The 138,937-nt window shown below is 37.3% G+C and overlaps 4 protein-coding genes and 1 pseudogene across 14 annotated transcripts; 3 read left to right on the forward strand and 2 right to left on the reverse strand.

Annotated features, from left to right (window-relative positions):
* Nucleotides 1–6,910: 6,910 nt before the first annotated feature.
* On the reverse strand, nucleotides 6,911–17,649 carry LOC114148269 (basic leucine zipper and W2 domain-containing protein 1-A-like). Of its 4 annotated transcripts, XM_028023426.1 has the most exons (12): nucleotides 17,530–17,648; nucleotides 16,955–17,028; nucleotides 15,520–15,696; nucleotides 13,352–13,446; nucleotides 13,194–13,259; nucleotides 12,928–13,063; nucleotides 10,203–10,312; nucleotides 9,838–10,008; nucleotides 9,382–9,528; nucleotides 8,313–8,451; nucleotides 7,930–8,052; nucleotides 6,911–7,839 (listed from the first exon to the last, which is right to left on the reverse strand). In XM_028023426.1, the coding sequence occupies exons 2-12, from the start codon at nucleotides 17,016–17,018 to the stop codon at nucleotides 7,808–7,810; spliced, it is 1,260 nt and encodes a 419-aa protein (XP_027879227.1). In that variant the 5' UTR covers nucleotides 17,019–17,028; nucleotides 17,530–17,648; the 3' UTR covers nucleotides 6,911–7,807. The 4 variants fall into 4 exon arrangements, with proteins under 4 accessions (XP_027879227.1, XP_027879226.1, XP_027879230.1 ...); XM_028023425.1 differs by lacking the exon at nucleotides 16,955–17,028 and having other exon boundaries at nucleotides 17,530–17,649; XM_028023429.1 differs by lacking the exons at nucleotides 16,955–17,028; nucleotides 17,530–17,648 and adding an exon at nucleotides 15,276–15,353 and having other exon boundaries at nucleotides 15,520–15,660.
* Nucleotides 17,650–19,147: 1,498 nt separating this feature from the next.
* Nucleotides 19,148–89,473, forward strand: myo1b (myosin IB). 6 transcript variants are annotated; one of them, XM_028022564.1, is made up of 33 exons: nucleotides 19,148–19,432; nucleotides 31,203–31,349; nucleotides 33,989–34,104; nucleotides 48,012–48,106; nucleotides 55,253–55,357; nucleotides 56,985–57,031; nucleotides 59,838–59,901; nucleotides 63,091–63,189; nucleotides 64,112–64,215; nucleotides 66,692–66,839; nucleotides 67,469–67,587; nucleotides 68,331–68,417; nucleotides 68,486–68,551; nucleotides 69,043–69,048; nucleotides 70,919–71,023; nucleotides 72,564–72,626; nucleotides 72,815–73,015; nucleotides 73,145–73,371; nucleotides 73,467–73,667; nucleotides 75,532–75,625; nucleotides 77,472–77,621; nucleotides 77,706–77,774; nucleotides 77,854–77,940; nucleotides 78,276–78,362; nucleotides 80,995–81,081; nucleotides 81,710–81,796; nucleotides 84,125–84,199; nucleotides 84,296–84,430; nucleotides 84,653–84,759; nucleotides 84,890–85,022; nucleotides 86,053–86,205; nucleotides 86,334–86,464; nucleotides 86,557–89,473. In XM_028022564.1, the coding sequence occupies exons 2-33, from the start codon at nucleotides 31,224–31,226 to the stop codon at nucleotides 86,687–86,689; spliced, it is 3,507 nt and encodes a 1,168-aa protein (XP_027878365.1). In that variant the 5' UTR covers nucleotides 19,148–19,432; nucleotides 31,203–31,223; the 3' UTR covers nucleotides 86,690–89,473. The 6 variants fall into 6 exon arrangements, with proteins under 6 accessions (XP_027878365.1, XP_027878366.1, XP_027878367.1 ...); XM_028022565.1 differs by lacking the exon at nucleotides 69,043–69,048; XM_028022566.1 differs by lacking the exons at nucleotides 78,276–78,362; nucleotides 80,995–81,081.
* Nucleotides 89,474–101,850: 12,377 nt separating this feature from the next.
* Nucleotides 101,851–105,001, forward strand: LOC114148359 (motor neuron and pancreas homeobox protein 1-like). The gene is made up of 3 exons (XM_028023585.1): nucleotides 101,851–102,458; nucleotides 103,077–103,237; nucleotides 104,061–105,001. Exons 1-3 carry the CDS (start codon nucleotides 101,990–101,992, stop codon nucleotides 104,385–104,387), a joined length of 957 nt encoding a protein of 318 aa, XP_027879386.1. The 5' UTR covers nucleotides 101,851–101,989; the 3' UTR covers nucleotides 104,388–105,001.
* A 655-nt stretch (nucleotides 105,002–105,656) lies between these two features.
* Nucleotides 105,657–119,243, forward strand: cfap65 (cilia and flagella associated protein 65). 3 transcript variants are annotated; one of them, XM_028021933.1, is made up of 35 exons: nucleotides 105,657–105,749; nucleotides 105,943–106,028; nucleotides 106,437–106,615; nucleotides 106,691–106,793; nucleotides 106,939–107,105; nucleotides 107,277–107,485; nucleotides 108,034–108,170; nucleotides 108,265–108,490; nucleotides 108,621–108,886; nucleotides 108,977–109,126; nucleotides 109,257–109,474; nucleotides 109,579–109,735; nucleotides 109,886–110,023; nucleotides 110,930–111,181; nucleotides 111,257–111,396; nucleotides 111,535–111,619; nucleotides 112,737–112,874; nucleotides 113,063–113,213; nucleotides 113,338–113,466; nucleotides 113,580–113,793; nucleotides 113,950–114,075; nucleotides 114,264–114,354; nucleotides 114,597–114,682; nucleotides 114,822–114,888; nucleotides 115,794–115,904; nucleotides 116,019–116,210; nucleotides 116,362–116,520; nucleotides 116,644–116,787; nucleotides 116,889–117,002; nucleotides 117,694–117,828; nucleotides 117,901–117,951; nucleotides 118,067–118,260; nucleotides 118,427–118,558; nucleotides 118,645–118,986; nucleotides 119,071–119,243. In XM_028021933.1, the coding sequence occupies exons 2-35, from the start codon at nucleotides 105,945–105,947 to the stop codon at nucleotides 119,096–119,098; spliced, it is 5,115 nt and encodes a 1,704-aa protein (XP_027877734.1). In that variant the 5' UTR covers nucleotides 105,657–105,749; nucleotides 105,943–105,944; the 3' UTR covers nucleotides 119,099–119,243. The 3 variants fall into 3 exon arrangements, with proteins under 3 accessions (XP_027877734.1, XP_027877735.1, XP_027877737.1); XM_028021934.1 differs by having other exon boundaries at nucleotides 116,644–116,784; nucleotides 116,886–117,002; XM_028021936.1 differs by having other exon boundaries at nucleotides 105,671–105,749; nucleotides 105,943–106,129.
* A 963-nt stretch (nucleotides 119,244–120,206) lies between these two features.
* LOC114147491 (uncharacterized) lies at nucleotides 120,207–121,856 on the reverse strand (annotated as a pseudogene).
* Nucleotides 121,857–138,937: the final 17,081 nt, after the last annotated feature.

Raw genomic sequence — 138,937 nt, forward strand, 5'->3', positions numbered from 1 at the left:
TTTGGACAAGTTGGAAATACATGCAAAGAAAGAAGTTGGTATGTTCACAATTAAATTCATCACCTTCATTTTCATGCATTTATTAATTCTTGCACAAAGATATAAAATAAGCTTTGGCATTTTCATCCCCCTTTGAACAAGTTGAAGATTAATAGGGTTTGCTGTCATCCACCTTTGAAAAGTGTGAGAAATCTTGAAAAGCAGCAACCAGGTTTTAATAAGTACCGAGAAAAGAGAGCACATTACACCTGTCCTTAAATCACTGCTCCTGCCTGGCTTCCAAGCAAGCACCAGAATTAGCACTCTACTTCTCACTTAGCAAGAGGAAGCCATAAAAATATATCACAATGCTTTCAGCTTGTAATTTCTGCTGTCCAAGTGACAGTGAAAGGAAGCTGTAAAAGTAATGCTAAGTTTGGAAAAACTAGAACTTTGTGATAAAACTGCTTCTTTGTACAAGAATGAAAAAACAGACAACAGATTTAACAAAGTAATACATAAGCTGCAACATCCTGCTAACTGATGCTTTAATAAAGACATGCAAATTACCACTTATCTTCTCATTCAGTGTAAAATAAATAATTTTCTTAGCAGAGTAGCTTAATCTAGCACATTTTTTATACCTAAATATCAAACCTTTAATTTAAAAAGCTTTTGGAAAAGATAAAGTGGATGTATCCATAACTTTTAGGTCATTATTCTGAAAAAAAAAACAACAACAAAAAATACTTTGTTTATTTTCTGTCAGAAGCCATCAAATCTTTGATTAAAAATATTCAGGTACTTAATTTAAAATGTAATCTGTATTTTTGTGGTATGACAGAAAAGCCTAATTCCAAGAATGCCTCCCAAATAACCGGTTGGAATTTTCAGTAGGCAATGTCTGGTTGTTATTGAGACTTACCTCATTATCTTGCTAATTGTGCATTAAGAAATGTATACAGTAGCATTTGTGTTATAACTGAATATGCATTCTATATTATAGCACTTGTTTGTAGTAATACAAACCTCTAGCTATAAAGCAAAAGGTGGCAAAACAACACAAAAAAAACAACACAAAAATTTGCTTTCCAAATAAGTTATTACTTAAGTTGTATTTAGAAAACCTTTTATGATACATATACATATAAATATGCTTATACACACACTCACACGCGCACCCCCACCCCTATCTACACACTTTAATTATTAAGTAGATCCCTCTTGCAAATCTGCCATTCTATTTAAAACAAACTGTTGTGTCAAGGACTTTTCATGTCTTCACACAGTCTGCCTCGCTCCCCAGAGCCACAGCTGCAGGAACGGACAAAAGGAAAGCTGAGGGTCTGCATGCAGACCCAACACTTGCATGCTGCCTCTGCATTCCAGAAGCACAGTCATTATGGTGCACTCCGGGGAGACTCGATAAAACCATTCTGGAAATGCTAACTTTCATTCCATTTGCAAGTTATCAATGTGGTTTGTCACAGCCAAAATGTTGTGATGTAGCCTTGGTGTTCCCAGGAGGATTCATGTCAAAATACCCACACTGTATTTCTGGCTCTGCTTCAAATAAATCTGGCTCCTGTACCCCCTGTAGTGGCCTGATAGACCCAGATGACAATCACTGCGCGTTTGAATAATCAGCGGAAACTCTTGAATAAGCAGTGTGAACCCAAATGCCTGGGATGTTAATAAACTCTGCTCTTTGAAATGCCTTAAAAAGCTTTATCCTCTGGATATGGAGCTGCAGACAAGCTCTTACCCAGTAAATAGCAACCCTTGAGTCGATTACTCTTTATCAAACTAGGCCATCCGTCTCCTTGCGCCTAGTCTTTTGTACACAGCTATCAGACCTGGGCCACTGAAGAGGGAAAAGGACAGGCCAGGAGAAAGTAATGATGTTTGTGATGAGACTCAGTGTTGACTTAAGTCTAGCTGCAAGATCCCTGGACTCTCACAGTGGGGCCATTACACACTCCATGCGTTTTCACATAGGAAGTCAGAGGGGCTTGTAGGGGATGAAGACGCTCTTATTTTAGACCGTGGTGACGAACAGATCACTCAGAGATATGTGTTCAACTTTGAGCATCAATAAATCCTTCCCCATGAGAACTTTGATGCTCCCCACCAGGGTTGTTCAGTTGTAATATTTAATTTATGATTTTTTTCACTTAAAATCTATATTTTACCAATAACAGCAACATTTCTGTAAGCTATAAAAATGGAAAGTAGCCACAACTTCACCAATAACCTGGCAAAGTCATTTTTGTAACACTGTGATGTTTTGTTCAAATAACTTAACATTTTTTAACTTGTTGAACCTCCCCTGAGGGGTGAAGGTTCACAAAACTTGAGGAAGGTGGAAAGATTTTGAGAAATTAATAAATGTGTCAGGAGCAGGGAAAGTCAATTTAAGATTAGCAGGGGGTCATATTATTTTGGTTGATAATGAGAGGATCTAAACCCTGGCATTATGAGGATATCTGAACCCACTATATGTTAGTCTGATTTCATGTCATAACGTAAGAAAAAGCAAGTTACGTCTTTTTTGTGCATGTCAGTATCTGATTTTAATTGTATATAATTCTGGTCATGACTGCTAAAGTGTAGCATATTAATAAAATTACATAAAAAGTGAGGAAAAAAATCAGTTGTCAAAACTTAAATTTTCTGACAATTGTTTGTTTTGGGGTTTTTTCTCCCAGGCTTTTGCAAGAGGCTCTAAATGGTTGTGTGGTTTTTTGAGGTTTTGTTTTGCACAGAAGCGCTCACTCTAAGAGAGAACGATTGAAAACTCAAAAGAACTCAGAGTTGTTTTTCAGGTTAAGGGGAAGAGGGTCTGAAGTGGAAGGGGGCAGATATCTTTACTTGTAAACTAAAAGTTGACCAGGCAAGTAAAGAGCACAATAGGTCTGAAGCAAAATATCAAAAATTTATAAGAGACATTCTTCAAGTTTAAGCTTGTAAGACTCACCAGCTGCACAATAGAAATGGTGGTTCATAACAAAAATGCTTACAGGAACAAATAAGATATAAAACACTTTTCCTTGTATAAAGTCACAGTTTATCACTTGACAGCATTCGGTTTGAAGTTTTAGCTGGCAACTGAGTCATTACATAAATTAAGTGGCACCCTTGACACAATGTGCAACTCCAGGCATGTTATTCAGTAAAACCCTGCAAATATTAGGAGCCAGCCATTTAGTAGCAAGTTGCTTTCTCAGCTAGATTCTCAAGAGTGATATTAAAAATGAAAAGAGAAGTTGCTGTATGCTCTTGACTTTGATTTAACTGATAATGATTCAAATTCAGTACAGTAGTTCTCATGTCTTGAACATATTCAACTCCAGGCAATCTGCTCCAAATCAACCAAGACATTGCTGCACATCTAAATTAAAATGGCAAGGAAAGCATAAATCAGAGAAGCTGCCAAGAGGGCTATAGTAACTGTGGAGGAGCTTCAGAGATTCCCAGCTCATGTGGGGCATTCTGTTGAAAGGACATCTATTACTCATGTATTCCACAAAAATCTTATGGGTCAGTGGAGTAACTGTTACAAGAAAATACAATGCCTTTGTTACTCTTCCTTAATACCTACAGCGACGTTGTGTCCTTCTTATTCATGTAATTATTTCGTTTTTTAAGACAAAATATCTGCCTGAGCAGAGATGTTTACTTGAACTGAAAGATGACCTCATTTTAAAACGGTTCATAAAACCTTTTTGCCTTTGGAGAAGAGTTTATATTGCAGTTGTAACAAACTTTAACTGAGCTAACAAACAGGATAATGAAGCCGTTTTTTAAAATTCTGTAAGACAAAACTTGTCTTGATTAATTACTGGCAACACTTGATAGCAAGACTATTAATTATTGATGGAAATTACCAGGCTATTGCTTTAAAAAAAGCTTTGATGTCAGCCGTATTAGATGTGTTAAATAACCTAAAATAAATAACTCTACTAAGAAATCATATTCTATTGAAAATATTTTGTGAATAATCCATGATTTTTCAAAGTTATTGGTACCTCTGCTCTCAATACACTTCTAAGTAACAGAGGACTCTTTCACCCAGAGTTCTCCGTTTCACTCTTCTCTTCAGCTTACCTCTTGGGTTTTCACAAGGATTTTAGTTTGGGGACTCAGAGCACCATGATGTTTTGTTTGGATGAGAAAAATCCTATAAAAATCTATTTTTGTTTTTGTTTCTGAAAGCGCAGACCTCCAGAATTTTACTTGAAATGTCCTGGTACATCAAAGTTCATAGTACCCTAAGTTCAAACTAGGAACTCTGGAGTTGAATAGGCGTCACAGCATCACAGATTCTTCTTTATACTTAACAAGCAACTTGGAGCATGTTTTCTTGGAATGTCTCTTTAACAACTGGTAGGCAGGGAGATGCTGTTGTTAAGGAAAAATAAGGACCACAAAATGTCTCTCCTTTCTACAGCTGTCTAAAGGCATCTTTGGTTATTTTTTATGGATTCTTGTTTAACCTAGCGACCAGTTGGCTTAAAGAAATTGTCCACTGTGTTACGACATATTTACACCAAAGAACCAAATTACCATGGATTACTAAATCCAAGCTCTAATCAATTTGAAAAAAGTATGTTATTTTCTCAATCAGCATACTCATACAATTTGGCTTTTTCTAAATGTTTTTGTTTCATATTATATTACTGCAATAAACAACATTTACAATGTTTTGCCAGGGCTCCAATTATTGTGACCATTACTTTCCGCCTCTAGAAGACCAAACAACTGTTAGAATTCACCCCACAGCATCAATAACAGCACTTTTTTTTTTGGTTTGTATTTTATGCGCTTAACAGCTGTTTGCTGTCACAGAGGTATTCAGCTGTCCGTGACTGCAGTAGGGCAGGAAAGCTGCTCTGCTGTAAGGATGTTCTGCAACGACTGATGTTGAGGACAAACTGGTGGTATTTAGCAAGCAAACATGTTGAGGCTCATTTCCATATTTCACCTGGCTGATAAACCCGATGTTTGCCTGATTCTTCCGTAAAAACAAAAACAGCAGAACAGGAAAAACCATTGTGCCCGGCGTGCGACGCTGCTTAAAATGCAAAGCAAACTGCTCTCACTTGAAACTTGCCCGTAACAAAAACAGAGCTCCTTTTGTGCTTGGCACATCACCGCACGATTGGGTGGGAGTGAGGTAGGTCAGCTTTTTTTTCTTTTTCTAAATTATTTATTTGTTCAAAACTGAGTAATTATCTCAAGTCTCTCTTTTCACATTCAAACAAACAGTTGGCCTCTCTCTCTCCGTTTTCTGACAGCATTATTCAGATGAGGTCTGCATTGCAGTCAGAGTCATGTTTACTGACCAAAGCCGCAGTGTGAAATTCAGAATAATTGCTCCCCGCAACTCCCCTGGCATTCCCTGGCACATTTTGCCGCTCTGCTCACTTCAAGCAGAAAGTCCAACTGATAGAAACACGCCCGTCTCTGTTCGTCTATTTATTAATTGACCAGTTGTCATTAAAATGGGAAAAAAAGCAAATATGCATTCATTAGCTTTAAAATATTTTGCAATAACATGTTAAGACAATAAATGAACATGAGAGCAATGTCAGGGTATTGAGAAAAGGTCATGTTCATGTCATAAACACCAATTTTGGCACTTCAAGATGAAGGTGGGTCTACTGATGGTAACAGTCTGGAATATCTGCTGTATATCTAGCAGATGTAATTGCTAAAAATGGCAAATAAGCAGAACAAGCAGATATGTCAGGACACTGCTTGGACGCCTCATTATAGCACCACAGCATTCCTCATTGTGCAGGGAGGAGTCCTTGGCGTGCGGCTGAGCAGGAAGACAGCACACAGAGAATGGTCCCATTAAGATGTTTAGAACCGTACGAGGGTGTGTATGTGTGTTTCATGTTGTTGGTAGTGATGGCAGTGGGGAGGAGGCAATCATTGCTGCATGCACTTAAATATGCTCGCACAGAAATCTCAAAAGCAGTCATGTTTCCCCCAGCCGGCATGTCACTCTCCCAAATTGTTTCATGTTCTGCTGCGTGACTAAATAAAACCAAAAGGAAAACAAATCCTCCTGAGACAGAGAGGAAGAGAAAATACTCATGTTGCATACTTTGTAGCTCTGTCTAATACTTTTGTCGGGTTTCTTCAAAATGGCATTTTCTGGTTGAGCTTGATTCTAAAACTCTGGCATCCCTTAGTAGGGGGAGGGAAAATCTCTTAAGGGTTTACTGCCATCTGTTGGTACCGAGCAAAAGTGATCATCATCTGATAATGCTTGGCTGGGTAGTGTCATCCTTTTATTATGTATTTACATGTGCATATTCACCAAACTGGACAGGTGAATATACTTTCAGACTTTGTGAGTGTATCATTATTGACCTGTCAATAACATTTTAAAGAATTTCGCTCTCATTTCTGCACCCTTGACTGCACCATAATTATGGTTTAAAGTGGGATAACAGTTGAGAAACTGAGATTGCTGTTTGCACTTAAGGTTATGAATGTCAAGCTGCTTCTCCTGATTGGATGATTATGATATTCAAGAAGAAATCCACTAGTAGAAACAGTTTTAGGGAAACATGCAGTAACACGGGCAGTAAGGAAATATTATTTGTCTTTCTGCACATGCAACTCTCTCAAAATGAGTGTCTGCTATGATCGTTTCCATGAGTTGGGTTGCATTGTACACTGCCTTGTAAATGTATTCATACCACAGGAACTTTTTCACATGCTGCCAAGTTACAACCAAAATTGAAATGTACAGTAGTAATATCAAACTATGTGATAAACCTATACAAAAAGAAATGTAAAGTAGTTTTCCTCAAAATGCTTTGTGGGTGAAATTTAACACCATACCCATTGTAAATTGTGGTGGCAGTATCATACTGTGGGGATGCTTTTCTTCTGCATGAACAGGGAAGGCATGTCAGAGGTGATTGGAAAAAAATTTAATTCAATACAAGTTAAATATGGAAGAAACCGTTTTCGAGGCAGCAAAATTCTTAAAAGGCTCTTTTTTATTTCCAAACCGGTATGAAGACTTTGAACTATTATTGTTGTGAATTTTAAGGTAAATAAATTGAAAACATGGCTGTATCCTAATAAAATATCAACAGTTAAAGGTGTCTACTTTTGCCTTTTAACATGCAGAAACAAACGCTACATTCAGGACAATAGCTTCTTTCTCTTTATTTTAAAATTTGCGATTTAAGAGTAAAACCCTACAAAAATGACATAAGATTTTCCGGAAAAACTAAAATAATTCTGAGGGGCAATATTTACCACCATTAACATGATTGTGTAAAATGGCATAGCTCCATTACCAATAATGAAGGCTGAATCTAAAAACCGGCAGTAAATTCAATGTTGTCACATCATTGGCAGAGATCTAAAATGAGGTCAGAAAACAGTTTGTTTTTTGATTGACCAGCATGTCACAGCTACACATAAGGACCTCTGGCAAACTGACTAAAGACAGAAACTTTGAAATCTCTTAAACCGGATAATTTAGAAGGAAATTGCCTTTCACAAAAAAAAAAGAAAAAGAAAAACTTGTTTGAAAAGAATAGTTTATACCCATTCAGCTCTGTCTGGCACTGAGACTGTGTCCTTAAGAAATATAAAGAGAAGTACAAGCATTGATTTATAGAGGAAGCAAGTCCGAAGAATATTAAAGCCCTTCTATGACAGTTGATATGCAGAGGTAGAGAATTAAAAAAACGTAGAGGGACTTCTGTAAAAAAAAAAAAAAAAAAAAAGGAAGAAGAATCCTTTGACAGTATCTCGTGTATAGTTAAATTGAAGTAATGCATTGAATTTGTCCTCAGTCTGTTTCTTCTTCCTCTGATTCGGACTCTGGAATGATTAAAATAAAGGTTAGTTTACAGAATAATCTAAATAACACTTCAGCAGCGTAGCTAGAGAGTGAATGAGTGAGTGGCCTACCTTCCTCTGCGTTTTTAAGCCATTCAACAAAGGTTTTCATCTGATCCACAAAAACACTTTTTCCTTTGGGCAAATGGGCGTCGTTGTACCATTTCAGAATTGCTTCCTCACTTAAGACATCCGCTTGAAATATAAAAAAAGAAAAGAAACAACATCTTTTTAACCTGATGCCAGGAGCACAGATGTGTCCCCAGGTGCTTGTGGGGGAGAGGAAAAAAAAATATTCACCAGGGCTGGTTGATGACATCAATCAAGACAAACTTTCTGGCTATAATCTCTGGCCATCTGGCAGCATTCATAGCTTTCCAACACAAAACAAACCGTTTTCCTCACAAAAAAAGGTAAACACAGGACCAGGAGCCGTATGGGCGTAATTAACTCACCTTTGTAGAGCAGAACAACAATTTTCTGGAAAGCCTTCATAAAGTGGATGTTGTCATAGCAGTATTCCTGGATCTTTAGCAGAAGTGTGAGTTCAGAATATCCCTGGGAGGTAAAAGCCTTCAACAGTGGGCTGTATTGCTGAGAAAGGGAGACATTTGTAGATTTACAAGAGAATTTTCAGTTTTGAAACCTGATGGATTTTTAAAAAATGTGAATTTTCTCTATTTAAATTTTTTTCTAATTTGTTGGTGAAGATTATTGATTAAATAGACACCTGAGAAAAGTATTCATACACATAAAAGGATTTCCAAATTTGTTCTATTGAAGAACACAGTGTATAACAGTGTACAATAAGGCATAGTTTGTAACATTTTTATCACATAAATAAAAACCTGAAAAGAGAAACTTCTGCTTTGATCTGAACCATTCTAACAGATAAATATCCTTTGATTAAAATCCTTTCATTACAGATCTGTCTGTTTTTATTTTTGTTCTGCTGGATGTTAACTCAAGTCAGAAACAGCCTCTAACGCATTTTCTCTCAGAACTGCATTCTGTTTAGCTTCCTGTCCACCTGTAAAAGAAAAACAACTCTACAGGATACCTTTTTATAATCAAAATCTGCTCTTAACTTCTCCACCACTTTATTCCTGACCTGTCTGGTGTTCCTTGGTCTTCATTATGCTGTTTGTTCATTAATATTTTTTAAATATCTTCACAGAACACCTAGATTTACCCTGAAATAGCCTTCCACAAGTGTTAATTTGATAATTAGGAGACTTCTGGGTGTATTGTATTGTGTAAGGGTATTAGTAACCAGGACACTGGACGTCTATTACATAAAACTCCAGTAAAATAAACTACATTCAAATGCAAACAATTTCAAAGGAGTATGCATACTTTTCCAAGGCCCTGTAAATGCTCTCTTCCAGGTGATAACCCTACATTGATTTAGCAGTAACTTTCACTTTGAAGACTCAGCCAAGTTTCTTTACATTTCTGCTTCTTTATACTCTCACAAGCTAAATAGAGAATGCAGACCATTACAAAACTTAACTAAGGTGTCACCTTTAAGTGTTTAATGGCTTGTTCTGCGACCAGCTCCTCCTTCTTGTTCCACTCCACGGAGCTCATCACGCTGGACCAAATCAGTCCAACCATTGTCTGCTCTGAGATGTTGCTCTTCTTCATTTCCTCTCGGGTGTACGCGATAATCTGTCGAACACATTAACGACAATGCAGACAAATCAAAGCCAGCATGTGCATTATCGTGCCTCTAATCAAACCCTCTAGATGTGTTAGGCATTGGAATCCTCAGAGAAGCATGCGGGAGGTGATAATATTGTCGAGGCTGAGTGGATTGCAGAAACTTTTCATTGATTCACTGCACCCATTTTGCAGCCACTCCTCAAGACAAAGGCAGACAAAGGTCAAGAAGAAAGCGATTCTCAGAGCTAGTCTCGGTGGTGTGCTACATAAAAAGAACCCAGTGTCAGAGAAAGCAGGAAAACTAAGTGGACTTACGTCCTTGAGGGAGTCTCCTCGTGACATCTGATCTTCAATTTCTTTCTGTAGCTCCTTACGTGCACCTATAGACTGCTGGTTTTTGGCAAAGTCTGAAAGCTCCTTTAGTCCTGCATCGTCAAAGTACTTGGTGAAATGCTCACTACTGCGTTTGTTTGCAGGAAACAATTCCTGAAAGGAGTGAAATGTTTAGTGAGGACTTTTTCGATCAGAAACAGACTTTATTCATTAACTAAATCTTGAACTGCTGAATGTCAAAACATCTCAAATAATCTCATTTTATTTAACAAGTCATAATAAAAAAGCACAGACATTTAAGACTTAATTCTGCTGTAATAATGTTGTATTAAATGTGTCATTCTCACCAGAAGTCTGTTGTCCATGCCAACTTTCCGAAGACTGCCAGCAACTGAGTTTATGTCCTTCTCGGAAAGCCAGGATTTAAAGAGTTTCACGGCAAAGCAGGCTGAAACACCTGAACAAATGAATGGTAATGTGAGTCAGCTGCTGCACACTGATCTACCAGGATTAAGTTAGGCCTCCGTAATACATCGGTAAACGTAAGTCTGCGGCTTTTAATTGCAATAAGACCATCAAGCAGATGGAGATGGAGATGGCAGGGTAACATCTATATAACGATTTCAACAAATAGAATTTCAATAACTTTATATTTATGAACATGTGAAGTAGGCCACTAATCAGTCCATCTATTTGAAGGTTCAAGTTTCAAGGATAAAGTGACTGAAAATGGGTGGTGCTCGATTAGCTGAGGCTATTCATCAGCTGCCGTCTGTGTGTGGCCACCTTTTACTTCTGCAGCCAGCAAAAGACAAACAACCATGTCAAAGCCAGGCAAACCTCACAACACAATTTGCATTGCTTTATCAACAGTTAATAGCATAAGCATGTAATAGATGCCTATATTCACACAAAGAACAAGATTTTGGTTTGAGGGGCTTCTTGCTAATCTGAGCCTGTAGACATATGTGATACATTATTGCTATTTCTAAGAGAGCAGAAAACAGAAATTAGAACAAATACCAACATTATTTGTTGCTCCAAATATGTTGTTTTCTTTGATTCTTTGTGACAGTCATTAAACAGCCTGGATTTGGAAATTTCTAAATCTATTTGTACATTCCACACTTAAGGTACAACTACCCAAATTCTATAAAGAATACATACAGCAAGCACAGCTAAAAATGCTAATATCACTAAACTACTAAGCAAATTACTACTATAGGATGCAAAAGACATCTTTAGGTGTTCACTGTAATCATTTTGATATTTAGGAAAACAAAAGAAATCCTGTTTAGTAGCAGAGCTGCACAACACTGACAGCCTTTTATGCTAATATTAATAAATAATGATGGATTACAGCAGGAGGGCTTCTTAGGACTCCTGTTTTGTTAAAATAAATGGATGACTGATTTAACAAGACTGGTTCTTTGAATGAATATTACAGAATTTCTTTCTTTAATATCCATATTGAAAAGGGAGATATTCTGTAATTCATTATAGTTCACTTTTTTGTTTTTAAACATTTTACTGTCCCATAACATGCAGAATTTAGTCATACTTGGCAGTTGCAGTGATTAAGAGACTGCTCTTTAACTTTAAGCAGCTTAAAAATTGTAAAGTTTTTATCAGGTATCTTTTATTCTATCAAGTACTAATATAATAATTATTTGTTTTTATTTATAGTTCTTAAAGAAATTTTTAAAATGCGAATAAATCCAAGGAGATAGCTTGATTAATCTCTTATATCAATACATCTTCAATTTAACAGTTTCATCAGATGCCATTCCATTTGTTCAGTTCCTCGAGGATAGTCTCACGTTTCCCCGCCACATGCTTATCTGCATATTTGGTACCAGCTTTTCTGACTGCCAGAAGCAAGAGCAATTTATGATGGCCACAAAATGTTTGATTGAAAGACTTAAAAAATGCAAAACAAATACAGCAATGAAGATTCACAGATTGCTTATTTCAGGAAAAATAATCAGAGCAAAACAAACTGCCATCACATGACAGTAAAAGAAAAATATTTACTTAAAAAAAAAAGAAAACAAAATCTACCTAAATTATTGTTTGATAGATAGACAGCATTTATTGTCATTGAACAGAATTCAACGAAATTTCCATTGCAGCTCCCGTGCAAAAGGTCATATATATATATTGCTTGACAAGACTAAAACTGCCTTGGCTGTTGGTCTTTTTATCTGTATTCAAGATCATAAAATTATTTTTATTTAATGCATCAATCAAGCTTTTCCTTGTCGATACAGATTTCCACTCTCCCCGGATATATTTTTCTAAGGTCAATGTTCTACCTGTGCTCAATTCAGATTTTTGTGCAGTCCACAAAACCAATCAGAAAGTTTGCTAAACAAGTATCAACTCATGATTAGAACACTTTAAACTTGTAAGTCCAGTTATTCACACAGTGAAATAAATCTGGCCGAGAAATTCAAGTATGAGCCTGTGTGGAAAGGAAACTACACAAGGATGAGCAGCAGAAACGGACATACTTGTAAAAACAAGTTTGTCAGTATTTGTAAAAACAAATGTGACACTCTACGATAACACACAGAAAATGTGACTGCTTGCTAAACAGCTGTCTACACATACAAAGCAGAGAACTGAATAAAGCAGTGCTGAACTTTTTCACACAGTGTGCGACTAAACCTGAGGGTGTACATTTCATGCGCTCACTAAACCTCACGACAACAACTTAATCCAAAACCCAAACGTGAAATCAGAGCACAAATCAATTTGTTGCCTTCAGCATTTTTTTCCTTTAATTGTGAACTGGTGCTGCATAAATAAACCTGAATTAACACAACCAAGAAATTTATATATTCTTAACATATTAAGTAGCTACATTGTGTTAAAGATAAACTCAGTCCACTCGACTTGCTGGAGAGTTCACGTCAGCATCCTCCCAGTCACCATTTATTTCAGCTGGTGATACATTTTGATTTACAACAATAGAAGCTAGAATAATTTCCAGGCTAAAGAGCTTGCAGACTCCAATTTGTGAAGACAGGAAATAAGCGCTAAGCACCAGTGAAAGATTAAACCGGTTACCTTCTTTGACCAGGTTTTCATTAAAGAGACTGCTGAGAATGGATGCAGAGAGATTGCCGTTGGCCAGCAGAATACCCGTGAGCATGGCCAGTTTGTTGCGTTCAGCCTCTGTGAAGCCCTTGAGAAACAGCAGCAGCTGCCAAACAGTAAGCACATGAGTTTAATTCTGTTGGCTGAATCCAGTAAAACAATGTCGCTTCCTCCATTTAAATGTACATTTAAGACAAAATGGCAATGGATGTAAATATTCTTGTAAAATATCACACCTTTTTGATTTCCTCCTCAAATCCCTTTTCCAAGTATTTGTATCGTCTGATTAGCTTGTTGAAGACCTACGAATACAAAATACGATTGGATGGAAAGTTTTTGTTTACAAAATATTGATCTTTTTTTCTTTTCAAGAAAAGAAAATTTAATTACTCACCTGTGCATATGCTTGCATGGTCTCCATGTCCTCTTGTGCTTTGAAGACACAAAAATCTGTGCAGGTCATGTCTTCAGACAGAGTACCACCTGGGGCTAAAAACAAACACTTTTCTTTACTACTTCATTAATCTCCCAGATAACTTTTTATCAATTTCTGTCTAAAATGTTCTTAATTCTTTCAATCAAAGCAAGTTTCACTTAATGCTCATCTTGTTCCATATTTACAATCACCATTCCTAAGATTGTTAGTTAACTAATACAAACCTATTGCCAACAGATTGCTAAAAAAACAGATTATAACAAGAGGAATTTTTGAAGATCACTTTTATTAAAATTTAAGAATCACCAATAACTGTGCTAGTGAGTGTGTTAATAGCCAAGAAAAGTTAAATCTACTACTCGAGTGCTGGAAAATATGACAATATTAGCTTGTGAAGGATTGTGAGACTATGGCTATAATCTGCCAAAGCAGAGAGATCACGAGATTGTCTGTAATTTGATGCATTACAGTTTGATACAGCTACCGAGATGCATCCGTTTTGTTTACCTTCTCCTTCTTCAAAAACTAATTTTTCCATTGCAGAGTTGAAATAAAGGCAGTGAAAGTAAGGAAGAAATATTACAATCCCCACAGAGCACCAGCTGTTAAATGTACATGTACTAACTAGCCAAGCAAGGCCTTTTGAAGATGTTATGTCCTCAATAAGTGCAGAGGAAAACTACAAGAGAAGTCATCTCCTCCAGCTGCCGTTTGTGGTCACCAGAGTGGTCTGGTCTGGTGACTATCTCCAGTGGTGGCACATGATTATGATAAAAGTGTCATTCCGTTGCACATCTGTTATGCAGCAGAGTGAACTTAACCTGCTTATTGCTTTTATTAAATTAAAATAAATGTGAAATTGAGACAAAAAGGTTTAACCGTATTTCTAAAGAATGTCAACATGTTTATTAGTCATTTCTGCTTCACACAGGTTGGTAAAATTGTTGCAAACTATAGAAATCCAGATTAGAAATGTTTTTTCCCCTAACTGGTCTGTAAAGTTTTGTTTGTTAAAGTTATCCTTACATGTGTGAGGAAATGCGAGGAAACTGTGATAAAGTTGTGACTGTAATTAAAACAACAACAAAAAAGAAAAGAATAAATTTTTGTTATTTCGCCCAAGGAGCTGGAAGTGGCTGCAGTATCAAGAAGATAAAAAAAAAAAAACAACAAGAAGACAGCTTTAGTAGTAGATATTTTTTTTGCTGGTTCACAACAATTGAAAGTCGATTAATGAATTCCTTTTGTAAGAGCTTGTTGTTTCTTCTAGTTTGACCAGTCAGTAAAAACACCCAAATTCCCAAACTGTAGCACATTGATCAAATACATGATCAATGCTCTATGTGCTGCTGTTTAGAATTTGTCTAATTTGACAAATTCTAATTATTTGTTAAATAAATGGAATGGAAAAGAATGGAAGCCTAATTTAATACATGAAGCTACTCAAAGGGACATTTTAAACAAAATGTGGAAATCTGGGCACATTAGAATCTTTTCAATACATTTGAAATAATTGAAAACAGAACGTTTGACATTTTGAAAAGACAAGAAAAGCCTCTTTTACAGCTGATTTCGCTATGTAATAGATTTTACCAAAATGAGATGGTAATGAGAAGTCAAACTGTTTCTTTGTGAAAGTAGGTTCAAAGACAAAGATGCAAAAAAAGTTTCAAAAAAAGACCTGGCAGACTATATTTGCAGATCAGGAGGAGTTACTGGTTGTTTGATTATCAAGCAAAACTGAATCCGGTACTAACTGATGATGTTTAAAGGTTGCTAATCTTACTTAATTTCACTTTTCGTTTGTTTATAGTGGTGACATGTCATTTTGTTTTCACCCAATCAGCAAAATTTCTTTTACTTATGATCAACAATTTTCTACCTGCTTGAAACATGTTGGAACAGGTACGCTGAAATAAGCAAGCAGCAGCTTTATTCTCCTTCTATGCTTCTTGTTGATCTGCTGGAGGAAACATTTCACAACCATCGTTTCACAGATTTGAAAGGAGCTTCAGTCTTGGTGCTCTTTGCCCCAAGACTCTGCTGTCATTCGGCACCAAAACTCATGCACTGTTGAAAACTTAACGATGGATAAAGTTTGAAAAGATTTTTGCGAGGCCTCTCACCCAGCATTCCTCCAGCCACCAGGATGTCGAACAGAGTCTCGGCATATCGTCTGTAGTCGAGCTTGGCACCAGAGGCATCGAGGAACTTTGCGACAGCTTCCAGATCAGAGCCGCTTTGATCTAGACCTTGCACAATGCTTTCCTGAAACTGGGATGGGTCAAACCTCTCTTTTTCATCTATGAAACAAAAACAAAAACTGAAATTTTATGGTTTTATAGCTAACCACTTATGACCTGTAGGTAAATAGAAATATCCTCAAATGACCCTTAAAAGATTCTTCTTTAAATTTCACCAATCCTTTTTAGTACATTTATGATTTTTCTTTCAGTATGTTACTGATGCCATTATGCAAATATATGGCAAACTTTGAGATTTCTGCTTTTCAACTTTTAACCAAACAATGCTAACCTAAATCCATCCAGAGGTTTTGTATAAACTATGCACCAATTACCTGCCTTGGGGACATTTTGTACCACCTGCAACAACCAATGACTTGAGGTTGGTTTCTACAAACTGCTCACTTTACCATATTGCAATAGGGTTGTCAAACATCCAATTACAAAAGAAATATACTCTACAGTTAAATACACTGTTAAATGTAGTAGAAGTTGGGAACAATAAGTCAAAGGAAAGAGTTGACTAAGAGAGAGTCTGGTCGCTAGCTCCAAAATCATGGGAATTGTGCCATGTCTAACTTAAAGAAGGTCTACGGTTCTGAAAGGTATCAGTGGCATATTCTTTTTCTGTTATCATGTTCATGAATGTAGGGGAAAAACACATTAGCTGTAACACAAGCTGCAAGTCCATCAAGATTAAAGATATCTGGTCACATGTAGTTGTACAAGTACAACAGACAGCAAAATGCATCCTGATCTTGTCTGCACAAATCGAAAAGAGCTTCAAAATAACTCCTGTAATAGTCAGAATTAAAATACATAATTGAACCCAGGGTGGAATTATATTAAGTAAATATACAAGATAAATAACAAGGGTAAATAATTAACAGAAGGTTTCAGTGCATATATTCAAGTAGAAATAATAGTCTCTGACTGCAAGTTAACATGAACATCAGGAGTAAATCCAGGTAAAAATGCAACATATAAGATATTGAAATGATTCAAAAATCCCATTTATGAATATTTCCATTGGTTTTTGTAATATTCTGCATCAAGCATAAAACGTTTGCCTAAATGGGTTTCATAATCTGGTCAGCAAGGTAGTGTCTGATTTGAAACTGTAGAAAATAACTATTTCATTGTAAGCTTGAATTTTTGTTGATATATTTGCCATATAATGCCATATTTAAATATTTAAAGAAAGGGTTAGCAGCAACAGCACACGTCAAATAGCATTTATTTTGAAATTGGCATTTCAATTCTTTTAACGCTCCAGAACAAAATGCAAAAATCACGTGGTTTAAAGGGTAACGTTTACCTCTTTTTCGAGGTTTGAAACGCTGGCCTGTTAGCGTAGGCTTCTGTTGCCTTTGATTACTCATAAAAGACACTCTGCAAAACAAGACGTTAGGCAAGATTTAGAGATAACCATAAATATATATTTACATTATAGCGAAAGAGCAACAGTGTGATTTAACTAAGGGCATGCATTACTTGCAGTCGAGTTTGTTGATTTATAATTTGAAGAAGCGTTTATAAACCCTGACAACTGTCCGTAAATCACTCTTGTAAGCCACCAGCAGCTATGTCACATTTGTTTTCCGTTATACTAAAAACAAAATGACACAGACATTACTTAATAAAGAAGTGCATCTTTAAGTACATATATCTAGCTTAAAATTAACAGATACGAATCAACTAAGGCCTGACAAAACAACAGGGCCAAACCCAATAAGTTGGCGTTAAATCTCAGAAGTAGAAATATCTGAGGCAGCTAGCTAAACTGCACCGACCGTTTAGCAATTATTGATTTTCGTAATGGATACTGACGTAACAGTTGAATATATAACCACAGCTCGGAGAAACAATGAGCAAAATTAGTGAAAAACTCACCGAAATTCCTTTTTGGATCAAAAACAGCCCGTCGAAAAAGTATGGTATAACTGGACTGCAGCTCAATCAGGTACAGGGAAGAGGAAACGGTACACGTCAGCGCGCATGCGCACATCCACTACCCATCCCAACAGAGAGAAAACAATACCAGAGACAATTTCATATTAGCAAGTTTCCAGTTCTTAAAGCTGTGAGATATGATTTATTTATTTATTTATTTAAGCGTTTTATATTTGTGAAGAACCTGCAAAACATGGATACACGAAGAAAGAAATGCTGCACATACAGAGGATCTACAACTGAATAAAACATGGGTTTCACTCCTGAACACGCCAAATTGAGCCAGCGTCATTAGACAGTTGTCAGCAAGTCGTTGCGATGTAAAATTAAGACACAGGAGGGGGATATTGTGCTGCCGGGAGGACGAGGATGATGAATCTGTCCATGTGGGTTTCAGGGGAAACTTTAATGCTGCGTTAAAGCTCATCTCGTAAGTTTAAGTATTCAGGAACTTTCCCCAAATATCATTAGCGATTATATCCAAACTAACATTCATCCCAAATATTGAAGGATATATGTATGTATATTTTTCAAATATGACATTAACAGACATAAATATGTTTATGTTAAAAAAGTTTTATTTAGTTCGAAAATTGCTTTTTGGACTGTAAAGCCCTTGACATATTTCAAAGCTGCAAACTTTAAATGATGGGTTTCCAGCTCCAGGCCTCAAGGTGAAGTGTTCTGCTAGTTTTACATGGGTCTCTGCTTCAACATAGCTGATTAGATTGACTAAGAAACAACCTCATCAGTATGTTATATTTCTGCAGAGGCCTGCTAACAACTCCTAATTTGATTCAAGTGTGTGGAATCAGGGAGAGAACGAACATTCAGGATACTGGCCCTTGACAACTGACTATGGACTCCAATAGATTAGCAGAGAACTACAGAATCTGGAAACCAGTCTGTTGTTTCATTAGAAGATCATTTGAAAATGCAAAAATTAAGCAGCATAAAATAAAAATTATGTATGTCTGTTGTTTCAACCCTTGTTACTTTCTGGACACTTTTTTTTTAGATTTTGTTAAGCTATTTTTCAATCCAAGTTCCAACTTAATGCTACCTATTCTTGCACCCCAAAAGCCAACCTTGATGGCAGTTCTCTTTGAAAAGGCCTGAATAAACTCTTTCATCTGGATCAAATGCATTGTTCACATTCAAGTATTTTGTATTCAACAGAAAAAAACATTTGAGATGTCTTTGAGAAAACTACACAGATTTTCAAAAGTGATGGCAACAATAAAACACTTGAAAGCAGTCTGTAAAGAGGACAGGAGAACACAAAAGACTATGTGATCTGAAACACAGTGCTTCAGATCATCACTATATTTTTAACATTGTCAACTTTCCACTTGTGTTGTTTTAAATGTGTAATTTAACCAAATTTGCTAATTTAAATAAAAACTGATGAGGAAGTTGAATTAAGAAAACAACGCACCTTTCATATATATAAAAAAATATATATGAGCTATTATGGCTAGTTGAAAACAGGTACACATTGTTCCTACGGTACATGAATGCATCACAAATCCACCTCCTCCCCCCCGCACAGAAGGTGATTAAGGGACTCTGGACAAACCCAGAGACGCCGCTCCAGCCACTCCCTACGCCCGGCAGATTGTGAGCTCTCAAATCCATCCGGAGCTCCAGTCAAAGTGCTGAGATCCGGATGAGACAGCCGCTTTCAGCCTCATCTAGTACAGCAGACTCAAGTTCAACCGAAAACAGCCGGGATAGGCTTCGGGAGTCCACTCCAGAGTTGGAGAAGCACCCCGGGATCATAGTCTTGTCCGCGGACGGGATTCAGGACGAAGAGGAACAACTCCGTCAGAGCTAAAGAGAGGTGAGTTAGATAAACTCCGCTGCTTAGCTGAGTGAAATAATTATGCTTTCAAATTTTAGTTTGACGTGTACGCGCAACTCCTCAAAAGTTAACTTTGTACTGTCAATGGATTGCCTTCCTCCAGTCTTATTCATTTCTCCTCTTTTTGGAGTTGAGGAGGGGGTTGGGGTTTCACTTATCTCTTTATTTACTTTTTCTTTGAGCTAAAACTGCTCTAGCTAAAACAACGAGTATGAACGTTACGTTCAAACAGCTCGTTTGTACTTCAGAGTAAGAGTCTTGTAGCAGCAGTTTTGTTCACGGTCGCTAATTAGCAACATCTGTGAGCAGGAGCAATTTGAGGCGACGCCAACCGCTGCAGGACAGCGGCACAGTCAAGTCCTCTTTACAAGCGGTTGTCGCATAAGGTCACTTTGTAACTGCACAGAGCAACGCATATTCACAGTCTGTTGAATATGCGGGGTTTGACAATACCAGAACAAATCTGAAAAGTTCAGTTATTTGCGTTATTTGTACAGCGGCGTGTGGGAGGGCGCTTTATCTGGAGCTAGTAGTGAAAATGATGAAACCATTAGTAGTGCGTTTGCAGATTTAAAAGTAGCTACTGGATGTTCTTTCTTTTTGTTCCCGAACACATCCAGACTGACACAAAAGCTGGGCAGGATACTGCAGTTAAAAAAAGGCACTGACGGGGAATCCTCCCCCAACTCTGTGCATTTAATCGATGACGTCACAACAGGCGCAGGAACTTAACTGATCACCTGGTATTGGTAAACAATATGGTAGCTGAGCAACTTTTAACACTCTTTGGCATAGAATTAAGCTTTTACTGGCCTTTTAATGTATGTTAACGCCTCAGTTTTTTCCCATTTCTGCATACCAGCATGTCCCTAATCATCACCCGTAACGCGGTATAATGCTTGGGTGATGCCTTTATTGAATGAAAATTGTAGTTTAGTGTTGATTGATCTGCCCATGCCCTTTTTTGAAGAGCTACTTCCAAGTGTTAATTTATTTTCTGAAATCCATCCAGTGTTGTTAAATACAGTCTTAATTGTTGTGCTTAATAAAAGTAGGATTAGATGATGGAAGAATCTAATTTTAAAAGGATTAAAAAGGATATGCACAAAAAGCTGATTGGCTACCTTACATGTAATGTCACCAGAGCTGTGCGTGGAAGGCATAAAAATATGTGCTACATGAATTGTATGTGGTTTCCTTAAGCCCTTTTGTGATTTCCTCCAAAATCATAGGTTTGTGGAGATTGTTTTTGCAAGGTTTCATTTCAAATGAAGGTTTTACTAAGTTGCATAATTGACAAGTTAAATATGTAAAAATGAGTTTAATGTTGCATAATAGCCTGACAGGCAGCTTTAATAGCTCCTTTGGCTCTTTTTTGGAAGAAATTCCTGCTCAGAATGAATAAAAGTATTCTTCTGTTAGAGGGAAAACTTCCAAGGTTCACCCCTGCTGGCTGGACCTGGATTCTCCTGTGGGATCCAGACTTGTTAGTCACAGTAAAGGCTGATGCCCTATGAGAGTAAAAACTATTGCAGCTCTGGTGGGAAAATATAAAATGAATAATAATAATTAAAAAATTATTTGCATATTTGGCATTTCAATCATCCCCATTACGCCCTGCTTAGGAAAACATCTGTACATTCAGCATTGGTTTTCCAAGCTTGGAGTTTCTCTTGTCTGGATTAGAGAAGACCTTTCTTTTTTTTCTTTTTTTTTTTTTTTTTTTTTTTACGAAATGAGTATGTCTTCCTCCCCTTTGTGGTTTTCCACAACCATGTCCCTCCTTTTCTGGCAAGCTTCCCTGTGGGGATCCAGATGGGAACTTTATTACGCTTGCTCATCAAACAAACATTGATGTAGTGTGACGGTGAAAGGTAGTGAGCTAACAGAGCTGTGGCGAGGAGAGGGGCAGGTAACAATCGTTTAGCTCAGCTGGAAGAAGGGCAGCGTGTGGGACTGGTAGCCAGTAGTTCCACTCTGTGGGAGCTTTTCAGGCAGCCTGCTGGGAGCTGCCACAGTATTTCTAAATGTGCCAAAAACCCCATCAGAAACACTGTGGGGTGATGTGGTCTGGAGCAGGGTGTATAGAGGATCAAAGTCCTTCCACCAATGCCATGGTGATGAATAGTGTTTGCACTTGTCAGTCTGTGTAGTGGGGCGTGTGGCTTGTAATAGGCCTGCGTCAACACGGTTGACGCAGAGAGAAAGCCACTCAGAAGCCAGGAAGAATCAGTGATCCTAGTTCAGGAACTCATCCATATTATGGTACATTAGTATCCAACTTATTTTTCTTTTCTGATTGAAGTCAAACGATGTAAATTTTTTCTGAGTTAACAGTCTTGGAGAAATGTTCACTTTGCAGTGCAGCTCTGGATGTCTTCCACCAGTTCAGCTTAACTGCTTATATTTCACCTCCTTTTATCTCCTGGGAACCACACTACGAATACTGTACATTCATTTTCCTCCTCTCTCTCTCTCCCTCTGCTTCGTCAGGTCCAGCACAGCTGCTTTTTCAATTCACTCCTATAAGGGTTAGCCAGACTAACTGTGCCTCTTATGCAGAGGGCACTTGACTTCACAAATGCACCCTTGTTCTTTTTTTCACATTTTGCTGCTTCAGAGTCAAAATAGTTTTTTAGTTTAACTCCAAAATAACAGCCAAATAAATGTCTTTAATGGAGTGAATTTTACTTCCTTGTATGTCACACCTGCCTATGAACAAACCTGAACCAGAGGAAATATTGTGAAACGACTTGCTATAATACGCATGTTGTGAACATTAAAGACTTGTGCTTTTTCTAATCTGACCAGATGTTGCATTTAATGGTCAACATGAAGAGTTTTCAACTGCTTTGACTGCCATAAAATAGACTCATACAAATTTGCCTGCACCCTTGGTAAAGATCGTAAAATTAAATTGGTTATTTAATTCCCTTTCAAAAAGGGATCCAGACATTGGCTTGTTTAAATTTAAATGGGGCACACGTTGTTTCTCCCACTCTCCTTTAGATCATTGTCATGTTAAAACTTTTATTCAGTTATCTGGCAGAGGCCACTAGATTGTTGTTCAAAATGTCAGTATTTGAGTTCATGAGGAGAAACGAGCCCACAGAATGATTGTTCTTTTACTGTTTTTAATTGTGCAAATATGTGTCCTTGTCCAGTGTAATATTTAGTGGCTAAAAGAAATGCTTCACTGTCATGTTACATTTATACCCCAGAGAAACAGGAAGTAGTGGATTGCTAAGGAGAAGTTCCGAGAAACTCTGGTCAACTTAAAAATATATTTAAGACAGAAAAAATGTTTCATTTACATCAGTTGTATCTGTATTTTTGAAAGGCTGTGCTGCAAAGGGTTATTAAATCATTCATAGATTCATCCTGAGCTGATCTGCAGAACAAGTACTATGCGACTTGTTTTTGCTTATATTTTGCTAACATGTTTCCTTTTGCCACAATTACTGGAATGGTCATAATTAGATCTAAGAAGCTAAGTTTATGCTCATTTACCTTTATAAATTCTCATGAATTTGGATTTGGTTATGGGAAATGACTTTGTATAATTTTGTGGAGTTTTTAGATTTATGTTCTTCACATTTTCCGAGTATGTTGTTGGACTCAAGGAAGCAGAGTTTACTGCACATAGAGTGATCTGTTCCATTCTGAGAGGCAGACTTGGGGCTAACTTTTAGCACCATATAAGACTATGACATCATCTTTCAGGCTGAAGTTATTTTCCATTCAGCTTTCACATGTGCCTGCTCCTAACCTTTTTGCAAAAGAATGACTTCTTCAGATTTCCATGCTTAGCTGGTTCATTTCTCTTATCTTGATTGCCATCCGTGATCTGGTGTTTTGCAACTCTGTTGGTCTGTGCATGTTGAGCTGCTTTGCAAATAAAGAACTTTTTGTTTGGGTTACAGAGTCATGTTTAACCTGCCTGGATGGTTTTGTGGTATGAAAACATACTGACAAATGTGATGACCTATGTTTGCAATAATTTGGAATCAGTCCCAAGGTTAAAGTTTAGACATTTGGGAACAAAGATGTCTGAATTGATTTGTATGAACAACCAATGAAGTATACATATTTAGGTCTATTCAAAATGAGCAGAAGGAAGTTTGGGCTTTTTTTAATATCCTCCTGCCCCACTATTTTTTTAGTCTTCTGTTGTCCTCCTCTTTACATTTTACATTTACCATACCTACACAAACAGATATTCAGAAAATTAAGAAAAAAATATATATCTGCACCTTTTAACATTCATCAAGGAAACACTTTTTAATGTGTGGATTTATACAGCGCTCTAACATTTTTGTAAACAGATTTTTCTTTAGCATTGTAGATTTTTGATTACCAAACAAATTTTCATATGTGACAGTTTTAGTAAATACCAAATAACCCCCCCCCCCCCCCCCCCCCCCCCCGCCCCCCCAAATATTTACGAGGCATAAAATGATCCTAGTTCTATATGAGAAGGCCAACTGCCCACAAAATCTTATGGACACTCTTACTACCCTTGGTGATAACAGTTGCCATCAAGCTTTAGCAATAAATGACAATATGTTAATATATTTTACATTGCTATGGACTTATGGTGGTCCACAGATTTTTGCAGTATTGTTTTCTATTTACATTGGAGGGTTGTCCAGCATGAATGGCCTGCTTAAGGTCACACTAAAGCCTGTTTGATGCTTGTGTCAATTACAGCAAGTTGTTCAAAAAGTTCCAAAAGTCTTGGGTTGTCAACACTTTTTTTCCTTATATTAAAAGGACCTTTGTATTCTTTTAGACAGCAATGGCTTTGGCCTTAACACATTCTCATGGATGTCATATTTGTCTTGTTCCTTATAGTTGAATGATTAACACTGACTTTAACTGATGCAAGTTAGGCCTGCGTTGGTGACCTCCTGCTTGAGGACATTGAGATGGTGTTGGAACAATTTTGTCAGGGTGGACCCCCCATTGTAAATAATTGCTCTCTCTGTGGTTCACTGGAGTCCCAAAGTCTTAAATTGGCTTTGTAACCCTCTCCAGTCTCATAGATGTCTGACCTTGTGTTCTTTTGGTTTGGGCATGATGCTTTTTTGAGATCTTTAGACCTGCTTCATGTTGTGAGAACAATTCTATTTCAAGCGATTTCTCGATTTTTCTGGTCAGGCAGCAATGAGGACAGAATATGGTTGGTAAAATTGAATTCTGCTTGCCAAAAAGTGAGTCATTACAGCCATTTCATGTGATGAGGGGACATTTATATCTTCTCAGTGGTTAGATTATTTTGGGTTGTCTTTTCCCAATTAAAGGAAATTATTACAGAAACTAGTCTGTAAGTTAGCGTTTGTGGCTATTTAAATTTCATAGATCTGAAACTTTACTCCTCTTTTTTGTACTTGAGTAATCACTTTTATGCTTGCCAAATAGTATGACTTTTTTATTTTACTTTCATTCAAGGACATTTTTAGAAGGTTGTTGAAAGCAAATGGTAAAAAGTGCTTTCAGTTGCATCTGCGTGCACCTGAAAGTGGGTGTGCCTGTCATTTGGTGTCCCAACCTCTCCTCTCTGTTTCCTAAAACCCCTGCCCTGCCCTTTGGCACAGCCACATGTGCTGTCGCTGCTTTGTTAGACGGGGCTTTAATCTCCAGCACTGGCAGCTGCTGGGATGTTATGACTGTTCTGCCATGTGACGAGGCCACACCGATCTGCCGTAAATGTCCAGAATAATACCCTCCCAATAATAGATTTTAATATCCCTCATTTCCTCACAGACTGCCAGATTCTCAAACGACCTCTGTCGAGGTAGTGTGACGGAAATCATCTCATTATGTCTCCCCTATGCTCCTTTAAACTGCTTTATTTCAGATTGCAGGTTTGATTTGTTGATCACACTGAATATACTAAGTCTTCACTTTTAGCTGCTTTTATTTTTGAGTACATGCATCTGATAAACCATAAGCTGCTCCACTGACTTTGTTTTTAGTTGGTTTTTGTTTTTTTTTTTAGTGGTGTTTTGCATGCGAGTAGTTGCATGGTGGTTGACCTTTTTGTTTTGAATTTTGTCGTTGCTAAAGGACAGAATTGACACGTGGCCAGATGCTAGACCCTGTTAATAATGCATGTAGATTTAATGGTGTTTTTATTCATGTTTTCCCCTCGTAGCTTGAGCTGGCTTTGAAATCTAGGTCAGAAGCTTGTCTCTCAATATTACTGTGGCATGTATTGAAATCCCAGGTTTAGTCCAGCCATTATTGTCAGCCTTCACATGATAAAATCCCACTTGTGCTTTTATTTTCATGCCCAGGAACTTAACTTCTCTAAAAATGGAGCTCTAATCTGTGGGAAGTATGGATTGGTTTATAAATTGGATCCTGTGCCTTTGGCTCAGAAGCGACCTTCTCACGATATGTAGCATGACACTGTGGAGAAAAAATAGAGGAGCAGCAGGTATTGGCTGGATGAATAATATAGTTTCACCAGAAAAGTATAGGAGTTGAAATGATGAGCACAAAGAAGTAATGTATGTGTTTGAAATGTGTAATTTTTTTGGCAATTACATGTATCCATCACTTGTGTAATCCTTACAAACTACAGCCCATTCTTTCATCAGCTAGTCGCCACAGTTCGACTATGTGAGAGAAGTTTCCTAACTAAACAGACTTTCTCTTTTTAAATGGATGAGGTCAGCGTTTAATGTGCCAAAATTAAATGATGTGTAAATTACAACCATCTGCTGCAACTGGGCATTGTGCCAAACGGGGGTTTGGAGAATGGAGTCAAATGTTGACATGAATGCTACAAGTCAAAAGGCCATTTGACCCCAAAGGCTTGCTACACCAGTAGATCAGGAGACCTAAATTTGACATTTATGGCAACTAAAGCCATGTGGATACATGTGATTCTTCTGATTTTATTATGGAAAATGATGAAGAAATGGGAAGACTGGTCATAAGTTTACATATGCTGCTCATGAGCAAAAATGTTATCTTGGGCTTCCTTTTTCAGGGTGGAGTAATTACATAAACAACTGCAATTCTCTTTTTTTACAAATGTGTGCACAATTTACAATTTATTGTAGTTTTTATTCCATAATGAGTCAATTCTACATAAAAATGACATTTGATTAAATGTCCTAAGCAGGTTTTGGGTGCATTGAACACTATGTTGGATTTCTGGCATGGTTCTGGCTCGATACTTGACAGTTTATGCAGTTTAGTAAAATTGTGTTTACTGGCACAGATTTGTCACTTGTGCATAGTCCACAAATATTTAGTATAGTTGAGGTCAATCATTGTTTACTATTCCAAAACAAATTGAGATTTGTTTTGGATCATTAACTTGTTTGAAAACCTAATTTCTAGCTGCTTTTGCGTGAAGTTGAAGAATTTAGTGATATCCCTTTATTTTTTATTTTCCAATTCACTCTACCTTAATAAACCAGTTCCACTGACAGCAAAACATGCCCGTAGCATGATTCTTCCACTACTGTACTAGAAGGTGGTCCAGTGTTCTTTTATTTCAATCTTATTTGATCTTTACTCCAGGGGATTTCTGCTCATCTATGTCGAGCACAAATTCACTGTTGTTGTAGTGACTTTTTGTTGAGCTCCTCTCAAGTCATGGCAGCATAAAACTTGTTTCACTGTGGACAGCTTCCAGTTCATGAGAGGCTTGAGTCTTGGCTGATCCTGGACTGCTCCTTATCATTCAGACCCGTTTAATTTTCTCTGAGGTTGGCTGTCGGCCTCAGATAGCTAATGCTTGGAAACAATTGGGTGTTCCAATGGGAGAATAATGCCAGGCACTGGTTGATTTCTCCCATCTCCTCTCAGTCCCACAACAAAAAAACAAAACAAGAATGGATAAAGCATGCCACTGTTAAGTTTTTCAAAATCCCTGATCCCAACCTCATTGTAAATTTATTAGCAATGCCTGAAAGCTAGCCCTGACCCAAGAAAGTAGCCATATTAAATAAAATCTAAAATTTCAGCCAAAAAATTGCTTCAATATCTGTATGTCGGTAGCTTCCGAAGGTTACAAGAAGCATGGGATTAATGATTCAACTTGCTCAGGCACATTCAAACAGGTGTATTTATATTAATTAGACCCCATATGTATAATTATAGGCTGGTGTTAATTAGAAGTTGTTTGTATGATTATTACACCAGGGAAAGAATGGTTTAAATAATTTAAGTCCAGAATTAAGAAGTGTTTAAAAAAAAAAATAATTAAAAAAATTCCTAGAAATATTACATTTAAAATAAAAACCTCAATCAAAAAAAAATTGATGCCGCTGGTATTGACCTGTTGAGATTGTAGAAGTCGTTTTCCTCATCTGTCTGTATCTCAGCAATGGGATAATCCGGAGAATTAAATCATGGCTGCAAGGGTTTTCTCTCATTCTCACTCTTTGGATGCAGCCCAAGATTTAGCAGCAGGGAGTGACTTTTATTAATGGGATTGTGTCTATGGCTGCCCAAAGGCCTCTTCTGAATCTGGGCTAGTGGGTTATAGGCACAGGGGGATGAAAGGTTTCCAAGTTGCAGACAGATGTAGTGTGTTTTGGGTAAGAATGGACCAGGCACTTTGGAGACATTCACACATCTTGTTCTTCCCCCAGGTCAGTAAGTGACTTCAGCATCTGTTTTCACCAAGAGTGGGGAGTTGGCTGCGTCCCTTTTAACACCTGCAACTGGACACATTAATTGTCATGAACCTGTGCAGTACAGTGTCTGCAGTATTTGTACACTTTTTGAAACATTAAAAGCTTCAAAAATCACCTTGAGTTATTATAATTGGAAAATACAAAGTATTTGTCTATTTATTCTTCCAACCCATCGCTGCTGCAAACCCATCATGTTGGCTTAGGCTGTTGAGGGGAAAAAAGCAACCAAAAAGCCCATAAAAACATCATGAGGGGATGCAGAGAGCCATAACTCAGCTGTTGACAGGATAATAAGTGGTCTGGTCACAAGGAATACAAATTTGACTTTTTATACAAGGGTGGCAAGAAGGTGCTCTTGTCAGATTGCACCAAATGGATGAGGTCTGCGTTTAATGTACTGACCTCATCCATTTCAGAGTCGAGTTAGATCTCGACTCTGAAGAATCCCACTCAGATTCTTCAGAGTCGAGATCAAGCGGTTGTTCTCTTGTCAGATTGCTGCGAGAACGTTTTGTTGTTGACTAGCAACCTTGACTCATCACCTCCCACCATGTAACATGGTGGTGGTAGGATAATGCTGTGGTGTTGATTTTCTTGACCAGAGATGTGTATAATGAAGCTAAAAGCAGAGTAATTGCATGAAGGTGAACTACTTACTGGATTGCACGGGAATATATTTGCCATTTTCAGGGCAAAAGGGCATTGAATGCAAATGTATGCCACACTTTTTGGGCATAATGCTACTTCCACTTCACAACTGTGTACCACTTTGAGCTAGACTTTGTTGGTCTAGCTCATAAAAATCTAATAAACATTGAAGTTTGATATTGCTACGTGACAAAATATGAAGCTTCAAGGAGTGTAAAAACTTGCTACTATTAAAAAAACATCAAGCCCTACTTGTTGATGCCAATGCATGTAAGAGCAGACATGGCCTGAAGTGCTGGAGGTCATTAAACAAATAAGGATCAAGTAAATTTACATGTACTGCAACTGCACTGAAGATGCATTCCAAATGATTGAGAGATTTAAATACAACAGTCTCTTTATAGAAAACCTAAACAGATTTGTCTAGAACATTAGCAACATCATTATGAAGCTGCACGGAAAGACATGGTGACATCAGAGCAGCCGATTGCTGTTTTCACTCTCCTGAGACTCATTGACTTGAAAGAAGTTGGCTTGCCTTTAAAAGTGCAAAAGTGCAGAGCAGGCAACCAAAGCAGCTGGTGGACATGAGCATCTCTGGGAATGTTTTGGCACCATGCCATCATTCCGGTATATTGTTTGTGGGAACAAATGAGCCAATTTCTACAAACTGACAAGTAAGCAAATTTCAGCCCCTCCCACTCAGATTCTACAGTCGAGATCAAGCGGTTGGCATCAGTGAAGTCATTTAAAATGTCCTGCACGCAAATGAGTCCAAATAATTTGCACCATTCTTTCTTGACTTGCTCAGCCAGACTTTTTAAAGAGTGTTCCCTTCATGCTGAGTGAGCAAGCAGTTTTGGAAATTGACTGCTGAGAACTACTAAGAGCTGGACAACTTTTTTTTATGTGCTAATAACCCTGTACACAGCAGGAGGAGAGAAGACAGGGGGAGCAGTGAAGTAGAAGTCTTCAGGGTATCTTTATTTTTTATTTTTGTCCCCCAGAGCATCAAGCTGTTTCTAAACTTCTACTGAAACTTGATAGGGGTGAAGGCGATGCACCTTGAGGGTCAATCAGATTTTCCCTTGGCCCTATAAAAACTTAGACAAACCTTGACTTAGACAATATTATATCCACAAATATTACTGCTTTTTACACACCACTAATCTAGTTTGATGCATATAAATTATTTCTAAGTCCTGGAAGCGCAATCTAAAATACTTATATTTTAATCTGATTGGCCGGGAGAACAATCACTTATGTCCTTTGGCAGCTGTGATAGAATGATGGATGGGCAGAGATACTTTGACCTGGTGTTTTAGTTTGTGGCTGTGCAGAGATAGAAGATCACTATACGGCTTTATCCACTTAGCTTGTGGGCACAGTCTATTGCTACAGCAGGGAGTAGGTTTTTGGCGCAGCAAAGCCCTACATTAAGGCACTGGGTATAACTGGGCCCCTCTTTTTATCTCCAGCCCTTTAGCAGTGGGATCACAATTAAAAATGGAGATGGGGCATCAACACAAGGCCCAAAACTGCCAAATCCTGCACAGTCTTTGTCATGGTTCATCCCAGCCCAGATTTCTTCACATGCTGAAAATATTAAACTGCAACAAAAAATGGCATTACAGGCAAGCTAAATGCATGCAGTAGATTTTTCTTTCCATTTTCTGTTTAAAAATTGAAACTCCAGGGCAAACATTTGAGTAATAAACATCTCATTTTGTGTTATGATGAAATTGGGGTTATTCATAAGGAGGTTTTAATCAACCTCTAGAGTCAAAACTGAATTTTTTGCCATTACAGCTTTAGGGATTTATTGATTATGATTGGTGACAAAACGACTATGGAGTTAATATTTTAATTGCTCTTATTACCAGTTGGCACAGCTAGTGTTACTAAAATGACGATCTCCGTAATTACAAGGTTATGTAAAAACCTCTGAGGGTGATAACATTTCAATTTCCAATAGGTTCAATGACAGAAGTTATAGCGCTAAAGGAATAAAATGGAGCAACTGAGATATGCTTCACCTTCCTTTTATCTGCCAAAACCTTTGGTCTTTGTCAGCCTGAATGAACAGAAGACATGTAAATCATGGTTTTGGTTTAAATTACATGTAACATCTGTGCATCTAGGTTTTATAAAGGACATTGTTTATATGAAAACCTTTTTGTTTTACTAACATTTTTCTCACCATAGACCTTGGAGTCCTTAGAGTAGGCATGGTGTCTCTGTTCATCTGGAAAACATTATTTTTGACTTTCCAGGTTGAAAATTGTCATACGTTTGGGGGTGGGAGGCTGGGGGCATGGTGCAATATTGCAAGGATTGCTTCATTTCTCCTTGTAAGACAAAATTCTGCAGTATATAATTTATTTTTATTTTTATAAATATTAGTGTAACATACTGTTTGCTTGCTTTGTGTTTTTCTTCAGGAGGGGACACCGGCAGCCAAGATGGAGGTGAAAACATCACTTCTAGACAACATGATTGGAGTTGGGGACATGGTCCTCCTGGAGCCCCTTACGGAAGACTCATTTCTGGAGAACTTGAAGAAGCGCTTTGACCACAATGAGATCTATGTAAGTAGGCGTCTTGGTGTTTAGTTTTTTTTGCTTTGTTTTTTGGAGGGTAATGTTAATTCTCTCTTGGTTCATTAACAGTGTGACTAAACTGGTCACACCCTGACTTCAGCCTTCCCTGCCAAAGAAGCAAAAAGACAACCTCAAAGAAAGATTACACACCCTTCTAATGTACTGTATGACGTTTCCCTTTTGTTGACCTTAAATGGACATGGTTAAATAAGTACTCCAGATACACAGACCACATTTGCTGGCTTAGCAATTAGCAAATCCGTAGAATGGGAGGTATTGTGAGACATTCAGGCCTTGGTAGCGATATAATCTTATTTCAGCTCACTAGGAGGTGTTGGAGTGGTGTGAATCAGTCATTCTGACACTAAGGCATCGTATAAGGGTTGTGTTACCCTTGTGGCACCACAGCACCCTGGGAATCAGTCATTCGTAAACATTCTTTTTAATACAACCCTTTCTCAAGAGATTCTCTTTAAAAAATTCAAGTATACCTCAGTTGGTTTGTATATCAGCATACATTAAGTTATTAAGTGAAAACCAAATAAAAGACATGGCAAAATTATAATGAAAGATGACTGCTGATCAGAAAAAGTTCAACAGCCTATATTTATCCAATAAATCTGCATTTTGCAACTTTTTACTTTTTGAAAATTGATTTTCCCTCCTGCATCGTCATTCCTTACAAATGGCCCCCATCCTCCTCAAACTATCATATGAAAACGTGACTGCACAGGATAGGTTTACTTTAAACTAACCGTAATTGGTAATATAATAACAATCTTTGTAGAAACTCGAAAAGACAGTCAACTTGTTTCACCAGTAGATTGTATCTGGCCAAAAGTAACATCTCTCAAAGTGCTAAGTTTTGAGAGGTGTAACAGAGGTGCAAAAAGTAATCTTTGTTGCAAAGTTACTCTAGTTCCTTATTAAATTATCAGGAGATGAAGTGGACTCCATTAGAGATTCAATCAAAAAAAAATCCTAGATCTTGACACTAATTGGTAAAAATCTGATTTATGGACCACCAACTGGTATCAGTTTCAGCCTAAAATGCCATGTGCTTGTTCAATTTTCTTTTTTTCTTGCTATTCTAAGGTTGCTTAGAAACAAAAGATCTCATTGATGCTAATAGCAAGTACGATAGCGTGGCAAAATAAATGTAGAAATAATTTTTAAGTGTTAAAAGACATAAAACGCCATCCTTTTTCATGAATTGAACAGAAAAAAGTTTGATCTGCTGTGTGGGATGTAATCAAAGTTATCTGTGTCATTCAGTGGAATTTGTTGTTATAATGAGCCTCCCAAAGCTATATGCAACTCAGATTTTCTGTTTTTCTATCCTGTCCCTTCTGTTTGTGGTCAAGAAAGCCTCTTATTGACATGTCATACTTTTATTGACATTGCACAGAGCCTTTTCCTCTTGTATGCATCCTCCGCACTTTTACAGACCTCACACTGCCTCTGGTGTGCTGTTCAACAAGAGGCTGTGGGAGGTTGTGGTGTTGCCACAGGGAAGGCCATGCTCCACTCATGTCAGAGTGGCTTATGCAACAGCCATTACCATGGAAAGCATAGAGAATGTTTCAGGTTGATGTTTGAAAGTGTCATCAGAGCACGGTTTTGTGTGTAGGAGGATGATGAAGATGATAGCTGGTTGCATTACCTTTCAGATGGAGCTGACAAGTGTTATTTGTTTTGTACCTGTTTGGATGTTACATAAAGATAGTCTGTTATATAAATTTAAACTAGAGAAAACATTTACTTAGGATTATAAAAAGCTGCCCACATGCTGGACATCATGAATTTAATTATGTTTTACTGCTTCTTAATGTTTGTGGGTGATAAGTGGGGCTTGAACATGAATAACCTGAAGGTTATTGGCCCTAGTTGGTGTGTAGGAGAACTTGCCAAAGATGCAGATTTCTGAATAAATATCTAGAGAGGCTTTAGTAACTCTAAAAATCACATTTTGTCTTTAATTCCATATAAAAAGCACAAGTAAAAATGTAAACATTTTTTATTTTTACAATGCAAATTCAGACACAACCTGAGATGCACTGATCAGAAAAAAAAAGGTTTCAGGCCAATATTTCCTCTTGGTTTTAGCTACATCCATTTCCAGATTTTACACGCAACATAACAGGGGTAAATAATTTCTCTACATTTCGGCATCCATGTTGAATACATGCAGAGGCGCCATGATTTATTGTTCAGTTGGGTTCTGTTGAGACCTTCCTCTAAAACATCTATTCCTACAATTTGAAACAAAGTGGTGAAAATGCATTAACTGGAATCAAACTGCACATAATTTGATGCCATGTATACTGTTTACATTGCTGCTCCTCATATACTAGCCATTGCCTATAGCCAGCACCTCTTTCTGCCAAGTGGAGATTCCTCAAATTTTATGTTAAAGTGAAACAGATCTTCAGTTTTACTTTAGGCATTGGCTGCATGCCTCAACAATAGAATATGAACACTCAGCAGAGAAGGAGCAGACTCACTGCCTTCTCAATGCTTTTTTTTTTCTCACATAGACCAGAACCTCTTTGTTCAAAGCTGAAAATGTACCCTATACAGACAAAGTAACTACACTGTTTTTTTTGTTTTGTTTTTCTCTCTTTTAGACATATATTGGCAGTGTGGTGATCTCCCTGAACCCTTACAGGTCCCTGCCCATCTACACGCCAGACAAAGTGGAGGAGTATCGCAACAGAAACTTCTATGAACTTAGTCCCCACATGTGAGTTGACTCTCTTATTTCTCTATAAAGTCACAAACTGTGGATAAGTTTGAAGTTGTACAACTGAGAGTTGAATTTGACAAGGATGTTTAAGGATTTGGAGCTCTGACAATGACTAGGAGCTGGACTAGGAGCTGTCATATTCACAAGAGATGAAATGTATTGTGGAGTTTTGTTGGGATCATCATTGTAACAAGCATGGTTCTGGGGAATCTGGGATCAGAGGAACATAGCCTCCTATTTATGGAGTCACAAGGTGATTTTTTGCTGGCCATTCAGAGCTGTAGCATGCCATCTGTCCATTGGCAACATGAATTCAGAATTGTTGCTGGTCAGCTAAGACAAAACAAAGCCCAGCTTGTCAATTAGCTTGTCATAGCTCTAGGCGGCTGCAAAGACCCTCGGAGACATGGGCTGGAAGAGCAAATATACCTTTGTACCAACACAGAATCTGCCTCCAGACATAAACAAGCTGTTTGGCTTTACTTTAGTGATTCACACTATATCAGTTCAGTTTAAAGCTTTATTTTTGCTCATTTGTTTATACTGTTGGTGAGTTTTTCTCCCTTCGCAGAGGTGGATTTAAAAAAAATATATAAAAAAATTCCAGCTTCAGTTTTCTTGAACCTTCCCCTATACTTGAACCTTTGTGCGTAGAAGTTGCTGTTTGGTGGTTGATCATTTTTACCAGTGGTACATTCTGTTGTACATTTCCAGAAGATGACTTGGATGTCAAGCAAAGGTTAAATGGCAGAAAGCTTGAGATTCTGTTAAAGATCATGTTCATTCATAAAAGCTGAACATATCTTCATTTAAAAAGTAAGACATGAAAACCATCTTCAAGCTTGAATGAAACTAGGTTAGTGCAATGAAATGCTAGACTGACTAAAGGTCTATGGTGCATGTTGTTGTAGGGAAATGATCATTGCATGGTCATTTATTTGTGAAGTGTCACTGTGACGCTGTCTTAGCTGCTCTACCAGTGTTTTTAAAAACAAGAGCCCTGAAAAACTTTTTCAAAACTTCCATTTGTTTGCAGACTTGTGCCTCTTTAGAATACCACTCTTGCATGGACAGGACTGAAGTAATTCAAGTATTCATATTCCAAGGTTAGAAGTTTTTAGAGTATAGAAACTTCATTGTTGACTTGACATTTTGCTTTAGTTCAAAGCCTGAAATCAGACCAATATTTTTACTTAAAGGGCTCCAATTGATTGACAGGGCAAGAATGGCAAAATCAGAATTGTAAGTTTCCTATTGATTACGTGTGTCAAAACTAGGGACATACTGTACATCTGTACATAAATGAAGATGGTGTCGACAGCAGTAGGAGTTTGTCCTGCAATCGATGGGTTGCCGGTTCTATCCCTGCTCTGTCTGAAATGGGCTCAATTTCTGCATATTAATGGAATCAAAAATAATTTCAAACTTTTTTTTTTTTTTAGCCTTTTGATTAGTTTAGCATCAAAAGGCTAAACCACAATATTTATTGTGGTGTTAAAATTTGACTTCACCAGGTACAGTACAATCAGACTGTAATGTGTTGGCATTGTTGAAGTGTTTAAACATGCATGTAAACTCTCTGTACCCAATTTAGAACATTCATGCTGACCATTTGGTCTTGCTAAATCCATTAAGCAAATTGGCAGGAGGTAGTTGTGCAAGGGTTGGCTTTTCTTCAGTCAGCTGATTGAAAAAGCATCAATCTAACTTTGAGCACATCATGTAATTGACTTTCTATAGGATTCAGGTTTGGCCTTTTCAGTCATCCATAGATTAGCTAATGATCCATGTTGTTGTTTGACACACAGTTTGATTTTGTTTTGTCAGTCAATATTCAGATGGTTAAATGCAAGTGAATTGCTATGGTCTTGACAGAGACTAAATTTAATTTGAATATATTTTACTCGGTTGTATTCAAAGGAGATTGGGTAGTGTTTCATAAATGGAAATGTAAGTTTTAGTCACACAAGAATTCTGCAGGTCAGGGTAGAAATGGTTCTAACTTTAAAGGATTTGTTCAGAATTGGCCTGACCATACTGTTCTTGTTGCAGTTTTATATTTTTGTTTCTGCCAAGCATTGAATTTTTAGCTGGCTTCTATGGCTGAAAAACCAACATGAGCATAAACATTAATGGACTTCTGCCACTGTCAGTTCAGTCCAGTATTCAGTCAGTCCTGAAATTGTGCATAATTCTTCCAAACCAAATAAGCTACCGTTTTAAAAAAATATATATAATCCATTTTTTTGCATGGCTGAGCTTCAACTGACTCAGGGACATATTACCACAGAGGCTGGCCAATGCTGAAGTGGATCAGTGTTGAGTTTTAATTAAAACAACTGCAGGGGCTGCTGGGTCTACTCCATATTTTTATGCCTTTGATTCTCATTAAAAAGTTGTTGCAGAATAAAATCAGAAGCTCCCAACATGTTGCTGATGGTGGGCACCAGCTTCCTCTAAACATAAGTTAGTCATTTCAAGAGATGACTGGATTCTTGTCATTTTTGTTTTCTGCTTTTTGATGAAAAATTCAACACGGATGAGAAAAATGACTTGTTAAAATAAACCTGCAGGTTCTAACTTGAGGAAAACTAAGTCATTGGTTCAGGAAAGTTTAATTTGTGCATCTTTACGAAAACAAGTGTTTCTACATGTGCTTAATGGTCCAAGCCATCTGGGGTAAAAAAATATACTGTATAAAATGCAGACGAGAAAGGCTTCTGATGAGTTTAAAATTTGTCTCCGTTGGATGGCACTTTTCAGAGCGATAAGGAAAGATTTCTTTTCTTACTGTTACTCCTAATAAAATTATACTGGATTCACAGCACTATTTGCAGCAGCTAGAACTGCAACAGAAAGTCAGATCAGACTTTGTTTTTTTCTTTTATTTTTGTCTTTTTAGGGGGGGGGGCTTCCTACTATATTAAATACTGATTAAAGTGTTTGTCAGTCTGATATGTGCCAAAGCTACAGTTGCATACTGTAATGCAAAAAAAGCAAAAGGAATATTTTACTTTAAAAACTAACTTGGGCCCATGTTTATCAGTTTGCTGGCCAGGGCTGTGCCTGCTAAGTCATCAGGTTGTGTAAACTGAAATATTGTTGCTTTATCTGGAGACTTGAAGGCTGGAATTGACAGGTGGGTCTTGCTGAGGGAGAGAATAACCTTTGAAACTCCATGCTGAGCAGCTCAGAGTATCTGCATATTTGCATTCCTTGACTATCTGAAACTTTTTGCTTTTGAAAATATTTGCCAATAAATCAGAAAGGTGAGCAGTTCATACTTAAAGGAATGTTAAATAATTAAAAATGTAGTCTATCAGCATTATTGGGTTTGATATTATCAGAAAAATGGGATGCAAATTAATCTCTTCAAAAACAATGATGCATTTTCATCCCTGAAAATAGAAGTGCATTAATGGTTTCATCCACTTCAGTGGTTATTTATCTACAAACAGCACTCTAATTTTCCTATTTTATACAGTGTTGATAAAAGCTGTAAAAAGGAGAGTTGCCTACCTGCTCACTTGAAGATTGCACTCAATTAGTTATTTTTGCATTATGTTATATTTATATTTAAAGACAAAACTTGGAGCTAAAAAATGTCAGTATTTATGTGAACCAATTGCCAAGTAAGGCATAAAGTACAAGTTTGAATGTACAAGCTAGATCATCAACCAATAACCTTGTAAAAGAAAGTTTGTTCTGAATTATGGACAAATTCTTTTACCAAATGAAAAGGACCCTAAAGTTTAATGCCAGAGTAAAAGTAATCTTCAAAGTAATCGACCATCTGCTGTTTCATGCATCAGACTTTGATGTGAGTGTTGGAGCCAATTGAAATCTTGTGGATAATTGCACATAATGGCAGTGGTAGTTTACAGACCTTTACAATTGTAGGTTCTCAAACTTAAAACATTAATAGAAACCAGGCTATTGTTTAAGATGAGAGCATTTAATGCTGCTTTACAATGTTTCAATATGTTAAATGACTTCAAGGTAAAGTGATTTTGTGTGCAGGCTCTCTGGTATTGTTTCTTTGGCGCAGTTTTGCACCCAGCCATTAGTTTCTGTTTTGCACAAGTGTCTGTCTGCATAATCCAATTCAGCATGCAATTAATTGACAATCAGTACTTAAAAGAAAAAACAAATTTTAAACTAGAATTTGTTTTAATGAAAAGGAATATATTGAAACTTCTGTGGTATTTCAATGTTTTCTACCAAATTACAACAGTATGCTAAACTTAAGTAAGTGAAAGAAATTGAGCTGTCAGTGTTGGCCTTTGTTTCCTTTTTTCACAAAAGAAATTAGATCTCAACTATTAAAGAAAACAGGCAAATATATTTCTGTATCCCTCACAATTTGTTCACCACTCTTTGTAATTTTAAGCATTTTACCCCCTGAAATATTTCAGACTGCATCAAGAAGATACTGTCCATCCAACAATCACAAAAATATTTGCATGTAGACCATAAATCCGTGTCTCCTAAAATACAATCATCTTCTGAATATTGAGCATTAATGTTCAATATTCAGTCACAAATTGATGCATTGTAAAACTTCTTAAAGTTGTGGCCTTTTGAAACTATTTCTTTGTCACTTCTAATGAGCTGCATAAACACACCCATCTTCGCCTTTTTATACAACAGTCACAGCTTCGACCAGTTCAGCAGCAGATCCTCTGGCCAGATGAGCCACCACTATAATTAACTGGCAGGTGTTTTCCTCCTTTTCTAAATGCATTGGGTTCATTACAGATGAACTAATCAGTGACCATCACAGATGGCTTTTAGTCATCTGTTGTATGTTGCTTGCCACCCAAAACAGGCACAGACTGAGAAGTGTGTGTCTGTGTGGACATGTGTGGAGTTTGTTCCTGCTCTCAGGGGGGGATCGTGTTATCCCGATGTTTAATGAGGTATTGAGACCCTGATGCTCTTCCCTGCTCAATACTTAGTGCCGCTAGAACATTGGCCGTAGAGAGGCATCGGGAGGGGCTAATGGAGCAAAGAGGCTCTTTTTGCAATGTATGTCAAGGCTTCCAGCTGTCAAGCAAGTGGATATGACAGATTATCGCAATAATTTCTCTGTGGGGGTTATGAGTGTTTGGAAGTCAATATTGTATTTCTCAAATATCTGAGCTAATTTCACTTTCGCCGTTGGACAGTTAAAATGGCCGTCCTCAAAATGTTTTCAATACAACTGTTTATTTTTGGATAAGTGACAAGTGCACGATAAACAAAGTCCCTCAATACAAGCATTTTCTTTAAGATTACGGACCACTAATCGTTTAAAATCAATCTTTGCGGCGTTTGCATATTTTAGAATGCAACCTATGGCCTCCATCTCTAATGCAACATGGATCAAAATTCAAATGGAGAAATCTTTTAGAGGAGCCTCATTTTGGATGGATTGTATAGGACCAGGGTAGAAGTAATGACCACTAGCTGGAGAAAGGTTTCTCTTTAAGAAAATTGTCTTTGCTAAATAGGTTTTTACCATTTTTAAAAAGGTGATTTTGTTTTTCTTCTTCTTCATGCAAGTCCTTTTTACCTGAAGAATATCCTGATTGCTATCAAAAGTGATACCGTACAGAGCCAATGGAAAAATATATTGTGCATACAGATGGATATATAAAAATATCTTTATTTCACTAACATTTGCACTGGGAAAAAAAAAAACTTTACAGGCAGTTATATAGCACCATACTAACTGTCTAGTTATCTTTTGTCTCATCTCAGACATTGAATAACGACATTGATACTGTTCTGTTACTGTCAATTGTAAAACTCTGATCTATAAAGACAGATGTTTTGATAAGTGTTATGAATTCCTTTTGTATTGGACTGTATCCTGCTTTGGATGCAGATTATGGCTGTTTGACCAATAGAAACTGTTGCTGTTGATCTGTGTATAAGACTGACTGAAAAGGGTTTAGAAAAGTTGCACAGAACCTGTATGTAGGTAGAATTGAGTAGGCACTTGTTGAAGTGGCCTTTTGACTGAAGTGGGCAGATTCAGCCCTCTGCAGCATGTGTGTTGGCGTTGGTAGCTTTAAACTAGAGGGAGAGAGAGATGATGGAAAAGCTTTTGCTCATTTTTCTACCCACCTTTGCAACCCAAGAAGAAAATGCAAAATGTACTTAATTAGCTTGTGCTATAATTTATAATCTAATGATATTTGTTCATCTAGGCTGCACATGTTTATAGCTACGCCTTACCCACATGCATACAAACACATCCCTGGATTCCTCTAGTTACCAAGGTGTGGTTGGTGTTAAATCTGACAAAGTAGTTGACTGATATGTTCCTCTTCAAGGTTGTGTAGTTGATGTGGTTTTCTGCCTTTTGGCAAAATTGCATGCAACTTGTTCTGACTAGATTTGTTGGAGCAGTTTTAGCAGAAATAACTTGTGGCCCAATTTGTAGATTCCTTGATTGTCAGCTTGGATCAGGATCTTGCCAAACTGCATTTATGTGCTTGATGTGTTGGGATTGGTGGCTGTTGCAATAAGTGTTGTCGGTCTGCTTTGGGTCTGTGTGCTTTACTTTGGTTCATTGTGAAAAGACTCCAGTCTTTTATTTATATAAAAGATTAATTATGAGTCTTTTATATAAATACTTTGTAGGTAGAGCTGTTTATCTAAAGACAATGCACATGCTTCTCCATTATACACATTTTTAGATCTAATGATTTACTAATTTAATCACAATTAAATCACTCACTATTTGGTAGTTGTATCTTATACCCTCACAATGTTTGTAGTGTAAAATAGAAGGGTTATGCATTCCTCAAATATTTTCTAGGATGGTGCAGCTAACTCCTAACTTCTTTAACTTGACACTGATTAAACATTGTCGGCCTTATCATTTATTGCCGTTTGGGGCTTTCTTTATACGGTTTTCTCCAAGACCCATTGTAAACCCTCTCTATTCAGAATGAAAATAAGTACTGAGCTTTTATCTGAGTTCATAAATTGCACAATCATAAAATGTGAGGCATACTAAAAGGAACCATTGAGAAGAGGCGCTGTCTAGAATGTTGTTCCACTATGAAACATCATCTATCCTATATTTGGTGTTTACTCCCATTAATTAAAGAGCACATAACATGAATCTTGCTTGTAGCTTGCTGTCATCTGTACCGCAAGTGTACTTTATTTACATTTCAAGCTGTGTACAAGTTTTGGTGTATTGGACCAGTACTAGAGCCTGAGGAAGGGCAACCAACAGTTGGGTTAGCATAACACATAGCAAAATATGCATGAATAGTGTTTGTATCATTTATCGGTTTGCTTTTTTTTTTTTTTAAACAATTTTAGGAACATGGTACCAGCCACCAAGCTGCGTGACGGAACCAAAATGATCCTCTCTGTTTCAGAGGGTCACATGGACACCCTCTGGCTGCTTTGAGTTCATGCTTATTGATTCTGTGTTATAGTTGGCTTCAGTGCTTATTGCTATGCAGCACTTGTGTGTCTGTCCATGATGCTATGCAGTGTCCATGAAGAGAAGGATCACATTCAGCTATTCTCTTCTGTGGGCCATTTGCTACATCTCCACTGTAAACGTTTCCACTTCTTTTGTCCTTATTTAACTTTTATGCAACAGAATTTATCTCTTAAATGTTTCAGCCTAATGATTGTGTTCAGATTTTTAGCCAATGCCCCATATTGTCTAAATAATGCATGCCAGTTATTGATTGGAGCAATAAATGTAGTATTATATAAAGATCCATAAAGTCACTCTCGCTACAGACAGCGAGCTTCAATTTTTGTGAAGCCTTGACCTGCCTACACAGATTTCATTTTTTTGAAAGCAGATAATTTGTTTTTAAGAGCTACAGCTACCAGTATTAATAATGGTGAAATTTTCCCTCACCCAGCAATGTAGCACCAATACTTGATGCTACTTAAACTGACTCATCCGAGTAAAAAAATTAAATAAAATTTTAGCTTTTTTTCTGCTGTTTTATCTTCCATGTGGAGGAGTGTTGTCTGTGTGTTCTAGTAGGAGTTCCAAATGGTGTGGTAACTTGACAGAAATATTACATTTTTGGTTTTCTGACTAGCCTTGGTAAACTGGCTGATTCTAGCCATCAACCAATTACTTGGTGCAAGTGTTGTTTGAGTAAAAATAGAATGGACTTATGGATCCATTGCAATTACAACTTCAGTATTCTAATGGAGTAAAAAAGCTACAATTTTTAAATTCTGGAGCCCTAGGTCTCATGCCTATTATTTAATCAAGTAGGCATTTCTTTTAAACTTTGGTTTTGACTATGAAATATAACCAATTAAATTGACTTAAATTTATGCTGGAAAAGTATTTTATTTTTTTCTTCCATGGGCTTTACTAGATCAACTAATTTGATCTAAAAGGCTCTGATTTAGATGAGATCTTTATAAAAGAGGCTAATATTGTCCAAGTAATGGCACAACTTGCTTGATGAGGCTCAGAGACCCTGTCAGGGAGCTGTTGGAGGATGTTTTGCTACCTTGCACTGCATGCTTATTTCCTGCTTTTGAGGATCACACAGTTGGCGGTGTCGGTGGATTCCCCCTCCTGTGGAACACTAAATTGGTGTGCACCAACATAAAATTAAAGCTCTGAACCCCTTCAGTTTGATGGGAGGTCTTTGAAAGCCTCTAGTGAATATTAGATTGATCAGACATCTCTAGCTGTGCAGCTTTTAATTTAGAGAGGATAAAGTTGTTTGGTGCACCTTGCACTCATCACTTTCTGATTCCTCTTGAATGTAAAGCTCATCTTTCAGCTCATTTGGGCCCCTATAAGGTGATCTTCTGCTTAACACCTTCTTTATAGCAAATCATTTTGCACATACGGTCAACATCTGTCACAACCAAGATCCATTTCGTGTGCGGGCACCCCATCCATTAGCTTGCTCCCTTCACCCACCCCACCCCACGCCACTACTCCAGTAGGTTGGTCTTTAAGCTGTCTGGTGGCACCATATTTGTTTCTGTTTCTTGTAACAGCCACCCCCCTCTTCCACCTGGTCATCAGCATCAGGAAGTTGCTTCCTTGGCTGTTCCTTCAAAGCCAGGCGGATTTCCTGAGGGCTCTGGAGAAACTGGGTCATGCTGAGATCAGAGGCCACCGTTTAGCCCCCGAATGTGTATGGCCAAAAACAGACATATTTGCCAACAAATGATGTGCCTTGAAAATAATGGCTGTGCAACATTTAGAAGTGAGCGGACTGTGTCGGTATGATAAAGTGCCTCTGAGAAAGACGTTAGGCTTTTTTTTTTCTTTTCTTTTTTTAAAGGGCTTTTCATCTTCAAGTAGTTGTGTAGGCATCAGACCAACCCATAGCCATGATTTGTAAATGCTAATAAAGTGTGCTGATTCTGCCTTTCGGTCACTCCACCCTTCTTAAGATTCAGGTCACAATCGGCAGGCCCATCATCTTCTCCTGTTGCCCCACTTACCAGAGGCTGAAGGGGAAAAGAACTGACTAGACTATTTTCTGCTGCTTACCTCATGCCAGTGTGGCTTTGTGCTCACCCGCTGCCACGTGCAAGTCCAAATTACAGCCTGCAGGCAGATGTGAAGGGGAGGTGCCAAGCAGCATTTACAGTCCAAGGCCTTATCCCTGCCTAACCCCCACCTCCATGTATGCACACATGCACACCCTTAGCTATGCGCAGTGATCTGGGAGACCTCTGGGATTTTGGGCACCATACTCACCGCTTCCTCAGTCTTTGATGGGGACCTTGGTGCTTCATCATTTTTGTCTTCCATTTATATGCCAGTTGCTGCTCAGGCTGCCTTTAGGGCCCTAATGATAAAGTAATTCCATACTATAAATAATTTTGCTACTCTAGTTGTCTACATGTGTCTATGCCTACAGACGTTTTTGTCGTAAACTTTTTCTCACTTTAAGACTTTAAATTAAATGCAGTTGTAGGTGTGGCTTGTTTCTTCTGACCCTTATTCATATTGTGATTAGTGATGGCTATTCATAAATCCTTCGATAGTGTGTGTTCTAGAGAAAGACCCCCCCCCCCCCCCCTCTTTTGACACCCCTGGGCCTCATGGGGCAGCCCACCCCCTCCAAACTCCTGCTGTCTGGGGGTGCAATAATTGCATGATGGCTTGCTCATTGTCAGGATCAGGTCAGGCACAAGGAGTGTTTTCACAAAGCAGACATCTGCTGTGCTGTCCTTTTTTTGGCAGTGACGTAATGTCCAATTGCAAGTCTCGACCACACAAACTGGTGTTCTGGCATAGAGGTGGAACAGGGGTTGGGTTGTGATCAGGAATTGTATGGGCGTGGAATAAATCAGGGTTTAGCTTGAATAAACAGAGAAAGCAATTCAGTTGTACAACTGGTAACAAATGTTGAAATAATGCTTAAAGATGGCCAATTTACACCGGTTAACTTTTAACGCCTAATTTTATGGTCCATTACTTGATACACGTTTGCATAATCCAGCCAATATGGCACTTCGTTTTTGTTGTATCTCTTTTTCTCTTTTTCCATAGTTTACCAATTGGCCTACTCATTGTGCTGTACAGTTGCTCAATTGCTCTGTTGAACTTTGTTGTAAATTGGCAATTGACAACATGATGTTCTTGCTGTATAACATCATGTTGGGAAGGTTAAAAGGTTTTATTTACACAAAATCAAAAATAAATGGAGAAATGTGATTGAATATTTGCAGCATTTGGTCATATTAATAAAAACATGCATTATTGAAGCACATTTTATTTCTGTAGTGGAGAAATTCACGTGCAATGGAAGCAATGAAACATGGATTCACGGAAAAATAAAATGCATTTTATTATAAACTTGGTCAGAGTGATGTCGAGTCTTTATTTTTTTCATTTGCAGCAATAGAAATTTGAGGTTGGAATCTCAGACTTGTAAAGTTTTTTTTTTTAAACTCAAATGTGGATGTGTTGGGAAGTAGTAATGGCTGCTTAGAGGTTATTTTCAAAAGCCACGTATGAATACATATTTAATTTATTTAATGTCTGTATTTTGGGAGATTTTAGTTCAATTTCTTTCTGCCCAAAATATCAATTTTGCTGTTTTGCTATATGAAGTTGCAGAACTTTGATAGCCAGACGTAAAAACCAGCATATATTTGACTGTCTGCTTGCACCTTCACTGTTGAGCAACAAGTTTGGGAGAGGTTACTGCTTTTGTTGTTTTTTGTTTGTTTGTTCTAAGTCTTATGCAGCTGGAGCAAACACAGTTTTTTTTAAATTTTTTTTTTATTCCTTTATTTAATCAGGTAAACCCCGTTGAGGTCTAGATCTCATTTTCAAGAGGGACCTGAAACAAACTTCACTCCCCGTCGGGGAATCGAACCCCGGACATGACAGGCGGGGATACTCACCACTGTACTAACGAGGAGATATACTCTGGTTACTCTGATATTTTCTTGTGCTTTATGAAAAGTATTTTTTTTTTCCATAGAGACAGATTTAACTTTTGAAACTGTAACTTTTGAAACAAAAGCTTGGTACAAAGTACGGTCCCGTGCTGTTTCAGAGAGACTCTTGTATACCTTAAGTACTACAAACAAGGCTTGTGCTCTTTAGATTCTCAAATAAAAAAAATGGTTGAAAAATGGTTAGCTTAATTTTTAGAAATAAAAACAATTCAAAGCAGCTTCAGTGCCATTTCAAGCCTTTTGTCATAGTTAACCACTTTGTTGAGGAGGTGTAAATTTTGCTTTTACACCATTAAAGTGGATGCAAGGCCACATCATTGTCGCATTGACGGTTTTTGACTTCTATTGTTGGAACAATCTTCTTGGATTTTTGACCATTTCTGCAAAGGTAACAGACATTTCCTAGTACAGAATGACAGCTATAGGCAGCCCTGCAAACATCCTCTATGCCTACTGTTTAATTAGAATATCTAGTCACCTGGAATGTAAGCCTTTTAGTAGTAGATCTGAGTTTTATCTGACTCAAAATAATGTGTGACAGTGCAGAACCCTTAGTTTAATTAGCCAGCTTGTGCTCTAACTTGGTATTGAGGTCTGGATTGCATTCATCAGGCTGTTCATCTCTGGCACACTTTCTGGCAATGTTTCCAAGCAGCAATCAACCACTTTGCAAATCAAGGTTCATTGTTAGTTCAGCATGTAATTATACGCTAGAAGTTTTGGCCTCAGCAGCATAGACTGAACTAAACGTTTGCAAATGTATTCCAACCTTGCTAATTTGTCTACATTAATCTATTATATTTTGAGTGTCATGTATATTTGAAATTTGGATTGTTCATGACCCATTTGCCGTGTTTTTGAGGCTACTGAGTAGGATCACGCTACAAAATCAGAAGCTTATATTTTTGATGCCTTGATGCCTTTTACAACTGCATGGATCAAGACACGACATGCTTTATGACAGTTTATTTTGAGATTGATCAGTAGTGCTTAGTGTTTGTACATGTCATGAATTCCTTCCTGCAATCATGTCTTGCAGATTTTGTACTTTATAAATGTTTGATTAATGGCAATATTAAGACCTAGGAGATTACAAGTTCTCCAACCCTCGAGACAAGCAAATGTAACTGGTTTCATGATGCAAGGCGTTTGAAACTGAAAGTGCCAAAGATTTGTTTTTCCCTTGAGCCAATGTTTAGTGTTGGGGACATGTATCTCAGATGCTGGTGCGGAGGATTTTAAAATTCAAATTAGAACCTACCGTGCAATACAATCTGAAATTCTAGGTCATATAACTAGGATTGGCCTTTCCAGAGCCAGGATCTGAAAAGTACTACAATGTCATTTTGTTAGAAAGTTGAGCTAAAGGTAGCCAACGGTAAAGAGATGCCTAGTACTGCCAATCAAGAAGTTTAAAGAAATGATCCTAAACAATGCAGTGAAGGAATTGCACAAACCAATGTTCAGTTTAATGTTCTGAACATGTTCAGTTTAAGTTGGCCATGTAAACTATTAAATATTGTCAAAATTGTACAAACTTTGTTTTTACCTTGTCTGAACAAGCTAGCAAATTATAAAGCCCACTACATTTAAGGCAGTTCTTCTGGTAATGTGTAAAATAATTGGTAGAATCTTGAGTTGCTGTATAATCTATAATCATTAGTGATGCATGTTAGTGGGTCTATTAAGTTTCAGATTTACAGACTTGATTTAAAAAAACCCTGATGATTATGATGCGGTTCACATATTATTCACACCCACCTCTTCATTTCTCATAAGGTATTGTCCACATGAAGGGAACAAATGAAATGTTGTTGTATTCGGTGGGAGTGTTACTGTTTTAATGAGTCCCTCTTTCCCATTGTGTAAGTGTCCTGGAATGTGCAACAATAAGCTTTGTTGTATTAAAAGCCCTCCCCTTGCATCATTTTGCTTATCCATCAAGGTTTGTTTCCACTGTCATTTAATAATTACATTATGCAAACATCTGCTTCGGTATGAACAAAGAAAGAAGGGGGGGAGGAAAGAGGGGCATAAGTGTGGACAAAATCTAGTGAAAAGCATACATTTCTACTCTATGATAAATGAGGCCTTGTCCAAACTTCTTGCATTGCCCATCCCTAAATGATCCTTGTTCAAATAGCTGACTTGTTGTACTTTGGTAGTCATGTTTCAGAACAGCAGCAGGAAATGGACAACTGTGCTTCCAAATCCCAAATATGAACCAGGCAGTGTCGCTAAATAAAGCTGCAAACCGCTCCAGTATAGCGGATGCCCTGCAGATGCAACCTAATTTCCGATGAAGCCACATGCTTTTGATTAGAGCAGACGCCATGTGGCTTAGTGCAAAAGCCTTCCATTACTCTGAACTTATTTTTATAGTGCTGCTTCTAAATTTCTCCCTAAATTGGCAAATTTACTGTCTAGCTGAAAAGTTAAAATATGGAGATTTACAGATTTTTCTCTCTATCTTCCAGCTATGCTTTGGCAGATGAGGCCTACCGCTCACTGAGGGACCAGGACAAGGATCAGTGTATTCTCATCACTGGGGAGAGTGGAGCTGGGAAAACTGGTGAGAACAGTCATTTTCTGTATACCCCTATTTTTTATGTATAGGTAAATGCTCTTAAAGTAGAACATTGGTGATTCTCATCAAGAAAAAATGGAAACATCTCACTTGGGCTAAGGAGAAAAATAGACTGTTGCTCTAAATGAATCATTTCAGTAGGACCTGAAGAAGAACAACATTCAGGTTTCTTGAGGTCTGAATTGATCTGACTTGATCCCTACAGAAAATCTATGGTGTTCTCAAGATGATGAGAAACACCAGAAACAAGCTGTAGGTCTCCAATAAAAGAAGTTGGGCTTCTTTAGCACATCACCTTAGTCACAGATGGATTGCCTATGTGATGTGTTGTATTGATGCAGTAACTGAAAGAGTATGGAGTAAAAATGGTCTCAAAATATCTGTGTAAAACTATCTGTGCCTGTGTAATACTGGATTTGTAACTAGTGTTAGCATCTTTGTGTGTAATTTTGGATAGTTGTCTGTGAAACATGAATTGTAAACCGTAAAAAGAAAATAAACTTTCTCCTACCCCTACAAATGTTGAAAAAGTACGCAAGGGTATACAGACACACAAAATTGTATTTACGCACAGATCCGGTTACGAGTGCACAAGTATTTTTGAGACTCATTTCACGCTTCCGGAGCTCCCAGATTTGTGTGTAGATGGTGCGTTTACATGCTAGTAGAAAGCTGGGCCATCTCATTTTTGCTGCTTGTGTAGAAGTGGCAAATACGTTAGTTCGATGGAAAATGGTATATCTCAGTACTTCCTTATAATATTCCAAAATTATTTAGACATATTGTGCATTTTTGAGCGGTACAGGAGACTACGTGGTCTGAAAAACGACCACTGGGTGGCGGAATGGTCCACTGGCCGGAAAAATAGGCAGGCAAACCAAGAAGCAAGACGGAGCGTCCCGGTGGTCTGTCATCAGAAGTAAGTAGAAGTTAAACCTGCAGGCTTTGCTCTCCGATTATAATGAGACATTGAGTAATTATAAATAATTTCGGATTACGTTTTATATGTCTGGTACTCTGCCCTCATATGTTTCTGTTAGCGGGAGCTAATGTTTATGTGAGCTGTTCTAATTTTGCTGCTCGTAGCTAAGTCCGTGTATTTTTAGTGTCACACTCAGCACAGTTTGAGAGTCTATCTTCAGTCTTAACTTTAACCCAGGTTGATCTAGTTTTATGATGCCGAAGTCGGCAAGCATCTTCAGGAGATTATGACAGTTATGGATGTTGGTCATTATCACTGAAACCGTATTTTGTTGCTCCAGCAGTATTGAAGGTGAACCTGTAGGAACATCATCTGCTGCTAGAGTTTATTCACCAGAACGAACTGAAAGGTACTTCATTTATGTTGACTTATCAACATATTTAAGGATTTAGTCTAATGTTCACACATAGGCCTGTCACAATAATCAATTAATCGGATGAGTAATTAAACTCAATCATTTCCAATGGCCTGATTTTCTCTCTTTCTACCAAAACCTGGATGATAAAAGTCTTCAGTTTGGTACCTTGGTCTCAACTAGCCCTTATTTTGAAAGGCATTTTTGTTTACAAAGACTTTTGTAATTCATTTTATTCGTTTTTAATTTTTTTGGGGGGGATATTAAAAATATCTTCCAGTTCCAGAGTTAAATATTCATTAGAATTTAAAGTTTAATGACATTTGAGATTGTGTTCTTGCATTATTATTTTGTCATTACCATTATATTACTTACAAAATGGTCTCTATAGAACAATATTATCGTTTGTTGAGATAACTTCTGGAACAATTTGTCATACAGTAAAATTTTTTCATTGTGACAGACCTATTCACACATCCTCCAGAATATTCAGAGTAAACTGTGTTTGTGTCTGGATCTCTGAAATCCACAGAGACCCCATTTCATCGGCCCTTAAACAAATATATACCTCATCTACAAACCTGCTGTTCCTGTTTGTCTTCATTTCAAGTTGATTAATGTAAATGGTAAAATGTATTCAGATGGTTTAGATTTTCACAAGAAGTAAATTTCTTTCTCAGTTGATATTTTGACACAATTAACAGCTCATAAACACATACTTAAATTTATATATATATATATATATATATATATATATATTATGCATTTATTTAAAGCACTCCTGCAAAAATAGCCTTTGTAGCAAAACATTTAATGCATACATATTTGATTAACATAAAAAGAAAAATTTCCACATACATTGTGATGATTCAAGTAATTTTCAGGTTCAGCAATGTTCTGTCAAAGTCAGGTTTGTCGGTGCATCAGCTGTTCAGGAAAATCAACATAATTTTTTCTAACACTAACTGTATATTTGTACTTTTTCTGCATCTTCAGACAATCTGCAGCAGCTGAGATTCTGGGAGGTTAAACACCAAAACCTCAAGCTTTAAATTGTGCCATCGACTGGACCAAGATGCCTTCCAACCCACTGCAGTAGTTAATGTGCTCTGTTGGTAGACATTATGGTGTCTCCTTAATCTGTAGAGACTGTCCATGGTCGGCTTTGAATACACAGCTTTATGGCGTTTTCTTTTGTTAATTGATTATAGTAAATATTTATACATCCATGTAAGTTTTAAGACATTTAATTGTTAACTTTAGGTAGCTGTGAAACCACCCATGTTAATTTGAACCTATTTTGTTGAAAATTCAACAGATTTGTTGCAATCTTAAGTATTTAATCTGTCCTTTGTGTGGAGTGAAATGAACATTAAAGTTAATTCAGAAAACACTTTTGTCATCTTTCTACATTATAATTCGAATGATGCCTCTATTAAAATCATATATTTGCGACATCAAACTTTTTCATAAAGCAGTGGTCAAACTATGGGTAAATGTTTGTAATTTACCTTAAACAAATGGAAACCAAAAAGGTTTTAAAGTAAAGACACTACGAATATTCCTCATCTAACTCACCACAGGTAAAGTTTCCACTGTATGCAAGTAAATCTGATTACAATGAAATGAGAATTGTGCAGCAGGGCTTTAACTCCAGTTCAGGAGGGTCGGTGTCCTCCAACCTCAAATCATGAGGTCAGAGGTCATTAGCACGACTCTGGAGAACTTGACTGTCTTAAGCAGCCATTTAATTCAGGTGTGTTAGACCAGGACGTATCTAAATGTTGCAGGACACCAGACATCGATGCCTGGATCTGAGGATCCCCGTTAGAGGATCAGTGTGTTCCTGCAGCAGTTCCATCGGCTCAGAGGGTAGATGAGATCTGAAAGGTTCTGATCGCCCAGAAAGTAAAATAACGCCAGACCCAATCCATCAGTCAGCCGTTTTGTCCCTTGTAGAGATAACTATAAAATGTTATTTCTATAATTTATCAAATTATATAAATTTAATGAATTAAAATCGAAAGGCAATTTATTTCGCTCAAATTATATTCACTTACTGAATAAAGTAAAAGGCAAACTATAAATACAAATATCAGTCAGCAACATGACTTAGGAATTTGATTGGAACCTGTTGGGCAAAACAGATACTGTAATGACCACCCAGAGATAATTTTTATGGATTGAAGACTCAAACTGTGCTGAGTGTGACACTAAAAATACACGGACTTAGCTACGAGCAGCTAAAGTAGAATAGCTCACATAAACATTAGCTCCCGCTAACAGAAACATATGAGGGCAGAGTACCAGACATATAAAACGTAATCTAAAATTATTTATAATTACTCAATGTCTCATTATAATCGGAGAGCAAAGCCTGCAGGTTTAACTTCTACTTACTTCTGATGACAGACCACCGGGACGCTCCGTCTTGGTTTGCTTGCCTATTTTTCCGGCCAGCGGACCATTCCGCCACCCAGTGGTCGTTTTTCAGACCACGTAGTCTCCTGTACCGCTCAAAAATGCACAATGTCTATAAATAATTTTTGGAATATTATAAGGAAGTGCTGAGATATACCGTTTTCCACCGAAATAACGTATTTCCCACTTCGGCACTTAGTGAGAAACAGTTCGAGGATAAAAACACTAGACTCATAGCAACAATGAGATGACCCAGCTTTCTACTAGCATGTAAACGCACCATCTACACAAATCTGGGAGCTCCGGAAGCGTGAAATGAGTCTCAAAAATACTCGTAACCGTATCTGTGCATAAAAGCAGTTTTGTGTTTGTGTATCTGGCGACTTTTTCAATATTTGTAGGCGTAGGAGAAGGTTTATTTTTTTTACGGTTTACAAATCATGTTTAACAGACACAACTATCCAAAGATGCTTACACGAGTTACAAATCCAGTATTACATACGCACAGATATTTTTACACACGCACAGATATTTTGAGACTATTTTCACTCCATAAAAGAATCCCATCCAAATATTGTATTTAGGTCTTATAAGTTGCAGGGGCATAGCTTTTAGTGATTTAACATTTTTTCATTAAAATAGTATTTTTTTGTTTTGTTTTAATCTAGCGTTGGTCAGTCATATATTTTAACATACATGACTCACGTTTTTAACCTACAAAAATACATGTCTGATATTCTAATTTTAAATGCACCTCTATAGGAAAAGCTTATGAAACTAAGAAATAAAAACTATTAAATCTTATTTCCAAAGACCTTTTTAGTAGAATCATTTTCATCTGCAGTGCAAGAAACCATCGGTGAGGAGTCAGTTTAACTGGATTTCTATAAAGTACATTACAGAGAGCAGACTGTAGACAAAAATTGTTAAATCTCTGTGGCTTTTACAGGCAAAGCTGGAAGGAACCGGTTATTGCTAGCTGTTTCACAAGTGTGCCCACCTACTTATTAACACCCACAGCATTTCCACAGCAACCTGTACGTCTGGACACAAATTTGATCCAACTGCTCTGAAATGACAATGCAGTCTGTGCTTAAGATTGAGCTGAAACAGAAATCAGATTTCTGCTACTGTCTGAGTGTAGCTTTAGGCTCCAGCATCCATCATCACTATGCTTTTTAGAGTCAGTAGGTATGCTCATACCAGGAAGCTGCCAGGAAAAATTGTTGCCTTCTTGTTGCTGATAACGGTAACGCATCTGTTTTGAACGTTTGCTTGACCGCTCTTCCCCTCTTATCTATGCTTGGGGTGTGGAAAGGGAAGGGCCTAATCATAAATTGTATCTTTACAAAAGTTTTTTGTGCTGTGGTTGCTTTCTAAAGAATATAATCTCTGTACTTCTTTGTTCAGAGTGTAGTCAAAATAATTTTCTGGAATACTGAAACATGTGGGTTGTTTTTATATAAAAAGTCCCATAGCAGATTTGAATGAGATAGTTTTGTTTTGATATCATGTTTGCACATGAAACATGATGATGATTCTGACTTTAAAGAGAGTGAATGTGGAATAATAAAGGTGGAGGAGTGAAAGAAGACCAGCATGCTCTGTACAAATGTTGTCATGCTACTTGGGTTTATACTAAGACCCAACATTAAGATTACACTAAAACCTATACGCTGACAGAAAACCTACACCTCAAATGGGCATTGAACCATAAATGGAGCCTCTTCAGATAAAAGCTTTTAACTCCAGATCATTTATATTTTTTTTGTTTTTTTGTGCGCAAAACTTCTTTTTGTTGCACTTTCATAAAAGAATGGCATTTCCTGGTTGCTGAGTTTTTCTGCCTTGCAGGTAATTGCAATATCCAGTAGGCGGGGCACAGATGGTGGGAATGCAAATGGAATCCACTCAGTGCAGTTCCCAGTTATTTTGCCCCTCTGGTAAAGATGGTGCAAAAAGCAAATAAATTCGTCTTTGCAGTTGGTTGCAGTCACCAACTTTCACTGAAAAAGCCAACCTTTACTTTTAGTACATATGAACATCACATTTTTGGGACATTAAAAAGAAAATCACTTCATCAGTAGTTCAAAGTTGGTTGAAACATTTTAAAATCCTTTTTTCTACAGTATTTCTGAAATTTTCACTGAGATTATACTACTACACAAGATGCATTTAAGAGGCTTTTGCACACGTTTACATATTTACCAGGTAAATATGGTGCATGGATTTTACAACAAAAACCTCCCTGCAGCTCAGGGAGCATAGGGTACCTTTATTTGTTGCGACAAAAATATTTACACTACAAATAAATCATTACAATATGTTTGAAGTGCAATGATGCAACAATTGCCGAAGCCTAAATGAAGGCAGTATAAAGTCCAGTTTGATCGCTCATGTTTTTATTTATTTTTTCCCCCAAAACCTTGCCTTTAAAGTCTCTTTCTCATGTTTATTAAACTCTGCTCCAAGGAGTCATCGCTGCAGTCAAGTCGGAGATAAATTTGGATTTCCATCATCTCGGCTGCCCTGGAGCTTTAAAGTAATAAGGCCATTAAAAGCTACAGAATCAATATGGGCCATTTTCATTCACGTTTGTAAGGTTCCATTCCAGACCCCCCTTAACTTTCTTTTACATATTTTATGTAAAATCAAGCTGCTGTGACCAACATTATGAGATCTCTATTTTTCTATAGAAACACATTAAAGCCTTATTTTACGCAAGAAAAGCTCAGTTTATTTCGTAGCCATGAAAGTACAGACTATTTATAAGAAACTTCTCTTTGTTGCAAGGTCTCTCAACTCTTGCATTATATTTTTCTCTTTCTCAGTCTTAAATAAGCAAGCCTTTAGCTTTTGCCATCATCAGCTCAGAGCACAGAACTCTTTTTGGCAGGTCACACATCAATTTTGGGTCACTGTCAATCTCACTAGTAGCTCAGAAATGATCCTTATGCCAACTCTCCAATCATGAGGCATGTTTCCTACTGAGCCTCTGCTGCAGACAGAAAGTAAATTTTTGGAGAGTCCCTCCGTTGGAACGCCTATTCCCAAAACCAATTTCAATCACTGGGAACCGTGGGTGAACAATGATCATTGCACCCAGATTGGTTTTCTAGGGGTTTTCTTTGCTTCCCAATGAAGTATGTCCCATAATTTCATCACAAAATCATCAAACCACAGAGTCTAACTCAACAAAAGGAGCTTCTTAAATGGGGTCTCCGCCTTTAACTCTCATGGGTGCCGAGGGGTGATGTAATGGGATTTTTTTTTTATGGAGAACACCTCAATGAGCCGGCGTGGTGCACTTGCTCTTCTGTCATGTCTGAGAGGCTTTGACCTAATGCTTCTAATATCTGTGTGTATGTTTCAGAGGCCAGTAAGCTGGTGATGTCATATGTGGCAGCAGTGTGTGGGAAGGGCCAGGAGGTGAACAAGGTCAAGGAACAGCTGCTGCAGTCCAATCCTGTGCTGGAGGGTGAGTGACGGTGGCTCGAGCTGCGTCCCAGTTTGGAGGCTGGGCTCTCTGATGTTTGCATATTGATGAAATTGTTAACAATCTCCTCCAGGTCAAGAGATGTTTGACATAAAGCATCCAAAAATTGATGGAGAAATGTATATTTAATTCTGAAAAGTTGCTGTAGAATTTAAACTCCTTGATCTGAGATGAATATTTAGGCTAGGCTTAAACGTGTAAGAACATTGTACATTACCATGACAAAACCATTTCTACTATTAAATATGTCAGTGTCAGCATCATGTTGGAGGGGATCAATATTTTTATGTATTGGAATTACACATTTTGAAGTCCATAAATGAACTGAATTAAAAGTCCCAACAGTTTTTGAAAAGCAAGGAACACACCTTTCTGGTCAGACGTTCAAAGATTGATGGACTGTTTTATGACCCAACTCTGCTTCAACTCTGAGTACTGTTCAATCCATTTTGGGGAAAAAAAATTAAAGTGTATGGCACAATGACAAACCTACAAGGAGATGCATCAATCATAAGCACTATGTACATTAAGGTTTGTGGTAGAAACATGATGGAATATGAGGGAGCTCAACGTATGAAAACCTTTGCTGTTTTCATACGTTGACTTTTGTGCGCGGGTGGTTAAGAAAAAGTGATTCATAGCCTTTACACTGTCTTTTGTGAATCCCAGTGCTGGCAGAGAATTGCCTTTTTTTCTTTTTTTAATTGGGGGCAGTGGACAGGAAGTGCCCATGAAAAATGAAGCTGTAAGGTTGACTTGCAGTGGAAAACCCTGCACATCTGCAAGAGTTTAGCTCCTGCCGATCTAATTGCCCCAACACAGAGACGCACAAAAAGAGGAAAAAGGAGGGAACTGTTTATGCAGCCAAACAGAGGATTTATCATGCTTTCTCTCTGTGATGCTCTGCCTCACTTTCGTTATTGCTTTCATTCTTTTTTACCCTCCATTTTTCACTCCTTGCTCTGATTTCTCTTCAGCTCTTTATCTCAGTATCTCTTATTCTGTGTGTTCCTCGCCCTCTGGCTGTCGCTGTTCCAGACAAACAACCCACACATTCACACTATTCGAATACTTAAACACACATTATTCAGCTGCTATCAGCAATTAAGCTGTTATGCTAATAGCTCTCTGCTATGTGGTACATTTAATAGGATTTAAATGTGGATATGAAATAAAGGAAATGAAAACTGCAGAGAAACTTAGTCCTGTTTGAAAATGTCCACTGGTGAACATTGTAGGTTGGTATTGTGCTCCTTGGAGAGCATCTTGTTTTTGTTTGTTTGCAAGCAAGGCCACATATGGAACCACTTTGACTCGAATGTGGCGTGACATAAAGGTTTAGTCCCTCCTAAGCCTGGAAAGCGCTGGTGCTTTGCTTAATCCTCACAGAATTATGGGCCATCATCAGTACAAATGGCTTTGACATTCAGGTCTGTTATGATTGACAGGTGACTAGAGAAGGACAATGGCAAGGATCAATAATATAGGCTTAAAAATATGAAACAGAACTTGGCTTAGCTCTTTACATTGCAGCTTTCAGACCAATTTTAGTCAAATGTTCTTGTTCATAATTTTAACTTTTTGACTGTTTGGGATTTTCTCTTTGCAGCATTTGGAAATGCAAAAACTGTTCGGAATGACAACTCTTCAAGATTTGTAAGTATCAACTTTTATTTTGTCTTGTCAAAGGAACAAATTCATTTGTCATTTTATGTATATACTGTATATACTGTATATATACACATTTTGAGCAATTTGTGTAAAATATGCTCACTTTGACTTCTAACTCTAAATGCACCTCAATAAGTTGGAACCTTAAATTTTAAAGTTAATTTTAGGAAGTAAAGTTAAAAGGGATGCAGAGTAATTCAACAGCTTAATATGACTTATTACATTCAAGTTATGTCTCTTGAATAAGATGGAAACTCGTTCCCAAATTCTTCAAAAGGCTTTGCTTCATGAGTCTCAAGGCTGTGATTACCTCTTTTTTAGCACCCCTTTTTCTTTTAATTTAACCACATTTTTTTTCTATTTTTTTTTTTTTCCATCCACCCAACTTTCCATTGATGTGCATTGGACAAAGCTACTGCCACCTTCTTTAGGAAAGACCTTTTGCGGTTTATGGCACGGTTTCATTATGGGTTCTTAATTTCTTGGAATATTTTATTTAGCTTGACTGTGTGCGTTCCCATGGTGTGTTCTGAAAGTCGTGCCATTTATATCAATCACATTCATGACTCAGAGCGGCTCCTCCTCTTACATGAGTCCTCAGACAATCTGAAAATGCAGATCTCCTTCAGATTGCAATTAAAAACTAAGATGAGACTAAACACAACTTTATCTTAAGATTGTTTTCTTGTAAATATGGTTTAAAAGCCACCCACAAAGTACTACTCCAAACTCTGAAAAGTGCAGGTTGACTGGATTCTAAATGAAGGGTGCAGATCCTGACTCCAGAAAACGGAAGAAATAAAAACTGTTAAGCTGAATTTCCTCTGGCTTCATAGTTAATCCATCCTTTATAGCCATTTACCTTTGTCCTTCTTTTGATTTGTCACTGTGTGTATACATATTCCCCTTAGAGATGCATGTTGGGGAGCAGTGGGGATTTAAACCACAAACTGGTAGTTTAGGCAAAGACTTTTCTATCATCACAGTGGCCTTGTACCTGTTTTTTCCCCTTTTTTTCTCTACCGTGTAATTGGGACACATTTATTGCTTTGCACAGTAATACTGGCCCACACACAGCACTGTTTGTGCACTGAGTGTATTACATTTTTTACTTGAAATATTGTCCTGGTATTGGACTTCGGGGTGTAGAACAGTATTGTTGCAAAAATGCCATTTAACTGTGTGGGGGGTTCTTTTAGCCTTGTAAGGTGCAGGATTAAATCGAAAAGAGAAAAAAATATTTTTAAAAAATGTTTATCATCCATCTCCCCATCTACTATGCATTCAGTCCAACCTTGTGTAGATTAGTCCCTTTATTAATCAAGTTGTTCGTCCCTCCAATGTTTACATTCATGCATCAATTAATTCAACCAATTCATTTGTCCATCCAGCTCTGTCAATCCGTCTGTCCAAATGATGTCTAGTCAACCATTTCTACATTTGTCTAACAATCCATTTATTCTACTTATACATATTTTCCTCCATCAGCCATCAATTTCCTTTCTTCCAACTTTCTGTCACTCCATTTCTGCATCCCTCCAAGCACTCACTGTCCATTTATCAAATCATCTGTTTGTTGAGATCTTTGGTCTGTCCATCAAATCCTTTCATTTCTCCATCCCTCCAACAATAAATATTTGTTTCTGAAGGCTTGTCAGCTGGAGATAAATCTGCCATAAATTTATAATGAACTCTTTTTATATGCTATAAAAATTCTGGTCAAAAATCTGACATTTGCATATAATTCATCTCTATTTATTCAAATTTATTTCAGTTCTTTGTACTTATTGTACCAGTTGCTCAACATGAGTAAATAATGAGGTTATATTTTTTCACATAAATCACATCCTAGGGATAATGCAACAATGTTTCATTTGGTCCTTCTATAAATAGACCCAAATCCAGACTACACATTTCCAGGTAATTGCATTATGACAGACATGGGTGTGTTGAGTATTTTTCCACACAAGACATTCCCGCACTATCTGCCTCAGATTTGTTACAGAGGTGAACAACAGTTTCACTTTCTTACAAAATATCCCATCAGTTTGGCTTCTGTTCATGTTAATATTTTTAACATAACTTATTTATATAAAATTGCAACCTCTTATCTTAACTTTTAGCACTTCCAGTAATTTTGCCTCCTCCCTTCCTGCCACACAGATGAAGTTAGAAACTGGTTATTCCAGCAAGCACCAGCTTGCTGCTCAACATGCCATTCACACGTTCTGCCCCACTTTTACTTTCCATACTGTTTGCAATTATTTACCATATGTTGTTGCCTCCAAACAAAAGTAAATTAGCATGCTGCTCCGGTCACCTTAGTGGATTATACGTCTGATCATGTTTAGCAGACCTTGGCTCGACAAAGACTTCAGGCCTCCTCACTAGTTACCGCTTCATCAGAAGTCCATCGTTTTATTATGAAATTATGAATGAATCCCTCACTTAATTTTGCTGAGTGCAGAGGGCTTATTGAGTTTGGTTGAGCCCGTTTTCCAGCCGTGCCTGGTTTGATCTGGCAACCAAGCTGCTATTAATACATCAGAAGAGCAAAAACAAAATCCCATACAAGACTTTCTAGTCTAACCCCCAACATTAAGAGAGAATTACTTCAAAATGGCTTGAGTCAGCTATTCACTTGAAAGGGAATATAGCTGAATAGTTGAACCAAAAAAAATTCTTAATGTGAACTTATCAGAACTCATTTTAAGCATTTTCAAAGAAAAGAGGAATATGAACATCTGAGTAAATAAGAGCTCGCAACTAACTGTTCCACTCTGACCCGCAGGGAAAATACATGGACATAGAGTTCGACTTCAAAGGAGATCCGCTGGGTGGAGTCATCAGCAACTGTGAGTACAAATGGAGAAAACGGATTTAAATCAAAGTAGAGGTTAATGGAAAATATTTTGAGAATTTACTCAATTTTTATTGCCTTGCAACAGTAACCATATTTCCATTTTTATTTATTTTACTAGATTTTGTGAAGGAGCAACATAAGTATAGAATTGTGAAATTGGAGGACAGAGATGTATTTTTTAATATTTTGAAAATCAGTTTAAGTTATACCCTTGAATGAATTTTATTTGTAAAACCTTTAACAACTATTTCCTTTAGCTTTGCAATTTTGCACTTTGTATTAGTCTGACAGTATATTTATTTTATATTTATATCTAATTTTATATTCGGTTGTGGATGTGATGTGTCTGAATGTTTAAGGGATGTGAATACTTCTTCAGAATTGTAATTGATGTGCTGGTATAGCCATGGAAACATTCATATTTTGATGGTCTGAAATAGCTTGTATAGCCTTCATTCTGTGTCTTGCAGTGACATCATATATAAACCATTTCCAAATGTTACCTTTTCGGATGGTGGAAGTCAGACCAAACAAAAGGGAGCATGGATCCCATTCCTGACATTCTCCCTGACAGCTTATCCTTGCCTGTTTTGATTTGATCTTGCTTCTGTTTCTGTGACCTCTGGCGGGGGAAGCCAGCACAGACAAAACATTGTGAACAAAGACGGAAACTAATGGCAGACACACAAGTGTGCTTCTGTCTCCCTGCTTGCCTGAGTCAGTTTAACGCTGGCAATAGTCTGTGGAGAAGAGCCTTAGTCATGTGACTTGTTTAGACTTGGCTGGATGGACGGCTTGACAGATGTGGTGTGAAAGCAGATGCAGGACTAGATGGATTGCTTTTATTAATTTATTTCTCTCTAAATCTTGGCCAATTTTCCCCTCAAACTACTTTCTTTTTTTTTATGCTGTATTAATTTTGTTACATTTTGGTGCCCCTTTTATTGAAATACAGGGTTTTGTTCACACATCATGTTGACTTGTAAACATGTTAAATCACCAGTGGGAGCATGCTGTGAACTGGGCATGTAATAAATCTGGTTTATGGTGGTGTGCAACAGAAAATGTGGAACTCTGGCCTTAAAATGCAATTGCAAGATGACCAGATTTTTGCACTCTGCAGGTGTAACTCACTTTAGGACCCTGAGAATAACTAATAGTTTTTGTTCTTTCCTACCCTGTACTTTTCCGTAATGGTGTCAAAAGCCCTCAGCTGAATGTTAAGATAAAGAAAAATGAGCTAAAATATAAGAAGTGGCTTTTTGCTAGTCTTCTATCTCACTTTCTTCCTGCGTCTTTGATCACAGCTCCACATTGCTGCTGCAGACCTCTCAGTCATGGGTGTTCTATTATTGATGTGCCCACTCCTAAGTGCCACTTATGTGATTCATGACCTGTGGGTGTCGCAGTACATTTTACCCTGATCCTCAGCTGACCCTGACATCCCTAGCTCACTGTGGAAAGACCCGGTAATTCGTCCTTTGCAGAAAATCAGTGGATCAACTTCAAACTAGTACTTCTATCCTTTCTGCAACCATCCACCCACCAGTGTGTTGAGTTTATTCTAAACATTGAAAGTATGGAACTTTTTTTTTCTTTTTTTCCCTCATGGATGGGAGTTTTTTGCCACCTGGTTATAATAGCAAAAAGTGTGAAATAAACTTCCAACTTTCCTAAAATAAGGTGTTTCTTGAAAATAAATTCTGTCTAAAAAGTCTTCTGCACAGTTGGACGTGAAATGAAGAGACTGTCAAGCAGTCTGCAGTATCTTTGAGCTCTGCAGGCGGTCCTTAGTTGAATCCCTGTTTGCCTGATGCAGTAAGCAGATGAAAGTGTTTGTTTAATCAGGTTCTGTTGCTCTTAGTCAACGGCTCAGCAGAAAGAGCTGATGTGTGAAATATTTCAGTGACTTCTTCCTACCCAGTGGATCCTAAATAACAAAAAATGACAACTGTCTCCTCTCAAAAATATTAACGTCTTAAGGTTTTTGCTTGTTTGGTAAATAAACACAAGCTACAATGCATCTTATTGAATTTGTGATGAAGCAACTCAGTGGTGTGTAGTTGACGTAAAAGGAAAACGATGCAGATTTTTTGCAAAACAGTGATATTGAAGGATCAGTCATGAAAATTGAAGCAACAGTACAGTTTTGTCTTTCTAATTTGGCCATAAAATTAAAAACAAATGCTGCATTTTATATTACTTTTTTTTTTTTTTTTTTTACTAATTGGAATATTGGAGCATGCATTTATATTAAACCTCACTTATTGTAAGTAGCCCAGAATAGAGAGGAAAGCCATCAGAAACCCAACTTGCTTCCAGTTTGCAACAAATCTGAAAGGTCCTGTAGCATGTAGCTCAAATTTTATAATTTAACCCACATGCAAAAGATTTGGGTATAGAAATAAGTCCACATCCCTTAGAACTCATCATTCCACTTGGGCCAGCTTCTCTATCCCTGCTGAAGAAGAGTTGAAAGGGAAGATGGAGTTAAATACAGATCCATCCTTAGGAGAAAAAAGCTAATGGAGACTTGAGACTAAGATGACAGTTCACCTCCAAACAGCATAGCAACCCTAGGAGGACAACCAGAGCAACAAGTGAATAATTTAAGACTGAATCATATTCATGTTCGAATGGTATAGTCAAAATCCAGGCCTGAAACCAATTGAGAAACTGTGGATTTATTCCAATCTGATGGAGCTTGAGCCATTGTTAACAGAATGACCCCCCCCCCCCCCCCCCCCCCCTCATTTCACTCTGAAAATCTTTTGGAGTCAAACATTATAACTTACAGATGTAATTGTAGTGGAAGAAGACTCTACAAAGCATTGCCTCAAGGGGCTGAAAACAAATGCATTCCAAACTTTCCAGATTTTTATGAGAGCAATATTTAAAGTCAGTGTATCATTTCCTACACCCGACTATTATAAAAAAATGCCAGTGAAATGCATTGAAGTTTGTGGTTGTAACATAACAAAGTCGAGGGGTATGAATACTTTTCTAAGGCATTACAAATGTATGATTTGACAAGGACCACCTTTTGAGTTTTGTATAAAATCCGGTATTACATTGGAACAGGTAGCCACATGGTCACTAATAGAGTTGAAGTAAAAAAAAAAAAACTTCTTGTAAAGGCGGCTTGTCCTGTGTGTCATAGTTTCCTTTTGTTTTCTTATAGATCTGCTGGAGAAGTCACGAGTGGTAAAACAGCCTAGAGGAGAGAGGAACTTCCACATCTTTTATCAGCTCCTGTCTGGAGCTTCAGACGACACACTGAGTAAGTTTTCTGAAAGGTTGTTGAAGCCAAATAAAAGCCATGCGAGTATTAATGTGAATGTTATGACTGGAAATTAAAATGAAATGGCACTGTAAAATACTGGGGGAAAAAACCCAAACTACAATCAGTATTATGCCAAAGTAGCATATTACAGGCTAATTAAATAATGTAGCAATTGTTTTATGAAAGAAGTTACAGATTCAAACGATGACACAAGAATTAAAGAAGCAAACATCAGAACAGCATCTGCTGGAAAACCCAGACTGACAATTGCTTTGTCCTTTGCCTCACATTGATGTAATGTTGGATGGTGAACATAATTGGACATTTTGCTGTAACAATTGTCCAGTTGCTTCTGTGAAAATCTTGCGTTTAAAAACATCCTCCAGCAGGTCTGCAGCTGCAGGAACACATGGCTTACACATTAACGACCTGATCTTCCTGTCTAACAAACACTGCGCTGAACAAAGCCAGGCAATGAAACCTGTTCCCTCTGTTTGCCTTTCTCTGCTCTGAAGGCATTGTTTTATGTCCTGAACAATATAATGGTCATCGACCCCTAGAGTACTCGCATCAGAGGGGCTGGGTTTCGCTGTAGTTAATGCAGCCACTAATGAAACCCGACACGTGCGCCCACAAGAGGAATAGATTTCTTTGTTTCTACATGGGGTGGGCTTTTATGTTTGCAATTCAAGCCCAGAGAACAGCGGTCACAGCAATAACTCATTTGTGGAAGCATTGTGCAAAAGTTCTTTTGAATGACTATTGTGTGTTTTTTGTTGTGGTGTTTGCCATGGCAATACCTCTTGGCTATGAATGCCCAGGTGTGCATTGTAAATCCAATGGAATTGAGGTTTTGATTGTTAATTAAACATACTGCAAGCAAATGCAGATTAAAGATCAACCGCATTGTTTGTCACAGAAAAGCTCAAGCTGGAGCGAGACTTCAGCAAGTACAACTACCTGAGCCTGGACTCTGCCACGGTCAGTGGGCTGGATGATGCAGCCAACTTCAGGACAGTAAGAGTAAGTTGCACAAACACAAATCTTTTACTACATTTTGTCCTTCCACTAAGCTTTCAATTAATATGGTTGGATATAGTACATATATATATAGTTTATATATATAGTTTTTTTTGCTTAGCAATGCCATACTCCTCTTTATGGAGAGTAGTCTTCCCCCATGGTGTGAAAGTAATAAAACAGACTTTTTTGGTCCAATCTTTTTTTTAAAAAAACTGGCACTTCAAGAAATATATTGATGTAAAAACCATTTGCATTTGAAAATGCAAATGGTTTGAGTACACACAGAAAAGGATGCAAATTCACGCTGCAGTTTGCAGTCTCCGTCTTGTAAAAATGCTTGAATAATAGTTTGTTGGGCCATATGTATTGTCTTATTGAATGTTAAAGCCATATGTTTTATTTTTGTTGGACATTCTGTTACTCAATGAGTTATTGAAATTCTTTAATTGCTCAGTACAATTTAAAATGACTACATATGTTTTGTAACTTGGAAAATGACCTCTGCTTTAAACATAGACAGCTTGAGTTAAAACAAATGCTAGCACACTCTAATCACAAGCAACTCCATGCTCTGCTGACTTTGAGTATCGACTTACCTTTTATCTGCGTCATGCTGTGTTAAATATGATTCATGTACAAAGGGCAGAGATTGGTCAGCTCTTATCTCCTGGACAGGACAAACAAAATCTATCAAACTCACTGTTCACTGGCAAAGTGTTCACCTCTATCTCACTCCCATTTATTGCCATAACAGTTCCACTTGATTTCTACCTTGAATTTTTACTACAGCATAGAAAGTAAGTTATGATTTTGCATTTAACATTAAGGGGGGAAAAAAACTATAACTATCCTGGGTGTTTTTGTTCTGTGATGTTTTTTCCTTTCCTCATCGACGGAAGGAGACATGGGGTTATTGTCTATCTACTGCAGTGCAGCATACAAGGTCCTGCTCCAGCAGGCTTCTTTTAAATCACTGCACAAGACTGGTCAGTCTGAATTGTAACGGTCAGCTGTCCTCGTTTCCCCACTTTTCACATCCTGCTTCCCATTAACTTAAAGCATTCCCGGCGCAGCTGCACCTCACCAGCCGGAAACACAAAAGGACATTCCCTCCAAACAATCGCCCCCGCCACTTTATATCCTCCTTTTGAGTTAGAGCAGACTTGGACAATTATTTGTGAAATATTTATTGTAATATTTGATGGTGTTTAGATTTCTGACTTGCTGGATTCTTTTATTAACTTTCAAACCGAAGTAGGTTTTTTGTCAGTTGTCAGCTTAAAACAATTTAGACATGATGAAAATAACATTTTGGAAGATCTAAAGCCTGTTGCAGTAAATGTTTAGTGTTATGATCACACCTCAAGAACAGGCTGCAGTTTTGTTTTTGGTCCTTCAGTATTGGACTTCACAAGCTTTATCGCATGGTTCCAATTTGGTACCTTGCCTGTACTGCTGCACCAATCAGGCATCCACGGGCTGAGACGAGCTTCAGTTTTCTTTGAGGTGTGATCTTCCTTTTCTGATTTTGGCAGCTTCCAGTTATCTAATTCAGTGGCTGTAATGTCCATCAATCAAGTTTATTTTTATAGAACATTTCAGCAGCAAGGCAGTTCAAAGTGCTTTATATCATAAAAATGCAAAGTCATCAATAATTGAAACATTACATTTTGCGAAGTGCTGTCATTAAGCATCAATGTTGGTTAGTGTTTCATTTATTATGGTTCAAAGGCAACTCTGAGCAGGTGGGTTTTAGTCTAGATTTAAAGGAACTACACTGCGTTCCATTTCACTGCTGAATTAAAAATTTAAGAAAAACCTAAAGACTGACCATAAAACGGGGGGAGAGAGAGTGTTCCATTCTGATGCATTTAATGAACAGGAAAAAGTTCATTGATGGATTGATTTATTTTGTCCTTTGGTTAATTTAACCAAGAGTCAATTGACTACCGTATTTTGTATTACTGGTTTAAAACCTTTTCCAATGAACTATGCAGGACCAGTCATTTCCTGAATAGGAAAATACCGCAATATAATTTTCTATTAAAAATGAAAAACTATTTTTTTCTGCTAAAATGACATATTGAATATCAGCCTGTTAAATTTTGGTATACAGTAATACACATTTAAACTTTTGTAGTTTTCATGCGTTTACTGGTCGGTGTTGTGCCTTTGTTTCACTCATCATAACAAAAGTATCAGCTGTTAAATTTGCCTAGCTATCTAACAGCATCACCACATTAAGTCACCTGTTTAGACAACATCCTGCTTTTAAAATGACATTGCAGTCAGAGTGGCTGGTAACAAAACGTGAAAAAAAATCCAAACTTCTGAATTTATTTTGAAGGGCAAAGTAAAAGTGTAAGACCTTTAAGCCATTTTTATTGTAACATATAGGGGAGGCACAATATAGAGATGGACCAGATCATTGACTATCCCTGACTTAACCTTAATTTTCTTTTTTCTTCATCCTCAGAATGCCATGCAGATTGTTGGATTTATGGAAGATGAAATGCAGTCGGTGCTGGAGCTTGTAGCTGCTGTTCTAAAGCTTGGCAACATTGAATTCAAGCCAGAATCGCGTTGCAATGGGATGGATGAGAGTCGCATCAAAGACAAAAATGGTAGGTTTGATCCCGTCCTTTATTTGCTTCATTATTGTTTTTTAAAAAAAAGACAAAACTCAAGTTGACCATGTTTCTACAATGTTGTATAGCAATTAGAGCTAGAATTATTTGCTTGTAGATTAGCTGAAAAATGTCCTCAATTTCTATGTTGAAAAGAATATTCCTAGTACTTGATATAGAGATGACCTTTTCTAAAGCTACTGTGCCCTTATTGGCTTCTTTAGTGTCCCCTGTTATTCTGCTAACCAAATATGTTTTTTGATTTCTGTCAGAAGACCTACCTGCATGTTATCATTCAAACAGTTGTTTCCGTAAGGCAAATATTTAATTTACATGTTTTCCACATGGCGTGATGATTCGTTGCTGCTGCTGCTCAGTTTGTCCAGTCTTGAGAGCACTCCAAACTAGACAGCACATCCTATAAACTGGCTTCCTGTAGTCCTTTGTTTCTGTCACTATTGTTCATATGAAGTATAATTACCCTTCTGATTTGTTGCACCATCTTTCTCTTCTAGTATTATTTTATATTTCAGGATGTCCGAAATCCTTTCTATAGGATATAAAGAATATAAAGCTTCTCATCGTTGAAGTAATAAACTTGAAAAATTTATTTGTTTTCTTTGTAGATTTGAAGGAAATGTGTGAGCTGTTAGGAATCGAGCAGTCTGTACTGGAGAGGGCCTTCAGCTACCGAACAGTTGAGGCCAAGATGGAAAAAGTTTCCACCACTCTGAATGTTGCTCAGGTCTGAGTTTCTCTTAACTTAATTTTAAACCAGTTAAAAGCAATATTTTTTTTTTTTTGGTGTTCTCTCATTTCCTCACAGTCCGCAGAAAAATAAAGGGTCATTTCTTCCCCTTGACTTGCTTTCCCTTTGGCTGCCAACGCCGATCCATGTCAATGCCACATGAAAACTTTTACATAATAAATAAGCACTGTTCCTTCTGGGAATGAAAATCTAGGTCATGTTTCAGAGGTTAGGCTTTTGTCACATTACATGGGGACTGCTGGCATAGACATTTCAATTTAAGATGTGGAACAGATAAATAATTAACCAATAAGTCTGGGACATTAAAATTTAAAAATAATAAATTGTATCCCTAGAAATTTGTTTAGTTTTTTTGTGTGTAGGTTTGTATTAAAAAGCATAAAATTTGGTCAGGTGGTATTGAGCGAATTTTAATTTTAATTTATTTTCTTTTCGATATGACTTTATAAACTAGGCAATCTGTACTTTATCCTTCCTACATGTTTTTGTTTTGCATCTTGCAAAAAGACTGTTTGCTGTACCTGGCACTTAAGGGGATAAATATTGAAAAAAAATCTAAGTCTGTATGGTAAGGACTCATTATGTGTCTTTCGAAAAAGAGTAATATAAACATAGGCATATAACATGCATAAATGTTGACGTTTAAAAGAACAAGAACAAGAAAACTGCAAATTATTTGAACAATATTCAATGTTACATCTATTACAATTTTGTCACAGGCCTACTATGCCAGAGATGCTCTGGCCAAAAATCTCTACAGCCGTCTGTTTAGCTGGCTGGTGACCAGAATTAATGAAAGCATAAAAGTAAGTAAAATATCTCTTTAACGAAGTTAAAGTTCCTTTGCTATACTGACGTTGTGGTGTCCTTTCAGGCACAAGCTAAAACTCGCCACAAGGTGATGGGTGTACTGGACATCTACGGCTTTGAAATATTTGAGGTAAGACATGTGCCAGATCAAACTGGTTGATTATTTCTTAAGCCCAGAATGACAGAATCAGACCACCGAAAAACAGAAAAGAATTTTCACTTCCAGCTATTTGCCTGCTTTGCTACCTGTGTGGAGCTTATCTGCAACAACTCGGTCCAGATATAAATGCACTTGGATTAGTTCAGCTTTGTTGCTCCCTTGGGTGAAATAATTTTTGTGGTAAATACACTGTTCTGTGCATTTGGAGGGGAAATTCTCATCGCTTAAATATATGTTACAGATGCATTTTTAAATGTATCACATGGCTAAGGGGTTCCACCTGTTCTGCATGTCAGTGCATGTAAAACATGAGGGGTTTTTTTTGTGTGTGTGTTTTTTGCTAAATGTATTTTAGTCGCCTGTTCTTCATAAGTCATTTTGCTTTAATATCACTGCCTGTTCATTTCACTGACTCTCAAGTCCTCCCCCTCTTCTTAATGTTGTTTTGTCTGGGTCATCAGGAAGGAGTAAGTAACACCCACACCAGCCTGCTTGATGTGCCAGAGTGCATGTTGTGATCCTTTAGACATAATTTAGCATCTTGTTTAATTCCTCATGGTGTGCAGTAGCCTGTAGTGTACCACACAGCTGAAACTATGCAAAAGAAATCTTTGCATCATTTGAAAATTTGTTCGCTAGTTTGTTAGCTTTAATTTGTCTCTCAAAAACTACATTAAAAGCTCCCTCTGGTATTTGTCATTTGTGTGGTTCAATGTCTGGTTTAGAATAAGATGTGCCAACATGTAGCTAATTGCTTAATTTGGCTAATACCTAATATTTAGCAGCTGTTCAAAATAAAGAAAAAGTGTCATAAAATCTAGACTTGCAGTTAGAAGCATTTGAATGGCTAGTTTTGTGTTAAAGAAAAGCTTTTTGTCACTTTTATAATGGAGCCAAGATTTAACATTAGAGGCCAGTTAAATATTCTTAGCTGTATGCTAAATTATGCTAAGTGCTACCAAAATAACAAATATTTGTCACAAATTCAGTTGTTGTAGCAGACCAATATAGTATTTTGTTTTTCAAATGTATCTAATACATTAAGCTGAGCTAAGCTAAGCTACATTAAGCTAAGCTGAAAGAAAAGGCTTGTGTTTATTCTATAGTAATTCAACAAAAAAGTAGACTCTCAGTCCTTCTTATAGCAATATAGAACTGATGTTCTCTGTTCTCTTTAGAATCTGATTGTTCAGAAAGGATAAAACTCACTTTGCCCAAAGCAAATGAGTAAATATTTTGCAATAATTAAATGAAATGCCTCCTTCTTCAAATGAGGCTACTTGTTCCAAAGTTACTTCCTCAAGACACTTGTCACAGCATTTTATAACACCTCAAAGTTGTCACTGCGCTTTTCTGAACAGGTTTCTTCTACATATTTCAGCCTGGGATCTGCTGCCACTACAGGAGACAATGTTTTCCTGTGTGCTTTTTTTTCAGGGGTGACAATGACCTTTGAGTTATTCAAGAGAATGTAATGAATCTTAAAAATTCAAAACTAACTACATGTTGCAATGTATCCCATTTCCTCTTCACTAATAAAACGTGTCCTTCACCTTGAGTTCTGTCTAAAACCTGCTCTAAAACTAACAGCATTTTAATGTTTAGAAAATATTAACCAGTGTTCAATAAGGTATCTTACAAGAAGCATGACTCATTTTTTTTTAGTGGTCGCAATTGACCAGAGTTCTTTGGGTAATGGGGAACAGCTGTTCACTAATTACTGACAAGTCAATGTTTAAAAAAGTCTTCAAAGTCTGACTGGAATTTTCCATGATAAGGATTTATAATCATTGCTGAGATATTACTGGTAGATTAAATAGTTGCTTCGTCATAGGTTTTATGGTGATAAGATTGCAGTTCTACATCCTGAAGCCTCAGGATTGTTGAAACCATTTTTTGAATTATGTACTGAGGTTTAAAGTCTGCAATAAGACATGTGCTACCTCACTGATCCAAACTAATTAGATGTGTAGTAGATGATATTACAATCTAAATTGTCAGCTTTAATTTTTCTGACCAGTGAGGTTTCCAAATTCCTCATACTTACTGAATATTTTTTCAGGAGCTAGGAAAAGATGCTGAATTTGACACAACAAAAGGATGCTTCTAATGTAATATCTTACAAGGAAATAAAATGAGTAAAGCAGGGCAAATCACCCTATTTTATGGTTTCTGTTGTGCAATGCTCTGAACAGAGAGCTTAAAGAAGCTTCAGACAGTTCAAACTTCATTATAGAACATTCAAGCGCTTCAAATGGTGTTTAACCTACTTTTAGGTTCTAGTGTTAAAGTAACTTGAGGTTAAGTTTCTCATCCCTCATGTTTTCCTGCCTGCAGGACAACAGCTTTGAGCAGTTCATCATCAATTACTGCAACGAAAAGCTGCAGCAGATTTTCATAGAGCTGACTCTGCGTGAGGAGCAGGAGGAGTACATTAGAGAGGTAAGCTGTGAATTCTACTCGTTGAGAAGTTTTGCGTCAAGCTGTTGGATGCAAGGTTTAAAACCTCCAGGGAAATTTACCTCTCAACACCTGCCTTTATCAATTTTTTTTCTTTCACCTGCAGCTGTACATCTGCATCTCTTAACATGTCACCACTCAGTTTGTTGTGTTGACAGTCCATTATGGCGGGCCCCTGAAGTATTGCTTCTACCTGGTCATTTCACTCAACTGTTTAACCCCTCCTACTGCCCCACTTAAACTTGCATTCTTTTCCTTAAAGTGAACACATTTCTGCTGTTCTATCTTTTGTTTTCTGTCCCCATCTCTGACCCACCAACATTTTCATTCTGCACACTCACAGGGACGGAAATGATCCCTCACTCTGTTGAGAGTAAACACTCCCCGATGTGGACCTTTAGGCTTTGTTTGTTTTCAGAGCTCTGAGTTTGAGTGCAACAGCGGTGACCTCACAGCCCCCTTCCCTACTTGCACCACCACCAATGATATTCCACCACTGGCTTGTGTCCAGTGTATTGCATGGGAAAATACCACAGCACTAGGGAAAGATGGAAGAACTACCCATCATAAATGTAGCCATGCCTTCTTTGCATCCACCTTTTTAAAAATATCAATCATTCACATTGGTACAGTTCACTAATCCATAAATAAGTGTTAAGTTGAAAACAGAAAAATGTGTTTCATAGGTCAGCTGCCTTTTTTGGAAGGGGAAATTTGTAAAGTGTGCTTTTGTCTTTTTTTCCCTGAGTCTTTGACCTTTGTTTGTGTGGAAATAAGAGTTGTAGAGAAGACATTTAAGTACCAAGGACTGTTATAAATGAGACAGGATTTAAAAAACGTTCACTGTTTTTATTTTTTTTCCATAAATGCACTGAAGTTAATTAGGTATTTTGTTTTCATTTCATTTCATCAGGCCTTACAAATGCATACTGCTGCAGGCATATTGTGACCTTGCTATAAAGCGCATTAATGTGCAATTACAAAGTTTTGGATGAGGTTGTGGGAGATATAGAAGCATAAATACAAGGTCTGGTTGTTTTTGCAGTGTTTTAAAGACTAGAACATTTTGTCTTTTTATATCATTCCCCACTCACACTCAATTGTCATTCAGTCTAAACTAGTACCTTGTGGTCTTGTAATTGCGCATCAGTTCTTTGTAATTTTGATGAATGAGGGTTGAAAAAAATATAAAATGTTCAAATGTCCCATTATTAAGTGCATTCACAGTGGTCTCATAGATGGTGGTTCTGATCGTTTTGAACCAGAATAAAAAACATTGTGATATTGTATATCAGCATTTGCTACAAGCACCATATTACTGGATACCTATGGATCAGATGTGAAAAGCATCGATGTAGGCAGCTACATTGATGATTGCAGTGCTCATAAGGTCCAAGTAAATGACAGCCTTTTCTCTTTTATGTACAAGTACCAAAGTCATAATCAGCTGAATATCTGTTTTATCAAGCTGATGATACAAAGAAATGAAAGACCTATTTTTGACTTGTGTGTTTTGTTACAGGGCATTGAATGGACAAACATCGAGTATTTCAACAATGCCGTTATCTGTGGCCTCATTGAAAATGTAAGTTAACATCCTATTTGTTGATTTGAAATCTGGTACTAAAGAAAACGGCACTGAATAATTACAATCATAATAACTCCAACAGGGCTCTGTTGCAGAGCTTGAGATTGTGGTTTCCAGTTCATAGACTTGAGTAAAATTCTGTAACAAATTCTAAGCTATGCTTTAATCTCTTCTTTTTGTGTCAGAACCAGAACGGCATTCTGGCCATGTTGGACGAGGAGTGTCTGAGGCCCGGGACTGTTACCGATGAGACCTTCTTGGACAAGCTGAACACAATCTGCGCTGATCACCAGCACTTTGAAAGCCGTCTGAGCAAGAATTCAAAATTTCTTAACGACCACAGCCTGCCACACAACTGCTTCCGCATCCAGCACTACGCCGGCAAGGTACTGATGACCCTTCCCCTCTTTTGGCCCAGGACACAACGGAAGAAATGTTTTTAAAAATGTGTAACTCAGTCTTGCCACAATAATAAAAAGTAAATCTTCCCGTTTTCTTTTTTCTCTTAAATTAAGGTGTTGTATCGTGTTGAAGGTTTTGTTGACAAGAACAACGACTTGCTTTACCGGGACTTGTCTCAGGCCATGTACAAGGCCAATCACAGCCTCATCAAACAGCTCTTCCCTGAGGGAAATCCTGTAAAAGTCAACCTTAAACGACCACCAACTGCTGGATTCCAGATCAAAGCATCTGTTGGCACACTAATGAGCAACCTGCAAACAAAGAACCCAAACTATATTCGGTACATTCAATCTTCTCAGTGACATAGGTGTATTCTGAAAAAAAATAAAGTGACTTGTGAGAGGTTAAAGCTGAATATAAATGTCTAATTTACAGATGCATCAAGCCTAATGACAAAAAAGCATCCCACATCTTCAACGAATCGCTGGTCTGCCATCAGGCGCGCTATCTCGGCTTGATGGAGAATGTCCGTGTAAGGAGAGCGGGATATGCCTTCCGTCAGGCCTACGAGCCTTGCCTCGAGCGCTACAAGATGCTCTGCAAAAACACCTGGCCGCATTGGAAGGGGCCTGCCAGGTAATCTGCAGATCATGAGGACAGAAAAGTGAAATGTTTTCAAAGCAAACCCTTCAGATGTGTTCTTGCAACTGGGAAATGTTCTCAGGTGTCTGAATGTGGGATGGCTCTCAGTGGGAATGTTTGTGGCCAACGCTGAGGTGTGTTTAGCTGCTCCCAGGTGGGAGGATTCGCTGGGAAACGACTCGGATAAGGTTCAAAAGATGAAATGATTAGATGATCCTAACAGTTTGAAAAAACTTTTAGTTTGTTAAAGAAGGATTTTCGTTTAAAAATATTACCTATACACTAGTGTAATTTGATCGTTTGCGTTACTGAAATAAAATACTTGAAATTTTAATGATGGAATACATAAAAATGAACTTGGCATTACAGAAAGTAGCTGTAGTCACGTCACATACCAGATGTTCATTGTTCGGTATTCCCCCTCTGAGCCACAACGTGTCGAGACATTTCATCTTTATCTGTCTCCTCCATTCTACATCAGACTTCCCCATTTCATTCACTGTTCTGGCTAAATCACCGATTCATATCTGCAGTGCCATACACTCGAATCTTGTTTTTAAGTCACCTTTTGGCACTTACTATGGATTTAGTCATCATCTACAGGAGGGGTTGAGGGGACGGAGTTGGGGTGGGAGGAAGGTGTATGTCTTGCCATTTTTGGATGAATGTAGTCCAGCCAGATTTTTTTTTTAAGTTTATATTTATTTACATCCTAACTGTAAATGTTTTATTCATTGCCTTTATTTTTTGAGAAAAGCAGTGGTGGCTATCATACTGTGTTTTCAATCTCCTGCGAAGCTCCAAATTCTGCTGCTGAAACTGGAATTTTGCGATTCATAAGCATCTCAATTTTAAATAAAAAAATCTAAATGTTTTAACACTGCTTTTTACCAAGTCCTTTGCTTTGAGAAATTGTATATTTAAACATTTTAAGTCTGAAAACAGGTATATTAACATTTGATTAAAACCCATTGATCAATATTATATTGTGGTGCGCAATAAAATAGACCTTTATAAAGTTTAATTGTTCTAACAAACTTCAAAGGCATTTTGCATGGCACTCGTTACTCAGTAGCGTTCTGTTTTAAAGTAGTAACTTTTTTAATAGAAATACTTTTGGCTGAAGTCCAGTAAACTTTGTTTTCAATATGCATTTAAATTGGGATGCTTACATTGTGCATTAATGCTGTAAATTGACTTGTCAGGTAGTTTGAGGTTGCCACAATGTGGGTTCCCCTTTTGTAAAGGTATCAAAGTTAAGACACCTTGAAATAGAAATGGAGCTCACAAGGTTGAGTTATGTGATAATTACTAATTTGGTATGTTAAGTTAATGTCTCAAAGCCTAATATGGAGTCCACAAATTTACTGACAAATCCTGACTGTAAACAGAAAGGCAGAACATATTGCAGATAAAACCCACGTTAAATCTCCAAATTGAGAAGTGACCTGAGTAAAACATTGTGACACCTTTTTAAGTGTTCTATGAAACAACTAAGTGTAAAATGTTTATGTAATGACCAGCACCCATCAAAATCCTGGTCTTGATTAGAGACGCCTGAAGGAACAGCAGATGTGTCTGAAAAGTACAGTTTCTGCTGACATGACTTCCTTCAGCTTTAGTGCTTCCTTAGGCATCTAATAAACGCTGAATCTTCTTCCAACAAAAACCACTTCTACGCAGAAGACATACAGTTGGTATAATGGCACCTATAATGTGTGCCCTGATCAGATTTTGTGAGGTTCTAGCCTGCTAATGACTGGTGAGGGAAGGTTCTAAGAATCCTTGTTGGTTGGCTTGACTGCCTGCTGTGCGCTTCTGGTGATGTATTTTTTTATTTTTTTTCTGGTTTCTCTAGACAAGGAGTGGAGGTGCTGATGACTAACCTGCAGGTTCCAGCTGAAGAGTACTCTTACGGCCGTTCAAAGATCTTTATCAGAAACCCAAGAACGGTACAGAACATGCTTTTGCCTTACTGGTCGATTTTAATTCTTCTAGTGTTTTAGAGTCTTGATGTTGAATCCAGTATTCTCAACCTGTTTTCTCACAGTAACATGTTTGGAAAACAGGGTGGGCTGCACTCGGAGCACCCCACTTTAGCAATTAGCATGTAACCACCACTCTGAAAACACATGGTTTCACTTAACGATCTAACATGGGAAATAAGTTGCTCTGTGTTTCCAGGCCTCAATTGTTTAGGTCTGCGTCATGTGAATGGGTTTTCTCCACCGCTAGCAGAAAGCCCAGAGCTTGAAATAACATAATCTCTAATTGCTTGCTGCATTTGGTCTGATAAACTTATCCCCTCTAAACATCTGGAACTTTAAAGTCAAATATAAAATGAAGCAGATTTTGAACTCGGTTTCTGGATATTATTGGTATCGGACATGCTGAGAAATTTTAGAAGAAATTCACATTATGGAACAAAACAGGGCGCTTGCAGAATTGGAGGGTATACATAAAGATCTTCATTGTAGGATAGTGTTGCATTGAAATTTTAATGCAATGGAGAGATGTACATCTTTACATTTTTAGCATAGATTCAGATGAGGTAAATAATTCCTGCATTGAGAACTTACAAAATCTCTGGTCTTTCAGATAGTGGTACCACTGCTGTCACTACTTTTCAGGCCAGGTACTGAGATAGATGCATTATTGTCTATCACAGTCTTGTTGCATTTTGAATCATCTTTCTGAGAGACATAATGACCCATTTTCAGTCAAAATTGTCCAGAAATTCACAGGCCCTCCACCAAGCTGATGTTTTTCCACATATTCATTCTTCTTCCACTCAACACTTGGAGTGTTCTGTTTCCCAAAAGCTGTTTTGGGTTTACCGGACTAAAGCACATAGTTCCAAGCAACACTTTACATGTTGTCACTTGTTGCTTTTTTTAAACCCTTCCTTACAATCCTGATTGATATTTGCCAACTCCATGGTTGGTTCCATAAGAAAAACAGTAAATGTGAATATTTAAAGGAGGTAAAAAAGGTGTTGTAATTCATTCATAGTCTTATATTTATTATGATTATTACTGATACTTGTAACTGGTGTAGTGGAGTAGCCCATTTGGTAAAGTGTAGGTTTAATTTGAGGCTTTGACTGTTTTTTTTTAAGTCTTTATTGGCACTAGTGGCCTTTATTTATTAAAGGAAAGTGGGTAATGAGAGGAGGGGAAGACATGCGGCAAAGGTTGCCAGGCCAGGAATCGAACCTGCGGCAGCTGCGTCGAGGACTAAGGCATCCATATGTGGGTTGTGCTTAACTCTTGTGCCACCACAGCACACCTGGCTTTGACTGTTTAAAGTCACACCTATAGTACCAAAAACATTTTAAGTACTTATTTCCTGTTTTGTCAGTGCCTTTCATACAACGAAATATTTGAATATTTTAAATTCATATCACCGTTCCCTTTTGTTGTGTTTGTAATTTAAGGAAGCAGAAAAGATGTCCCTGGAAAGTAAAAGATCAGGAATGTATAGACCTACAAACAAAAATTGTAAAAAAAAAAAAAACTTTAAACCAATGCAATTTAAGCATTACCCAGATTTTGCTTCCACTAAATGCACCCAGCATCACATAGCTTTGTAAAAAGATTTTACAGACACTTTAAATTCAAGTTCAGGTAGTCTTTTTAATCTGAACAAACTGGATTAGTTGAAACCCTGAAAAGAAAATTCATTTTGACACTTCATTTATGAAGAAAAAAAATGTCTTCGGGGGGAACGTTCTGCTTTTGTTGACAGACCTCATGGTGTGTGAAATTCAGCATGTTTTGTTTCCTTCTCTCCATGTAGCTCTTTTTCCTGGAGGAGAAGAGGAAGCAATGCCTGGAGGACCTTGCAACTCTCATTCAGAAGATCTACAGGGGCTGGAAATGTCGCAGCCACTTCCTGCTGCTGAAAAAGAGCCAGATCGTGGTGGCATCATGGTACCGCCGATACGCGGTGAGACTGCTTTCCAAACTGCTGCCATGGCTACCGATACCTGAAAGCTTTGTTACTCAAATTGTTGCCATTTCCATTCAACAGCAACAAAAGAAGTACCAGAAGATCAAGCATTCGACCACCGTGGTGCAGTCCTACACCAGAGGGTGGCAGGTATGAGGCTTCCTGTGAATTTTATTGTATCTGGAGTAATGAATAAATCATAAGTAAACATGAAATGTATTTCTTCCAGGCTCGGAAGCTCTTGAGAGAGCTGAAGTATCAGAAGAAATGTGAAGAAGCTGTGACCACCATTGCAGCCTTCTGGCATGGCACACAGGTATGGTAAAATAGAAAAGCGCATTTTAAAAACATATTTGCTCAAAAGATGTTTGCTCAGCACTTCAGGGTCTTTTTTTTTTGTGTGTGTGTGTTTTTTTTTTTCTTTTTTTTTTTTTTACATTTTCATTTCTCAATATTGACACCAGTCTTTCTAAGATTCCATTCTGTGAGCTTTCTTGGATTATGTTACTTCAGTTTTTCCTCTGCAATGCTATTTCTTTTGATCATTGCACATCTACTTTTTCCCCTCTGCTTCTTTCAACTTTCCCTTCTCGATTTATCCTTCTGCACATCTTCAACCATTCCTACCTAACGCCCACCGCATCCCACCAGGCTCGGATGGAGCTAAGGCGTCTAAAACAAGAAGTGCGGAATATACACGCTGTGACAGTAATTTGGGCATACTGGCAGGGAACCAAGGTATTTCCACCTAGCTGTAGTGTTGCTGTCCCAGCTGTCTTGTCACTGTTTACAATGTTTCATCCCATTCTGACTATAAAAGCGCATAGTGGCATAGAACTATTGCTAAATGAATATAAAGTCGATGAGCTTTGCCTTTTATGTTGGTGCTTTTACAGGTGTCTTATTTAAATTTATAGTAGAAAACTAAACTTTAAATCTTTAATTATTGCCTTCATGTTTTGCTTATGACTTTATTCTAATAAGCAATTCCACTCTATATCACTCAAATGCTATTCTGCTTTTTAAAGCTCAAAAAAAGAATGCATTTTTTCCAGATAATCTATCTAAACATTTGGGTTTGAGGGATTTTTGGGACAGTGTCGCTTCATCACCTTACAAATCTCTGAGAATGTTGCTTTTTCTCAGCTACAGCAGTCGGTCTATTTAGTTCCTAGACACTCCCAATCATGTCTGATTAAGACACTCGGGAGTGTTGGGTCTTTGTTGTATTTTTCTTTTCATACAATGCTCAAATTCTTTAGAAGGTAAAAAATTGCAGGCCAATTCTGTAGAGAAACCACTGTGGTTCTGTGTGATATTAATTTACCTGCTTCTTCCCTTTTCTTAATATAGTAAAAGTTTCTAATGTTTTGGTAAAATAAAACACAAATTATTTTAGGCACTAGTTTCTAATATAAATAAACATTCAAGACTGAAAATGAATGCATATTCATTTATTTAGTGAGAATGGAGTGTAGAAACGGAACATATCCCATCAGACTATTATATTGGACAGCATCATTTGGGATCTACTTGCTGGTTGTTAGAGATGCATCAAGAAACTCAGTGATCACTGGAATCAGTGAAACTCAGTGATCACTGGAATCAGTGAAACTCAGTGATCACTGGAATTGCCAGATTCTTGGCGAGATTGGTCCAAATCAGTAATTGGTTGGTCAGAAGCATGACAATTCAGTAATTTTTCTTAAAGTTCTCTTGCAACACCTGATTGCGTTAACGTTCTTTAGCGTTGATGCCGTTACTCAGGAAATGTCATTGTCACTTCCGCCATTGGAGGCACAGAAATATTTGAAGCCATTTGAATGAAAGCTTTACTTTCTGCAACATGTCAAGATGCATCTGCAGTTCATTCTGGCAGCTAGAGTGTGAAATACGTTTTTTCTGTTTTAGTCTTTTGGAGTTTCAACCTCCTGTTTATCTTGGAACATTCTGGATTTGAAAATATTGGAAGCCTTTTGGGAATCTGTGTCAAAGGAAAGATGTACTTTAAGGATATGGGTATGCTACCTGCACTAACTGGATATGTAAGATGTTAAGACAAATACTTATTGTTTTGAAATAGTTCATATAATCAGATGGCAGCTTTTGTGTCGAACTCTGAGAGAAACTGGAACAGGGTGAAATCTTATTGGCAAGTTGATGCCAGTATAAAAGCTTGAGATTGTAAATTGGTCACCGAATTCTGATTAAAGCATATCTAGTCATAACATTTTTTAAAATAACTTTCAAGCCATTTGAACAACATGGGTTCACATTTACCTTAGAAATATTTCATCAGTCTAATTATGTGTACTTTTTTAAAATTTGCTAATAAAAACCCAAAACTCGTTCTGCAGTTCTTGTAACGCATTTAGAAAAAGTGGAAATTTCACCTGTATTGTAATGTCTCAGTTAAAAAAAATTGGATTACAAGCTTTACATACCGAAGCTTAACATTGAAGAGCTTCCACATTTTTTCCCTTTAGTTGAGATTTATCCACACACATTTACCTTCTGTCCATTTCTGACTAAGCTTGGGTTGTTATGAGATAACATTGAGTAAAATACTACTATATCATTATATATATTAAGTGTAAAAAAAAAAAAAAGCATGATTTATTTTTATTTTGTCTGTTCGTACTGCTACAGTATTTGAGCTTAAGTGTCTCACATTTTGATAGATGCACAGATGTAAGCAAAGAATTGAATAAAAGATCCACTAAATTGATTTTCAAGTCCTTATTGCAGAAAGTTTTCTCTGTTCTCCTTCTCAGAAGCAGTTTGAGAGAAAAACAAATTAAAATAGGCTGTTAAATTGCATTTTATTACCCACTGTAAACTATCACTGACCTTTGCTTTTGAAGTTGCTTCAGATAAGTCTCGATCTCTCAATTTGCCAAGAATGAAGATTGAATGGTGCAGACCAAAGCTGAGCACCATCTATTCACCTTCTACATTTATATTACATGTAACACAATAGATGAAACTTAAAATATTTAGGTTCATATTGCCTAAATATTTTAAAGTTTAGGTAAAGTTAAAGGTTGGAATCACTGAACGAGATGTAAGCTCTGCTTTACAATGTGAACTTTGTTCATCAAGTACATGGGTAAATTACTGGAAAGAGTTTTATCACAATATAGCTAATCTGTTATTCCACCTCAGCCCTTTCATTGATTTATTTTTTTATTTCACTTTAACTCAATTGACCATAATCGCCACACATAAAGGTTTTCCTCTTGAGTGACTCATGTTGTCAGTGTTTTCTCATTGTTACCTGTCACACCCGCTCTCCTTGGACAGTTGCGGTTTTGCCTGTCACTGAATAAAGCAATAACGCTCATCTGCAACTGCCACCGCTTTTCATTAGGCCCGAAGAGAGCTACGTCAGCTGAAGGAGGAGGCGAGGAATAAACATGCTGTGTCGGTCATTTGGGCCGGCTGGCAGGGCACCAAGGTATTTGGGAATGTTGACTTGCCGTGACTTTTTGACTTATCGCCTCCATCAACCCCACTCCCATCTCTTTATTTAAAAAAAGAATCCTGAAGTAATTCTAAGCATTTCTCAGTGATGAAAAGCATTTTGTTATGCGTCTTATGGCTCAGTAGGTGCTGAGGTTGTAAATGAATCTTCCAAATATGACCAAGTCCTTTATGGTAGTTTGTTTAAAATACATGTCTAATTCATCCTGGATACATAGATTTAGTTTTGGTTTGTTGCATCGTCTTCATAGGTTCATCCTTGATAACTGCATGCTTCTTGCTCATGCTGCATGACTTCCTCTTACTGTGTAGCTACTGCATTTGGATGGATTGCATCCCAGCCGAATTGACTCTCCTGCATCATCACCCTGCAGTTACTAAAAACGCTTCTTTCACCTGACAGATGCTCTTCTAGATAACCACCCAAACACTTTATTATACATGTGTAGATGCTGGAGCATTATAGCAATAACGTTGCAGCCAGCGCTTGTGTGCAGTGTGTGTGCACGTCTTCAAAGTGGTCGACTCCAAGCAGAACGGTTTTGACCCCTCCATCCTCTCATCTTCCACTGCTCTTTCTTCCCCCGCCCACACCCAAACAGGCTCGCAGGGAGCTCAGGAGGCTGAAGGAGGAAGCCAGGCGCAAGCATGCCGTCGCTGTGATTTGGGCCTACTGGCAGGGACTGAAGGTACCCACCAGCCCCCACGGCGTAACAACCATCACCCTGTGTGCCATCTGCTCCCCATCACTGTCCCCATCGCCCTTTTCATCACTTTTTGTCCTCAGAAAGGCAGCCTCTGCTCTCTGTTGCAAATATCTTCTGTTTTCCTTTACGAAGTTCGGAAAGCGTATACGGCACCTTCCATTGTCATTGCCACCCCTGTTAAAGTTTAAAACTGCAGAAACATTACGTCACTATCCTACAATAATTGCCCAAGTAAATTTTTTCCAAGTGATTTTGGCAAAAATAAATTACTTCTGGCAAAAAAATTACTTGGGAAAGTAACAATAATCTCATTCTAAAGAAAATTGAGAAATCCAACAGTTAATTTGAGTAAAGTTTTCATTTTTGTCGCTTGTAACCCTTTTTATGATCCCATTTTGCTAATAGGACAGCACTTTTTTTCTGAGTATAATATTAAGCAAGATTAGAGCAGAAAGATGGAGATCTTTAACCAATCTTTAGTCCTTCTCGATTAGGTGTGTGCCACTTCAGCCTCCAAGAAATGGTGTATTGTATGTGTTAACTGTATCCCTGTTCCACAGCTAAATTAATAGACATGTTGCCACCTCATTTAGTTGTCAGATTCTGCTTAGGCCTTGTAATAAACCACTGTCATCTAAAACATGCAGGACACTGGCGCTTTATGACTGCAGCTGGACATCCTTGCTGTAGATCACCTTGAATCCTCTATAATCATTGGCATGAGCCGATGAGATGACCAAAGTCCATGGATGAAGGTTTCTGCTAGAAGACTGAAATAAAGTGCCCATTTTCAGCTAACTAGCAGACTGCTGGATTTCAACTTAACATACCCAATTATTCTAAAGATTTCTTGTAATGCGTTCCAAAAGGTTTTCCAGGACCTATGGAAAAAAATGAGCCCTCAGCATCACAGATCATCGACTGTAAATAACTATCAATAAGGTGCTTTATTCTTCTTTTCCCATGTTTTCTTTTTCCTTTTATTCTGAAAACTCAGTCTTTTTCTCATCTGACCAAAGCATAAGCAAAACTTATCAAATGTGACATGTTTACTTTTGTTATGAAAGGACAAACTATCTTTTCTTGGCATCCCAAAGTCCTCTTTGGCATTTAGGTGGTTTCTAATGAAAATGGAAACATGACTTCAGAAGGCTTCATTTTGCTGCAGTTCTCAGTGAGCTCTTGAGATCTGTTTTACTTTTTTTGCTTCAGTTACCATTCTGAATAATGTGGGTGGTGGCAAGATAAACATGTTTTCCAGCCTAGTGGTCAGTGGCTAGAAGGCCTGAGTGCCATGTCAAAACTGCATGACACAGCAGGGGTCAGCACCGTCTTCAAATCATTAGTTTTTGCCTTCTGTCTAGCTGAAGACCCCCATCTTAGAAGTGGGAATTATGAATCAATTCTTTGTGATTTAGAAAGTTGTAGAAACTGATCAAACACATATTCCAAAATTGTTTTTAATCAGTTGCCGGTATTTGAGCCACCACTAAATGTTGAATGAAAGGTTGGATTTTTCCATATTTCTCAGTGTGAGATTATGTAATGGTTTAACTTCCAAGGTCGTGCAGATGCATAAAATCCGTAACTGAATTATCAGTTTGGTTTGAAACGACGGTTAGTTATGATCCCTCTTATCAACTTTAGGTGTTGTCCTTTAACGGAATGTAAGTAATTTACAACACCTGATGTAAAAGTTTAACCCCCACTTTAAATATTGGAGTCTCTGAATACCAAGTATAGAAAATTGTTCAGCCTCTTTTGTTTGTTTTTTTTAAGCAACAATGTGCAAAAGTCTACCCATTTCATCTTAACTTTTCCCTGTCTTCCATTACTGACCCTTAAAGCAGCACTGTTTGTGACTCCCATGCTGTTTGTTCTGCTTCTTTTTCACTGAAGGGGTGTCTGCTTTTGGGTTTTTGTCTGTGTGATGTTTACTTTTTGGAGTGAAACAATCCATGTTTACCATGTTCATGTTTTAAATGTTGTTTTTTTGTTTTTAATTGAGCACCAGGAGCCTGGATATGCACCTGTTATAATTCACTTTGTCCCATAAAGGAAAGCATGAAGTTTGTCATAACAATGATAGCCTTTTCACTCATTTGAAGAAATTATTGTATTTGGGATTATTTTCAACAGACTGGGTTTTGTTTTGTTGTTGTTTGTAACTAACAAAATGTCCTTTTTTGTGTGCAGTTTTTGTTGTGCTGCTCCTCTTTCAGTGTGCTTCTTTCCTGTCCCACCGTGTAACGAGTCAACAGAGTAAGCTTGGAATTGATTCACACATTTTTTACGATTGTGCTCTCAAAGGTCCGCAGAGAATACAGAAAATTCTTCAGGGCAAACGCAGGCAAGAAGATCTATAACTTCACCATCCAGAGGATTGTAAGTCTGGCTTAAGACCTGTGATGTTTTGTGAATGGGTTCATGTTAACTTTAATGTTTAAACTGAACACTTCTTGGATCTTTTTGGATTACTAGATGCAAAAATACTTCCTCGGATTGAAGAGCAAACTGCCCTCCATGTCCCCGATAGACAAGACCTGGCCTGCCAGGCCTTACTCGTTCCTGGATGGAGTCCATGCTGAGCTTCGGAGGATTTTCCATCTCTGGAGGGTTTGTCTGTCACATTCAGTCAGGCTTGTTTTACACTGTCAGAGTGAATGCTGTCTACTGTAAAACTGCCAGACAAGTGTGTAGCAGAATAAATTCAGGATTTCTGAATTTTTTAGTTATGTTCTATAAGATGTAGGCAGCAGATCAAAGTACAATGATGATGCACACAAAAACTAGTGTTTCCTGGCAGTTATTCTTTATTTTGACTTGTGATGCAAACAGTGCAAGAAATACAGGAGCCAATTCACAGAGGAGAAAAAGGCAGTGTATGAGGAGAAGCTGGAGGCAAGCGAGCTTTTTAAAGATAAAAAGGCTCTCTACCCAAGCAGGTATCTTGCATTCACTACTCTCCAAAGCAATGCCCATGGTGTCAATCTTAATTTTATGCCAGATTGAGCCTTCATACATCTTATATTTCACATTATACAAATGTCTTTGACTCCATCTTTTTTTTCTCAGCGTGAGACAGCCTTTCAAAGGAGACTACCTGGAGATCAGCAAGAATCCAAAATATCAAAAACTCAGCAGCGCCGTAGACGAAAAGATTCTGCTGGCCGACGTGGTCAACAAGATAAACAGGGCCAATGGAAAGGTAGGAAAAAAGTGCTTTTGGAAAAGTACTTTTACAATATCCACACTACAGCTGACATCATTATACTTGTTATATGTGACCAATCAACATAAAGTATTTTACAAATAAAAATCTGACATGTGGGGTGCATTTATATTCAGCATTAGATAACCAATACCAGAACCACATTTTGCTGAAACTACAGCTCTAGGTCTTCGGGACATTTCTACCAATTTTGAACATCTACCAACTCTTTTTTGCCCATTTTTCTTAGCAAAATAGTTTAGGTTCAGTCTGGAAAGTCTGAACAGCATTTTTCTTTTTTTGCTCACACCTCAGATTTTCAAATGGCTTTAGGTCTGAACCCTGACAAGAACATGAAAAATGTTGTTTTTTTTTTTATCTTAAACATCACATTGTAGTATCTCTGACACTATGTTTAAGATCAATTCACTGTCTGCAAGAACAGATTATGTGTCGTAGAGCTGCAAAAACAAAATAACATTTTGTTCTTTTGAGGTGTTTGAAAAATCTAGTGCGATTGGACAGAAATGTGAAGCGGGTAGGACTACTATACTGATAGAAGGTGCAGTGGAACAGACCTATGAGGACTTCCTCAGGGTTCAGCTCTTGTTTATCTGAAGGAACTTTTGTCTTCACATCAGATAAATGGGGAAATTTCTGTTTCCTGGTAGAGTATGTACAGGTCACTTTTGTGGCGTTCAGAGTGAGGTGCGGTCTAAGTCGACATTTTGATCTCTGCAGAACACAGCACTTCCCAGTGTATGTTCTCTCTCCTGTAGCAATTTGCATTTCTTGATTTCCAAAATATTTCTTTTTAAACATCTTGCATAAAAAGCTAATGAAATGCATGTCGGGATGTGATTGTAGTGAGAGTTCAACAGGCATGAATACATTTGTAAAGCATTTCACCCAGTGTTTTCATTAAAACTTTTCTGCTTCCATTTAAAAATTTGCATCTTAAAGTCTGATATCTTGTATTTTATGTTGGACTGAATGCAGGATGACACCAGTGTTTCTGTGCTTGCAGGGGTCACCTCGACTCTTTCTGTTAACTAAGAAGAACGTTGTTCTGGCTGATCAGAAGACTGGGCAGCTGAAAGCCAACGTCCCTCTTACAGACCTTGCAAGTGTGTCAACGAGCTCACAAACTGATGGCTTCTTTGCTCTCAAACTCAAAGAGGTGAGGAGAACATTGTTTTGATATGTAGCGATAGATGATAAACTTTTTCAGGTTATTTGTGTGGCCACAAAATCTTTTTCAAAAAGATTAAGGAAAATTGTTTAAAAATTCAATGTTGCTCCCAACAGGGCTCAGCTTCTGCTATCAAAGGTGACTTCTTGCTCAGCAGTGATCACCTGATTGAAATGATAACCAAACTGCACCGCATCAGCTCCATGGCTGCAGACAGAGAAAAGCTCAACATTGACATCTTAGACGAGTATGCAGAGTCTTTGGCTTATATTGTGGCCAGGGGGTTGGCTCTTCCTTCTTGGTGATATAAGTTGTTGCTCTTCTTCTCTGGTGTTTCAGGTTTCTGGTGCAGTTCAAACAGGACAAAGTGTGCGTAAAATTCATCCAGGGTAGTCCCAAGAACGGCAACAGCGTATCATGCAAACGCAAAAACAACCGCCTGCTGGAGGTGTCCGTACCTGCGTCATCCTAAAGAGGAGAGGACCTGACGGCCAACTCAGACGTTCTGGACTTGACAATCACCACCCCTGTGCCAACCCTGAGCCCAAACACATGCTGTTATTTGGCTTCCTGTTGTGTTCTTTATCAGATTTTTTCCATGGCACCGCTATAGCTGAAATAATGGGCCACAAATTTTTTTTGGCAGAGAAAGCTCAAACTAAAGGGTTGCATGCCACAGAAATTTTGGTGTAAAGAGCTGATGCCAGAGCACAACCGACTTTTTGTATACCCGTGGCAATGTCGTTGCCTCCATGGTAAATTAGTTTTCAGAGAAAATGTCAAAAGAACTTAAAGAAGAACTCCAGCCTCCAACAGTTCAGACTCATCTGCTTTTAAGCTGCTCTGACGCTGGCAAGAAAGATGGCTTAAAAATTTGAGATGAGCTATGACACAGGATTTGGGCATAAGTCTGTCGCATTTAGTTCTTTGACAAACCTGAATACTGCACTTGCTTTCCCCTTCGTAACAGAGGGTCTGACCTGAAAACTACATTGATTGTATGTTGTTTTCTTATTTTTCTTGGATTACAGCACATTAGGCAGTTGTGTAAAAGTAAGATAGAATTTGCTAAATAATTGTAAAACACTTTGTATTCATTCTTACGTGCCATTAAACAGGTGTAAACACAGTACCATGCGAGTGATGATCCTATTTATATTGATGCCAAAAATGAAATTAAATAATTTCTTTTTGATTGCACTACACATGGTCACTTGGATTTCCTCGTTCTAGTACAGCTGATTAATCATTATTCCATCTACCCAGTAATTGTAAACTGCATTCTTGTTGAAGGTTGCTTGGAGTTGAGACATTAGATCAGTTTGAACCCAACTTTTTTCCCAAAACTACTTTTTCCACCTCAAATTCTGACCATTGAAACCAGTGCTAATGTTGTGTGCAATATTGTGTTTCTGGAAGCTGACTTTCCTGTGCCATAAGCTGTACATAGGCTTTATAGGCTGTAGCCATAACATGGACACACAGTTTAGATTCCTTATTTTCATATGTATTACTGGTGTGGATGTTTTAGCTTCTACAGCTTTATTGTAGTGTTTGAACCATTTTTCCCTTCACTTTACATTACAAGGGAACAGACCAAATGTTAATTTGAGAGGTTTTGTTAAGAGGCTATATGCAGTTAATGTTGTACCTATAGTAAATTCTTTGCATCTTTATTTAATAAAAGCCCAAATTAATTGGAACTGGAAGCTTAGTCGACTGGTTATCCTCGGAGGGACACAGACCAAAGCATACTTCTACAAATTAAAACCTTACAGTGGTCTATGCTAATGCCAACTTAGTTAAACCATTGTAACATTTCATTGCCTTATTTACCCAAAAACTGAGGATCACTTGCTCAGAACATGTGTCACGAAGGTGGTGCAGCAGCAATGAGATTCCTGTGTGAATGCATACTGAGAATGCAGCATGAAATGCTTCTGGTCTTGGTATGAACCTAAGTGTAAAAAGAAATGGATAGCATTTACCTATACCACTAATTTTGCTCTTCGCACTACTTTAATCTTGTAACTGACAAATACTGATCAGAACCTCTTTGTGCCATTCTCAGTCTGTTTCACATGTGAGGATAAATGGTGGCGTGCCACCTCCAACCTAGGTTTCCTGTGTGAATATACCAGCATGCTTCACAAAAACCGCTATGACCGCTTTTAGCTTTAACCACTGAGACAAGCTGTTGACTTCAGCCTCTGGGAGAGAGAAAATTTGATCCTGGATGCTGAAGCAAAGTCTGAAATGGGCCAAGACAGAAATAGACTTGTACCATCTTGGACTACAATCTTAAAAGAAAAAAAAAGTGCTAACCCCTCTTCCATGAACTTTAAAACTGTTAAATTTGCATTGAATGGCTTATCCAAAGCATAATGATTCTGTCACCAGTAATCTTCCTTTTTGAAACTCAGAACGAAACGCATGACGTTTCCTGGCAGATAAATTATGTAGTTAACAAGCAGAAAATTAAAGCAGTTTATGTGTAAGAAACTGCCTTTACTTTTCTATTACTCAACAGCAAGTGTTCAGGTTCTGTTCCTGGAACCCATTTGGCTGTCATACCTCATATCGCCATGTCTTGTTGAAACAATAATCAGCTTTACTGGCCATTGCAGACATAAGATTTTATAAAATTGTGTCTGCATTATTTTTGGGAGGTGAAGGGTTAAGGAAGGCCTCTCCAAAGTCGAGCAGAAGTAATTCGTATTTAAAATGACTGCTCCAGGTCCAGGTTGGATAACTGCTCAGAAACCGTTAATGATTTTTTTTTTTCCTTTTATTTGACTTGTATACAGATTACTGGTTTACTTGCATTAAGCAGACGCAAGTAAACAAAGTGTGGGGGGGGGGAATGCAATCGGACTTCACTTTTCTGCATTTCAACTGAAATTTAGAAATGTTTATATTTGGGGCTCTTTCTTTTGAAAAAATATCCTTGTCATGTAAGTAAGTCACTTATGGTGATGGGAAATCAGATATCACACATGAGGGATAAACTGATGGTTCTAATGGATTTACTTGGAGCCTTGTTTTGGTGTGGTTTCACTTGTAAAATCTTTCTTGCTCTCTTCTTCCCCTTGATTTGTTTTTGAACAGTGGTTAGAGCTGCAAAATGATGTCTGCATTCTTGTGTGCCTGATGTTGAACTGTGTTCAGAGATGGAACAAGAAAAATATTTTAGTAGAACTCATTGTAACATTGCAAGTATTCTTTTTAAATTAAATAAAGATCAAAGATAAATGTTCTTTGCTGCTGTTGTATTTTTTTTTCCATTTAATTATTTGAAGTATAAATCCATAAATGTTGTCCACACAAATCATTATTCTTTGCATTTCAATTTTATAAGCCTTTTTGCTTTTTATGTACCTCACATCCCAGCACTAAATAACAGGCTTTGATTGCTGTTTATCTGCATCATCGGGGGACATGGTTTGGAGGCTTTTGGGGCTGTATGGCCAAGCCTAGCAGTCAAGCAACTTGCCAGATGTTTTCCATCACATCTGGGGGGGAGCTGTCCTGGGGTTAAATTCCGCAGCTTTGGGAGAGCTGCCGGCAACAGGTCTCAGGGGACCAGCCCTCTGATTGAACAGAGTGGTAAAAATAGCGGACCATTTTGGGCTGCCCAGTACCCGGTTCCCACCACTCCACAGGCTGGGAAAGGAAGGCGGAGTCCTAGCACTCCCTGTGGATATTATTCAACTCTCTGTGGGACTACAAAGGAACCAGACAATGCGCTCTCTGATCATGTGGAGCGTCTGCCGTTTGCACACTGCAGTGCAGATCTGCATCACACCGTTTTGATAAAATCAGTTTGCAGAGCAGATCATGAATGTATCTTGTAAATCAGCACTCCAATCCAAATGTTGGGAGCGGTGCTTAAAATGGTTCTCAAATGGCAAGTAACACCTTTTAAACATTTAATGCTTTTTGTCTTTCAAAATGTCAACATAAAATGAAACATTTCTGCGGTATACAAATTAACCAGCGGAAGATGAACACTTTCTTCCCCAGACTGGCATTAGAGTACTGTAGACCAGTTGAGGTTGCTTTCTTGAGTCTCTGGTGACATCTTCTGGACTCTTATCAGCCTTGCAATAGAAAACGGGAGGAGGAAGAATTGAAGAAAATTTGAATAAAACTGTTTGACAAGATGCAGCGTTTCAGGGGAGTTTTTTTTTTTTTTTTTTTGCAATAGCCAAGTAATGTAATTTGTTTTGTTTTTTTCTGTTCCAAACAGATTTTCATAAAAATGAAGCTTAAAATGAAAATGTATTTCCATAAAGGGGTCCTTGTGAGTATCCTAAAATGTTAAACATACATTATGGTTTGTATGGGTGAAGTGCTGTGTGTGGAAGAAAACTTAACTGCACATCATCCTGAACACACTGTTCCTAGAGTGTTATTGGTGATGTGCAGTGGTGGAAGTATCATCCTGCAGGTTCCTTCAGTAGGGAAAGGGGAGTTGGTTGGATTTGATTGGAAGATGGATTAAGCTAAATTTAGTGCAATCCTGGATGAAAATATATTAGAGGCTTCAAACGAGTTAAAAACTTCTGTATCACTTGATATTTAAAACTTGTTGCTCTTGTAGAAGGGTTCAGGGGGTGTTTTTGCAAGACTATATATGAAGTAAATCTGTCCTAAAACAAAAATCTATAGCAGCAAAACTAAAATGTATCTAACATACAGCTGTCAAAGTTTCTAAAAGGACACAGATTCTTCTCAAAAGTCTTGCTCTGCAGTAATGACTTTCTTAGTGGAATATTTAATCCACAACTCACAAAAAGCTGTTAGGCTGCTGGCTGAAAAATGTTACTTTCATTTGCACTGACTCTGAAAGGAATACCAATTACATCAGTTTATTCTGCACAGTCACTAATTAGCCTAACATAACACTGAAGCATCTGCATTTCTCTGCATGTTTAGCCCTAATATACTGCTACTGGGAGTCAATAACATTTAGTTTGAAGTAATGAATTATCAGTCTCTCCATCTTTTCTTCTTTATCTTAGACTTCTTGTGTAATTAGCTTAACAATTTCCAGCAGAGATAAAACGTGGTGTTTGCCTTCAGTGTTGCAGTTTTTTCACCGTTTATTCTGAAGGGTAGTTAAAGTAGCAAGTGCAGTTAGAACAACCCTCAAAACTCCTTAAACATAATGCTTCCCCCATGTTTTAAACCATTTATATTTTCAGTTATCCCTGTTGGATATTGTTTAAGTATTTAATTACTTTGTAAGACCGTCTTTTACTCCAATTATAGTAAGAATGGCTTTCTACACTTTTTCTTTTTTTAACAGAAACTTAAATTCAGTCAGATTTGACGGAGAGTGTTAGTGAACAACACTAATTGCAACAGATTCCCAGGTGATTTAGGTCTGGACTTCAACTAGACAGTTCTAATGCATACGTGGGCCTATAAACTCCTTTATTTTAGCTCTAGTTATATGGTTAGGTATGCAACATCTATTCTCTGAAATTCTTTGCAGCTTTTGATATGTCTTCATCCAGAAATGCTCTGTATGTAGCTAGAAAATACTTGACCAACTTTCCATGCTAAACAAAAGTATTCCCACAGCATGATTTTGCCACCACCATGTATTGACTTGATTCCACATTCAGGTTGGTGTTCAGAATTTTCTTGTGCATTTTACATGTAGGCTAAAAAATAAAATTTTGGTCTCATCTGACCAAAACACCACCTTCCTTCTGCAACTTATAGCAAGTTAACTTTGACTTTTTACAACCCTCTTCAGACATTTTTTCATTTAGACATAATCTCTACATTATGTCTAAATGTGTATGTCTACAAAAATGACATAACATCCTCATAATTAATAATTTAACTTTATCATCAACTTAAGCAAGTTAAACACAAATAGGTGTCACAAGATGAAAACGTTCCATCTTTGTAGCTCAACTCTGACCATTGAAATATTTTTTCAAGCTGAGCCTCTTTGATCACCCTATCATATAACTAAAGAGCTGGTGGAAGATAATGTGGCATGAATATTTTTATGTTGGTTGCTCAGACGTACGGTAGCCCAGTTTGAAGAGGAAATTTTCCTGCAAGGGAAAGCTGACTTATTGAAGATAAATTCCTTTTGACATTTCCAACATGGAACTTGTTTTGTCATAGCTTCATAAATTCCACAACCAGAGCAACAAATCATGGAATAAATAAATCCCACCATCTTCTGCTTCAAAGGGGAAAAAAAACATAGAAGAAGAGATAATGAGGGATCACTTCCCTAAACATTTATCATCTAGTACTGTACAGCTTGGCATATTTAAAGCCCAAATTAAGGCCTAAAATTAAAATGATTAGCCTGGGAAATAATGACTTGTTGTGAACAGGTTCTCTCGCCTCTGCTGTGAATGTCTGTAGTTCCTCGAGAGTTTCCAGGGGGCTCTTGGCTTCTTGATTGATTGTGACTCTCCTTATCAGTTCTGGCAGTTTAGATGTTGAGCCATGTTTTGGTAGGTTTGCTGTTGTGACACACCTCTTTAATGTCTGTTATTTAACATTGCCCAGTCAGAGGCTTAATGCTTAGCATATTAATTTAACTCTACATTAAACATCTACAACTTTATCACTGACTTTAGAGTTTTGAAAAATAATGAAATGTAGCTTTCTCAATTATGACATATTTTGTGTTAGTATATTACATACAACCCCAATAAAAGAGACAAAGATTTATGGTTGTAATGTGAAAAATTGTGAAAAATGCAAAGAAAAATAATATTTTTGCAAAGCACAGTAATACATATTTTCAGAAAAGCCTATAGCATTGATGTCAGATTCCTGCTTTTTAATTAAACCTTAAAATGTGTGATTAAAACCATGTTTTCCATGTCTTTGATACTATATACCATATAAGTAAACTGTCAATATTCTCTGCAAGCAACACATTGAATTAGACAAAAGTAAAGGCAAAAGGCATGAGCTATTCCCAGACTGAGACAGATATAGCTGATAAATATTTTGCTTGTGTCTGAGTCAGAAAAAAAACTAGCAAGAGGGATCAGAGGTAGGAAGAAATATGAATAATGAGTTCTGCTGGGTGGTGGAGTGTTTGTGTTCCCCTCTTGCCCTCGTGTCACCAGCAAACTCAATGGCTTCATCAATTTGTAGCCATTATCACATCAATGGACAAGAATGGAGGGAGGAGGAGAGATACAGATCGAGAGTATAGAGCAAGCTTCTGCTACACCATCTGTGAATTCTTAACACAAATGAAGAAAGAACTAATCACTTTAAATAGCATCCCAATATGCAGATGCGTCTGACCACTAACTTACTCACAGTCTATGGAAATGCAAGAAACGTTGCTATATTTACTGGTAGCTAAAATGAAAACAATACAAATGTCTACAAGATAAAGAGCTAATGCTAGTTTATATTTTTCTACAAGGTAGAGTATTTGAATTTCTTCAAAATCATTTCACTGTATTCCAAACTATGTATGTAAGCTATGTAAGCCTCAGGCTACTTCAGCAGCAACAATGTCTTCAAAGGTTTTCCTAAGAAGTCAGTCAACTGCAGCTGATACAGAACGCAGCTGTTCGCATTCTCACTAAAACTAGTAAAATAAAACACATTGCCCCAGATCCAAAGTCCTTACTTTGAGCTCCTTGTAGCTCAAAGAACAGACTTTAAAATACTTTTTTGTTTAGTAAATCACTGAATCCCTTAGCACCAAAGTACATAAAATACCTGTTGTTGTTGTTGTTGTTGTATCAATCTTCCAGACCACTGAGATCCTCTGGTTCAAGTTTACTCTGCATCCCCAGAATGGAGAAGCACCATTCACTTTTTTATTCCCCTCTATTGTGATACAAACTTTCAGAAAACTGCAGAACTGCTGAAACAGAGTTCCTTAAAATCAAGACTCTTTTTGAGGAAAGCCTGTAGAAAATCTTAAGTGCAAGGTCTAACAGAAAGAACATGAAGAAAAAGAAGAAAGCATTTAAATGTGGACTGAATGAACACAAACATTTTAGATATCCACTCAGTAAATTTGAAGAGATTCATAACAATCTCTTGACCATAGATACTGGTGATAAAACAAGCTAACTCATTTTTGCTATACTACTATAGTACTTTAACTACAGGCTATTTTCCCTGGTGTGGACACTAACACTTGCAACCCAAGTAAAATGATAAATAATCGCTATCTATGTCCTTATTGAACAAGCAAGTGCAAGTCAATGTGTAGTCCAATGAACGAAGGGGCTGTGTGAATAAAAGCAGCTGTGGAGCTGATACGGATAAGCAAATAGCTCCACACACATCATTAGGTGCTCATTTACAGACATTAAGCAAGAGGCCAGGTGCCTGTTGGGAACTGCCAGGCATGCGTGCCTCCATGCAGTATCACGTTTCACCTACACCTCTCTGTGTAACACCTGCAAATGAAGAGCTTGTTTTACCAGAAATGGTTTCATCCTGCCAGTCGCTTCAGCAATAGTTTTCTCTCACTTCTATGTAAACATCATAATTTCATTATTGTATTTCACCAAGTTAGCACATGTCTGCTAGTCTGAATATTGTCTCATTCTGGAATGAAAGTGGCGACATTTAAAGGCTTTGTTATTCTGGTGTCTGTTATATAAAAGCAGAATAAATCTAAAAAAACTAAAGAAATCAGACCTTCTATGACTTAATTGCGTTAGTGAGAGCTACGCACATAAACATTTGTCTATCGTTGGTACACAGAAAGATGCACTACAGAGGTTTAAATGCAAAAATAAGGAAAAAGGTATCAGGGAAAGGGGAAATTAGGGACATAAATGGGATTATGCAAATATGTGAACATTTGCATCACTTACAACAAGCAGTTGGAGTTTCCATTCTAACAGTTTTTTTTCCCAGGATTTCCCTCTGATCAGATCCATCCAACTTCCCCTTAACAAGCTTCACGATGCTGCCGTCACCATGTTTCACTGTGGAAATTATACATTTTGGGCGATGCCCAAATGTTAGTTTCTCAGCACACACAACACTTTGCACTGGCCAAAAACTTTTGCTTTTGCCTTTAGAGTACACTCTTTCACATATTTCCTGTGTATCCTTGGTGGTAGAAAGTCTTTTTTTTAAACCCCCCTTTCATCAAGATGATATTTGTGGAGTGCACAGCCAATAGTTGTCCTGGTGAAACATTCTCCTTTCTGAGGTGTAGATCTCTGCAGCTCTTTCAGACTTATAAATGATTTGGCTGTCTCTGAATAAAACTCTCTGTGTTTGGCCTGTCCATTTTAGTGGATGGTTTGGTCCTGGTAGGAATGCTTTTGTATTATACTCCTTTTACTTTCAGATGATGGCTTGAACAGTGCTCTGTCGGATGCTTACAGCTTAGCATATTGTTTTATAACATTACTCTGGTTTAAACTTCTCCACAACTTTATTCTTAATCTTTCTGCTGTTGTTCTTGGTCTTCATGATGCTATTTGATCAGTAATGGATTCTAACAAACCACTGAGATCTTCACACAGCTGAACACCTTGTTTAACATGTTCCCTTAAAGTAACAATACAGTTGCATTACATTTGTGTAACACCAACCCCAACGAAAAAGCAGAACTATAAAATTTATGTCTCCACCACAGAAAGAAAGGATGAGTGACCAGTATAAACTACTTTTATCCAAATTGCTTTTCAACATATATCATGCATAGAATAGCAACACCCTAACGGACAGAAGACAGCTTAGCAATAATATCAAAACACTGCAATTCGTTCTTAGAATTTACAAGCCTTTCCCTGCTGTTGTTTAATTTATTTTCTTCCCTGAACAGTCAGCGTACATTTCATCACTGAATCCGCTTCAGCTGAGCAATATTGAAAAAAACCATAAAGGTGAGCTGATGGGATTGTGTCAGGCGAGGCGATGTTGAAGAATTATGTGGTTCTCTTTATCACCAAATCCTGCAGCTTTCACACACGCACGGGCACAAAGAAGCGAATGCGTGTGGACACACAGAGGTGGAGCCGAGCTGATTAAAGAACACAAACATGGATTGGTGGGAGGGTCCACACACCACAAGGCTAATTGAACTGTCTCCACACTGAAAAGATGGAACATTAGTCATAAACCTTGCATGTGATAAAAAGAAAGGAGGAGAAACAGACAAAATGAAAGAGGAGCAAAGGAAGCAAACCATAGAGAACTGGTTTCAGATATTTGTTGAAGATTTTCCTTAAACTATATAGCATTTTAATCTCACATTCTATAGCCATTTTCAGTTCATCTAAAAGTTTGCAGTTTGAATAACTTAATGATGACTTTTGATTATACGTTGTGGTTGCCCTACATAGCTTTAGCTAAACTGCTTTGATTTTTCTCTTGTTTGTGTGATTTGCTATTGTGACTTTGAATTAAAGTCATGGTATTTAGTGTAGGCTTCTTAAAAATGAACAATAATTATCTCCTGTTACAAGCTGAGATTTCTTTTTTTAAATAACAGTGACACATGAATTCAGTGTGATGTTTGCCCATTATGCACTGCTACCCGACTCAGATGTTTTTCTTCAGAGAACAAGTCATCTAAATCTTGACAGAGAGAATAATATAAAATATGCTAAACACCAAACTAGAATACAAATGTAAACTAAATGACAAATTAAATAAAATAAATAACTAAAATGGAACCAACTTCTGAACTGGAAACTTTATCATCTGAATTTTTAATTGTTTAGTAAAATTCTTAGGGAACCAGCTGTCAAACTTGAATTATGTCTCTACACCGTCATATTACTCATGCTATGGAAATTCTGAGTATAATTTAAAACTCTACAGGGAGACTTAAATACCAAAATACATTCCCTTGTTTGGTGAATTGATATTTAATCTAAAAATCTCACAGTTATGTGACCTGATTTAGTACAACACTGATCTTTTACATTACTATTAATTGCAAATTATAATTTTTTTACCTCTGCTTTTTTGGCTTTTCCCCTCAGGGTCACCACAGCAAATCATCTGTCTTCATTTAGTCCAATCCTCTGCATCCTCTACCCGCAAACCAGCTAACATCATGTCCAGTCTCACCACATCCATAAATCAATTTTTGTGGTCTACAGAGATTGCCTAATATGAAGCTATTTGAGCACTCCATCCCACTGACCACTAGGCCATTTTATGGTTTTATGCTTACTATTGCTCTGCTATTATTTGCATAATTAATACATGACTGTGCCTCCACACAGAAGGAAAGCCTGAACCTTTAATGTGCAGTAGTGGGGCTCATTCATTAGGACGACAAGTCAATGTATAGGCAGGAAGTGAAAAAGCTAGATGACTGATCTAAAGACAAACTGTTACTCAATCCAAAAAAAAAGCAGAAAATGATCACTATTTATAAGAAGCTTCAATAACCGTTCAGTAGAAACAGTGCAAAGCTTTAAAATAATTGGAGTACAGCTCTTTGACCATCTCACCCAGTCTTGGATCATAATTTCAGCCCAACAAAAACTGTAGCACTGCACAGATTTGTTCAGAAATGTTTCATATTAGACCATACATATGCCATTAATAGAGGTTTCATCTACAACATACACATAACAAGCAGCTCTGCTTTATTGTTTTATATTGTGACCAATGCAAGTATTTAAAGAATGGTTCCAAGTTTATAAATGCATCAGAATATCACTAAAAGTGTTTCACTCTATCCTACAACTAAAGGATACAGCATAATAACAGTCAATATGTTGGCCATTCCAAACTGCAAGGAGGCATTATGTAAATTTAAGATAAAAGGAAGAGCCATGGTATGCTTAGATGTCTTTGGTCTGTATTGAATGGATCTTTTAGCTAAATTATGCCCAAATATTCTTTCTATTCACCGTAAGCCACTGGTCTTTTTGTTTTTGACAAAAACACTTCTCTGTTCAGCAATAGATCAAATAAACGTTTAATTTTAAAACAACAGTTACGATTATTGATCATAACTTTTAAAGATTTCTTCAATGTCTGACCCATCATCAGCAAAATTTAGAAAATACAGGTGGATTAAAGTTTTCCCTCTGTGTTTTTTATAAGATCATTTATAAAATCCAGACAAATTCTACTTTCTTGAAGGATCTCCTGCTGTTTGTTAAAGCCTTTATGTGTTTGTTTAAAGGAAGCCATTTGGGTAATGAGTGTTTTGGAAGCATAAGCCTTCAGAGCAGCCTTGGAGTTCCACAGAGCAACAGATGTTTAACTACTCCCTGCAGCCACTCCTCCGCTGCCCTGTCGCACCTCGTGTCTTTGTGTGTTAACCAGCTCTACGTGTGTCTGTCTCCTCCTCTCATTCACCAACTCCTGTTCAGAACTAATTAGTGCATCTTCTCTACTCCTGTCGCTTCTGCCCCGAATCCTTATCTAACTGTGCTGTCCTCCCAGCCTTTTACAGTGTTGAGTAATACTCCTCCAATCTCACCTCTCCTCCCACCCTCGGCCCTCCTCCTTTTCCCCATCTCCTCCTCTGTTCCTCCCTCTTGTCCTCCTCATTATCCCCCAGTCTCAGTTGTGATGGCTGCCATTAATCAACTCGTTTTAAACCAAAACAGAACCTTGAAACCTTAGACGACCACCCCGGCTCAAAAAGGAAGTTTTCTATTCCCCCGCGGTCCATTAGGCCAATCAGAACAAGACAAGGGTATGACAATAGAAACAATGGAAAACAAAAAGCAGATATTGGACAATATACCACAGGGGGGCACATGCAACAGGAGAACAACAGGCTTTATTGTGCTGGATATGTTGGGAATTTTAGAAGATTTTCCACTTGACCTAATATCTCCTGGGATACTTGGTTCTATTTTACTTTGTAAAACAGGGGTGTTTAAGGTGTTTTTTATATTGCCTATTTTTTTCTTAGCACAAATGAATATGTCCATAAAGTTTTTGTTTTGTATGTCAAAGTTGTGTAAAAATAATGCAGAATTTGATTTTTTCTATACAGATTGCACTATTTTGCTTTTGAACATTTTAAAAATACTACATTTTGTTGTATTTTGTTTTCTTCAAAATGTGTTTACCAATATCATTAGTAGGATGATTTAAGTCAGTGATTTATTTCTATGGCTCTCCCTTCCACCAACAAGACGATCTTTTCCCGCTTAAGGTTCAAGAAAATGGCCCACTGTGTTAAGACTGCTTTCATTTGTGTTTGAAAAGAGGAAACATGAATGGAGAAGGGCCGAGTGACTTCCTAGCTTTGTGACTGTGACTTACTATGGTTTAAACTGATCAAATTGGTGGATACTGAAGCCCACTTGAAGCACAGAAAAAGACAAAGGGTTTGTTGCCAAGGACAGCTTAATTTTTATTTGAACTTTGTGTTGCAGTATGAGCTTTGAATTATATTTTCAGCTTTTGAATTTTTGTAGTAAAACTGTAATACAGCTTTAGAGTTTGTCACATAATCATATTATTAGATTTTACCCATTTATTTTAATACCCTAATTCTTTTTTAGGAAGGATTAGTAAATACTTATTTAGTGTCTATTTACCTTCATTCCTCAGCTGTATCCTTGAAAACCATTAATTGTTTTCCTATCTACTTGTTTTTCTTTTTAATAATTATACATTTATAAGACTAATAAATTTACAAAAAGTTGCATTTTGGTTCAACAGAAGGTACCACATTTGAAAAAAAAGTCCTTCAAGAGGCAGGGTCAGAGTATTTATGATTGCATTCGGTTTGTGAAAACATGCACATTTTATGTGTAAGAGTTGAATGAACAACCCCTTTTTTGTTAAAGGTGAAAACATAAAAGTTTAATCATCATAAATCACACTGTCAGCTCACTATTTTAGTGAAAAAAGTTCATGTCCCTTTTAATCCACAGAATCTAAATTTATGTGATATCTGAGACTTTAGATTAGCTACAACACATTGGGTTCACCCTCCAGGCTGGGGTCATTTGGCATGTAGTTTTGTGTGTTCTCCCCTGGTCTCTCTCAGGGTACTCTGGCTTCCTCCCACAGCAGGTAATATAAGGGAGGTAAATAGGCACAGTCCCATGTAGTACCTCTTTCAAACATAATAACTTTCCACATGCAAACACTGCTTTTAATTTTTTCAGCTTAGAGTTGTAGGTGCTACATGTAACAGTTAATTTAGATGAACTCCTACAATCTTGGCTTGTAAATAACACGTTTTCACCACAAATGCGAAGAGCTGCCATCTTAGATCTTGAAAAATTTCCAGACTCTCGTGTTCTACCTGATTTTTCCATTTTTGACTTCTCCGGCAGTCAGAGTTTCCAAGTTCCAACTACAAACAGAATGCTGTATAAGTGGCAGATCTTTGAGGAGAGAAGAAAAACACATACACACATCAAGATGCACACAGCTCTTTGGATATGACACATGGATTCTTTTCAAGTCAGTGTATTCACTAAACAAGGTAAATTCCCACTTGTCATTAAACTGAACTAATTTTTATGAATGTTAGTTAAAAAAAAGCGTATTGTCTGATTATATAGTTGGCTGTAGCTGAATAATTTTTAGCATCTGCATGCCGGTACACGCATATACACACTTTTAAACTCACTGGCTGCTTTGTTCACTGTTGAGTCCAGCAGGTGTTAGTGTGTTTGTCTTTGACATGAGAGAGTTTGTTTTCCCAGGTATATGACAGGCCTCTTATCAGCCCTGTAATACCCAGCAGGAAATCACCACTGATGACTGTGGCACAAGCGCACATCTAAACAGTTTGGACATTTTAATACAAATGTAATTACTCAGTCTGAAGCTCTTATTTAGGTATTTTTATGGAACAGATGCAGTTCGGGATGACGGGAAGCTGCACCTTGATTTATGTTTTTCTCCAAGTGTAGCATAGGCTGAGAGAATAAACACCAAACATCCGCTGCATGCCGGTTTTGCGTCACCTGTTCACACTTTATATTTGGCTCCCCTCTGCAAAGGGGAGAAAATAAGTTTGCTTTCTATCAGTTTACTGCCTTTTTATATGCTCTGTGGTGTGGTGATGACTGGTAATCATTGCTGTGGGTGTTGATAAGAGCGGCTCTGTTTCTGTCAACCTTAATAGGTAATAAAGTTTAATGAGGAATTAGCTGTAAAATTATTAATTTTGTCACAGAGATTGCAGCAATTACACCCATATAGTTTTCAAGACTGTTTGCAGATGTCCAAAGATGCAGGCGCAATGCAATATATGGCTGTAAAAGGTTTTGTGAGAAAACCACACATTAACGTCACATAAAGCTGGGCTCATATATGAGGTGATGGATAACACGGCGATAAGCTAAATGAGAATGTAAGAAAGTGACAGAATGAGAGCAGAACAGATGGGGACCATATAAACAAGTGGCAATCTTTTAATTTGGAAAAGAAATGTAAAAAAATTATTTTGAAAATCTATATTAAGGATAAGTGTGATGTGCTTTTTTCTTTTAGTCAAACTGAACAGTTCAAGGGTGTGCTGAAAGAGGTGCTCAATAATCCAAGAGAGTCTAAGTGTCCTGACCATGTGCTGCAAGGCCCTGGCCAATCACAGGGGGAGGAGATTTTATGGCACTATTGTGTGCCAGTAATTTTTCCTTTCACTGCTGGGGTGGGCGAAGAAACGGGGGGGAGGATTACGCATATGATCAAAGTGGAATTGGTCAGAGAGAGGACAATTCTTCCACAAGAAGGAACGGCACCAACTGGCACCAACAAGTGACATTTAATTTTCTCAATTAGAAAAAAAGAATTCTACTTTTTTCCCCCTCAAACTTAAGTACCGCCTGCGTCTTGGGGGAGAATGACTATCGCCATGGAGAAGTCCAAAAACTTTCGCATTGACGCGCTGCTGGCGCATGATTCAGACAGGGGGACGGACAGGGACTGCGTGTCCCCGAGATTGTTTCACAACAGGAGCCCTGATATTAGTCCAGCGTCGACCCACGGCTCAGATTCGCCCTCTTCTCATCCAAAGTATCCAAGCACATCTCCAGCCCAGCTGTCTGCTGTGTCCAAGCCGCATCTCTTCAACCTGTCTCCGTCTGGATTCACCGCTCTGCAACAAGTAGGTCTTATTGGAATGCATCCGGGGTCCATGTATCCGCTGGCGGGCCTCGGAGGCCAGCACCCTGCCTTGATGTATCCAGCCTTTGCGCAGCTGGTTCAGCCTCATCCGGAGCACACGAAGGGAGGCAGCATGCCCACGATGCTTCCAGTGAATCCTTGGGTCAGAGGAGGAATGGTGATGCCAAGATTTGGAGAGTATGTAGGTGGGTTCATTGTGAAATATCATTCTGTTTTCTAAAAGTTTTATAATTAACGAAACGCTTTAAGTAATAATAGTAATAATAATAATAATAATAAATATTTTAAAATTAACACGTTAATAAATGTCTCCCAGACGTTTTCCTCTGAAGAGAAGCATTTGAAAATTTACTGCAAAAAAAGCTTTTTTTTTATATTAGAGTGAAATTATGGGATGAAGAAAGTATAGCTACATTTAAAAACAAGTAATGTGCTTTTCTTTTTCAAATAACTACTTAGTTGTTTTTTATGTATTGATTTCTTGATATTCTGAATGTGCAGATGTGATTGACAGAAAAATAGGTTTGGCACCATAATGTTTTTTTTTTGTTAGTTTTTTTTGCCAACAAGGTAAAACCTGCAAAGGATCTCCCATTAATCAGCTGTTTGTTCATGCAGGGTTTTCGTTAATGTGATGGACCTCTGTAGAGTTTATTACAACCTCCAAAATCAATCACTCATTGGAATAAATGTTAGGAAAAAGGGGACATTGTAACCTACAGGCAGACTGGCACCTTTAGTGCGAGACGTCAGTTTATTTTTTATCACTAATAATGAATACAATGTTTATGCTTCTGTCCTAGCACCAGGTCAGGCAGCCTTACTGGGGAAGTGTCGAAGGCCCAGGACAGCTTTCACCAGTCAGCAGCTGCTGGAACTAGAAAATCAGTTCAAGCTCAACAAGTATCTGTCCAGGCCCAAACGCTTCGAGGTGGCCACCTCACTCATGCTGACGGAGACTCAGGTTAGATTGTGGGAAATGCCTTTCAATCAGAAACACAGGAAATATTTCTGCTTTGTAAAATGTTATTTAATGTCATTAGGGTACATGTCATAAGGTATTATACGATGGATGTCTTTAAACTGCTTGCAACATACAATAAAATCAGGCAGGTCTTGGTTGATATAATTATATTTTTCTATTTGTATTTTAATGCATTTTTTAAAATATTGTATTTTTTATTTTGTTTTCAAATTGTGGCACGTCGTCTATAATGTACTACAGCTGGACAGTACCTACACAGTCAATAAATTAGAAGATTGTTGAAAAGAGCATATATTTTAGGAACTTTATTACACCCATTAAATTACTACACACTGAAGGATGTTTGAAACCTTTATTTCTGTTAATGATGATGATTTTTCACTTACAGCAAATTAAAACATGATATTTAAAAATTAGAATATTATATCAGACCAATAAAAAAAGTATTTTTTTTAAAAAGAAATGTGTTCTTAAAACCTGCTTAGTGGTTGTTATTTTAAAAGGTACCAATGATCTGACAAACGAGACTCATTTAGACGTGTATTCTAATTGACTGAATATGACTGTAATATATAGCATAGTGGATACAAGTATTGTGCATTATTGTAATTTGCTAAGTTATTTGTAAGCTATACTGTGGTAATGTAGTATTATGTTTGGCATTATATACCACGCTACAGTATTTTTATAGTTTTTGTTCTGTTTCTATTAAGTGAAGTAAAACAGTGATATGTATTTCAGGACAAGATAAAAAATATATATTTCAAAGTGAAAAGAAGGTCAATCATCTTGTCTGTTTTAGGTGAAGATCTGGTTCCAGAACAGACGTATGAAGTGGAAGAGAAGTCGCAAAGCGAGGGATCAAGTCACTGCAACATCTGACAATACAATGGACATACAGAGTCTCAAACATCATCATATCTCCCTCAGCTCACGCCTGGAAGATGAAAGGGAGAGAGAGGTGGAGGATGAGTTTGGATTAGAAGAAATGAAACAGCTGAGCAAAGCATCTTTGAGCTCTGTCACCTTCACAAGATATAGAGGAGATGGGGCAGGGATCTACACTTCTTACTCTGAGGAAGAGATTGAGGAAGGTCTTCCAAGAGAAAGAAGTGGAACTTCTTCATAGGATGAATTTGTGGATCTGTACTTACTATATGTTTATTTTGTTTAATATTTATTATGATTTTTGTAACTACAGCAGAGTTCCTGGAAGAAAAGATTTTTTAGGCCAAACTACAGTTCCATGTTTCCAGCAGAAAAATGTTTCAGTAAATTCTTGTGCTCTTTAGCCTTTGCACAATGATTTTGAGTTGATCACTTTTCCCTTACAGTTTAAAGACATGCATGCAAGATTTTATGTTTATGTTTGTAAGAAGTGACCTGCACAGGCAATAAAGCAGATTACACTTGCAGATGCACTTAAACGAGATATACTTATTTTATTCTTGGTTACACTTTTGGGCAAAGAGTCAAAACAGATTTGTAGATGGAAACACGTGAACCATGTCCCTAAATATTCCCCTTTCTTTGTCTACTGCAAAGCATGTTGTATTTTAACGTTCTTAATATTTTATCTCTTGGAATAAAATATTCATGTGGTCAACACTTTTTAACTTCACACTTTTATGAGAAATGTTGATGTACATGACTGTTTTCGTCATGTTAAATTGCTTGTTAATTTAATTAAAGTCACAGTCTCAAAATACTTTCCAGTGAACAATGTTTTAAAATGAGTTAACATAGAATTCTCCTGGTATTATTTTAAACAGATTTTTTTATTTTAACGTACAATCTAATATCATTTTTACAAAAGTGCAATATGTTGAGTGTTTTATGATAACTCAGCTAGTCTGAGAAATAAAGGTGAATTCATGGCTGAACACTGAAGATTAAATAAATTGTTGGAAACTTATATTATTACGAGAGACAATATATAAAAGTACACTCTCCATAAAGTTTATATTTGTGTAATTATATCATAAATTTGTAGATTCAAATAATATCTGACATGTGTGCATATAATTTCTATATGAAAAACATGTTAGAGGAGATTCATGTCTGACGTTTTCTCGCTTCGGGTTCAATATCAAAAATTGTAGATATCTGAGAGGCTTAATACATGAATTTGATTCAAGCTGACCATAATTGTCATAATACCCACTAATACGTTTTATACGTTTTATAGATAGACTGCCAATATTTTGTCCACACATTTTTAAATATCACAATTAATTTTTTCCCTTTAATATAATAACAGTAAATTTATCCTTTAAGTTTAAGACGTAGACTATAATCTTCTATTTACTAGCGCTACACAAAGTTGAAATAAATTCAAGTTCAACGCAGCAACATGATCCTCACAGGATTCCGTAATTCTAATGTTTACTTGTTGTCATGGAAACGTCGCAACTAAGGAACTTCACCGTTTTCTCCGAGGTTTTTTATAATCTGAAATTCTACTCTTAGCTAGTTGTTAGAGCTATATAAGGTAAGACTGGCGTGTTATTGTCACAGTTTTCAAGTTGTCAAGGTTTTATAACAGCTATGTGGAGTTCCCTCCATGTTCGAGTGTTTGTGAGTGTTTTTGTGGTTGTGTTTTACGTTACGGTACCGTTATGTAATACCCGCAAAAATGATATATCCATGCCTTCTTGTATGAATGCGCTGCTCTCTTTCCACAGCCATGTTAGCTGAATCCCGCTGTCCAGCCTGTTTGGCGTCTGCTTTTTGTCGATGGAAGCGCTCCAGCAGAGAAACTGACGTTAAAGTAAAGTTCAAAACACACGCTCAGACTCTCAGAGCTATTTCTCCACTGAAACTGAGAAAATGAATGCCGATTACAGAAGTTCAAAAGGTCACTGCTGTAATGTATGTAAACATTAGCATATACAGGTCTTAAAAAGTTTGTTTGTAATATAAAAAAAGATACACTTGTGGTGTGCATTTGGAATCATCCCCACGTAAGTATTTTGCAGAACCACCTTTTTTTCTTTAATCACATTCGGATGTGATTAACATATATCTCTTTTCCAAAATTCAGTTCAATTCTAAAATAATTTATTGATTCTGAAGTGCACTGTAAACTGTATTAAATGGAGCTGATTTTTCCTTTATTTTAGTCATTAATCCTTGAAGTTTTCCAAATTTCCATTCTATGCTTCATTCCTCTTCACAGGAACCCCAACTCCCTGATATAAAACAATGTCAAAGAAAATCCCATCCCCAAAGAAGCATCTTCTTAGGCCTAGAAACCACATTAGATCTGACATGGAAGGACTGGGTCATTGAACGAGAGTACACCAAGACACTTGTGATAAGCAACATCCGTAATAAGCTGCAGAAGCTGCACATTAGGTAATACAAACTCACAAACACAGCTCGAAGCCATAGATAAAGACGACAACAAAGCCTCCCCTTCTCTCAACACAGTGCTCCAGAGACCAAGTTTTTCTCAATTTTGAATCCTGAAGTAGTTATTCTCAGCCCAGGGACTTCATTCTCCATACCGGTCACTTTTAAACCTCTCCAAAAGGTAGGCTATTCTGCAATTAAATCAAACATCACCTGAACTTTATTAGAAACACAAAAGTAGTCAATGGCCAGCTGTATAGCTTTTGTTAACTATTTTGTTAATGTTGCTTATTTTGTTTTTGTTTCTGTCTGATTGCATGGGGCAGTGTGGGTATAAGGACTGCATTCAGTTTCAAGCTATTGAAGGAAGCTTTAAAGTATACCTGCATGCTGTGCTTTCAAATCATACAATGAAGGTGCCTGAATCTGTGATGCTGCCCCTATGTGCTGTTGAGCACTACACACTAACCAGTTTCCCACTAAAAAATATCAGGTACCTTTGATTGTTCTTAGTATTTATTTTCATGCCCTTGCATACATAAAAAGTGTGATTTTCTTTAATAATCATCAAGGAACTCTTGTCAAGTATGTTCTATTTTCATCTGTCTCTCTTGAGTCATTGTTATCTCTTCAATTGTCTTGTGTTTTCTTTATGTCCCTCCAGTAAGGTTCAGATGTCATTTAAATGGAATAGTGCAGCTCCTTTCCAACTCAGTCCAGAACAAGGCCGGCTAAAGCCCGGTCAGCAGTGTGTCATCACAGTGGACTTTCAGCCAGTAGAGGCTCAGGTGTACCAGAAGCAGGTGCACTGCACATATGGAGAAGATGGCAACAAAGCTAATAGCTGCTGCACTGTGCTTTTACAAGGGATAGGTACTGCTGAGACTAAACTTGTAGAAGGACAAATATGAACTGCTGTGTCTTTAGTGGATTTCTTTTCTTCTTCGTCAATTACTTTTTGTGGTTTCACTGTGTTCTGGACATCTGTCCAGTCAGCTGTGTATCCTACTGACCCAGAGTGAGAGACCTTTTGGCGTCTCAGGAAACTTTTGCAGGTGTTTTTAGTAAATCAGCTGATTAGGGTGCGACCCCATGAGTTCCAAATATTTTAACTTTTTCTAGATACTCATATTTTTTAATGCTCTGAATTGTAAGTTTTTGTTATCTGTAAGCCATAATTATCAAAACTACAGCAAATAAAGACTTGAAATATTTCACTCTATCTATAATGAATTTAGATTACTTATGAGTATCATGTCATAAAACAATGATATTCAAATTTTTTTGAGATGTACGTGTATGAGGCCGTATACAAAACTTCTGACCAGAACTGTACATTATATTAACTATAATTACATGTTTACCAAGTATTTCAACAATTAACATTATTTGTAAAATTAAATATAAATGTTTTTTTTCAGGAAAATATCCATATCTTCAATTAAGAATTTCCAATGACAAAGAGGAAACCAGCCATGGTGATATTGAGTTGGACTTTGGGTCTGTGGCTGTTGGTCACAGTTTGAGTAAACAATTTGAAATCTTCAATCCTTCTCCTGTAAGTAGTAACTATGTGTTCATGCTAAACCTAAAAATCAGACTCTTGGTTTTGTCACATTTTTCCTGTTGTTCCTTTCTGTTTTTTCTGTTAGGTTAGTGTGTGGTTTTCTCTCTCACAACTGCCTGGAGCGGTAGCCATATTTGGACCACACTTCAGTTGGGATGTCACAAGTGAGAAAATAGTGCCTGGTGGTTCGGTCCAGGTTTTGGTTACTTATTCTCCAACTGTGGTCGACATAGTCTCTGTGGAGTACTTGTCTTTGAATTATAGAGGGTCACTCAGTAAAAGTCAGGTCAAACTCATAGGAAAGTGTATGGGTAAGAGACATTCACTAAAATAAAAACAACTATACTTTATTTTTTCTTGAAAATAAAATGAACTGAGGATAGTATTTTTGGAACCAAAATTAAGGTATTCTAATTTCTGAAACAACATTCTTGCTTTCAGGTCCCGAACTCTGTTTGTCCTCCACTGTGGTCGACTTTGGGTGTGTTGAAGAAAAAGGATCAGCAGAACAAACAGTGGAACTGCTGAACTCTTCCCCTGTTCAGGCTACCTACCAATGGGACATAGACTGTGCAAACAGTGTTTTTAGAGTTTCACCAGCAAGTGGCACTGTGCTTCCATATAGTCAAATCAAAGTCAAGGTCTCCTACAAACCCACACACCCTATGCCACACCACAGAAGAGTGGCATGTCTTATACTCCTCGGGGTAAAATGGGAAAATGCAGACATACTGTACTTACAAAATTCGAACAGATGATTAAATCCTCCTGAATATTTTTTCTGATCATACTTTCAGGAGCCTCTGTTTCTGGACTTGATTGGTACATGCCACACAAATCTTCAGGAGCCAGTAGCATTAACATTTGAGCACTTGGTTGAGTACAAGTCTACGTTGTGCTATATGTGTAACTCATCAGACACACTGCTGGGGGTGCCTTTAGAAGAGGTAAAAAATAAAAACAAACAAAGAAAAAAAACAACAGATTTTCCAGTTTAGCTTAGTCACATATAGAGGTAAGAATTCATAAAAATTACACAGTATTTGTTTTAACTCTTTAACATTTGTCATTAATCAGGAAGGACATAGTGCTACTGCCATTCCTCCAGCACCTATGGAGAAATTGAATGAAATCAGGGAAGAACACGTGGATTCTCTCTTCTCACCATCATTTCCATTTGTATCTGTTGAACCAAGTGAACTGCTGTTTAATCACAAAACAAGATCCTTTATCGCTCCATCATTTGCTGTCTCACAGTGTGTTACCTTTAAAAATCACACCAAAGAGAAACTCAGGTATGTAAACGTGTCAGGGAAGCTTTGTTGCCACAATGGAAGTCAATTATTATGTTTTTCCTGTGGAAATATACATATAAACACTTGCAATGATTCTGCTCAAGCCTCATGTGGACCGTTATCCAAGATTCCCCTTTCTGTGTTACTCCTTCATCATTTGAGTTGGCCCCACTGAAATCTACCACTGCGCTTGTGACATATGAACCAAGACAGATCAATGCCCTGCATGGAGGAGAGCTTGAGTGCTTTGCATACTGTAAGGTAATATTACATAACTCAAAGTCATATATTTTGCCATACAGTTCTACTTTCTATCATTCGAAATGTTTCAAATTGTGATTTGTAGTTTTTTCTTGTTGTAAAAACCAAACAATGTCCTGATTTTCAGCTGTTTTAACTATGCTTCTCTAGATGCCACAGGAGGATCCTTCCTCAGAACAAGACCTTCCATGTTTGCCTTGTTGTGTGACTGTCAGAGTCATTAGCCACTCTTTTCAGCCAGGGAAAGATCACTTCACCCCTTCCTGTATTTTGAAGCCCCACCAAGTGGTAAGATGAAATAATTATCTATACACACAATTTACAGCTGTTGCTAGATCCCATGACAAAAACACAAAACTTAAAGGAGTGGTATTATGTATTTTCTAGACACCTTGAACTATTTTGTAGCATGATAAAGTAACTATGCAACTTTCAGTCTTTCTAAAAGAACTTTAACTTTGCAATTAATGCCTTGAAATTGGCCTCTGTTTGTTTAAAAAGTTCCTGCTCTTTCCTACACCCCGTCTTTAGCATTCCATCTCCACAATTTTCGTCCATTTACCTCTTACTACGGGTCATAGTGGTGTTGGACTGAGAAGTAATGTAGTTTGGATGATAAGTTCAGTTCCACCAGGTGTTTGCTAAGTATTGCTGGCACTAGTCTGGAGCAATCTTGCAGAAGTCGGGAGGAGTGAAGCTATGTGAGGTGGAAGTTTAGTGGAAGTAAACGGTGCTTTGTGAGAGCAAGCGTTTATGCTCCCCTGAATGGCTGTCATGGGAGATTTGGGAGATTCAAAGATTCCTCAGAAATGCATGAAAGAATCAAGGCATCATCTAAGTTATGTTTTTGATGAGGGAATGACATTACAAAATGATATAAAGCTGAAAAATGTCAATTTTACATAATAACCCCCTTTAAAATGTATAAATCAGCAACAGAATGAGGATAATGTGCTGAACAAAATATATTGGTTTGGTAACATGGTATTTTTTTTATATGACATATACAGATTATCCACACATAATTTATATCCTTTATAGTATACGTCCTCAATTTTAATTGGAAGTGTTCAGAAAAACTGACTAAAAAGAGGAGTATCAGTTGAAATGTGTTTTATTGTGCCCGGGAAATTATTTCTAATACATCTCAGTAAAAGATTCATTTACTGATTATTATCACCTTGTGCATGTTAGGTTTTTCCACCTCTGAGTCTTATTTCCTATCGGACCGTGCTACTGCAGAACAATGGCGATCAGCCTCTCACCTTCTGCCTGAACTACAGAACAAACAGTGACTTGCCAAGGTCTGTGCATATGTCACCAGGCTGTGGTTTCATCCAGCCAGGACAACACCAAATCCTTACCATTGGAGCTGTCCCCACTCTGGATAGTCCCACAGAGGGGTTTAATTTACCATTGCAGCTTAATGCAGATGAATTCACGAAGGTACCACACGACACAGAAACATATGATGTGGTAAAACTTAATTACATTGTTCTGTTAAATCTTTGTCTTTCTTAGGAACTGACAGTTGTGAGCTCCTTAAAAAAGCCATGTGTGTCTTTTGAAAATAGCAACGAATTACATTTCACCGCTACAGCTGTCGGCTCAAAATCACAGCACAGCCATTCCATCAAGAATTTAAGCAGCGTGCCCATCACGTTAGTTGACTGATTTGTTATCTCCCTATTGTCATTCTGCCCCTGGTTCTCAAAATTTTTTCTGTGTTGTATTTTTACTTTGAAATTACCTCAACACCATTTTTACAGCTGGCCTTCTGTGATTGTTCTCTTTGACAGGTTTCAGTGGATCATTTCAGAGAGAGATCAGAATCTTATCTGCGTTGAACCAGATGCTGGTAAACTGCATCCCAATGAGAGCTTGGTGAGAAATTAACAAAGTTCCACATAATGTGTATTTAGATACAGTGTATTGTAAACATAATCATATTCCTTGAGCAGTTTTATATTTTGTAGAGGTAAAACTGTTCAGGTGGAGGTGAAATTTAAATGAAATTCTTTTTTATTTTTAATAAGACAACTGCAAGTTTTTTGAGGTGTGGCTCTAACAAGCAGCTGAATGTAGAGATTAAACTTTCACAAAAGTGCAGTGATTTCCAATTTATGCCACAGATCCCCAATTTGAATTAGGTCAGGACTTCTATTGCATCCTTTTAAAACCTGAAGAGGTTTTGATCAACCATTCCATTGTAGCTCTAGCTGTTTGTTGCTCTGCCTCAAGTCTCGACAACAAACTGGTGTCTAAATTTTTGCCACATAGATCAAAATCATTAGGCAAGTGTATGCTGTTGACAAAATGTGATTTTAAAAAAATCGTACAATTTTGTGACTGATTTTGACTACTAAACAATAAACTAAACATTTAATGAAACTAACAAATCATTTTTGAGATATCTGCCTTTTTAGGTCCAAAACATAAAAAAGATTTTGTAACTTTACCTCAGGCGAACAGTTTCCAAATTTCTATATTTTGTCATTGTGGAGGAGGTGAGGTCGACTGATTTTTATTTCTTTTGTCTGTTCTCAGCAACAACAGGATTTGAGTTGTTTTCTTTAAAACATTAGCTATATTTTTACGAGTTAAATGTATTAGTTAAATGTGGATTCTTGTGAACCCAGATCTGTTTTGTGTAAATACTACTGGATACCTATGATCCTATTTATTATGAAATTAAAAAGAAAGCAAAAAGCATAATTCTTAAAAGATGACTACTTTGTATTTGAACAACAAATGAAAAACTCCATCTGTAGCAACCACCTGTGCAGGGGGTGGTTGTATAAAGTAGTGCACAGCTATGCACTACTTGGTATTGGTCTAGCTTAAAATCCCAAACTGAAGTTATTAGTTGTTAAAATATAAAATGTGGACAAGTTCAAGGGGTATGAATACTTTAGCATATCACTGTAGATGAGTTTGGGACTTAAGACTTTGGTTGAGATATTTAAAGCAATCTTTAATGTGAAGTTTGCCCTTTTCACAGGTCCAGACATGGACATTTTCTCCTCTGACAGAGAAAGCATACACATTCAAACCCACTCTCAGCTTCCAGAGCGATGACTTTAACAAGTCGCAACTCATTTTCAGAGTGAATGGAACTGGTGCAGCTGGCACCATTGAGGTTTGTCTGTCATTGTGCTTTGTACATTAGATTAGATTAGATGTATTAGATACATTGTTAGATATGTCTTTATTCTATTGCAAACCAAATCTGATAAAAACCATATGTTGTAGTGCTAGATTAAAAATAAACATACAAAAATGAATTTGATCAAACACTTCCTGCATGTTTTTTTTTTTACTTCCCAGGCAGGGAAAGAACTCCTAGATATGGGAGAGAGCTTAGTTGGAAGCTGCCGGTCGTTTAATATTCCTATAGTGAACAACTGTAGCTGCCCCATCTCTTTTCATCTGTCTGTACAGCTAGAAGAAAATCCCCCTGATTCTGAAGATAACAGTGGTAATTTGTGGCCTCCTTTATTAGAGTTTTTCTTTGCATGTTTGAAGTTGTTTCTATTTTGCTATTTGGGTTGACAGTAGTTTGCCTAATTTCAAAGTAATCACGTTTTTCCTGCTTCTTTAAGCTCTGCATCTGGACTTTGAAACGGGAACAATTGCTTCACATTCCACTGTGCTAATTGGATCCACTCTTAGACTGGATGCACAAGGCTGGTACCGCTGGGCCATCAGCTACCAGATTACAGATGGCAATGGTAAACAGTTAATATCATCAGACAGTAGCGCATCATATTCTTAATAATTCACTCTACATATTTTTTAACTTGTGTGTGTCTGCCATCTGCCTGTTTTTTCTTTCTTTTTCCAGGCTTTGGTGTATGTCCTCCTGAGAAACTGTGCGAACTGCGAGCTAAGGGGGTGTTCCCCACCTTACAGGTGGTTGATGCATGTAGCAGTGGCAGCGTGGACAGGCTCTGCAAGCAGTATTTGTGGAAACTCTTCTCATTAGACAGTTTTAATGAGCACCTGCTTTCCACCCCATGTCCTGCAGAAATTACTTTCAAAGCGCCCACCAAGCACAGGTTAGTTGGTGTTATTTTAGTCTCTGAAAAATACAACTTGAAGTTCATATTGACGAGTTAGTACCAAAGTTTACTGTCTTATTTAAGAAGAACTCTTCTCTTTGTAATGTCAGATTATGGTGTTTGCTTCATCTTGTGCTTTGCTTCCTTTGATAGACAGAACAGTGTCTCCAGCTTCCCTCAAGTCATATTGGATTTCAATTTTGGTGCTGGTCCTCTGCATTCAGATCCCTCAGATTTTATGTTGATGTTTTGGAACCCCGGTTCTATCTCTGTAAACTGGTATGTAAACAACAAACTGTAGAAAATACAGTTAAAACATGCAGCGAGAAAAAAAGAGTTTCATTAATTTAGTGAAATTAGTGAAACATTCTAGTATTTTCTAGTAAAAGTAGCCAGTTAGGCTGTTTTTTTCCCATGTATGGATCATTTTATTTACTGTTATTTTTATGCTTCATTTTCAATATTAGGACATTCTTATTTCCAGAGGACCAAGAAATGAAGCTGGAGGACTGGGCTATGACAGGACAGTTTAGCAACAAAGAACTGCAGGAAATGAAGGTCATACTATATAGTTGTGCATATTAGTTATTATTCTTACCCTTGTTAGACTTAGAGTTAATGTTATGTCTTTTCAACCAAGAAGTTTATTTCTGTCAGGAGTCAACACATACATTGCCAAAAAGGAGTATCATTACATTTCAACAATAAATTAAATACTTTAAAGATACTGATCATATAAAAAAATACAATTATATCATTATATCTTCACATTGATTTATATTTGTTTTGTTTATTTACAGGTACAAGACAATCAACTCTTCAGAGTTACCCCTCGTTCTGGTACTTTGCTTCCAGGCCAGAAATGTCCAGTACACTTCTGCTATAGGTCAGGGGTCATTTCACTATACAACTGGTTCTCATTCTTGTAAATAGAGCTTAGCTGTAAGCTTTTAAAACCCATTCTCTCAAATGTTTTTGCAATGTTAAAGTATCAGATTACACCTTTTAAATCTTTTCATTCACAGTCATGACTTTATTGGAATTGACCGACTTCCTGTTTTGTTCAAACTCAGTCTTGGCAGAGTTTTTTTGGTAAGGATTCCTACAGTTAGCTTTATTTTATTGAACTGTAAAGATCTGAACAATTTACCTCAAACGTAAAAGTTTGCATCTAGGCATGAAGTCACATTTGAGTTCAGTGTGTGCTTGTTGCAAAAGAGTTAGAATAGGGGGGAAGAAAGTAATAGCTTTTGCTACTTGTGTTTAGGGATTATAATATATTTCTCTTATTTTTTGTTTTCAAACCCTGATGGAATATAGCTGAAACCAGAAGATTACACATTTTTTCACACTATTTTTCAAATTTTTTCTCACTGTTTTAAGTTAAACTAGACCAAATTAATCATCCTGTATGTAAACATATGACTTTGGAGACATTTAAGAAACAGATCTCCTACAATCTCCTAGACACTCAGAGTGAGAGGACATAATCTATGTATATGGCTTGGGTTTTGGAGCTCCACTTTTTGTAGTTAAAAAAGATTATGTTCCAAAGAAAAGAATGTTCAGGAACCCAAAAAGGAAATGTGCCTCAAAACACAGTTACATATCCTGCATAGTCCATCGCTCAATCCATAGTCTTGCAACATGCATTCAGTTTTATTTTGGGTAGCTGTTACACTGAAGCTGAACTATGGGTTGGTCCTTGTTGATTTTTCTTAACTGAAATTCTAACTTTTGTCTATAATAAATACATTGTTACTAGTTTGTTTTGGTAAGAATTATGGGCATGATGACTGGCCACAAGAAGGAAGCCTCACTGCCTCTCCAACTTGCAACTAGAAAGGCTAGACATCTCTGTGACATTGTTCTCAAATCTGAGGCAAATCAAATGCAGTAAAAACAAACAGATCATAAATAATCACAACTGAAAAAAAGCCATAATCAAAGCTTTCTTTCAGGGATGGTGTTGATTTTTGTGCCTTTTCTGTATGCAGCTCAACTTTCAAGGAGTGACATTGAACCGAAATGAACCATATCTACACTTTGCTTCCAATCACCATGTATTCAAGCCTGTAGCTATTCGGGACTCCAGTCCTCCACGACAGGCATGTAATTTTTTAAATCAAAAATATAAAAAGCTTTTTTTTTTTACATTACAGCTTCACTCTGCATAAAGTTTCTGAGAAAAATCTTAACTTTTTCATTTAATAATTGTTTAGATATATGAGTTGTACAACGGTGGTGCGGTGACAGTACATTATGAAGTGGACCAAGTTGTATTGTCACAGCTTCAGATGGAGAACTATGATCACCCAGTCTTGAGCTGTCTCAGTCCACAAGGAGAAGTTCTCCCTGGGAATAAAGCCATGCTCGAATGGATCTTCTCTCCATTGGAGGCTAAGATGTACCATGTATAACTCAAACCATCTGTTGTTTACCTTGTTTTAAATTCATATTCCATGTAGATTTACCATTAGTCTTGTAGTTAATAGGTGGTCAGAGCTTATTACTGCAATTTTTTGTAAAATTTGTATTAAATTGTTTTATTTTTATTATGGACAGGTGGATGTTCCCATCCACATCCTGGAAAAGGATTCGGTAATTATAAACTTTGAGGGACGTGGGATGAATGCATTATCAACAAGCACCAATATCTCCATTGAACACAGCGATGCTAAGACTCAAGAACACCGTGCCCAGAAGGGGCCATTCCCAGGACAGGCAAGTGCATTTATACACACACTTTGTGTTCAGTTATTTTTTGTAAATAAAAGATCCAATTAGTGCTTATTAAAATATGTTAATTGCATTGAACATGTAATTACTGGAGTTTTCCAAATACAGGTGGCTTGGTTGTCCAAGGATAGTGTCTTTATTGGCGACATCCCTGTTTGCACAAAGTCTTCGAGTATCATGTTCATCACCAGTTTGTCTTGTACAGATACTGTGCACTTTGTCTGGGAGATTCCTACACAGAGCAACCAACAACCAGTGAAATCTTTTTAAACAAACAAAAAATAAAAAAAATAAATTGCGTTATAATTTTACCCCATCTAAACAACTTTTCTCTCACTCGTGTGTTATTGCAGGTGGTACAGATCCATCCAGAACGAGGCTGTCTTGGTCCAGGAGAGTGTGTTATGTGCATCCTGACCTTCGTTTCTGATTTCCCCACTGTTTATCAGCTAGATCTCATATGTCAGGTACCAAAGTGTAGCTCTCAATTTAAGGGTGATGTGCACCGCCCTGTCAAACTTTTGCACATTTGTCATGCTGCAGCCATAAACTTCAATATACTTTTGGGATTTTATGTACCAGTAATATATCATCATCAAAGTAATGAATAATTATGTAGTGGAAGTGACATTGCTTAAAAGGGACAAAGAACAACTTAAATGTCAATATCACTTTTTAGTGCACTTTACCAGATCAAGATATTAGCCATAATTCAGTAACATCATCAGGCTATAGCAAAACTCTTTGTTCAATCTGATGAATTATGGTTTTGTAAATTTGGTCAAACATTTTAGTCTCCTGATGTGAAAATCTGGTGGGACAAACCACAAAAGGCAAAAATTATTCTACAAAGTATTGATTAAAGGAGCTATATACAAAGTCATGCCACAGTTTCCAGGTTTTTATTTAACAGGAAGCCAATTTCCCCCACTGCCTCTTCATCAGTGCCACAACCTCCTCTTCTGTGGAGGCTGTGGCATTTGTATACAGTAATACAAATAAAAATAATTTTATTTTTAATAAAAACCTGGAAAGAAAACATATTTTCCCTTCGCTACATAATTACACAAATTGCTTGTGATTTTAACTGGACAAAATGTGAAAGGGTTCAAGAAGTATGAATGCTTTTTGCATAATTTGTGTCACTTTCTTCTCCAGGTCACTCAGAACGCTGCACTCATCCATTATCACAAAGCCTTGCAATGCTGGGAGGAAGAAAAGAAACGACAGGAAAACGAATTCACAATCACAGACAAGATCCCTTCCCGCACTCAAAGAGTTCTAGTAGATGAGGTGTGTCTCAAAAGACTGTTAAACCATGACAACCATTTTCATTGTCTTGACAATATTTCCTTTTTGATACAGATACTTCTCGCACCTCCTGCAAGAAAAGGGGCGCCCCTCCCAAAATACAAGGTGATTAGGGTCTATCTTAGTAATGTAGCTGCTTTTTGAATATAATGTGAAAACATACTGTAGGTCTTTGGAAGAAAAACAGCAGTATAGTGTAATTTATCTGCTTCCGCTTCAGACTCTTCCTCCAATCTGTGGCAGCAAAGCCGTCATCAATTTATACGACAAAAATAAGAGAGCTCAAATACGACTACAGCGAGAATCAGCTAACATATGGAGAAGGCCCCAAATGCCCCAACCTGCTCTGCTGCACCTGAGTGTCACTGCCCACACCTATGACGTTCCGGACTTCTACACACACTTTCCTGATCGGTAAAATAAGCATTATGGCTAATCTTTTTTTACACACTGAATACAGCTGAATCACTGCATTTTGATGAGAAATGTCTGTTACTACATAAAGTCTTATTTTAATTGTGAAGCTTTGACAATTGTGAAATAGTCTGTTATTACTTATTGATGCTGTTGTTTTGTGTAGATACCTTCAGTTGACCAGGATCAAACAAAGATTAATCAATTCTTCAAGCACACGCCGCCTTGCGAAGCTGTGTCCATCTACATGTGGCGCTGAGAGAGACATCGTTGTGGACATACTCACTCCTCTTTACAAGTAACATATAAAGAAAAGCAACTCTGCGTATGTTAGCTTCCTCTTTTAATTTTTTTTTTTTTAATTATTTTTCTTTGGCATTCCAGAGATCTCCTTGAAGATTCGGCTTTTGTAGAGTCTTTGATGGTTTTAGCCTCCAAGCCTCCAATCTACGAAGGTCAGACCTCTACATCTCCCTCCGTCACGTTTCCATCTTCGCCTCAACATTCTGTTCAGTCGAACTGGACAGTGGATGGAGAAGAAGCCGCAGTATGTTTAGGGAAAATTTCTCAAATCCAGGCCACAGCGGAGTCCAAGCATGTTCCTTCTGACTTGGCTGAGGCTGTTTTGTTAAAGACACTCCAGAATTTAATGATGGAAGCTGTGACTGGAGAACTGACCTTTTCAGCATATTCCCGGAGCAAAATACCGACTTCGTTTTCAGTGAGGCAATTACAATGTGTTACTTGTTGCATTAGTGCTCAGTTAATAGTTGAAAAAATTACTTTATATGTTCTGTGTTCTGTTATTAGCAGGACGTCGTTTGCTGAAGGGAGCTAGCCGGGCCTCAACTATCATAATCTACACATCCTTCAACAAGCCAAAATCCCCCAACTGCTTTCTTTTAGATCCACCCCACGTAAAAATCTGGATTTCTTCTCTCCTTATATAGCCTCAAAATATCATTAAAATAATTTTAAATTAATAAGTTGTTGGAGACAATCTCATTTTAAACCTTTTAATTTATATGGCAATTGAAAATATTTACAGTCGAGTCGAGCAAATCTCAATCTCGTTGTAATCTGTTGATGACAATGACAAATAAATCTTATCTTATCTTTATCATTTATGCTTGAATTTATCAATAAACACACTGAAAAACAACAAAAAATGACAATGTTTATAACAATCCATGATGTTCAAGTGTCACTTGTACAGTAATAGAAGAAGATTGGAAATACTCCAACTGCAAGTCTTCCTTGAAAAAAAAAATAGATATGAGATTAATAATATTTCAATACATTATTGGTGCTGAATGTAAGGCCAGTTGGTAGATACAGTTTAGGTTAAAAGCAAACCAACAAATAGCCTCTAAAAAAGTGCAAAACCTGTTTCTTTTTCTCTTTGTTTGTTATTTACCACTATGAATGTCTCTTTTTTTTTCAATTGTCAGTCGTAATGCTCTCCGGTAAGTGTAGTTTAGTATGGTTTATGTAACAGGCACAGTATGGATACATTTGTTTTTAACTTGTAAGATGACTTAATCTGAATTTGGAGACAGCAGGAAAGATCTAATCATGAAGATATTGGACCTGTTCCTCCTGAGTTTTCTGATTCTCAAATTCAAAGTAAGGGATCTAGAAGAAAGAGGTGTGCGGAGCCAGAAGTCCATTCAAATGCTGTCTACATCGTTTTAAACTGTGATTGTGAGCGTGAGTGGGAATAAAAATAGCAATAGGTATTTTGTTCCATATAACACAGTAGGAGTGTAACAGGTAAACCTTTTATGGATGCAAACTCGACTAAAAACCCACCTGTTTAGGATTGTATTTGAAATGTAATCAATTACAAATTTATTGATGGAACCTGACTTAATGTCATGTTTTGATTGTTGATTCTATGTTGCTTTGTGTTTCTGTGTTTGATATGATGTAAAGCACATTGAAATGCCTTGCTGCTGAAATGTGCTATACAAATAAAATTTGATTGATTGATTGATTTGATTGATTGATTAATTGATTGATTGACAACACTGATTTTTCATTTTAAATCAAGGATCACAAGTTGTGTTTAGGACAATAGTTAATGATGCATCAAATTTACATGCGTAAATCTGACTTCTGTGAGAGTTCTAGTGGTTTCCTTCTGTATTTGTCCCTAACTGTTTCTGATTTAACTTTAGCAGACACTGCAGAATGTCCCTGACTTGGCTGGATTTCAGCCTATGGATCTGCCTTTGAGTTTGTCTGTGCAGAACAGACAGCATCAGTGCTTGCTGCTGGCAGCTGGGCTCATATAACACTGTCAGCAGGGAGTAAACTGCTGCTGCCTCACTGGAAGAGACCATATCCTCTACAGCATAGCTGATGGAGTTCATGACCTCTATCACCAGGCCTTTCCTAGTTGGCAGAGCTGTGCCACCCCCACATCCCTGCTGGGAAGCAGCTCCAGGCACTCTTTCACCAGGATCAGGACTGGAGGGCTCTGGGTCTCCAAGCCAAACTCAACACATGCTTGCAGTAAAGTGGCCAGTCCCTCTGCTCTGTCATTGATTGGAAAGTCTGCCAGTTTGGAGCACAACTCAGTGATGACATCCTCCTCAAACAGAGACTGGATGTTTACATGAGCAGCTGCGCCTCTCTGTGCTTTGGCATAGGGTGTGTATAAAGAGAGGTGTTGGGCTGCTCTCTCTGTAGGTCTGTGTGCCAAGTGCGCAGCAGTGTGGCAGGGGGTCGCTTCATTGCGTCGGGTTGCAGTTGCTGGAACCTTGTAGAGCAGGGCAACGCCAGCTGCGGCGGTCCGCGTCCTTTCTCTTTGGAAACAGCGCGGATCAGTTATGTGTGACTGTTCCGCAATAACAGTTTTACTGACAAATTCAGCGTCTGTGACTCTTTCTGAAGAGTTGCAGAGACTGAGGCCACGGTACAGAGGAAAACACACACGGCTTGCTGGCATGCCGTCCTGACTGACGCTGACATAAAGATGATGGACTTCATAGTGCTTAAAAATGCTCCTTCCTGTAGGTGAACAGCACAAGAGTCACTGTCAATCATGTACTATTTTGCTAAACATTGTAAAAACATTCAGAAAAGTCAAAGATTACGTTGGAAACATAGGCTTCCTCAGAAAAGTGCGGTTAAAGTCAAGAACAGACAATTTAAATACACTGATCATACAGTTTAGGCTTAACCACTGAAACTGCACTAATGCCGACAATAATTAACAGCATCTTTCTCACAGATTGCATACGACTTACCTTCTGTGACACACTGTGATCATGTAAGCTGAGACACAGAGCATGTTACATAGAGGTCGCATGCAGTGTTTTGTAATGAAGTTGTGTAAAGAGGACGTTCACGTGTTTGCACGTGCTGCCACCCAGTGGCCAAAGTATTTATTGCACACGGGCTCCACGTTACATACCGATTTGGCATTACATTATAACCACCACTGTTAGAGTCAGTGAATATTTACTGTAGAATCGTCAGAGCCCCTGTTAGTGGGTGAGATATATTTGGCAAGGCTGCTTGAAACGTGCCTGTATAAAAATAAAAATCAATCAGTCGGTTGTCATGCTAAATGCAAAAAATGAAAGTGAGAATGTGCTTATTTTATTATGATAGTAATAATGGTTTGAATTAATTTAAATGCAATTTCTTAAATAAAAAAAAGTGTAGTATTTTCTTTTGAACTTGCATTGCCATTTCTATTTTGGGATTTATAAAAATATTGTTAATTTAACTAAATTCAAATACATCAAGTTGTTTGTTTTGATGTAGCTTTATCAGATTTTTAAAAGATTCAACCATCTCTGATTATAATCCGTGTTTATTGGCTCCCTGCTTACGGAGGAATAATGTGAAATATGAAACAGATTAAACTTTCTGCACAGACATGTGTTCTGTCGTATGATTTATAGTTGTTAACTTGTGAGAAAATCTCAATAATGGAGGATGGAGTTATTTGGTGTCCTCTTATATAGGGTTTTAGATATGATATTGTACAGTGCTGCCGGAGGAACTGTAGCTGTACACTGATCCCTTCTTACTCTGCTGTGCTCACTTTCACTCATTAAAAAAAATGCTGTCATTAATGTTGCATTTTTTTTCTCAAAACAGATGCCTGAGCTGGCGATTCTGTCACATGCTTCATGTTTTAAAGAAGGATTCCTTCTGACTATCACCTATATAAGTCCTGAAAGGTAAGTGAATTTTTAATGGATTTTTATTCTGTAATTTTTCTGTGAGATCCATTTTCGTTAGTTTTTTTTTATTATTTTATTATTATTAATTTTAATGACATTCCAAAGTGTGATATTTTTTTTCTTTTGTTATGGTTTCAGTTTTAAAGGTATATTCCCACTATGGATTCCTGATGTTTTTTTCTCCTGAACTAAACAACCCAGAATTTGCTGCAGCCTGATTTTTGTATGTGTGACTACTCACTTCAAAACCTGTTTTCTATTTTTATTTTTATTTATTTATATATTTTGACTTACTCTAAGTGGATGCTCCTCCGTCAGGACTTCTGCTTCTCACTGAGGTTAAAGATCACAAAAATCTAAACACAACAGCTATTTATGACTTTATTGCTGCGATTGTTGAAGGTGTTATATCATAAATCTCCACAAGATGGAAGTAGAGACATAGAAACTGTGTTACCTTAAAGATAATGTCGTTTCAACAGAGTTTAGCTTAATTCCATCCACATTTAGGAAAAGCAGAAGGTTGTAACCTGTTTAATTATAATAAAAATGTTGGTCTTTATCTGCAACAGAATAGCAATACATTGCAAGTCACAAAAGAGCAATGCTTGTTTTACTTTTATATAAAGCAAAATGCAGACTAAATTCTGTCTTTATCTTTTTATATCAACCTTTTCTGACACTTATGATTCAGTAAATGTGTTTCTTACTTTAAAGAACCTGTGTGTCCCTAGACTGTTGTTTTAATGGTTGCCTGTTTGTGGCTGCCAGTGTTTAAAGGCTGATCCAAAAGTCATCTTAACCCACCATCTCCGAGAGAATCTGTGTAAGTATGTGTTAGGTTAGTGTGTGTGTATATCACCCATCTGGCCGCTCCATCTCTTTCCAAACAAGCAGCAACACGGCAAGCCCTCTGGACACAAGTTGGACGAAGACGAAAGAGCAACAAGACCCGAAGTCTTTGGATGGGGAGCAGGGCAGACGAGATAAGATCTGTTATAATAAAGTTACTCTGCTCTGCCAGTAATGCTGATGAATCAAGCTGCCTCGTCATTCTGCCTCAGTGTGGCTTCTCTAAATAGGCAGAAGAATCAGTAAATGTCAAAAGCTGTTTCCGATGAAAATGTTTATCTTCTTTCTGTCTGAATTACCAGAAGGAGAAATTCTGGTAAATAAAACTCAGATTCTGAGTTATACAGAAGAATTTCTTTAGCAATTTTTAAATTGCAAACATAGTTGAGTGACACTTTAACTTATTTCAGTCTTTTAAAAATATATTTTTATCCATATGAAATCAACAATTGTAATAATACAATGAACCTGACATTAAGGGTCATTATGTTATGACTCTTAATAATAAATGTAAGTGTCAGAATTAATTATGTCCTTTTAGTTTAACAGGACATTTTAGATGTGCAATTTTAGGTGGAGGCATGTTTCTGAATTCCCCCACATTCTCTGTTGTGGACAGCTCAGGACTACAGACAGCCCATTTCAGCAGCCATACCCTCTTCTACCTCAGGCATGGCTTTGTAATGTGAGCAGAATCTGCTTTTTCATTGTCCTGTTGAAAAATACAGACATGCTTGACAAGATTTTATCCTTGTGTCGGCGTATATTATTCTGAAGTTGCAGTGTAACTTTGTGTGTTAAAACTGTCAAAATTTTCACGATTAGTTTTTATTTGTAATGCTTTTGTCTTCAGCTTGTTTCACAAGTTTTGATTAGAATTACAGTTGTATATCAAGATTGCCATTGAAGAAGTTTCATTTGTGTCTGGTGAAGCATCTCTGATTTGATTTAGCTGTGTTGAATCATTATCCTACAGAAAGACACAATGGTAACCCATTTTCAGATTGCTTTGATTGAAGATTTCCTGGTGTTTTAAAAGAATTTGAATACTGACTAACAGGTTTCACAGACACTTTGGAGGAGAGACAAGTTAGCTTAATCACAGATCGACCATTATTCTTACCAGTGGACATGAGATTTTTGCACGTTTATCCCTTTTTTTTTCCAGACCCCCTGGAGCGTTTTTTTTTTTACAGAGAAGTTCAAGTTTAATTTCAACTGGTCTTTGCATAAAGTTCCATGTAATCCCCAGTAAAGTCTAAATGTTTACATTTTTGATGCAAAAGAAGAATGCAAAAGGCTTTTTTTCTTATCATCCTATCAAACAAACTTAGGATGCAAACAATGATAGTAGATAGATACCATGAAGACTTGGTAACTTTCTGTTAGTCTGTTCTCTACCAGCTTGCTTCTTTTAGGCTCCCTTACTGTTCTGCTAACTGTGTTAGACAAGCATGGGCCATGCTTCATCCTGTTCATACCTTAATTATACAACAAATAAGGATTTTGTTGTTTTTTGTTCTGAGACATATTTAACTTTCTGTACCATGCAGCTTGATTTTCTTTTCTCCAAAATCAACTTTCCTGACTAGATTTAATATAGTTTTATCAAAGCCATGTCTAAAGAGGCGTGTTCCCTTTAGCTTTATCTATTTAGTCATTTCAGTCTGATAAATCCAAGCATGGGTATTGGCTTAGCCTTTATAAATTAACATTTGTTTATATATGTTTTGGAAGAATTATGAAAATCATTTGCATCTCTTTGATGAATGCTATTTTCTTTTTTTGCAGTACTGGCAAACATTCTGCGATAGGTTTTTATTTATTTTGCAAATGTCTGTTCCTGCTGTCTACAGTTTCTGCAAATGAAACCATCATTGTAAATCCCTTTAGTTCATTTAAACAATGTGCTCCTGATGTTGTAACTTCAAAGACCTGATGACGAAAGCACAGATGACACAAAGCCTTGATATATGTGTTGGCTTGTTTGTTTGCTCCTGGAAATTAAAGGATATCCAAGACGCCTACACACTTTGTACTAGTTACTGTTCTGTGCAAGACATAAACACAGTTTTCATTGTTGTCCTATCCTCTGTTTTAAAATGTAAATTTTCTTTGTTACCTGTCATCAGGTATCCTTTGTCAATCTCTTCTCCAATCAATTCTCCGGTCTATACTGTCTTCTTTGTATTCATTATACAGGGCCATATCTGAAACTACTACCCAGTTATGACTAAAATTGACAGTAAAAATGCTTATGAAAACTGCAAGGCTTCAACTTTTTGATACCAATTAACATTTATGTTATATTCTTGTCCACAGTTTACTTATCTTGGTAGGTAAACATCAAAACGTCATTTTTACTTTATTTTGACCTGTCACAGAATTTAATTGTCTGCTTACAGAATATCTATAATATAGGAATACTAGTGACTGTGAAGGTGTAGAGTTCAAATTAATCTAAAAAAGTGTCCTGCCATCAAAATGATCTCACAAGAGAGTTACTTCTGACAATATCACACCTGAAATAACAAGTTTCTGAATCAAAAACTCCCAGATGAGAGGTTCAGTATCAGCAAGGAAAGCTTCACGACACATTGAAGCTTTTGTGAAGCTTCAATGTGTCCAGAGAGAAAAAGGATGACCTCTGACGACAATAAAATTGCATTGCCACCAGGGCAGAGCTTGTTTTCAGAATACGGAAAACAATGAGTACATCTCAATGCACAGTATGCTTTTTCACAACAGCTTTGTGACGCAAGGTGGAGCAAAAAGCATCTTCCATCCAAAAATATAATCAACAACAGACTAAATTCTACCCTGAAGTGCAAGAAAAGCCAGCAGAAAACTAGTGCAAAAGTTATTTTCTCTGATGAAACCTCCATCTTAAAGAGGGGCAACAGTGAAGCATCCTGATAAAGTCCATGTGTGGGGTTGCTTCACATCCAAGGGTGTGGGTCTACACGGTTTCTCCTCAATTCTACTGCCATGGATAAAGAGCTGGATCAAAGTGTCCTCCAAGAGCAACTTCTTGGCCCAGTTTGGAGGTGATCCATGTATCTCCCAGCATGATGGAGCACAATGTCTTAGGGAAAATGTGGTGTTAAAGTGAACAGTGAAATTCTGAAACTGTGGCCAAGAAAACCCCTCAGATCTTAGCCCTCTTCAGAACCTGTTTAATTTTTAGAAAAGCAGGTGGGTAAACAGAAGCCAACAAACTGTGATAACCTCAGAGGACTAATAAGGCATGAATAAAACACCAGCAGTCATGATTTGGCTCAGAAATTGATTGATGACATCTAAAAGATCTACAAAAGTTCAGAAAAGAGAGGATAAACTCTGGAAATACTGACTCTTCACATACATTTGATGTTATATCTCAAATGAAAATCCTAAATTGATGTTATTGTTCTCTCATATGCCATAGAAACATATGAATAAATCTAAAAAATCTTAAAGCCAACATTTGTTTCATTGCCAACACTTCTGGGCATGACTGTACTGTTGTTCACTCTCTTCCTGACTGGCATCTTTCCAGAGTTTGGCTTAATAGGCTTCTGTATCTGCAGTAATGTGCTGAGGCCCTTACCAGTCAAAGGCCAGACGATGCTGCCAGCTGGCACTTTGTCTTTGCATGGTATTATTTGTGTGTGTTCTGATGTGTGTGGTTTTCCTGTTTGCTGGCACCAGCTCCTAAAAACTCTGGCAATTGAAATTATCATTAAACAATAGTAACTCAAATTAAATGAATAATCAATGGGCTGCTTGTCTATAATGAAATAATATACAGTGCTGTCATGGAGATTTTATTTTGTGATTTCTGATTAAACATAATGTGTTAGCGTAGTTTTTACTGGGAGTATTAAAAGACAAGCTGTTAACATTTATGTGAAAATAGGATGCTTCATTAAATATTCAATTTCTTAGAAAGAGATATTGACATAATGATGCCAAATCATGTTTTTATTTCTCTTTGGTATAAAAGGTAATTTAGTTACTTGTAAACGCCACAAATTAACAAATCAATCAACAAATCAAGTTTATTTAACACATTTCACCGACAAGGCAGTTCAAAGTGCTTGACATCATGAAAACATAAAAACGTCAAGGTAAGCATCATAAATACACAAAGAATCTTATTTATGTTGAATGTTTCCTGCAAATCTCTAAATGTGGTATAAACAGTTTTGGTGCCTCAGTCGTACATGTTTTCTTCTCAACGTGCATTAAATTTGTGATAGATTGGAAGTTGGGTGTGCATTTCCAAAAATGTTTAATCTGCCTAAGAATAACTTTGTAGTCCCCATACAAAGCCATTATGGGTGATGGGAGTGTAGTGCATTCACACTTCAGTTTTATACACAATAATCCAGCACAGTAAAACCATTCACATTGACATGGGTTAATGTTTTTTTTTTTCCTTTGGTACTTTGTAAGATGCAGTATTTGCAAAATATAGGATATCCTCAAAAGAACGGCGCAAAGTAAGTCCTCGCTAAAGCCAGAATGTGATCACACTCAAGGAACAAGTTGATGATTTGATTACTACTTCATCGGCAGCAGTGAGAAATTAGAGAAACAAACTACCTGTTTAAATGACAGATTATGTCATTGATCTTGTTTTGGATCTGATAATATAGGCCAACAATGACAGGATCACACACTATGAGGCAGAGCAGAACTCACATATATACAACCAAATGACAGAGCTTTCGCTGACAGCCTGGATTTAAATTAGTTACTTGCTGAAACAAGACCACAATTTAGCTTCAGTTCTGTCCTTTCTGTAAAGAACCCTTCTGCTTCTAGACATGTAACATCATGTGGCAGCGGGAGGTATTAATAATTTAAATCTACAAACTCTCTCACACTCTCAGCGTGTGTGTGTGCCAGTTGTGCAGGAATTTCATGAACAAGCCTTTCTCCTGGGGATTCCAGGGATGGCTGTGGTTTATTTTAAAAAGGTTAGGGCCATCATGTGTTTCTTGTTTAGATCTAATTCAAGATGTCAAATAAAATATTAGTCCCAGTGGGATTTCTAATCATTTCTGATCATAATCGCCTGGGAATGTGTTTTGAGGACTCGGAGTATGGGCAAAGCATTTTCTATGGAAGCAAAACAGCACATCTGTGGCACAGAGAAAGACAGAAAATGGGAAGGAAAAATGGGGTGAAAGAGAATCACATCGAGAGATAGGTGGTGCATTCTGGCAAGCAGTAGGAATCTGTTTCACGCCCAGATGAAACCGATGTCAGAGGGGGAATGTGTGCGTAGCGTTAACATGATAGGTGTGGCAGGACAGGGGTTAGGTCTGTTAGCTTTTTCTAGGTGGAGAAGAGAGGGAGGGAACGCTTCATAATCCAAACCAATGCTCTGAAGATAAATTAACGACAAACCAAAGAGGACACCGCAAGTTCTTGCAAGTGAATGTTACGTTTTTTTGTTTTTCTCCACAGGTAAGCCTGCTTAAGATTTTTTTAGACGAAGGCAAAGTGATACAGTCTGCAGTACACTACAGGCTAATTGATTCCATGATTTCAGTGCGAATAGAAAAAAGTTACATTGAAGAACCATAAATTCAAAACAAAGATATTAAAATAGCTATGCCACACATTTAGATGCCGTTTTGACATTAAAGACACTGAATGTACATTTGTTATACCCATTGACCTCTGCAATGCTAAGAAATTATTTAAAAAATGAGTCATAACTGACATCCAGTTATGGCTCATTTTTCTTCCTATTTATTTGTTTTTTGTAATTGTTTTAGACAGACTAAGGTATGAGAAGTGGAAACAGTTGTTAATGCAACCACATTAGCGGGGGCCTCTGAAAGCACTAAAGACATTAAAGAAGTTAGCTTTACAAAAGTGTGAGTCAAACATCAACAGCAAAAGAAGCAATCTGTTTCATACCTTTCATTTATATTTGTGCAAATTTTGTTTTACAGCAAATTATTATGTTTGTAATATTAGATTAGATATGCTCAAATTAATTATTTGGTGAGAGATGGTAACAATAAAATCTTCTGAAAATGTAGTCAAAATCATCCATCCATCCATCCATCCATCCATCCATCCATCCATCCATCAATCAATCAACACTCTCCAGTTCATTTTAGGGTATCACAAGGTTTTTCCAGACTGGATCTATATTTGGTCTTGGGATCTTTCTTTTTATACAGTGAACAATAAGAAACCTTGCACTACCACCACTCCTTTGCACATGGTTTACAAATCCATTACTAAAACAAAAAGCTAAGAAAGTCACAATGTTCAGCAACTGATCGGAGCGCCCTCACCTCAGGACCCCAGAGTAACTTTAACAGAGAGGCTAAGAAGTGTGATGCCTTAGTAGTCGGAAGACACTCTCTGGTCCCTTTCCTTAAAACTGGGACCAATTCCCCTGTCAGTCACTTAACAGGTGTTGTTCCAGTCTTCCATGCAACAGTGAAGAGACCTCTCAATCACAGCAGGCCACCATATCAAATTTTTTTTCCTTGAGCACTTCTTGAATAGTTTGTCAAGTCTTTGCATTGCTACTAAACTAAGCATTGCTGCAAATGATTAGCATTGAGCATAGAGGTAAGGTAAGGTTAAGGAGCAGTTTTGAGCCAAATATGTCTCCACCTTGTGGCTTGGTCTGAGTTGTGAAGTACAGCTCAGTGCATGCCACTGGTAAATCTTTATTCCACTCCTCCTGTTCTTTTTCTTTGTCAACATATTTTGTCTAGCAAAAGCCCGAGTTATAAGTTTAATGTAATGACTAAAAAATGCACTGTTGGCAGGTCTTAGTAAAGCTCCATATCCATCAGGGCGGTTTCCTCTGCAGTGTTGACCTAAGTCTCCACAGATATATTATACATGCTGGAGGAACATGTCACATATCTCCCCTCCAAGCTGCGTGATCAAAATGAAACAGTGGGGGAGTAAACAAGTCAGGGGACTCTAGCTAAGAAAAAGAGGGAAAGTCAGAGAGAATACACTATCTTAGAAGTAGTCTCTTTTGCATTGCTAAGCATCAACCTTGCATAGAGTGGAACTGATGTGGCTGTGCCTATAGTTTTATAATGATAGCATTTAAGTTAGCATTAGCTTTTTGGCTAATTTTGCCTCCAAAGCTATCCACTCTTCAGATGATGATGATGATGACAATGACGATAACGGGGACTTTGAGGAATATGATGAATGAGACGACGAGTGACTCTTTTTTGTTGTTGTTATTTCAGAGTGACAAACATTTATAGATTAGATTATGCATAGCACAGATTAATAAAACAAAGAAATAGGTGCAACACAAAATTTACAGCAGACTAATAAAACATTTCTGATTACTATTTTGCAAATGTTTCATTAGCAAAAATGTTTTGCTGAGTGTACAGTCAACGTTTGGAAATACCAATGCTGAGTCATTTTTAGGGGCTCAATGCAACTTGATGACCATGATGTTGACGAATGTATCTGCTTACGCACAAGCATTTCAGCAACACACACAGGGAACAATACATATCTACTGTACGTGGGCTAATGGCCATCTGGTTGGGAGCTGCACAGTGTCTCCTCCCAGCAGGCAACTAACGCTGAGCCAAGACCCCAGGCCTAACACCCTGCTGGACTTTGAAATCAGATCTTTATTGTCCATAAAGCCTCAGCCAAGTATGAGGAATCAGCCCTCCCTAACTAAACACACTCACCCAAAGCAGAAAACGGGACAAGATGGGAAAGAAACCACAGAGGAAGGAGAGGGGCAAGGTGGTCGACAGAGATCATTTAGTAAATGCGGTACAACTTTTAACAACCTTAAAGATATTTCAGGATCACTGAGAGAAGGTCAAGAATCAATGTGGCAGAAATTTATTTTTGCTTTTGATTTACATGTGATGCACTTTAAAGAAAAAAGGATGCAAGTAGCTGAATATATTCACAAAAAAACTGAATGTGAAATAAAATGTATGAGAGCTACTGTATATTAGTCTACGTACATCACAAAGTGCATTTTTATTATAAACTCTCAAAGATCTTGCAACAGCTATGATGTTGTCTAATAGGAATCTGCTTGCATCCCTCCAGGTGATACATTCATGTGTATTCTATGATAAGCAAAATAATACTGCAACCATTGAATGTATTTAAGTAGCCTTCTCAGAGTCCATAGCTTTGTAAATGACTCGAAAACAGTTTTCACAAATCATCAGTAGCAGTCAGGAGTGGCAAAATCAGTTTTTAGGTTTGGGACCATTTAGGTTTCACATTATTATTTATTTATTTATCACTTTATTTTGGTAAATTGTCCACATTATACACAGGAAACAACAAAGGAAAAAAAAAAACAATAAACAAACCCACAGTTTACCAAAAAAGGAATAGGCCAAAGCAAAGCTTATTCTTGCCTTCCCTGTTTTTATACCTTACAACCTACCAGGATATCTTCACAATATATATATAAATCTACATAAGAACGTAAGACTGTATCATTTTACATTTTAAACTCTTTTAAAGTTCACCAAGAAAGAAAATCATCATTCAATTCATTCCACAGTTTCACACCAATAACTGAAACACATCTAGACTTTATCTGGCTCTTCTCTTTTGCACATTCAAATATAAACAAACCTTGCAAATTATATTTATTCTCTCTTAGCTTAAATAATTTATGAATACCAGAAGGAAGACTTTTATTCAATGCTTTATACATTATTTCCAGTGTTTTAAACAATATCTTTAAATTTTAATGTATTACTTTGAATAAAGAGTTTATCAGTTGGTTCACGGTATCCCACCTTATTAATAAGCCTTATAGCTTTTCTTGCAACTTAACTAATATATTAATGGTTGTTTTACTTGCATTTCCCCAGATTTCTGAGCAATAAGACAAATAAGGCATAACCAAAGAGGAATATATAATATGCAAGCCTTTAGCATTTATTAAATCTTTTATTTTAAACAATGCTCCAATAGTTTTTGCAACTTTATTGCTAAGATATTCTATGTGAGGCTTCCAACTAAGTTTATTGTCTCTAATAATTCCTAAAAATGTTGTCTCATAAACCCTTTTGATTTCAACTCCATTTATGCATAACTTTAGATTATTATAGATCCGATTACCAGAGAACACCATGAATTTAGTTTTTCCTTCATTTAACGACAACTTATTGTAATCAAACCATGTTTTCAACTCAGCTAACTCTTTTTCTACTGTTTTTATTATCTCATCCATATTTTTTCCAGAAACAAAGACATTTGTATTGTCAGCAAACATTATAAACTTTAAAATACTGGATACTGCAAAAGTATCGTTTAAATAAAGTATAAATAATTTAGGACTGAGCCTTAAGGAAGACCACATTTGACTATGTCTGTTTGTGATTTTGTGTTGTTAATTTGTACATATTGTAATTTATTACTCAAATAACTCTTAAACCACTGATATGTAACCCCCAGTAGGCCATACAGTTCGCATTTACCTAATAGTCGTGGTAGGTCAATAGTATCAAATGCCTTGCATAGGTCAATAAACACACCTACAGTATTAAGCTTCTGGTCAACTGCTGCAGCAATGTGTTCCACAAACTCCATCACAGCTAAAGTTATAGGCCCAGGTTGGTTTGAACAGATTTGAAATGAAATTTAAATTATTTGCATATCATCTAAAATGATTTCATTAATTAAAACAATGGTTCTTGGTAATAAGATGAGCCTGATTCTGAGTGATTGAAATCGTTTGGTATGTGGACAAAATAAGTCTTACTGACATTTTTATTTGCTGTTCATACTTTGATATGCATGCAGTGAATATTTTCTTCTCAGCATGGGGTATTCCAGCGAATTTCTTAGGAGACAGTACGTTATCTAATACACAGACAACGCTGAAAATACCAAAGTGAGGATAGAAAATCATTAAATTTTCCTTTTTCAGGAATATTAAACCAAAAACAGATTTTCATTGTTGAAAGGTTTGAAGAATATATGCAGTTTTCCTCTCCAGTCATCCCTCTTTAATTTTGGATGAGAAATTAAAGAGGGATGAACTTGTCTCAGATTCAGTTTGGTTCAGGAGGATCTGACGCTAAAAAAAAAGTATGTGGACCAAGGCAGGTGAATGGTTTTGAGACTCCTGGCTGTTTAATTAAATATGCTGACAAAAATGCCAAACATTTTTGGAAGATTTTCTTGCAATAACATTTGAAATTACACTTTTGGAAACGTAGTTGGATTATTAATCCAAAACCTGAAAAACCTTAGGTGGTTTGTTTGGATGTAGCTGTGCAGTGGGATTTCGGTAAAGAAACCTCAGTTTCTATGCCTCTGCTACAAACTAAGTTTTTAACACAGAAAAGTTCAAATATTTCAAAAACTTAAAAAATTTAAAATTCAACAGCATAGAAGTTTGGGAATGGGCCTGTGTCAGTGGCAGTGTTAGAGGCGGTGGGTGAGATCAGCAGAAAAGACCCAAGAGTGAGAAACAAGGCTTGCCTCTCCCTTTAATAAGCCATTACTGCAAACTCCTGTCAGACAAACCAAGACAGATTTGGATGATGCAGAGCCAACATTTTTGCTAACAAGGATAAATCCTGCATTGACTCTGTTCTCCAAGCACGTCTCTTGAATACCTAGGCGTCTGTTTGTCTGTCTATCTGTCAATCTAAAAGGATATATCTAAGAAGTGTCTCTTTTCAAAGCCATAATTAAACCTTCAATAGATCAAGCATAGAACAAAGCTTTATTCTAAAGAATCAAAAATGTCGAACAAGTATCGTCGTATGAATCCATCAGTCAAGTTAGCCTCGCCCTGCTTGGATTGATTATATGTTCGTGAAAAAAACTACTACTGATTTATTGACTAATGTGAAGTCCATCCATCCATCCATCCATCCATCCATCCATTTTCTGTTCACCCTTTGTCCCGAAGTCATAAGAATGAAATCCTTCATGAAACAAACTTGATACGATGTACAACAGGATAAATTATGTGTTGGGCACATGCTCCGTAGTGAAACGTACCAGAGGTGAAACCAGTGGCAAAATTGAACTGATCAGGATCTTCTGAAATTGAAGCTTTCTTAAAGAAAAGAAGAACATCACTTCATGTATCTCATCGTAGTTTGCATCTCAACAAATGGTCCAAATGTCAGTAAAATCAGTTGCAGCTGTGTTTATTTGATCACGTTGCGATAGCTGAATGTAACACTGAGTACTGGCTAGAACAAACTGTGAAATATACAAAAAAGCCATCCAGTGAGATTTTACTGGAACTGGTTTAAGTTACTAGAACTTTTATATGACACCTACTTTAAAGGGGGTCAATATTTAAGAAATACTTTTTAATATTAAACATCTTTATTTAATTGTCATTATTTTCTAGAACTCAGTTTCCACTTTGACATTAGTGAGGTTTTTTCCTTTGTATTTTTTTGTCGAATGCGATAAAAAGGGTAAAAAAATATAGCAGGTTTTAGTGGGCACTGTAACTTCCTATTCGAACATAAACAGCAGGGCCACCTGCAAAAATACCACCATGATGAATTGTTGGGTGATAAATGCCAAAACTTCTGCTCTGGCAGATAAAAAGTTTTGGTAAAAACATAGTATCAAAAAATGTCCTTCATCTTGTAAAAAAACATTAGAAAATGTTGCGTAGATTGTGTTTGTTTCTAGTCCTCATAAGTGATATTTACCTGTGACAATGCAAATATACAAAACCTAATATTCACACCTTGTGGACCTTTTTGTATTTTAGCTTTTAAACCACGAGCATAAATGTATTTTAAGGTTTTTATGTAATAGACTGAAAGTATAGTGCAAAAGTAAGAAAATGGAAGGGAAATTATGCATGGTTGGAAATGTACAGATTAAATCTGAAATGTGGTGTGTATTTGTATTTACCCCTCTCTACTCTGACAACCCTTCTGGCAACAAAACATCTGGTGCAATCTCTTAACATCAGAAGTAATTAAAACAGACTCCACTAATTTAATCTCAATATAGCTGTAAGTAAAAGCCTCAGAAGGGAACTGCAGAAAGAAAGCCAAAAGAAGCTTGCAGTTTTCCACAAACCCCCTGATCTTTAGAGACAACATGCAAAATTCTAAATATGGCACACTCACACACACACACAAAATAAAAATAAAAATAAATAATAATAAATACAAAATACTGCACACAATGAACATGGGAACCCTACCATTGTAGCAGCAGGATTTTGCTGTGGGAAGTTGCTCAAATGAAGAAATAGGATCCTGCTGGAATGTGTAGGTTCACCTTCAAAAAGAACACCTTACCATTTTATTTTTTTAAAATATTTTTTTATTTAAATTTCACAGCATGCCCATTGTAGTGGACATCAGGACCATTTCAGTTTAAATTATGACGGAATTCAAAAAATGGAAAAATGTACAGATTAGTGATTAATGAATCACATTAACCCAAGAAGAGGTCAAATTTGAAAAATACATTTGATAACCACAAGTGTCCCATTTCTGGTTGCAGTCTATTGCTTGTTACTTGAAATGAAAACCAAAAATGGCTGCAAACTGCAGGGGTGTTCCTAAACACTATTGCCCAAGAAATGAAGACTTTATTTATTTTTACTTATTTAATAGTTTTTTTAATTTTTTTTATTTTGAACATGATAGAAGTATAAAATCACACACATCGTGTGTGTATAAAACACACTTGAATACCAAAAGTGCCAGTTATTAGCAGGAAAATGATGAGGAATAAGTTCTGCAAACTTCTCAAAGGGTCTTCCAGCAACTGAAACCATTATGATGAACCAAAGAATACCAAAGCCAATTACCAGAAGATGGGCCACTGTGAACAGAAGGGAGCATCTTAGCTGACTGTCACAAAGTGGTTTGACGATAAACCACTTTGTGACAGTGGTGGAGGCTTAGTCAATGGTCAAACAAAGCAAAAACTCATGTCCAGGTATGACTACCAGAAGTGATGGCGGGTGGCGTCGATCTTTATGACCAAATGTTGAGCTTTCATCGAATGTCAACCAGAACCAAGAAATGGACATTCCCATCACAAATGCCTGGTCCTAGACAAACATACAAATTAATCTTGGCCCTCCCAGCATGGTGACTTTCCTGCTCTCTCTCTGGCTCTGATGGTGCGTTCACACCAAGTGTATTTTGAACGTCAGGCACATCTGGTTTCAAAGTCTATGTGGAGGCGCATTCCGAGCGTCTAGCATGGTGCGATTTGAACCTTTTGGACCGTTTTTATGACGTTACACACAGACTGTGAATGTCAACCAGACGAACCTGACGCTCAAAACGCTTTTGGCATGAATGCACCAAAAGTACACACGTGTCAAACTTGAAGCATCAAATGCGTTTTTGACATGCGTAACACGATTGGTGTGAACGCACCATGAGTCTGTCTCTTCATCAGATTGTCCTGGATCTGATGAAGTGCCCTACCATAGACTGATACTTAACCTCATCTTCATCTGACAACTCCAGATCTGAATCTCCCTCTATTATCTTGTGTAGAATCCTGTTTCACTTCTTTCTCCTACAACAATGTGAAGTCATTAAATACACTGAAATGGTCCTGATGTCCACTGCAATTGACATTCATAAAAGGTCTGTTATTTCTAAACAGAAATTATTAAACTGTTTTCACTGGTAAAAATATTGTTATTCGTATTTAATTAATAATATCAATAACAAAAATAACAAAAGAAGTTAAATATTTGACTCGTCTACCCTCTTTCCATAAAATGTGGTTGATGGCAGGTAGGCCATTTTGATTTAGGAAAAGAAGGGACTTCCCAGTATGCAAACCTATCACATGACACATCCCTGGAAAGCCCAGGATGTCCTCTAAAGAGTACTGTAGGGCTAAAAAGGGTAACTCAAAGTAGGAACAAAAAAATAAGCTACAACACAATGTTCACTATAATGGAGATAAGTGTATGGGCTGGGCCTCAAGAGGATATGGAGCTGTCAAAAATATATATTTTAAGATCCCTACTAATACCACATGTAAACAGTCTTCTCCTAACACATTTGAACAATGCCTGCATAGTGACTGCTTGAGTAGCTTCCAGCAAAGAAACAAACAGCTGATTGTAGCTCACCTGTTTTGATTTAACTGCCTATTAGTAAGAACAAACAGAACTGCCGTGAGCTAAAGTTTAACTTTATAAACAGAGAGTGACAAGACGTTGTCCATAAATGCTCAGAATGAGAAAGTGTTACATTTCAAACATTAAAACCTACAAATCTTTATGTTTTTTCCCTGAAAGAAATCCTAAACTTTCAAAAAAGGTGAACTAACTATGGATTATTTAAGTTCAATATGTATCTTGTTTTTCAATAAATAGAAAGAAGATCAGTATTGAAAGACAGTGGTACATGTCTGAGGCCGTTTGCCAGTGAATGCTCTGCATCATTGCTGTGGAACGAAGTCTGGTGACAGGGCTTTTATGGACAACCACAGTACAGTGGTATTGAGTTTCAGTGCATTTGCCCTTGGCCAGATAAAATGATAGGCTAACATACCCTCATGTACAACCAGTTATTAATACATGACATAGTGCACGTAATTTGTAAAAAAAAGAAAAAGTCCTGTGAAATAGCTTTTTGTAAGGTGGCCAGTGGCGGTTTTTGATATGGGTAACGTAGCTCAGTGCTCAGGGCGACACGTTGTCTGAGTGGCATCAAAGCGCAAAAAAAAAAAAAAAAAAAAAAAAAGAAATCTGTCTGTGCAGTGCTGTGAAATAGTATTTACTCTGTTCCAAGTTTCTTCTGATTTTGCTTTTTTGTCGTCAAATGATTTAATTAAAAAAAGAAGAACTTTACTAATCAAGCTGTTGCTTCGTGACAAAGTAAAGTCTCCATAAACCTAAAAACTGGTTGGAGCCATTTCCAGATTGATTGATAACAATGACTTTGTTTCTCATCTGTTCCTAAGTTTCTTTAGATCTGTGTATGATGTCTAATTTTTAACAATATTTTGGTCTTCGTCATTTTGTCGGACAGGTTTTATTTAATTTAGCTCATGCTTATGCCTGTAGATCTTGCAGTAAATACACCTGCATATGGTCAGTTTGAATCAAAAATGAGGTTAAATACAATTACCTGGGTGTGGTTTTCCTTCCTCATTAAGAGTGGATGGCTTTTTTTCCTAAAGAAAATTGTCGTTTGAAAATTACTTTTTGTATTTACTTAGTTTATCTTTGTCACCTAATAAAATGTATCTGATAATCAGAAACAAGTGTGAAAAAAAACATAAACATCAGAGGACACCTGTAAGGGCCAGATACCTGTTACAGCAGAGTAATGTCAAAATGATCAAAGAGGAGATTCATTAAACTTCTCCTTGTTCATTGAGTAAATACGTTATATAAACATAAGGAACATTAGAAGGTAATATTGTTTTTCTCTGTTGTTGAAACTGATTTATCCTAAACAGTCGCACAATGTACAAGCAAAAATGTACAGGTGAAAAGGACTACTACGTTCTAGAAAGTTAAATTTAATTATGTTATTTTATTATGACATAAGGACCACTGCCTGTTTTTTTCAAATGAAATTGAACGTGAAAACCACAGAAAATGGTCAATATTAGCTGCTTCAGTTGCTGTTACTGTGTCCTTTAAGCTCAGACAC

Source organism: Xiphophorus couchianus, chromosome 7, assembly GCF_001444195.1.
Source record: "Xiphophorus couchianus chromosome 7, X_couchianus-1.0, whole genome shotgun sequence".
Taxonomy (NCBI): Eukaryota; Metazoa; Chordata; class Actinopteri; order Cyprinodontiformes; family Poeciliidae; genus Xiphophorus; species Xiphophorus couchianus.

Excerpts from the sequence above, each read along its gene's own strand:
- myo1b (XM_028022564.1), top strand. The coding sequence starts at position 31,224 with ATGGAGGTGAAAACATCACTTCTAGACAACATGATTGGAGTTGGGGAC. Across the intron at positions 72,627-72,814 it reads TCTGTGGCCTCATTGAAAAT|AACCAGAACGGCATTCTGGC; the intron begins GTAAGTTAACAT and ends TTTTTGTGTCAG. Across the intron at positions 84,200-84,295 it reads ACTTCACCATCCAGAGGATT|ATGCAAAAATACTTCCTCGG; the intron begins GTAAGTCTGGCT and ends TTGGATTACTAG.
- LOC114148269 (XM_028023425.1), bottom strand. The coding sequence starts at position 17,644 with ATGTGCGCATGCGCGCTGACGTGTACCGTTTCCTCTTCCCTGTACCTG. Across the intron at positions 13,260-13,351 it reads CCATGCAAGCATATGCACAG|GTCTTCAACAAGCTAATCAG; the intron begins GTGAGTAATTAA and ends TTGTATTCGTAG. Across the intron at positions 9,529-9,837 it reads GAGGAGACTCCCTCAAGGAC|ATTATCGCGTACACCCGAGA; the intron begins GTAAGTCCACTT and ends TGTGTTCGACAG.
- cfap65 (XM_028021933.1), top strand. The coding sequence starts at position 105,945 with ATGTTAGCTGAATCCCGCTGTCCAGCCTGTTTGGCGTCTGCTTTTTGT. Across the intron at positions 113,794-113,949 it reads AAAGCGCCCACCAAGCACAG|ACAGAACAGTGTCTCCAGCT; the intron begins GTTAGTTGGTGT and ends TTCCTTTGATAG. Across the intron at positions 117,952-118,066 it reads CGCCCCTCCCAAAATACAAG|ACTCTTCCTCCAATCTGTGG; the intron begins GTGATTAGGGTC and ends CTTCCGCTTCAG.
- LOC114148359 (XM_028023585.1), top strand. The coding sequence starts at position 101,990 with ATGACTATCGCCATGGAGAAGTCCAAAAACTTTCGCATTGACGCGCTG. Across the intron at positions 102,459-103,076 it reads AAGATTTGGAGAGTATGTAG|CACCAGGTCAGGCAGCCTTA; the intron begins GTGGGTTCATTG and ends CTTCTGTCCTAG. Across the intron at positions 103,238-104,060 it reads TCATGCTGACGGAGACTCAG|GTGAAGATCTGGTTCCAGAA; the intron begins GTTAGATTGTGG and ends TGTCTGTTTTAG.